The sequence below is a fragment of the Pongo pygmaeus genome, chromosome 15, assembly GCF_028885625.2.
Source record: "Pongo pygmaeus isolate AG05252 chromosome 15, NHGRI_mPonPyg2-v2.0_pri, whole genome shotgun sequence".
Lineage (NCBI taxonomy): Eukaryota > Metazoa > Chordata > Mammalia > Primates > Hominidae > Pongo > Pongo pygmaeus.
Window position 1 is genome coordinate 96670478 of NC_072388.2, and position 144179 is coordinate 96814656.

A 144179-nucleotide genomic window follows, 5' to 3' on the forward strand; every position below is an offset into this window, starting at 1 on the left:
CAAAGAGAAAACCTTAAAAGCAGTAGGAGGGGAAAAAAAAGAGAGTTTACCTTTGACATTTGAAGGCAAGTTTTATTATTAGGAACAACAATAAAAGCTAGAAAACAGCAAGTAATGTATACCACAATACTGGAAAAAAATAACAGTCAACTAAGAATTGTGTACATCAGTGACAATGTATTTCAAGAATGATGGTGAAAGTAAGACAGTTTAGAAAACAAACACAGAGATTGTTTAACCACCAAAAAAACCTCTAAAAAATTTCTAAAAGTTGTTATTTAGGCAAATAAATCCAGAAGAAAGCCTTGAAATTCAAAGCAGGTAAAATAACCAAATGAAGTGATATCATGTGAAGATTTCTAATCAAATATTGGCTTTACATATAAAAAATACCAAAGATTTGCAAAGATTAAAAATATATCAAAATACTCAATAACAATACACAAAAGTCAAGAAGAAATATCTTGAATTACTGTTTCAAACTCTTTGTATTATTTAGAAAAGAGGAAAATATATCAATTAGCTCTAGTCCATGACAAATTAAATATGACTCTCAGCATTTTTGAATGTTAATGAAACGAAAACATTGTTTAAAACAATGTTTAAGCTAGGAGACAGAAAGGATAAAAGTGGCACAATTAATTAAAAAGTAGACAAGAATTAGACAAAGCACATTTAAAAATACAGGTTACTAGAACCTACAAAATAAATTCATACAAAATAAATCCAAATATAGAAATGATTACAATAAATGTGTGTTATCAAATGCTTCAATTGAAAGATATAAAATTTCAAACTCAATAAAAAATAAAGCTCAGTACAAACTATATAAAAGAGAAACATCTGCAACACAGAGGTACGGATACCTTGGAAGCAAATGGATGGGAAAATGATATAACAGGCAATTCTAGTCAGAAGGAAGCAGGCATAGCTATATTTTTGATAATTATTATTTTCTGAACATACATAGATCACATAGAAAGACTGACCACATATCAAGAAAATCTACATTTTTGGACACTTAGAGACACAACTCTAAACAATTCATATATTAAACGAGTAATCATAAGGAAAATTATATATAGTGCTGAATGATAAGAAAAATAAACCATTCAAAATGGATGTGATACAGCTAAAGCAATACTTAGAGAAAAAAAATCATGTCCTTGAAAGATTATTCTATAAAAAAAGAAAGGTTAAAAAAATGATTAGCTTATTCTCCAACTTATGAGGTTAAAAAACAGCATAAACACAAGAAATTACACAAGTAGGAAATGATTATTTTAAATAAGTAAAATTAATGAAAGTAATAAAAAACATGGAATATAGAAAGAAAAGAAGGTACAAGGAAGAAATAAAAGAGAAAGGAAATACACCCACCAAGTAGAAGATATGAAAATAACCATATATTATGAACAACTTTATATTGATAAGTTTTAAATATTAGGTAGAATGAAAACATTCTTAGGAAAAATATATTGTACCCAACTGACTCAATAAGAATAAAACTATAATAGCCCTACCACAAGTAAGAAAACTTTAAAAATCTTTTTAAAAAACTTCCTACAAAACATTCCAGGCCCAGTGACCTCACTAGTAGGCTTTACCTGAGAGTCAAGTAATAAATAACTTAATTTTACACAGATTTTACAGATTACAGAATAGAACACAGCTCAAAAAATTTGGTGGCCAGAGTAAACTTGATATACAAATCTCACAAGAACTTCATGATTACCAGACAATTTTCCTGTGCATATAGATGCAAAAATCTTTAAAAACTATTAGCATGCAGAAAGCAGCCCTATATAAAAAGGATCATCCATCATGCACAAATTGGGTCACTTATAGAAATGAATGTTTGGCTTGACATTGGGAAAATAATAAATATTATGTACCCTATTCATATAATATAGGAAAATTATATGATCATCTCAGTAGTTGGCAGAAAAAAACACTTGAAAACGCTTGATGACAATTGTACCTACTTAGGAGAAAAATCTCTTAATAAACTAGGAAGAGACGAAAACTCAATCACAAAGCCTTTAATACACATTATCCTTAAGGCTGATACATAGACACATCCTCTGGAGGTCAGAGACAAGAGTACCTATGCTATTACCAGTGCAGTCATCATGGTATCAGCAGTCCCATCCCAGACAGTCCAATTGAGAAAGAAAAGTTACAAGGTTTCAAAAGGAAGTAACACCTCTAGCATCTTTTGGGAATAAAATGATTGCCTATATAGAAATTCTAAAAGAAACTAGAGATAAATCATTTGGATTAGGAGAGTTTAAGTTTTCTAGATCTAAAATCAATCTACAAAAATTGATCATCATTGTATATACAGCCAATGAACAGATAGATAATGTAATTTAAATAAATAAATAATTGGTAATAACATAAAAAATGTAAGAAACTTAGAAATATATCTAACAAAACATCTTCAAGGCTCTTATAAAGAAAATTAGAAAAGAAAAACTGCTTTGAGAATTTAAAGACCTGTAGAAATTGAGATATCATGGATGTATGGATTGGAAGATTCAGTGTCATACATACGGCAATTCTCTCCAAATTGATTTATAGATTCATTATAATTCAAATATTACCCCAACAGGCTTTGTGAGCATGTGGGTATGTGTGTGGAAATTGATGAGTTTATGGGTTTGCAAATGACAGAAAAATAGAGATTCTTCTGAATGAGAAAAATAAGGTTGGTTGTCTGACTTTGACAGATATGAATATTTATTTGAATGATAGCAATTAAGACTGTTTTATATTGTTCCTGGGCTAGGCAATCCAACCAACAAAATTGATTGAGTCACAAATTGTGTGTGCGTGTGTCTGTGTGTGTGTTTAATGTATGAGCAGATGTGGCTTTATAGATCAGTGGCAAAATAATGGACTTTTAAACACATGATACAGAACAATTTGTTATTCATATAAAAAAATAGAGTTCTACCTCACAGTATATACAAAAATGAATTTGAGATTAAAAAGACTTACATGTGAAAAACAGTTAAGTAATAAAATATAATATAGGGTAATATATTCATGAATTTCTGTGAACAAAGGTTTCTTAAGGCATGAAAAGCAAAATCCATTTAAAACAATTGATACATTCAAAAGACAGCAAAATAAAGGAAAACATAGACTAAAAAATGCAAAACGTATTCATAATATATATAATTGAAGTTATATATATTGGTTAGTATACAAGATAAATAAAGAACTCCTATAAACTTATCAGAGAATTTCAAGTGACCTAATAGAAAAATGGGCAAAAGACTTGAACAGGCACTTCACAAAAGAGGGAACTCAAATGGCCAATGACAGAGGAAGAGGTGTGTGATCCCATTGATAAACAGGAAAATGCAAATTAAAACCATGATGAGTTACTATGTTACACTCACCAGATGGCCAAAAATTATATCTAACAGTAAGGACTTTTGGCAATGATAGAGAGCGAGTGAGACTGTGACATCTCTCAAGAGAGTGTAAATTGGTGCAATCACTTTGGATAACAATATGCCATTATCTAATAACATTGAAAATGCACAGATCTTTTGTTTCAGCATTTCCTTGCTTAGGTGTACACCCCTAGAGAATCTCCTCTACATGTACATCTGGAGACAGGGAGAAGAAGAGTCCAGAGAAGTTTGTTGTAGTAAAACACTGGAAACAGCCCAAATGTACACGAGTAATAGAATATCTAGGTACATTCTGACATAGTCATACAAAAGAATATTGTTCATCTGTGAAAATAAATGAAGCACAGGTACATATAACAACACAGGCAAATCTCAGAAACATAATATGGAGCCCCAAATCCAAAACAAACACACAACAACAACTGCAAAATAGTGCATGTTGTCAAGAGAATTCATTCAGTATGATTCCATTTATATAAGGTTTAGAAGCATGCAACACTGCAAACAATAGTTTTCAGGAATACAAACAAACGGAGAAGCTATAAAGAAAATGAGGGTGTGGGAAACACGATGAGGGAAGGAGCCAGGATCGGGGAGGGAGGAGCATAAGGTTCTAATTCTTAAATTGGGTTACACAGGTGTTTTCTTGTATTTTTAATTTTTGTGCCTTATATATATTTTAGAAGAATTTGTGTATGAATTCAATCATTTATAAAAAAGAACTTTGTGTATATTTATAATATGGTTAAAAAGCAGGCATATATGTAGCTGATGATGGGAATTATTCCAATGTTGATGAATATGCTGTCAATGTGGGTAAGAGAGATCACTTGGATCTCAGGCATTTTGAAAGACTTCATGGAGAAATGAAGGTTTAAAAGAGGTCCAAGTTTTGTTGAGGTGAATTTCATCCACGGTGAGGATGAAATTCCAGCTTTGGCAAGGGAGCAAAAAGTGCAGCTTTTAAAGTAGGGAGGGTGGCCTTTGAATACATTAGTACCTTAAAAATGGCATTTCAGAGTAAGTGGAGTTTGGCCAGTCTAAGAATAGGTAAGCATTAGATGGTACACCATGTCATGTAAGCCTCCATGTGATACTGTGGTTAATAGTGACCTTGAGTTTGAGCCTTCTGCCAACTTTGTAGCTGTTTGACCTTGGAGGAGTCATTTTATTACCTTGAGCCTCAGTGTCTTCTTCCACATGATGGAGATAAGAACTATGCATACCCCACAGTGTTGCTTTGAGGGTTAAATCAAGGAATGCATATAGTGTACCTTGAATAGACTGATTGACACTGAATGTTGACCACTGTTTTATGATGTGGTTGAGGTTCCTGCTAGGAATGACAGATAGAAAGGACAAGAAATGCCAAGATACACAGGTGTGAGGATCCAAGTGAGACAGGAGGGACATCTTGTTTTGGGAACCAGAGCCTCGGCCAACTGGAGCACTGTGGACCTGAAAAGGACAGGGCATGAGAAGAGGATGAGAGGGAGGAGTAGGAGTCAGATCGCGGAAGGCTTTCTGTGCCATGCCAGAAATCTGGAACATGATTTGCAAATGATGAAGGCAATACCTGAAGGGTATTTGTCAGGAGAGTAGCACTCTCATGTGGGGAATGAGTATGATCTGAAATCTAAGCCGTGTGCCTTTGGGGCTGCATCCGCCCAAGTGACCATTTTATTGTTAGAAAGATCCTTCTGGCTGCTTCCTTGTGGAGAGTGGCTTGGAGGGGGCCAGATGGGGACTGATCGGACAGTCATGTGGAAGGCTGCCACTGCTATCCCTGCACAAGTTATGAGAAGGTCCTACACTAGGGTGGAGCCAGCAAGGAATATGAGCCACACAAAAGCGGCATCTCTGACAGTATCTCTCGGGGCTGGATTAGTCTCAGAGCTTATTTTAAATGCCAAAAGGGAAATGGGAGCGGCATAGGGAGTGGGGTGGTGGGGAGGAGGGAGAGCTCAGATCTTATCTGGACTCTTGGGCTGTCATCGGAGCTGCTCAGAACAGGTGCTTCAAAGCCTTTGGCATTCCCCTGCATTCGGGCCCATGTCGGGTACACACACAAAGTGGGCATGCATTATTCAGGTGGCATCACATCCTCTGTGTAGCTCGTCAGAGCTTGCTGCTTCGGGCCCTCCTCCCCCAAAAGCCCATTGTTAAGAATTATAAACAAACAGGATGGACGCCTCTACAGTCACTACACTGGTGCTGCCGGCGGGATCTGCAGTCATAACAGGAAATCGTGCACTTGCTGCAGAAAGATTTTTTTCTAAGAGGCAGCATGAATGTCATTGACCTAAATTCCAGTGCCCTAGCCTATACCTGCAGAACTTTTCAGCAAAGAAATGCCAGTGAGAGGCAGATTAAAAGGGTCTCTAACTATTTCTTTCTTTTTGCTTTATGAGAATCCATTGCCATGAATATCTAGTGACCCTGAAACCTACTTCCAACTTTGCAATCAGCTCCCCAAAGGCTGACTTAAAGATACGGATTAAAATGATGAGGGGGTATGGATAGAGCAGAAGGTGCTGGCTTTCTACTAGTGGAGGCTGATGTCATCTGTGCTGCAACCAAGAGTAGTGATAGTGGCACCCGGTCCCACCCTACAGGGACCTGCCCGACTACAGAGCTGAAAGGACAGTGCAGGGGACTTCAATCTTTCAGATCAATTACTAGTTGTTCTAAAGGACTGTGGCAATGCAAATTAGGTCAGCATCATTTTCTCCTTTACAGATAAGCTCATCTAGATGCAGTAGCCAAATGACTTGCCCAAGATTTGGAGCTCAGGCAGTTTGCTCAGCTGGCCCCTTTTTCTCTCACTCCAAGAATGCATCATCTCAGCATCTCACTCATTCGTTTATTAATTCACTAACTCACTAAGTATTTACAGAGTGCCTACTACATTCAGGCATGGCGCTGGATGCTCAAAATGCAGCACTTAATACACTGTAATCCCTGCCTATAAAATGGTCATAGTCAAGTAAGAGCAGTTAAGTTAGCTACTGGATGGGACACAATGTAATAAGTGCTGCAATGGAGTTGTTAAGGGATTCCAGAGTAGACTCCCTTAGCCCAGGCTGGGGTATTCAGAAAAGGCTTCCTGGATGAGGGGGCATGGATGTTGGTCCATAAAGAGAATAATCTGGATTTAGCAACAGGAAAGGGGAAGAAGGATGTTCTTCCAGAAGCATTTGTAATGTCAGCTGTATTGGAAATAGCAGAGCTCTAGCCAGCAATCATTAATTTCAGTTGGGTTAGGGGAAGTGCATACCATTGGGTGTGGCAAGAGCTATTAACAATGGTGGGTAACATGCTAAACGGGTATGAGAGGTGTTGTAACCACTCCATCTAAATAGTTAAATCAAAAGAACAATTCTATAAAGTAGTCACTAGGAATCTCTTTTAAGATTTAGGAAACTGAGGCTTGTAGAGCTGAAGTGACTTGCAGGGTTACCTGGTGAGGCAAGTGAGAAAAAGATTTTAAAATTTGGGCCCTAAAGTCTGGCCAGAGCCTCTTTTGGTGCAGGAGTTCTGATTCCTCTTCTTTTATCTCATCATCCAGAGAATAACCAACCTGGAATATGTGTAAGTTTCTGTCTGAGCACTGGTATCATTGCACTGGCCTCCTCCCTTTGCTCCTGAGAAGGGGCTGCCACCGGACAAAGCATGGGACATTGGTACAGTGGATACTAACACTGCATCAGGAGTGAGAATTCTGAGCACACAGGTCCCTCTACAGCTCAGAGTCCCTATACTCATTTCCCTACTATAGCTATAGGGTCTCCCCAGAACTTGAAACTCCTAGGCCGTGCCACCCTCTTATGATGAAGTGAGGAGAACGAATGTCATTGGCTTGTTTTCAAGAAGTACCTCATATACATGCAGAAGGAAGAAGTTGGCCAAGTTAAGGCCAAGGGGAGTCTCTGCTTTTCACCGTAGTACAGTGAGTCTTGGGGAAAAACTGGTCTTGCTGCAGCAATGAGTTGGGCCCTTAGTGTGGTTTCACTGAGAAATAGGAGGTAGCAGGGCTCTGCTCATCTTGAACACCACTGAACACCACTCTGTGTAGAGACAGTGTTGAGGCCAAAGTTGAGGTTGGGGGCCCTGTGTTGGCCAATGCTGCATAAGGGGTTGTGATCACCACAGCAGGTTGCAGGGCTTCTCAGGTTTGACTTGGAGTTCTAGTCCAGCTAACACCAGCTGCGTGATTTCGGATGTGCCGATTGCCTCTCATTATCCCCCTCCTAGAGGTAAGAAGCGGGGCTGAGAGGGCAGGTAGGTGACTTGCCAAGGTCATGTGGTCAGCAGGAGGCAGAGCTCAGTTCCAACCATGGTACTGTGAGGATCATTCTGTGGATCTTGGAAAAAAAAAAAAAAAAACCTCTCTGTGCCTCAGTTTCCTCACCTGTAATGAGAAAATTAAGTTATCTTCCTACCTCAGAGAGTAGTGAGAACCGCCTGAGTGGAGAACATGAAGTTATCCAAGATCTCACCGACTCTGAACATTCTGTCCCCTGTGCCTGGAGTATTTGTTCCTCAGCCTTGCTTTCCACTTTTCCACCTCTCCTGCACCTAATTCATTCCTATGCATTCTTTATTTCATATTTCTATCTATTCTTGAACCCAGATTCAAACTTCATTTTTGGAACAAAGCTATCTCTCATCTCCAACTGCCCACATTCAGAGCAAATTCCTTTGTGATATTTGTTGCAGCTCGTGATTAGAATGCACACCTGTGTGCCTATTTGATTACCATTAACCCAGAGAGACTTTATGCCCCGTGAAGGCAGTCACCATGGCTAACATGTGCTCCCCATTACACTCTTGGGCCAAACATATATAGAAAACTCTCAATAAATAGGGTACCTTGCCAGTTGCACAGACAACTCTGACTCTTGGAAAGGCTGCAGAAATGCAGCAGCAGCTGACTTGTTGAATGAATGCGTGTTTACTTCTCTCCGTGACTGCCAGTCTCCCTGACTAGGGTTTACCAAATCCCTGGCAGTTTCACCTTATCTACTTGATGGTGTTGTCCCACATGCCTATTAAAATAAAATATTGCACTCCTAACGAAATGATTGTATTCTGCATAATGCACCAGTAATTAACCTTGCAAAGTTACTTTTCAAATCACTCATGAGTGTTCATTGCTAGGTGTGTGCAGTTACCCCCCCTCTGTTTATATCTGCATAACTGTGTGTGTTGGTTGTGCTATTTTAATTCTCCCTGTATATTTTGACGTTATTAATTGATTCCATCTGATTACATTAATCACGAGTAATTGAGATGTAAAATAGTTTTCAGCTGAAGTTTTTCAACAATCCTTACAGTAAAGAGAAGGGGACCAGTCTCTAATGGACAATTGGTGCTAGAAGTATTCATTGTTTACCTCCTGTTCAATGTAAGTACGATTCATGGAATTCCAAATTTCTAATGCTTCATTGATTTACAAAAAGCATATTTTTTATTATAACGGACTGAAAATGTAAAACAAATCTTTAGGACTAGTTGTTTGATCTCTAATTTTAAAAAAATGTGAATGAGTAAATGTTTAAATACATAATAACACTTGGAAAGGCTGGTTGTGAAGTAAAAGGCAAATAATGCATAAGCATAAAGAGCAGAAAGCTTCTCTGTGCTATAGGAATCCTCCCTCTGGAGGTAATCAGTGACCAATCTTGTGTCTTCAGGCTTTTTCTTATATGTTTTTGTCTCCACGTGTATTTTATTTTTTTACATAATAGGAATTCAACTATCCATTTTGTATCACAACTAACTTTAACCAATAGACTTGGAAGACTTTTCATGTGAGATCTATGTTTTCTAAGCTGTCTGGTAGTCTATATTATATGCATACTGTAATACATTTAATGAAGTTTGTTTAGCTTGATAGCAATTGTTGACCTGTTCACTGTTAACACCTATATCCACAAATTTGCCACAAAACAACTTTGTACATATATCATAATATATAGGATAGATTCCTAAAAGTAGAATTCCTAGGTACTTTGTCCTGCCTGTATAATGCAGATTTTTATTTATTTTGCCACATAAACAAATAGGAAGTTTGCTACAATTATTCAGTTTACTTGGGCCAGTAGTCCCTGAACACTCCACAGCGATGCTGTGAAAAATTCTCGCATGACGCTAGGGGCAGTGGTTCATGCCTGTAATTCCAGCACTTCGGGAGGCTGAGGTGAATGGATTGCTTGAGGCCAGGAGTTAGAGACCAGTCTGGGCAACATGGAGAAACCCATCACTACAAGAACTACAAAAATTAGCGGAGTATGGTGGCGCATGCCTGTAGTTCCAGCTAGTCAGGAGGCTGAGAAGGGAGGATCACTTGAGCCCAGGAAGTGGAGGCTGCAGTGAGCTGAGATTGCACCACTGCACTCTAGCCTAGATGAGAGAGCAAGACACTGTCTCAAAAAAAAAAAATTCTCAGATGAGCCCCCACATGATGATATATAATTTATTTACAAAGCCTGTTTTCACCTGCGTGCCTCCATTGCTATAAACAAACCTTCTTTCTAAACTCTAGTTACCTCTGCTGGACATGTACTTCTTCTTCAAGGAAAAAAATTGACAATTTCCATTTCACTTTGTTCTGGGTTAAATTGGTAGGAATGCTAATTCCTATTCATTTAGAGGGATTTTCCTTCTTTAAAAAATTTGTGAAAGTGAACAGAAGTCAATGTGTCTGCCACATTTTCATGGAAGAATTGTCCTCTAGGCTGTGTAGTGCAGTAGTTATGATCAGGAATTTAGGAGTCCAATGGGCTGGGCCTCCCTTCCTTAGGAGACCCTGGATGAGCCACTCAGTCTTTGCGCCTCGGCTTTGCCATCTGTAAGGCTGTTGTTTTCTAAGGAGTACGTTGGTCACATATGTTCAGCATGCAGGACAGCAAACATTGTGATTGTTGATATGTTTGTAGCTGAGAAGTAAAAGATAGAGCTTGAAAGCTTAGTTATGGATTTAGACAGACCTGGAGTCAAAACTCCACCTGGCAGCTTTTAAGGTAGATGATCTTAGGCACCTTAGTAAACTTCAGCTTCCTGGTCCGTAAGTAGAAAATATAGCAGTACCTATCTTGCAAGGTAGTCATGAAGGCTGAAAAACAGGTGCTATGTAGAGTGCCTGGCAGGTAAGCAGTCAGTGAATGGTAGCTGTTTTTATTCCTGTGACTGAAATATTTAGACAAAAAAGTCCTGTTATTCACTTAAGATGGGAAATCTTTCTTGAGGCTCAATGCTCGAATACATGAACACTCGATAAATGAAAATACATCTTGTTCTCCACCCTACAAAGGGCCAACTAGGCTGGGTGCTGAAAGCTCATTATTTTCCAGGAGATTTTTATACAAAGATCGATAGGATGTGTTTTCTCTGGAAAAAGAAAGAACTTCCCATTCCTTCTAATCGATGGCAAAATTCCTTGAGAGAATAACAAAGCAGAAGATGGCACTGCAGAAGGTGACCCTCTCACCTCTGGGGCTGGTGACTCAGATTGGCTTTGCCACCTCCACTACAAAGACCACAGCTTTGCTGAATTAAAAATAAAGACGTAAGCCGGTAAACGCAAAGTGAATGGAGCAGATTGTTTAACGTGACTTTCCCTTATCTGCACAACACATGCATAAGATAATGCCGTTGACATTTTTGTCAAGGAAATGAGATGCGGACCCTTAGCATCACTTTAGATGGAAGTCAGGGGGAGGAGGCATGGCAGTTGGTGTGCCAGAACCCAAGCATTCGATGATAAGACAGACACAGGGATGTCTCACATGCTCTCCACACCAAGTGGGTAATTGCACTCATGGCTCTCTTGTTTAACCACTTGGGAGACAGAATGATCCATCCAGCCCTGGAAAAAATAAAACGGAGTCACATATAAGCCACTGAATGTTAGCAGCGCAAAGGAGCTTGAAGATTATCTCTTTTGTGTATGTGTGTGTGTTTGTGCGTGTCTTTCCTATTATAGGTGGTAAAACTAAGAAAAGGGACTAACTCATGATCAAAGAAAGAGGTAGCGTAAGGGCAAAAGGCTAAGTCAAGTGTCCTCCAGTAAAGGAAGATGCTCCTATTGAAATATTAGGGTATATTTTGCCTAGGAACTCTCTCTTCTTCTGTAAGCTGAGAATATATTTTACTTCTACTTATAAGTCCTCCCTACAGTTATTGTTGTATTTTTAGTTCCGAGTTGCTTGGTTTGAGCTGCAAGTGTGCTTCATTTAGGCAAATTCAAAGAGAGTCCTTCACACTGTTAATTTGCTGAAGCATCAAACTAACGGTACTGAGAGAAGAAGATTAAGTTCTAGTAGTTCCCAATCTTGGACCACAGCATATTGAGTCTGGGGAGGAAAATAAAAATAAAAATAAATTCACACCTAGACACACATGGTGGAACTGGAAAATGGTAAGGACTGAGACAATTTCAAAAGCAATCAGTGAGAAAAGTCAGATTACTTGCAAAGGATTAACAATTAGGCTGACAACAGATTTCTTGTCTTCAATCCCAATGTCTGAAAGACAGCAGAATAATATCCTCAAAGCACTGAGTAAATATAAGTCTCATCCTAGTTCTATACCCAGTTAAATGCTGATTCAAGACTGAAGTAAGGCGTTTCAGGCAAAAAGGACATCTAAGACAGGTTATCACTCTGCTGAAAGAACTGTCAGAGGACATTCACGTGGAAGGACACTCAAACAAGTAGGGGAAGCATACAAAAATACAATGCTAGGCAAATAAACTGTCTGACCATACATAGAGATTTATAACAAACAGTAATTATCATAAGTATGCATTTGAATAGGTTTAAAAACAAGAGAATACTGAAATATTAGACAACAATACCGTGAAAGAGAGAAGAGGGAATTAAATTCTCTATAGTCTTGTAATATCCAAGGGAACAATCATGTTGACTAGACTTTGCTAAGTCAAATGTGTATATTCTCCTTTTATTTTCAGTTGACACATAATCACTTTACATATTTACTGGATACAGAGTAATATTTTGATGCTTGTATACACTGTGTAATACTGAAATCAGGGTAATTAGCATATTCACCGCCTCAAACATTTATCATTTCTTTGTGTTGGGAACATTCAAAATCTTCTCTTCTAGCTTTTAAATTATTATTAACTATATTTATCCTATAGCGCTATAGAACACTAGAAATTATTCCTCAAATCTAGCTACAATTTTATATCCATTAACCAACGTCTCCCTATCCTTTCTTCCCCACTACTCTTCCCATTCTCTGGTAATGAAAATTACACTTGCTACTTCTATGAGCACAACATATTTAGCTTTCACATATGAGTGAGAACATGCTGTATTTACTTTTCTGTGCTTGACTTATTTCACTTAACACAATGTCCTCCAGGCTCATCCACCTGGTAGCAAATGACAGGATGTCATTCTATTTTTATGGCTGAGTAGTATTCAGCTATGTATATATACCATATTTTCTTTATCCATTTATATGTTGATGGTCATTTAGGTTGATACCATGTCATGGTTATTGTTAATAGTGCTGTGATAAACATGGGAGGGCATGTGTCTCTTTGACATACTGATTTCATTTTCTTTAGATAAACACTTAGTAGTGGGATTGCTGGATCATACGGTAGTTCTATTGTTCGATTTTTGAGAAATCTCTATTCTGTTTTCAAGAATGGCTATACTGATTTACATTCCCATCAAAAGTTTATGAGTTACCTTTTCTCTGCATCTTTGCCGACATTTGTTAATTTTTTTCTTTTTGATAATAGCCATTCTAACTGGAGTGAGATGATATCTCATTATAGTTTTGATTTGCCTTTCCCTAATTAGTGATTGATGTTGAGCATTTTTTTAATGTACACATTGACCATTTGTATGCCTTTCTTTTTGAGAAATGTCCCGTTTTAAAGATGTATTATTATTATTATTTTGCTGTTGAGTTGTTTTAGTTCTTTGTGAATTCTGGATATTAGCTTCTTGTCAGGTGAATAGTTTGCAAAATTTTCTCTCATTCTACAGGTTGTCTCTTCACTCTGTTAAGTTTTTTTTTTTGGCTGTGCAGGAACATTTATTTCAATATAGTCCCATTTATCTGTTTTTGTTTTCGTCATCTGTGCTTTTGAGGTCCTAACTATAAAACCTTTGTCTAGATCAATGTTGTGAAGCATTTCCTCTACGTTTTCTTCTAGTAGTCTTACAGTTTGGGTCTTACATTTAAATCTTTAATCCATTTTGAGTTACTGTTTGTATATGATGAGAGATGGGGTGTAGTTTTATTCTTCTGCATGTGGATATTCGGTTTCTTGAGCTATTTATTGAAAATTGTGTCCTTCCCTTTCCCCAATATATGCTCTTGGAGTCTTTGTCAAAAATTAGTTGGGACCAGGCACAGTCACTCATGTCTGCAATCCTGTCACTTTGGGAGTCCAAGAAAGGAGGAGCACTTAAGCTTCAGAGTTCAAGACAGGCTTGAGAAAGATGGTGAGTGCTTGTCTCTCCAAAAAAGCAAAAAGAGAAAAAAGAAAAAAAAAACTACTCTTGTGTGTTGGTACATGCCCAAGGGCCTAGCCACTCAGGGATCTGATGTGGGAGAATTTTTGAGCCAAGAAGATTGAGGCTGCAGTGAGCCATGTTCACACCACCTCACTCTAGCCTGGGTGACAGAGTGAGACTGTGTCTCAAAAAACAAAATCAATTGGCTATGAATATGTAGATTTATTTCTGGTTTCTCTATTATGTCCCATTGGTTCATGTGCCCGTTATCATATCAATACCATACAGTTTTGGTTATTATAGTTTTGTACTGTATTTTGAAGTCAGTAGTATGCTGCCTCTAGCTTTGTTATTTTTGTCCAGTATTGCTTTGGCTATTTGGAGTCTTTCATGATTCCACATGAATTTTAGAATTTTTTTTATATTTCTTTGAAGAAGGCCATGAGTATTTTATAGAAATTGCTTTGAAGCTGTGGATTGCTTTGGGCAGTATGGTCATTTTACCAACATTAATTCTTCCAATCCATGAACAATTTTTTGTGTCCTCTTCAATTTCTTTCATTGATGATTAATAATTTTCCTTGTAGAGATATTTCGTCTCCTTGGTTCATTTGTTTTAAAATATTTTATTATTTTTTATTGCTATGGAAAGTGAAATTTCTATCTTTATTTCTTTTTCAGCATGTTTGTTGATGGTGTACAAAGACATCACTGATTTTTTATGTTGATTTTGTATTCTGCCACTTTACTGAATTTGTTTATCAGTTCTAAGAGTTTTCTTGTGAAGTCTTTAGATTTTCTATACATAAGATTTCTTTCATATAAAAAGAGGGACAGTTTGACACCTTCTTTTCCAATTTGGATTTTTTTTTAAATGTTCTATTGCCAATTACTTTAGCTAGGACTTCCAGTACTATGTTGAACAAGAATAGTAAAAGTGGACATCCCTTTTTGTTTTAGTTTTTGGAGGAAAAGTTTTTAGCTTCTCTCCATTTAGTATGATATTAGCTGTGGGTTTTTCATATCTCACTTTTATTGTGTTGGGGTATATTCCTTCTATATCTAAGGTATTGAGAGTTTTACTATGAAAGGATGTCGAATTTTATCAAATGCTTTTTCTGTATCTGTTGAGATGATCATTTTTTTTCTTCATCCTGTTGATGTGATGTGTCATATTTATTGATTTGAGTATGTTGAACCCTCTTTGCATCTCTTAGATAAATTTCATTTGATCATGGTGTGTTATATTTTTGATGTGCTGTTAAATTTAGTTTGCTAGTGTTTTGTTGAGGATTTTTGCATCTGTAGGCATAAGGGGTATTTGCCTAGAATTTGTAGTATCCTTGTCTGGTTTTGGGATTAGAGTAAAGGTGGCTTCTTAGAATGAATAAGGAAGAATGACCTTCTCTTTAACTTTTTTGAATAGTTTACAGATAATTGATGTTAATTCTTTAAATGTTTAGTAGAATTAAGCAGTAAAGCCATCTGCTCCTGGGCTTTTCTTCATTGGGATACTTTTTATTACTGATTTAATCATGTTATTCATTATTAGTCTTTTTAGGTTTTCTATTTATTCTTGGTTCAATCTTAGTATGTTATATGTGTCCAGAAATTTATTCATTTTCTCTAGAATTTCCAATTTGTTGGCATATGGTTGTTTATAATTGTCTCTAATGATTATTTATATTTATGTGTTATCAGTTAAATGTCTCCTTTTTCTTTCTGATTTTATTCATTTGGGTCTTCTCTATTTTTTTCTTAGTCAAGCTAAGCATTTATTTTATTTTTTCAGAAAACAACCTTTTGTTTTGTTTATTTTTTGTATTTTTTTTTCTCCATTTCATTTAGTTCTGTTATCATCTTTACTATTTCTATCCCTCTACTGATTTTGGGCTTGGTTTGTTCTTGATTTTCTACTTCTTTGAAATGCATTGTTAGGTTGTTTATTTGGCATCTTTCTACTTTTTAGATGTAGGCATTTTTTTGCTATAAACTTCTTTAGTACTACTTTTGCTGTAGCCCATAGATTCTGATATGTTGTGTGTCTATTTTCATTTGTTTCAAGATAAATTTTAATTTCCTTCTTAATTTTTCAAAGAGCCATTGGTCATCCAAGAGCACATCATTTAATTTACAGGTATTTGTATGGTTTTCAAAGTTTCTCTTGATATTGATTTCTGATTTTGTTCCGCTGTGGTCTGAAAAGATACTTAATAAGATTTCAATTTTTTGAAAATTTGTTGAGACTTGTTTTGTGGCCCAACATATGGCTTATCCCTGAGAATGTTCCATATGCTCATGAGAAAAATGTGTATTTTGTAGCTGTTGGATAAAATTTTCTGTAAATATCTGATAGGTTCATTGAGTCCATACTGCAGTTTAAATCTGACATCTATTTGCTGATTTTCTCTTTAGATGATATTTCAATGCTGAAAGTAGGTTTTTGAAGTCCAAAACTATTATTATGTTGAGATATATCTCTTTAGTTCTAATAATATTTGGTTTATTTATCTGAGTACTCTGGTGTTGGGTGCATATCTATTTATAATTATTATATTCACTTGCTGAATTGACCCCTTTATCATTTCATAATGACCTTGTCTCTTTTTATGTTTTTCTCATTTAAAGTCTATTTTGTTTGATTTAAGTTTAGCTACTTCTGCATGCTTTTGGTTTTTGTTTGGCTGGACTATCTTTTTTGATCCCCTCACTTTCAGTCTATAGTGTCTTTACAGATGAAGGTGAAATGAGTTTCTTGTAGGCAGCATACTGTTGATTCTTCTTGTTTGTTGTTGTTATTTTTTTTTTGTTTTTTAATCCATTCCCCCAGGCTATATCTTTTAATAAGATAATTTAAACCTTTTGTATTGAAGGCTGTTATTGATAGATGAGCACATACTTCTATGATTTTATTTTTATTGTTTTCTGATTGTGTTGTACACACTTTGCTCCATTCTTCCTCTCTTATTGTTTACCTTTGAGGTCTTGGTGGCCTTCTGCAGTGATTATGTTTTATTCCTTTCTTATTTGTGTTTTTGCTCTACCAGTGAGCTTTATACTTTTGTGTGTTTTCATGATGGCAGATACTGTTCTTTCATTTCTAGATGGAAGACTTCCTTAAGCATTTCTTGTAGGGTAGGTCTAGAGGTCATAAATTGCCTTAGTTTTTAATTGTCTGGGAAATACTTTATTTCTTCTTTTTTTTTTTTTTTTTTTTGACGGACTCTGTCTCTGTCACCCAGGCAGGAGTGCAGTGGTGCCATCTTGGCTCACTGCAAGCTCCACCCCCGGGGATCATGCCATTCTCCTGCCTCAGCCTCCTGAGTAGCTGGGACTACAGGCTCCCACCACCATGCCTGGCTAATTTTTTGTATTTTTTAGTAGTGACAGGGTTTCACTGTGTTAGACAGGATGGTCTCGATCTCCTGACCTCGTGATCCACCCACCTCAGCCTCCCAATCTTCTTTAATTTTTAAGGATAATTTTGCTGGGTATAATATTCTTGGCTGATAGTTTTTTTTTCTTCTCTCTCTCTTTTTTTTTTTCTTTCAGTACTTTGAATATATTATCCCATTCTTTCCTGGCCTGTATGGTTTCTGCTGGGAAATCGGCTTTTAGTCTAATGAGGATTCTCTTACATGTGACTTGACACTCTTGCTGGTTTTAGAATTCTCTCTTTGTCTTTGACTTTTGACAGTTTAATTAAAATATGCCTTAGAGAGGACCATTTTGAGTCGAATCTATTTGAGAATATTTAAGTTTCTTGTATTTGAATGTCTATGTCTCTCCTACAATTTGGGAAGTTTTCAGGTATTATTTTATTGAATTTCTTTTCTGTGACTTTCCCCCTCTTTTCTCCTTCTGGAACACCCAAAATGTAAATATTTTTCACTTACTGGTGTCACATATGTCACATGGGCTTTTTAAAAAATTCTTTTACTTTTTTTTGTCTGACTGAATTATTTCAAAAGACCTATGTTCTAGTGCAGATATTTCTTCCTCTGCTTGATCTAATCAATTGTTAAATATTTTATTATATTTTTTATTCATTGAATTATTCAGTTCTAAGATTTCTATTTTTTAATTATATCTATCTCTGCTTAATTTCTCATTCAGATCATGAATTGTTTTTTTTTTATTTCTTCACATTTTCTATCTCTGTTCTCTTGTATGTTGCCGAGTTTCCTTAAAAATCATTACTTTTATTTTTTTCAGGCAGTTTATATAATTTTTTCTTCCGGAGCTGTTACAGGAGTACTATTGTTTTCTTTTGGAGTTATCATGTTTCCTTTTTTTTTTTTCTCATGTTTCTTGTGTCCCCACATTGATATCTTCATATCTGGTATAACAGTCACTCCTTCCAATTTTATAGAGTAATTTTCATAGGAAAAGACTTTTTCCTGCAGATGTATTGATAGTGTTGGTTGGGTAGCATGCTTTAACTTTGGTTGTTGGTGGGCACAGTAGTGTAGTCTCTATATGCTTTCTTTGGATGTAAGAAAAGCAGCACTGTCTGCACATTCCTCAGTGGCTTAGACTGTGGTTGTTTGTAAAGGTTGTGAGGTGGTTTTACTGGGGGCAGGGCAGGTCGTCAGGTTCCTAAGGAGCACACATGGCCATGTAGTGGCCCCACCACTGGAGGAGACAAATTTTCTGGCAGTAGCAGCAGTGGGTTCAGGGTAGGCCAATTCTCAAGCCCCTAAATGGTATATACACTGGTGCCAGTGGTGATGGTGGTGGGCTCTGAGTGGGCTAGTTAATAAGCCCCTATTTTGTGGGCCCCTGGGTGGTATATACAAGTGCCAGCAATGTCAAATATGTCGTTTACATATAATATAAAGGAAAACACAGATAAAAGAGGAGATAAAACAAAATAATAAAGACAATTCAATTAACTTAAAAGAAGGGAGATTCTAAGGTAAAAATATCAAAGGAAACATGAAAAATAGAAAAATAAAATTATTGAAATAAATTTAAATTTATTATTAGTCACAATCAATGTAAATAAGTGAAATTTGCTAGTTATAAGAAAGATATTTACACTGGAGTAAAAACAAAATAGTTTCCAACTATATTCTATTTGCAAGAGGTATACATAAAACAATGAAACATAAACGTTGAGACTAAAGAGTTCTACTATTTTATTTTATTTTTTTATTGAGACAGGTTCTTGCTCTGTCACCCAGGCTGGAGTATAGTGGTGTGATCGTGGCTCACTGCAACCTTGACTTCCTGGACTCATGCGAGGACTCCCACCTTAGCCTCCAAGTAGCCGGGACTATAGGAGTGTACCACCATGCTTAGCTAATTTTTTTTTTGTATTGTTTTTGTAGAGACAGGGTTTTGCCATGTTGCACAGGCTGTTCTTGAACTCCCAGGCTCAAGCAATTCACCCCCACTTGGCCTCCCAAAGGGTTGGGATTACAGGTGTGAGCCACTGTGCCTGGCCTAAAGATGTTTTATAAAAGGACAGAAAAAGTAAACAGTTTAAGTAGAAAATCCCAAGAAATTTACAAAATAATCTTGGAAATAATAATTGAGTTCAACAAAATCATAGAATATAAGACAAATATAAAAAATTAATTACATTTCTATATGCTAGCAATGAACATATGGGCACTAATATTTAAACATACGATACCACTTATAACGATTTCAAAAATAAAAATACTTAAGTATAAAACAGATACACATGTGCAAAATTTGTATAAAAACAAATAAAAAGAATTCTTAAAAAGTTGAAAAACATATCATGTTTATATATTGGAAGCGTTAACATAGTAGAGATGTCAGCAATCCACAGATTGGTAGACAGGTTTAATGTGATTTTTATAAAAATCCCAGCAAGTTTTTTTTGTACATATAGACTAGATTATTATAAAATGTATATAAAAAAGCAGAAGGAATAGAAAAACTAAGACAATGTTTAAAAGGAAGAATAAAGTGGGAAGACCCTCTCTACCCAGTTTTAAGACTTTTTATATAGCTACAGTAATCAAAACTGTGTGGTGTTGGAAAAGAAATAAACACATAGATCAATAGAAAAGAATTGAAAACCCAGAAGCAGAACCACACACATATACCAAATGATTTTTGACAAAAATGCAAAAACACTTCAGTGGAGGAGGATAACCTTTTCAACAAATGGTGCTGGAGCAACTGGACATCCAGGGGAAAAAGAAAAAAAAACTTAAATGATCTACATCTCACACGTTATACAAAAACTAAATCTAAAAGAGATGAGGGACTTAAATGTAAAACCATAAATGTTTTAGAGAAAAACATAAGAGAACATTTTTAGTATCTAGAAATAGGCAAAGACTTGACATCAACACAATCCATCAAAGGAAAAATGGATAAGTTAGATTTCATCAAAATTAAAAGTTTTTGCAATGGTAAAGACACTGTCAAGAAGATGAAAATACAAGCTTTAGAATAAAAGAAAATATTTGCAAGCCACATATCTGGTAAAGAGTCATTATCCTGACTATATAAAGAATTCTCAAAACTCAATAATCAACAAACAAAAAGCCCAAATAATCCAATTGGAAAATGGTCAAAAAAATAACAAAACATTTTACTAAAGAGGATAGGATAAAGCAAATAGGCACATGAAAAGATAGATGTTCAATGTCTTAGCCACGAGGGAAATGCAAATTAAAACCACAAGACATGACTACATATCTATCAGGATGGCTAAAATAAAAATAGTGACAATATTAAATGCTGGTGAGAACACAGAGAAATCAGATCACTCATACTTTGTTGGTGGGAATGGAAGATGGTATAGCAAACGTGGAAAACAGTTTGTCAGTTTCTTAAAAATTAAATATGTAATTACCAGATGATCAAGCAATTGCAATGTTTAGTGAGCAATTTATATCAGAGACATGCGCAATTTATACCACAGAAATGGAGACTTAAGTTTACACAAAAATCTGTACATAAATATAGCAGTTTTATTTATAGTAGCAAAAAAATTGAAATAGCCTAGATATCATTTTATGAGTAAATTGTTAAACTGCAGTGCATCCATACTATGGAATACTACTCAGCAATAAAAGGGAACTAACTTGATTTATACAATGATCTGCATGGATTTCAAAAGAATTATGTTGGGTGAGAAGAGTCAATCTCAGAATGTTAGACAGCATGATTCCATTTATATATCATTCTTGAAATAAGAAAATTGTAGAAAGGGGGAAGAAAGCAGTGGTTACCATGGGTTTAGGACCGGTGAGGGCAGAGGGAGGTGGACGTGGCTATTAAAGGGTAACCAGTGGGAACCTCATGTTAATGGAAGTGTTCAGTGTCTTGACTGCACCGCTGTCAATATCCTGGCTGTGATATCACACTAGAGTTATGCAAGATGTTAACATTGGGTAAAAACAGGTAAACGGTGCTCTTTACAATTTCTTGCAACTTCCTGTGAATCTAGAATTATCTTAAAATAAAAAGTTAATTAAACAAACAAGCAAACAATTCTCATCTATAGTCTATTTATGGGGGGACACATACAAATGACACAGAAATGTTTAGGATAAAAGGTTTTTTGAAAAAGACAGTAAAAGTACAATCCAAAAGAAAGCTGGAATACAATATCAATATCCGACAAAATAGACTTTGAAACCAAAAAGCTTTAATCAAACCAAAATTTATTAAGGATGATTCAAGCAGTAAAAGTAGCAAGCTTGATGACATGTGTGGAAAAGGAGAGTAAGGGTTGACAGAAAATTGAGACAGAAGTACCGTTGTTTAGGTGTATGTATATTACGGCATTTTGATCTGCAGATGAGAAAGTAAGAAAAAGCTCAACTGCCTTCTTGCTTAATCATCACTTTCTCTGTGAGCTACTGAACTTATTTGTGGCTGTCCTGATGGTCCATTTCAGAGGCTTCTAAATGCCTACCTGTAGAACAGAGGTGGTTTGAGAGGTTGTTTTCACCAGTCTGCAGTGAAATGAGAAAAGAGAATCAGCATGATTTTCATGACAATAACTTTCTTTGTTTCAAAGAAATGCTTTTGTCCCTGTGCCTTTAAAATGTCCTTTCTCGTATAAAATTATGCTGCTGATGTTAGTATGTTTATTATTGTTGTTGTTCTAATGTCTTTAATTGGCAAGATTCGGAGTCTGCAATACTTAGAAAAATTGCAAATAGATGTTGACTCTTTTGTTCTTCCTGAATCAGCTCAGTGCAGAGATGGGAGTCTGGTGTTAGGTGACTGGTGCACCTCGTACAAGCTCACATCACTCTTCATGGTCTTTGTAATGATCTTGAGGCTGGTGTTTTTATTCTCCCTATTTAACATAAGAGTAAACTGAGTCCAGATAATTTTGCTAAGCACTGATGTTTTAGATTTTTATTTATCATTTGACTCTAAGTTCAGATCACTTTTTTTTTTCCGAAAAATTACACTCTCCTTCTATTACCCAAGTCATGTTTGAGTGGGATTTCTCTATGGATTGATGCTCTCCCAATCTTTGGGTCAGAGGTCCCAGATGATTCATAAACGTACACCTAGTTTAGAAAAAGTGACAATATTTTTTGGGGGAAAAATTTTTGAGCTCTCTGCATTAGGATCCTGCCAATATGCCCTCTCAAATTATATGCTTCATAAGAAAAGAAGTTTGCTTTAATAAAAATAGATTCTATGCGACATGTTATTCTTCATAATTGGACCAAAGATCACAAGGAGCACACACTTACAAGATAATCTGAAAATGAACGGACAAATAATATAGTAATCACCAAATCCTTATTACTTGAAGCCTATCTGCGCCAGGAGGCCCTTTCTCCCTTGATGATCAGGCCTGACCCCTATTAATTTTAATAGGAGTTAAATAGTCACATCAAGGGAAGTATCAGGGAATGCATTTGCAGCAAACCAACCCCGGAGATTAAGACCTCCACTTTTGGCTTTCTGCTGAAAATGTGACACATTGCCTGATGCTTATCTGCTTTTAATTGTGTGTTGTGTGTGTATGTTTTTCTCCCTTCTTTTTGCAGAGGAGGCAATTTGCAAATCGTTGCTATCTGCCTCCCTACAAGGAAGAGATAAATTATATGAGAGACTGTGGCGTTTGGCCTGTTTGATATCCTTTGCTGATAAATTGAAGTGTACCTTCATAATTAATACTCAATCTTTTCCGATAGGCTCTGTCACACTAAACCTTGGAGGTATCTAACTGTAATGAAAAACCATTGTTGTGATCACCTTGCTCTTTTTTCCCTTTTTACCCCTTTCGTCAAAAATATGCATAGAGGTTTTGTTGGACAGAAAGATCTCTCGGTTTTATTAAGCAGCATCTTCAAAGATGCAGCAGAGACAGACTTGCTTCTGTGAGCTTTGAAACATGTAAGTGACATTTCCCTGCATTTAAATATGGCTTTGTTAGGCAGTGCTTGCAATCAGAATGCAAAAAAAAGCCCCACTGTTAGAACCTGAAACCAAAGAGAAATAGATCCTCCTTTAGTTTCACTTTTGAAATAGGAAGTCGAGGGAAAGTCGAAATCAGAGAAATCAAATTAGATTTAAAATTCCTGTGAACTCTCACAATGCAAGATCAGGATAAACATTTCTTTCTGAACCAAACAAAGCAAGACACCATTTAATAAGATTTTATGATGGATAAGTGAGACTGCTCATTTGTGTACGACTTCACAACTAAGCAAAGTAATTAGAAGATCAGCTCATCAGCTCCCCAAACTTCTGACTTAGATGGGGCAAGGATTTTAGAAATACGGCCATTTTACAGATAGGGAAACTGAGGCACAGAAAGTAGGCATGACTTCTCAAGGCAGACGTGGGATCAGAATATAGGTCTTCTGATATCTGCTGCAATTATTTTGCCACAAAAGGAGACTCCTCAACATTTTATGGTGATTTACATGTCAGTAGGCAGATATGAGGATTTTAGCCAAAACAGAGAAGAGATGAAGCTTGTGCCATCTCATTGGCTGGCCATCCCTGTTGTCTTTCATTCTCTCTTTCGGCAAAACCTGCCACACCACAGGCTTTTTGAGGATCATTCCTCTCACCTCATGCTCACTATTCTTGTCCTAGAGTCTTACTACGAATTTTATTCCTGGCTCCAGATCACATTCACTAGCCCTTGCTATTACCAGCCAAGTCATATTCCCCTGCCCATACACAGAGGCCAGTGCAAATCCTCAAGGCCTGGAAGGGGCAGCATCTTGGAGACACTTGGCAAGATACATGGCTGGAGACCTCAGGCTACCCTCCTAGACACAGATAATTATTTTTAAGTTTCTGATTTGCAGAATTTTTATGAGGAAACAAAAGTAAATCAAACAAAACTAAATAAAAGACTGTATTTTTAAGGGCCTTTCATAAGTCGAATTGGCTCTTGCAATTCTTGTGACTCCACAACATGAAGCCATCTATCCACCCATCCAAACCTCCAACCTTCATTGGTCAAATATTAATTGAATCCCTGCTTTATATAAAGATCCTACCTGCAGTGGAACTTACATTCCAGTAGGAGATGGAGGCAATGAGTAACAAACAAGTTTAAAGCAACAAGTAACAGACAAGTTGAAAGGTGATGTAAATAAATGTAAAACAGGGAAAGTGAGGAGAAGATCTACTACAGAAAATATGGTCAGTGAAGATGTCTCTGAAGAGGTGACATTTTAGCAATGACCAAAGAGAACAAAGCATGTAAAAAAAAAAACAAAAGAAAGGTCATTCTGTGCAGAAGGAATGACAAGGTACCAGCATTTTAAAGGACATGACAGTGGCCCATTGGAAGACAGCATGACACCCAGTGAGGGAGCATTGTCTGGGGACCTCTGAGCTCAAGCAAATGCATGCATAAATGGACACCCCCAGCTGCCACTGACCAGCCTTATCATTTTGGGCAAGTCCCTTGTCCTTGAAATTGCTTCCCAGTCTTGAAAAATAAGAGGATAAATAAACTGAAAAAAATATTTTGGGATTACATTGACTTAAAATCCTGATTCCATGTAAAGCTTGCCCCAGAGACTTCATCATCTTTTTTCTTTCTCGTTACCCCAATCCTGTTTTCCACCCAGATTAGAAAGCTATCATGAGTCCTCTTTGGACCCCAATCAGGGACTCCCTTGGAAGTTCAAGAAAATCCAAGCATGAGAAATAATGAGATCCATCACGCATTCTTGGTGAAGTATTCTTAGCACAGTTGTAAAGTCTTTCTTCAGAATGAAATCCAAAATTTGATCAACAACGGGGGAAAATGATAAAATTACCCTTAATGTAGTAAGTGGACGATAATTACTCTGAAGAAGACAATTAATGTGGGTAGATAACTGTGCCAGCAACTTCATATCCATATTCAGTTGAAGTGTCATCTTGGAAAGAAGATACTCACTTTTTAATCCAGAAGACACATGATTTAGGAGAGTATGCCTGTATTTCCCCACTACCCTGATAAATACATGGAAGGCATAGGCAAAAAGACAGAAATGCAATAATTGTTCCAGAATAAAAGAGCTTTGACCCCTTCCTTTGAAAATAAAAGCAAAATAAATTCATGAGTTGTTCATTAATACATTATTTTATCTGTAATATCTATTATGTAAAAGATTGCTTTATTTTCTTTCAATGTTTTGGAGTTTCATTCTAAACCTGTCAGTTGCAAGAATGCTTAAAATTTGGAACACTTGTTAATAGTTGAGTGCATGATGATAAAAGCACTACTGCTTTTAAAGACAAACCACAAATCTTAGGTTTATAAGAAAAAAGTTCAGGTCATAGCTTTCCATTTACTAGCTGTGTGACCTCAGGCAAGTTACTAGTTCCGTGTGAACTTTGATTGCATAGTCTGTACACAGGGAGCATCACAGTCGTCCAACCTACCATGAATGAAAACCAAATATGAATGTATTTTCTCTGGAAATAGCAACACATTGACAATTATGAAGAAGGAGAAAGAAGAGAGGAGAAAGACAAGAAAAAGAGGAGCAGGAGAAGAAGCAGGGGAGAAAGAACTTAAGTTTTACTGATTTTGATCCCATTTAGAGCAGAGATCTAACCAGAAGGATTTGATGGCAATTGGCAGTTCTCAGACCAAAATTCTCTTTAGTAAGTCCAATACAATTTCTAGAGCTGCACATGTTCTTTGAATTTGTTTCTTCTTTTTTTTTTTGTCTTCGGTGTTAAGGGATTAAATATTCCTCAGAAAGTAGCATATTATATTGATATTGGCCATCATTTGAGTTTTATGGAGTCTCCACTGTCTATAGAATAAAGAACAGATTTCTCTAGAATTTTCGGGCTTTCATTATTTGTTGTTAATCTGCCTAACATGATTTTGCTCTCTCTAAAACTATTTAAAGATCTGGAATCTATCCCAATTTGCCTAAATGCAGAGGAGATGGTGAGAAGAATTAATGATAGGAATGGACTCTAAAATTGTCCTACAGCCAGAGAGATAGGCAATTGATCCTAGGGTGACATAGAAATGAAGAGCAAGTTGGAAGGCGAATGTTAGAAGTATGAATAAAGGTGTTCAGAGGCATGGATATTCTACAGAAGATTATTCTTGAGATCCTTTCCACCACTGTAGTAGACAAGTATTGTGCTTTCCTAGGTAAAAAATACCCCTAAGATTCAGAGTATTGAAATGGTTTTATTAAGCTTATAACCAGTAGAAGTGGACCTAGAGTTCAGGTCTTCAGATGCTGAAAGATGTACTTTGTTGACTATATATAGCTAGTGGTTACATTGTGGAGAGTCTCAGAATCCAGGCTAAGGAGTATGGAATCTTGGCTCTAGGGTAGAGAGTCCAGTGAAGAGTTCTGTGCTGGGAAGTGATTTGACGAATGTGAAAGCAATAAAATGGTCACGGCAGGTCAGTTTGGAAGTAGCCGGGATCTGATTCACAATAAAAGCAATGAGAATAATCAGAAAGAGGCAGATGTAAGAAATATTTGAAGGAAGGTACATGCAAAGAAGTTATCAAAGGCAAAAGGGAAGCCTGGGAGATGCGAATGGCTTGGAATTACATGCAGAAGATGAAGAGCCAGACCAAATGGGACATAGGAAAGACATAGGTCCCAAATGGGACCCAGACCAAAATGGGACCTTATGTACAAAGGTACATGTTTGTGAGTTGTGCATGGTGGATGAATTTTGCATTGCACACAATTTGATTCCTCCTGGAGGTGACAATAGGTGTTTGCTAACCCTGGAATCAATATTGTTCTCTGAGATTTAAAATAATCAAATCCACACATAATGGGTGGGTTAGCCCTCTGTGGGCTCCAACCTAGCAAACGATTTCTAACTGTGCATTGAAGTGTGGGTACAGCTTAAATCCCAATCTGGGGGCTCAACAATAATGTCTGAGAATTAGAATCGGAATGAGGATGTCATTTAAGAAGTTGATACCTTTGTTATGCTTATCAGGAGAAAACCCTCTGTGAACAGCCAAGGCCACAAAAACGGGGCATCCAGCCATCTAGACCTGACAGTGCCCAAAAAGTGTCCAAGTAAAATTAGTCCCTCACACAGAGTCTTTCTGGTGGTGATGCAGGTGTGGAGCTATCCTAGCCAGGTGTCAGAACCACGTCTCCACTTTCTGGGCCCTGATGCTCTGCTCACTAAGCAACTTTAAGCCTCAGTGGCTTTCTCGGTGTATCTACCTACAAAGAGTAAATATTTTGTTCCACATTAGTATTTTGAGCATTTTGTCAAACTGAGTCAAATAACATTTTGGAAGCTATACATCTGACTTTAATGAGCTTGGTTACTGTCAGTCTAGACATGAGACCATTCTGCCAACCTGACTGAGTTCCTGAATGTGCAAAGATGAACAGAAATTTCTGGTTTGGACCATGGTGTATTTATGACTTGCTGTTTCTAGAAATATTCTTCTGTGATTATATGCTTCTCTTTCAGATGATAACACTCTGTAAACACTTGATTGATTAGGAATAGGTCACCTCTGTGTGAGTTCCTGGATGGACCCATCTAGATCATGTATACTTACTTTATATCTTTTACACAGGAGGCACTCAGTAGAGAACAAATGAATGAAAGTTTGTTCACCTGTAGCTTATAAAGGTTCTATTTTGATGCCATCTATTTTTCTTTTTGTGAAATATCTTCTCTAAATCTTTTCTCCCACCAAAATCAGTATTGGGAGAAGCGAGAGTTCTTATAAACATTTCACTGTGCTCAAACCACAACGCCCTTTATTAATGACACTTCCAAGCTCTGTGATTGTGCTCAAATTGGCAAAGGGGAGTTCTGTGCTCGCAGAATGTAATTCAAGAACCAATAAAAGTTGATTACATACATATGAAACGTATGGACTGGGGGTAGGAGTCTTGGATGGCTTACAAAGCGGGTGTCATGTTTCATCTTCTGCATGGGGTTTTATGGGAGGCCCGCACGAAGCCACAAACATCTACATTGTCCCTTTCACTAAGCGTCATGTAAACGGAATCATGTTCTCATTCAAAAATACATCTGCAAGATTATAGTTCAGAAAGAGGTCTAGGTTTTCTATCAATTTTAGCTCCACTGGAGAGTCTTGCAAGAAACTCAGTAATTAATTAGGAGGTGCACAAGGTCATCTTTCACTATGAACAATTAAAATAAAGTAGACTGTTAGTTCACCGATTAGAGTTGTGGCAGCTGGAGGTACATGATCTTATGTAACGGATGAGCTTTTTCTATTTTAAAATACATGCAAAAATAAAGCTATATCCCCCTCCCCAATTATAGCATCTACTGATATGTGTGATTGGGAAGGCTTTGCTGTTTTTCACAGCTAAAGAAATGTCTGGATACTCATTGGTGTTCTCTGAAGCCTTGGTCATAGGATTACCCAAGCCTTGTTTGAACCCATGTTGAAACACAGCTACCTCAGAGTAGCGATGTGGCAGCTGTTTCCAGCCCCATAGCACAGCTGGTTTTGAGCAGGAAATGAGGGAGACCTTCTCCAGGGAAAACTACAGGGAATTTTTGGTGAACAGAATGCAATTACCCCAGCTGGAAATATGCCAGGTTATGATGGTACACACCCGATGGTTGCAAAGGCATCAGGGCTCTCTCCCACATAGACTGTGTTTTAAACAGAAGACAGAATGAACATATAATTATGATCCACTTAATCACTATAAGGTAATTATGATGATGTTAATAAATATGATATTTTTCAATGAAGCTTCTTTAACTTTCCAGGATTAAGAGTGAAAAGTGGTGGACTCAACAATTGAAAACAATAGACTCAATAATAAACAAATGGTCTATCAGTCATAGCACCACCTTGATTTACTGCTTCAACATAACTGGCTGGTATGGATTCATTCTTAAGTGCTGGTGACTGTTCCGCTGGTGAAAATTAAGCCTGCTCTTGTCAACATAGAAAGCAAGACTGGCCTGTAGCACCGTAAACTCTTTCTAGAAATTGCATTTGTTTTAGAGTTTTACAAACTCTGTTTACAGACATTTCCTCTGTGCTCTCACGGCAATTTGAAAAGTAATTTGAAAAGATGTGTGTTTTTATGATTCCCAGTTTGCAGATGAGAAAACCACGGCTTAAAGAGATGAACTGACTTGTTTACAGTAATATACTGGTAAGGGTTAGAGTGATTACACTGCATTAGTCCTTCCACTTCACCACTTTTCCAGAGAAAATTTAAATAATGCACATTCATTCTTCCCCTCTAGAAATGCTAATTTATGTTTCTCAACGTATTTTTTAGTGCTGAATTTTAAAATTATGTAAGAAGTAGTTTTGAAGTTGAAGCCATCAAAAAGTTCAATCGTGACTAGTTGACTAGAAAATATATTTGATAATAAAAATTCAGTTCAAAAAAATGGATTACATAATCCATTTTGCTAAACATAGCCTGCAAGAATCTAATGAGAGTCAACTCTGAAATCAATCACTTGAGAAACTAAATTGTTAAAGTTCTTGTGAAGTAGTTTCCTGATAAATGGCATTCTTTGACAGAGCGTCTGTGTAAATATGGTGCACTCATGATTGATCCTCAAGAATCTTGAGTTATTTTTAAAACAATATTTCATTTTTATATTTATATTCGGTTGCCATGAATGACACACATGGATTCAAATTTCAGTTCCACCACTATTTGAATGACCTTGGATGTTGTCCTTCATTCTGGAGTGAGTCGTCAGAAGGTGGAATAAGATTGACATCATATGCATGGTTGTGGATGATTAAATGATATATATGAAAATGCTCAGGATGACATCTGACACAAAGTATGTGCTCCGAAGCTTTAAAAAATCATTTCCAGAAGTCATTTATAGTTACCTACCTTCAATCAAAATAAAATACTAAAGGAATTTAGAGGACATACTTCTTAATAAATATATTAATTTTCATGATAGTCTCTTGATATTTAATTTGGATGTTTAAATTGAAACATTGAATGAACTCAACTAAATTTAGAATTGCAGATACAAAAATCACAGAGACAGGAACATAGCAAAGAACTGTTTCAGATTATGAGAAGCCCAAGGCCCTTGAGTGCCATAAAAACTAGTATTTTTCTATTTGATTGATTTTGGCTATATTTATTTATTTACCTAATATTTGTTAAATGCCTATTAAATAACAGGCAATGTGCTAGCTGATGAGAATGTAAAACTTCAAAAGAGAAATAAAGATAAAAAGTGTATATATTTTTTTAATCTCAAGAGAGTCACAGAATAGCTGCTAATCAGATGTGGAGACAAGTTATTTTCATGCAATAATTGTATTTATTTAGCAGTGATGGTAACTTAAGATCAAATTCACTTGGAGACTCCTTTATGGTTTCTCAATAATCTCTAGTGTTTGGAAGCATCACGAATCTTCGGTTATGAATCATTTGCTGTAAAGGGGAACGATGGTACTTGATGGTGGATCTGGTCCACTCAGATGTCATAGGTCTTCCTTCTTGCCTCCATCTGGGGCCCCTTTATGTTGGCTAGCAGGATTCTTGTATATGAAAGGGCAACGCTGAGATCGCACCACTGCACTCCAGCCTGGGCGACAGAGCGAGACTCCATCTCAAAAAATAAAAAATAAAAAAACTAATTAAAAAAAGGGCAATGCTGTTTTCTAATATATAAATATTTTGATTCCAGGTCTCATTTCACAAGATGTCTCTGAGAAACAAATGGGACATCTGGCATCAAGTCATTAATACCATGTGAGGCCAGAGTAGTGGATGCAAACAAACTTGTTCCCCGTCTTTTATAAGACCCAAATTTTATTAATTCAATCAGAAACGTTCATTATTTATTTATTTATTTTTTTTGAGATGGAGTCTTGCTCTGTCACCCAGGCTGGAGTGCAATGACGCGATCTTGGCTTGCTGCAACCTCCGCCTCCTGGGTTGAAGTGATTCTCCTGCCTTAGCCTCCCATGTAGCTGGGACTACAGGAACGTGCCACCATTCCCAGCTAATTTTTTTTTTGTATTTTTAGTAGAGACGAGGTTTTGCCATGTTGGCCAGGCAGGTCTTGAACTCCTGACCTCAGGTGATCCACCTGCCTCGGCCTCCCAAAATGTTAGTATTACAGGCGTGAACCACCGCTCCCAGCCATTTTTTAAAATTCATTATTATACTTTGCAATATAGACAGTGCTCTGTATTAACACTAGAGGAAAGAAAAATCTTCAGGGCACTGCCAATTCAGAGTTGTCACCTCCAGCGTCTTATCTCTTTCTCATGGTAGCCAGTAAAAAGAAATGAGAGGGAACAATAGAAAAGGAAAGGGAAGAGGAACAAGAGAATAACAATTGCAAATCTGGAAGGCTCCCTCACACCTACTAAAACCTTTGTCTACAATTAAATATCACTATTTTTAGCATTCCTAGCCCAGTCCTCCCTCCCAATTTAATTGGTCTGCAGGTGTCAATGAGTTTCTACAGAAACATGGTTCTGCCACCTTGCAAGACCTACCTTGATATATAGTATCTAAATTTATTCCTTTTCATTGTCCAACTTGTGACTTTTAGGAAAATTCACAATGTTCATTATCCATTTATTTTCAAACCAGTCTTATCTCATCCTTGAAACATTTTTGGGCACTGGAGAAATATAGTCTGGCTAAATTTTCAAAATGATTTTGTTTAATTTTCAGTTGATGACCTGTGCTGAGAAGAACATAAGGCAAGGAGTTAGCAGGGATGTAGGTTGTATCCTAAATGACTCTGGCTGTGTGATCCGAGGAAGTTACCAGACATTTTTAGTTTCCTTGTCCATAGAATGAGTGGATTGAACCCTAGATATCTTGCAGCAATTTACTCAGCAATTACAGACAACATTTTGACCCTGATGTCTCATAAAGTAAGTCATTATTGACCCAGTATAATTTTTGTATCATTTCTTCATTTTATGAGAGCATTTAAGGCTACAGAAGTGACTGGATTTCACTCTTGCTTTTCAACTTATCAAATACTGGTGTCTCTAAGTATTTCCTTGAAGAGAGGAGCTGTCTTTTTTCTTTGTGACGTTTTTATACATGAAATTAGTCTCCTCGTCACAGTAAACTGAAGCAACATTAAAACAACTAGCAGGAAGGCACAAACACATGCGTGTGAGTACACACACACACAGACACACACACACAGACAAACATACACTCCACTGGAAATTTGGCAGCTATGGAGTTAGGGAGATATGGTGGGGTATTTGGTGGGGGCATTTTTCATATCTTTTTCTTCTTCAGTATCTTTGGGATCAAAATTTGGCATGTTACTGTGGCATTTCTATTAGGATGTGGTGAATTGGGGAAATGAAATATGAAATGAAAATAGGATTTAGGTAACACGATAATTTACATAGCCTCTTTTGTGCCAGTAAGGGATTGTGTTTAGCTGTAACTGGGCTCTTGGAAAAGACATCTAGCTTCTTTACGTTTCACTATCCCTTTTTTCACCATCATCCTCTCTAGAAGCCCCAAGCATGGAGAGTTTGGAGGCTGCCTTTAACATCAGGTGGCAAGCCACACCCCTGTGCCCTTGCACCCTTGCCGTGAGAGTGCACCATATTTTTCATTTCTTCAAATTGCATTGGCAATCTGTTTCAGCATAATTTACACATTTACACATTTTAGAGAGCAAGGCACAGTCATGCAACTTAATTCCAAAAAACATAAGCACTGAAGGCTGCCTCCGTACTTAGCTTTGCAAAGCATATGAATGCCTTTGCAGAAACCCAATCCAAGGCACACGGCTGTTTGGAATACGTGTCAGGAGGTACCTGCTGCTTGTCATTTTCCACCCAATGTTCTCTGGAGTGTCCTTACTTGGTTGACTTTTCAATGCTGATTTGGGGTCAGCAACTGGTTTATTAGCAGAGGTACCCTTGTAATTGCACAGAACAGAGCGCAAGTGTCACCTCTCCTCTCTCCAGCCCTGTGGCCGCACCCCTTCAGGGTGAACTTACCCCACTGGGACTTCATTTTTATTTCCATAGAAAGAAAGAAAAATAGTTCTTTAATAATCTTGTGGTAAGGAATTAGTGAAGAGCCTTAGCATAGTACATCCTCAATTGATATCAGTTTTCTTCTCTTCTTTTCACCAGTGGGACATGGTTCTCTGGTTTATTTTTTTTTTATAAAAAAAAAGGGAAAACGACAAATCATTTGCAGAGCAAAGTGTGTCTTGCATCTCTCCGGAGGAAGGCTCCTCTGAAAGGCACTGTTTGTGACCCCCTGTGACAGTTGTCTTGGTATACAAGGTAATTGAGTTTCTCTCCTATTCAATCGGGCTGCTTCCTTAAAAATAGTGATTAAAACAGATTTACTGGAGGGCAGGATGACATTTATATGGACTGGAGGCATTTTCCTGTTCATTTTGTTTGGGGAGTAACCTTTCAGAAAGGGTAGATTTAATTTAGGGAACACTTCATTAAGCGGGAATTGATCACTAGAAGGAATATTCTTACAATAAAAAATGCCATCATCTCCGAAGACTGGCTCAGTTAAAAAAAAAAAAAAGTCTGACAGTTAAGGGAATTGAGGATTTGGGGAGGTAGAGCATGCTTCTTTAAGTTGGTGGATTTTTAATTTCTTTCCTTTTCTTTCTTGGGTTTTTTTTTTTTTTTTTTTTGGTTTTGAATAATCAGTGGTGTTAAAGTGTCTACTCACTATTGCTGGCAATTTCTGATGAAGAATACATGATTAAGGTCATACAAATAGAGATACTTTTGGTGCTAATTCACATATTAGTGCTAATTCACATATTGAGTATTTTCAAAGAGTAATTGATCTTTCCTTTTACCCTCAAAATCCACCCCTAGTTATTAGGGCTATTTTGGGATCTTTTAGGGTTTGCTGTAGGTTGAGCCTTAGAGGGAAGCTCGAATGCCTAGCAGAAAACTTCAAGGAACAGAATTGACTTTATTAACTTGGAAAACACAATAGCCTGGGGGAATACAGATTTAGACAAACACAGCAATTATTGACTGAATCTTCCCTTTTTGAACCTTGTACTGTTACAGCACAAAGGTGCTTTTCAGTGACCTCTGGGTTCTCTATGGTAAGTTCATTTGCATGACAAGGTTCTTCCTATGTCTTTTCATTTTGTTGTCCAGTTTTTCTGCACCTTTTAACAGTCTTCACTCTGCCTCTCTTGGTCGTTTAGTTGAGTGTTCTCTAGGGCTAAATCTCAAAAAGACTGTCTTAAACCAGGTTTTCAAACAATTTCAGCTTTCCTCCTTGAAATCGGCATGGCTGCCCAAATAACAATGGCACCATCGACCTTCTCCACTGGCATAGCACCAAGCCTGGCAAGATAAGTCATGGATATTCCACTCTTAAAGATGCCCATTCAATCATGTTTAGAATCTAGTGTGAGCTGCCTGCAATCTTATGCAGTAAACTGATATTGTTGCTGTTTTAGTGAAGTGTTTTCTGGACTAGAAAGACTGCTATAGCAGCATGCAAAATGTAATAGGTTTTCGAACAAAATAATCCACTATGTATGATGAAACATTATGGCTTTTTAGCATTTATTGGTCAGAAAACATCCTGTGTATAAGCTTTTATATTTCTTTGTGAGTTAAAAAATTTTAAAAATAAATGTATTGCTCGGTGCATCTTTTAACAAATTGTTCCAGGCAATAGTTACCAGTTTTTTCATTTTTCAAATTTGCAGAGATTTTAAAAGATCTTGGCGCAGGGGAGATACTGTGAAACAGGCACTTTTATATACTAGTTACAGGGGGGAATTGGTATAATTTGTATGGAAGGCAATTTGCCAATATGCCTTTGGGGACATTAAATACGTTGGTACCCTTTGACCCAGTAATTCTATTTCCAGGAATTCATTCTAAGCAAGCAATCCAACATAGGTAGCTCTTTTCCATAAATTGGTTTATTTAAACATTACCCGAAATTGTAAAGGAAAAAATATTGGAAATTACAAAATGTCCTTAAACAGGTGAATGATTAGGTAACATTTTGTGCATATGTATTAGGTTATGTTAATAAAGAAATTTTAAGGATTTAAAGAAAATGCTTATTGATAAAGGTGAAGGCAAAATAGAGAAAGCAAAATTGTGTGAACAGTGTGAACTCAATTGCATAAAATGTATATGCATAGAATATGAAAAGAAATTATAGCAAAATATTCATTATTGGTTATCTCCTGGTCTTAAGATTATACACCATTTTTCCTTTTCTTCTTACTTTTCTCTGTGTTATAAATATGTAAAATAACTAAAGACATCCTAAGTAGTAAAAATAATTTGACCTCAATTGTGCGTGGTGTGTGTGTGTGTGTGTGTGTGTGTGTGTATCAATGAAGAATTTTTTTTGTTGTTTTTATTTATGTTTTCTTTAGGAAAATAAAATACGCCTAGTAAGAAAGATGAAACAAAGAAAGAGTTGGGGTAAGTTCACATTTTTCAAACCAACTTGTGCTTCTAAAATAAAATTCTGCCTCTCCACACACTGGGTTCCTGGAAGCTGACCAAAATCTGCTCAGTAATATTAACTCCACTTAAAAAAAGGAAGAGAACATATTGAACTGCATTCACTTATGGTCTGGGTGCTTGGAAGAAATCAGTTGGTGAGTACCAAAGTGATGACTGCATGTTTCTATTTGCATTTTGAAAATTGACAGATAATTGAAAGGAATCAGCATATGAAATTTCTCCAAGGAAGCCAGCTGAGAAGCCCAAGCCCAAGGAATCCTGCCTACGGAGGCCTCCTGGTGCCTGAAGTCTGGTTGCAGAATGTTCTAGAACTGTATACCTCTTTAGTTATTGTTGAATAGATTCTCTATCTGTGTGCTGCGCACTGGGAATAGCTCCATCTGGTTGTCCAGTCAGTGCAATAACAACACTCCATATTCAAAGCTTCCTTTCCATCGTTTTCTTCAATTATGATTTCTGCAAAATCACTGAGACCCTACAAGAGAAATAATCAGAAAGAGTCATCCATCTTGGTGCCATTTAAATATCCACAGAGATACTTTGTCAGAGAACAGTCTTGGCAGACATTCTTTTAAAATACATTTATTAGTTTTTTAATTGGAAATGGCAGCAATGGCTTTACCTTAAGCAAATAGTCAATATACATATTTTTAAATAATCATGAAGATCGAACAATATTTTAAAGGTTTCAGACATGCACAAAATATACATGCTGATAGATTTTTTAAAAGTGAAATCCATATAGAAGTGTAAAGAAATAGTGAATACTCCCCAGTTAAAAAAAAAATGCAATAAAGATATTTGTGGAGGGAGGGAGGAAGGTAGTGAGGGAGAAGGGAAAATTGGGTTAGGGAGCAGAAAGAGAGAGAGAATTACAAAAAAACGCTAGTAACAAAAGCATGTACTTTTTGTTGTAGCTGTGTAAGTTTGAAAATAAAATACCAATGTGAAAACATAAACCTGAATTTACCACTTCACTCTCCCCCTGGGGTAAGGGTATAGGCACTGAGAAGCAAACAGGATTCATCTGAGAACATTGGTTGCATGTCTCTGAGCTTCAGTGTTCAAGTCTCCTACAAAATGTATTTATTTAGCAAATGTCACCCAAAACAGCTTGGTAGCAGATGAGATTTATTTAATGGCAGTAAAACAGGTGAAACATTCCCTACATTTTTCGTCTCTGTTTATGTTTCTATCAAAAAAAAAAAAAAAAAGTGAGCTAGTTACAGCTCTTTACACACTCACACAGAACCATGGCATATATTTGAGAAATAACACAAATTTTGCTTAGTAACTGGCTTGGAAAATAGAAATCCCTGTATTTTCTCAAAGCAATTTATGATTTTTCTGCCCAGAGGACAGGATCATCAAATCCAGACTGAACTTCACTTTATTTTTATTTTATTTTATTTTAAATGCTTTCCCTTCAAGATTTGCAATCTCAATTTGGCATCAGTTTTAAGTTCCTTTAAGTCTTACGTTCTCTTCCTATTTTAGCTTTACTATGCTTTGGAGTGTCCTCTCAGTAAGGAAAAAAATCTACCCGATCTCTTCCCCAGCCCTTTCATCTGTAACCTTTCTACAAGTAAATGCTAATTGAAAAAGAAAGAACACCACTAATCTTGGAATTTAAATGCATTTAACAAAACCAATCTCACTCTAAATTGTTGTTTCGCCATTCCCTTTTCCCTAACAGATGTCGAGAAACTGCAATTCCTATTAAGAACACTTGACTGTTTACTCAGCACGAGAACTTCAGCCCCAGCCTGCATCAATCTAAATGCGTTTTGAGACGTCAGGCCCCCGAAAAGTGCAGACGGTTAGTAGGTTATTTTTAAATGTAATCTTCACATAAAAGAATCACTGCACTTTCCCTTTCACTTTGTCATCCCTTCTCTTTTTTAACGATGGCATCAAGCAAAGGCGTAGAAGGGAATTTTATGACCATTCTGTTTAAGTTGCTTTCGGCATGAGCTAGTGGATTTGTCATGTGGCGAATTAAATTATTAGTTAAGTTTGTAAGTTGATTGGGAAAATAACGTGCTGTCCGATATTCTACAGCCTACAGGCTTAACACGAGGGATGGAGTTGTGATTGCTTGATGGTGTGTGCATGTGTGTGGTGCCGCAGATAGAGAGGTTGAGGCAAAAGGAGTGTTATGTTGGGGTCTCAGGCTTGGCAAGGGCTGGTGGGCGGGAATGAGAGGAACCTCGTGTCCACATCTGAATCTTGAAAACCCTTTCATTCACTTGGCCTGATCTTCAGAGCATCATATCATATTTGTCATTTGTTTAAAAGCACTTGTTCAGCAGTTGGCATGTAACATACATATATTGCACACGCAAGCTGCGTGATTTTGCTGTGCTGTGTTTGCACCCGGTTTCCGGGGCCCTTGTCATCTTGCCAACACCAAGCTGCACAATTTGGAAAGATGTATTTTCAGAATTCTCGGCATTTTCACATGTTTTCCCTTTCCAGTTCACTGTCCCTCTTACTCAACTTATTAAGAATGGAAGAGAAAAAAAAATGCAGATGAAGAAATAGCATCAACTTAAAACTGGAAAAAACATTCCCTGTTTGGAATGAAAGGGAAACTTGTGCATGTGTGGGACCCCTGATGATATGCCAGGCATATCGAGTATACGGCAGGATCACCTGGAGTCTGCACAGCATCTGAGTGTCATGACTCTTGCTTGCTCCATTTTATAGATGAGAAAACTGAGGATCTACAAGGCTGATTTGACTTCAAAGCTAATCTGTTAAAGATGCCAGGCCAGCACTGAAACTTATGCTTCATTAACCAAACCACACAGACTTTCCTTTCTCATTCCTTTTTAAAAATCTTTTTAAAGAGATATTTGAACCAGCTGGGAGCAGTGGCTCATGTCTGTAATTCCAGCACTTTGTGAGGCCAAGGCAGGTGGGCCATTTGAAGTCAGGAGTTCAAGACCAGCCTGGCAAACATGGTGAAACCCCATCTCTACTAAAAATATAAAAATTTGCCAGGAGTGGTGGCGTGTGCCTGTAATCTGAGCTACTCAGGAGGCTGAGGCAGGAGATTCACTTGAGCCTGGGAAGCTGAGGTTGCGGTGAGCCGAGATCAAGCCATTACAGTCCAGTATGGGTGAGAGAGTGAGAGAGTGAGACCATGTCTCAGAAAAAAAAAAAAAAAGATACTTGAACACATACATTAAGTCTTTTACCACGTGGTAAGCTTCTGAAGGATGGACGCTTGTTCTGATTTAACTGTGTCTAGTCCCCAGCATTTGTTCCCTCCTGCTAGCCATATATTTGTGGTCAAATGATAAATTACAGAATTGCTAAGTGCATTCATTGCTAGAGTTGCAGTGACACCAGCCTCTTCTGTGTGATTTTCAAGCAGACGTTAATTTTGCTGGCCTGTAATATACAAAAGAAATATCAGGGGGTGGGAGGCATTTGGGACCTGGCCTGGCCTCCAAGTCCATTCATTGGTGTGTCTGGTTCAGACTGAGAACCATCTTCTCTCACGTCTTCTAATTGATTTTCATGCCTTTGAGTTTGGCTATGCGCCTGAGCTGGGTGAGAACAGGTCTGAATTTGGAGGTTGGAAGTCCAGGCCAGCTGGTGGTTCTGGACTGTAGAATCCAGGGCCCTAGGTCTGCACTTCACTCTCAAGTAGCTTCAGGAGGATTATCTTGTCTGAGAGTCCGTGTCCTCCTCATGATGGCAAAAAGTAACAGTCCCTCTGTCCACCTCCATCTCTCAAGGATACTGCAAAGTACAGTGGCTTGTCTGGTAAATGTACAGTAAGTTCCAGTTACATTTAGTAGAAATGATAAATTTTGGAATTCAAACAAGGTGCAGTACCTCAAACCAGCACCACGGGCTTTTCCCTTTTGCTCCTGCCTCGGGCTTATTGTCTGCCTGTCCCTCTGCTGGGTTCCCTGCCTCCCTTCTCTTTCTTCCTGCTTGCTGCTCAGTCCTCAGTTCCTATCCTCCAGCCCCTGCATCTTCCATCTTCCTTTCTTAACTTTCTTTCCACTTTCCCTAGGCCTCCATTCCCCCTCCCTTATTTGCAAATCCTGTTCTTAGGCTTTGCTTGTTCTTGGTAAGGTGGAGCAATGGACATGGCACTCCTGAGAGGCACAAGAGGAAGCACTTTCTGTTGTCTTGAGGGAGGATGGGCTCTCAGGAATCACAGCTCACCCCAGGGGTGTTTTGATGGGTCGAACTGCTTGGAGCAGAATGCTAGTTAAGTTTTATGTACTCGAGATGGTTAGACACTTAGAATCCTTCTGCCCTGGCTGAAAGGCTTGGCCCTAAATATCTCTGGAGAGTCAGAAGGAGGAATCCAAGCTTTGGTGGTCTCTCCGGCACAGCATTTGCATATGCTAAGTGTATCAGGCTAGTTTTCTGCTTATAATCTTCGAGTTTCCGGAGACTAGATCCCAAGAAGAGGAGGTGAATGTGGCAAGGGAGAGAAAGGGAAACATTAAGATTTAAAATCTTGAAATAGTTTAGACCAATTCCTTCCTTTTATGTAGGAAGAAATCAGTCTCAGAGAGTTCAAGAGAACTTTTGCAGACTCACAGAGCAAAAAAGAGGAGAAAAATCCAAACCTATATTTGTTTGTTTTCTCCATTCTATACTGATAGAAATGGAAAGGGAAAGAAGAAGAAATTAAATCAGTAGATGAGACAGAAGAAGAGAAATCAGAGGATCTAGTCCAATTGTTCTTTCCAAGCAATCCATTGGCTAAACCCCACAAGCTGGATTTAGAATTAAAGGGCCAAGTAATGAGCCATATGAAATTGAACAAGCCATTTGAATTCTCCCACTTCTGTTTCCCTTATCCACTCAGCAACACAGTAGAGCGTTCTTTCGATTCTTCCTTTAAAAGATCCAGATTGAAATTTGATATTGTTTGGATTTGTGCCCACCAAATCTCGTGTGGAATTGTAATCCCCATTGTTGGAGGAGGGGCCTGGTGGGAGGTGCTTGGATCATGGGGGTGGATTTCCCCCTTGCTGTTGTTGCGATAGTGAGTGAGTTCTCGGGAGATCTGGTTGTTTAAAAATGTGTAGCACCTTCCCCCTTCTCTCTCTTTCTCCTTCTTCAGCCATGTAAAATATGCCTGCTTCTTCACCTTCTACCATGATTGTAAGTTTCCTGAGGCTTCCCAGCCATGCTTCCTGTACAGCCTGGGGAAACTTGAGCCAATTATACCTCTTTTCTTTATAAATTACCCAGTCTCAGGTATTTCTTTATAGCAGTACAAGAACAGCCTAACACAAAATTCAACTAGCACTGAATTTACCTACCTTATCCCCTACAATGTATAAGCCAGGAATAATTCAATACTTCCAATTAGTTTTTGAGTAATTTTCACTATCTCATTTTACAGATAGTGAGACTGAACTTGAAGCTTCCTACATTTTTTCATTTAGGGGAAGCAAACTGAATGTGGTGGAAAGAACACAAACTTTAGAATCAGGTGCGTTTTTGTTTATATTTTTTAAACCACTTTATGTTTCTAGTGCTATGTAATGACTCTAAACTTCAACTTTCTCAACCGTCAAAGGAAATAAGGAAGCTGACCCTGAAGAAATAACGGGGACTAAGTGGGAGCGTGTACATGGAGGCCCTTGCTAGAGGAGCTGACTCTCTAGGAGGTGAAAGTGAGAGAAAGACACACATCACCTGCTGTACTTCAGTTTGGAGTTTGGTTCTTAAGGTGGGTGAACAGAGTAGATAAAGAAAGATTAAAAAATCTTCCTACATATGTAATTTCATTCTGTTCATTCAGAGAATTAAACTGAGCCCCCACTAGGATTGAGTCATTCTTCCTGGTTTTGAAACTGTCGGAATGCTTGAGAAAACAACAACAAACAACTATTACTGGTGGGTGAAGAAACAAGAAAGTTCTTAATGAGGCAAAAACAATGCCTGCTAGAGCAAGCTCTGGTCCCACAGAGCACTAATGGTTCCCACACATCCCCGGGCTCCTCCTGTGCAGTGGGCCCCGTGGGCCTCACGTGTAAAAGCAAAAAGGAAAGAAATGGAACCATGAAATTCTAGTGTATCTATGTAAGCATCTTATCCGTAGCCTCAGAAAAAAAAATGAGAAGAATGAATGGGAGGTCGGTTAATTGTAGTAACTTCAAGTCTGTGTTCTTAGATAAGGATCCAGGTGGTCTCTGTGTAGAAAGTAATAAAGAAATGCATGGTCTACTGTTGTATAGGCTTTTGGGAGGATTTGGGAAGTGTGAGAATTACAGGCTCTGCTGCAACCTTGCCAGGCATCTACAAGGTTGCCCAAGAACCCTTGTGCAAAAACTCATCCAGACTTTCCAAAGCCCCTGCAAATGCTTCACTGGCATTCAGCTTTGTTAAAAACAAAACAATCAAAAAAATAGTTCAAGTTTGCTATTACAGCCTTCTTGCCTCCCTTCCCTCACACAAAATAGCCCTGAACCCAGCCCCATTGTTGTGAGAGCCGGCCCACCTCTCACTTTGCACTTCTCTGTCCTGTGTATCCACCTGGCTTGCCTTTCCCATTTCCATGTCTGACCCATCCTTCACATTGTGAATGTATATTTCACTGGGAGCCCCTCGACTCCTTTAGCCCTAGGCTGCCTCCCCGCTGTCTGGGATCTGCAGGGCCTCCTCTGCTGCACTGACTTCTTCTTCTAAATTGCAGTTCTTTCTTCCCCGGGACAGTCTCCCTCAGACCAACCCTGGGTTGGCTCTGATGACACTAGCAAACTTCCGCAAGTCTCAGTTCTGCGTGTGCCAAGCAGAGTGTCGGGTACATTCATGAATGTTTACGCACACATGAGTGGACATACAGGAGCCACTGCTCTGGAGTGTCTACCAGAGGGGCATTCACTGCAGCTCTGTGCCTTTGAGGCTGGGCTCTGTACTAGGCTTTCTGCTTTGTGCTTTTGAAACCACGTGGCTTAGGTTGGAATTCTGGCTTGGCCACTTCCTGGATGTGACCTTGGATGAATTCCTTAAATTCTTGGTACCCCACCTGTTTCCTCATCTGTCAAGTGGAGAGATTCCTCACCAAGTGAAGAGACTAATGCTACATATCTCCCTGGGTGTTATGTGAGTTAAATGTGTTGATACGTATAAAACACAGAACCAGGCCCAGGCATTGTTAGTGTTCATTACAGGCCAGCACTTTGAATGTAGAGGACGTGGGCAGAGAGGCTTGGAGAGATTCATCAGTCCAATCGCTGCCCATGCAGGTCCAGGAACTCATGTTCAGAGAGGCCCAGAGCCTGTGTCAAGCCAGTCTGGTGACAGGCTCAGACAAGACTCTGACTCTTTGTGGACAGTGGACATTATCTTGTGTGTGTGTGTATGTGTGTGTGTGTCTGTGTGTGTGTGTGTGTGTGAGAGAGAGAGACACACACACACAGAGAGGTGGGAGGATGGAGGGTTAGGGAGAGAAGACAACTCCAGCCTGTTTCCAAATCTGAGCAGATTTCTAATTAGGATAACATTCAACGATTCTTACAAGAAAATATAGGAAAGGAGGAACTCATCTCTGGGCCTGCTTAGAAGTACGCGGTGGCAGAAGGTAATCAAGCTTCCTTGAACCTCTGCAACTGCTCGGCTCAGAATCTGGCACGAGCTATCTTTGTTTCCCTATCTTTTCCGGAAGCCTTTAGCAATTGCTAACAATCCTATTTACCCTGTGTACCAGACAAACACTGTTACCGTCGCCATCTCACTATTTTTATCTAATATTGAAATTTCTCTTCCTAAGAGCAGCCCTGAATATATTATGATATCTGCTGAATAAATGATGTGCGTAATATACTGTGCAGAGATGGTATTTATGAAGCCCAGGTCTAGCTAAAAAGAAGGAATCATTCAGTTCTCATTTAAAAGGAAATTCAATTGGATAAATTTTCAAGAAAGCAAAGTCATGTATTTTCTTTTAAACATCCATACAAACTTTTGGATTCAAGGCCAATTTCTTCCTATCCCTCCATGAGAGAGATTGCCCTGCCATTTGTAACATAATTTTTTTTTTCCTACAGAAATCGAGGTTGTCTCCCTGTTCCTATGTGAGGCTTGTCCCTTTAGTACTATCATCATCTTAGTAGAATAAATATAATGATATGTCAAAAACATTTAACAGTGTCTGAGACATTACAAATCAGTCTCTCTAAATGTCTCTGAGTTAAAGGGGCTTTAAAGCCCTCCCATTTTGCAGGGGAGGAGGCTGTACAACAATAGGCAGTGCTAGGAAGTGGATCGCTGATTTCTCAATAGCCCTTCCAGCTCTATGAAGTGTTTTAATATTCACCACACAATTTTCTTTCACCTCTTATACTTGGTGTAGAGTAGCCACAGTGATGGTAGCAGTTATGATATTAATAAAACTATTCTTTGCTTATTACAACAGTTTATAAAGTACCACTCTCTAGTGATACATTGGGGGACTGAGGCCAGAAGAAAAAAAGTGGGTCATTTGTGCAAGTTCCCATGAGGAATGAATGAGGAACCCTGGTTCAGCTCAGGACTTGTGCTCCTGACGGCAAGTCTACCGTCTGTCTTTGTGAGTGTGTGCTGCTGCTGCTGCTGCTGCTGCTGTATTTGTCTTTCCCTTGGGGCTTTGACCCTCGTGATTCTGACTCGGGAAGCCAAAATCTGGTCAGCTTTGTTTACACAAAATTGAAAGTCAGAAAGTCAAGTGCATGGTTAAAGAAGTGCTAATCCGGCCGGGTGCAGTGGCTCATACCTGCAATCTCTGCACTTTGTGAGACTGAGGTGGGTGGATCACTTGAGGTCTGGCCAACATGGTGAAACCCCATCTGTACTAAAAATACAAAAATTAGCCGGGCGTGGTGGCATGGTCTTGTAATCCTCCCAGCTACTTGGGAGGCTGGGGTGGGAGAATCGCTTGAATCCAGGAGATGGAGGTTGCAGTAAGCCTAGATCATGCCACTGCGCTACAGCCTGGATGACAGACTGAGACTTTGTCTCAAAAAAAAAAAAAAAAAAAAAAAGAAAGAAAGAAAAGAAGTGCTAATCCTCCTTTCTGAGTTTCCTCATCCTGGGATTTTAACTCTACATTCATTCAATCTGCCCTTAAAGACAAGAAAAAAAAGAAGGCTTGAAGCAATAACAACAACACTGCAAAACTTTCAGGAATTTTCTAAATAAATGTCTTTCTTTTTCAGATGGGGAAAATGATTTTGCAGGTGAAACTCAGAAAGATGAAGCAGCTTTCCAGAACCACAAAGCCAACCAAGGGCAACATGAAGATGAAGACTCAGGTCTCTTTATTCTTCTCAAAGTGGTCTTTCCATTGTGTCGCAAGGCTGCTGCTTGGCGATCTTCAGACCATTAGGACAAAGTAAGTCACCAATCAGGGGTTTACTGCCTTACCTGCCGGATCTGTTAGCCTCCCCAGACCTCAATCCTACCCCCCATAAGATGGATCACAGAAGGTTAGCAAAATGGTTTAGAGTCTTTCTTTTTTTAGCATCTCAGGGCCCGATGACAAAAACATGCTCAGAGCTGCATTCCCCAAAGCAAGAGTCCTATGGGCAGGCACAGGGGCTGGGTGCAAAGGAAGGTCAAAGAAGTTTGGAAAAATTCTGTTTTCAATCGTTTCTTTGCAGCAGATTTAGAAGGATCATGTGCACTATGTGAATACCCTAGAGGGACAAGCTATGAAGTATTTCCCAACTTATTTGTGTAGAGACTTTTCTTTTTTTTTTTTTTTGCAAATAATATCTTGCAGTACTAACGATCTGTAGACAATACTTCAAGTAAGGATGCTTTAGACCACTCGTCAACAAATTATGGTCCACAGATCAAATATGTCTTGCAAATGAAGTTTTATTGCTGCACAGACACACTTGGAATGCAGAGACTAAGTGGCCCACAGAGTCAACATTTACTATCTGGTTCTTTAGAAAAGAAGTGTGTATCCCCTTTAGAGAATAGTACAATGGGCTCCTTTTACTTTTTATTGTAACTTAGAGCCTCAGTATTAGTTACCATAAATGTTGGAGACAGAACATTTTCCCTCCTTCCTAACAGTACAATGGAGTCTATCCACTGAGATGGTTGTTATGGACACATGCTTAGAGTTTTCACTTACAGTCCATCTAAGCATCTATTCACAGATGATATGGTTTGGCTATGTCCCCACCCAAATCTCATCCTGAATTGTAGCTCCCACAGTTCCCATGTTTCATGGGAGGGACCCAGTGGGAGGTAATTGAATCATGGGATGGGTCCTTCCCATGCTGTTCTTGTGATGGTGAATTAGTCTCACAAGATCTGATGGTTTCATAAAGGAGAGTTCTCCTACACACTCTCTTTCTCTTTGGCTGCTGCCATCCATGTAAGATGTGACTTGCTCCTCCTTGCTTTCCACCATGATTGTGAGGCCTCCCCAGCCATGTGGAAATGTGAGTCCATTAAACCTCTTTTATTCATAAACTAGTCTCAGGTATGTCTTTATTAGCAGTGTGAGAACAGACTAATACAACAGATAGGTTAACTAAGACTTGCTTGTAAATGTGACAAACTTGAGATCATATAGATGGCCCAATTCCAGGGCTGGGGTGGTTACATCCACTGCATAATGGCCTTGTCCACTTCATGCTAAGTGGGAGAAACTGGGATGGAAAAGCTAGTTCTCTATTGGAAACTGCATCCAGATTGGAGGCCCATTCTAAGTTTCCCAGTGAAGAGGAATTGCAATTGAGCTTCTGCCTGTGTCATTCCAGGGCATGCTAACATTTGCTATAGGTTTACATTTAACCTTAAATTTGTAGTTTTTTTTTCTTTTGTTGCAGATTGGTTTTCAGTGAACTGAATACTAAAAAGATATTATAGAGAGAAACAACCCGCCTGGCTGATTGTTTCTTCCCAAAATGGATGTGATGATGAGCGAACGCTTTCATTTACATAAACAATCAGTTGAAAGCCCCTCACCAAATGTGAGCATTCATATTTGATGACATCCTGAATATAACCATAAATAACAATATTTTCATTGTTGGGTAATAAACATCATTATCCAGTGTGTTTTAGGTGAGTGGGCACTTAACGGGGTAAGAAGGAGATGATCAGGAAGATTAAGGTGAGAGCTCAGTAAGATGAGAAGAGATAACCTTGCAAATTTAAGGTGTGCAATAAACATCTTTGCCAAGGGCCTGTTTGTCAATACAATTAGGTTTTTTGACTCATACCAGATAACTTGTGCAAATAAAATGTATCACAGCAGAAAAATCTTTTAATCACCCTGCAAGCCTGTGTCAAAGGACAAAATGTGCCAGGTTCTGCCCATGGTGAGCTCATGGTCTGGCGAGATGACCAGAGCACTCATAGACAAGCCATGACAGTGCAGTGTAAAAGAAGTGTCAGAACAAAGGAAACAAGTTTCTGTGGGTCTCTTTCTGTGCAGATGTTCTACGATCCTGTGATTCTGATTTCATTGTTTTGTTCTTTTGCTTTGTTTTGTCTTTGGTTGTTTATTTTTAAATTTCCATTTCTGTAGTTTTAAATTATTGTATTCATGTAGGATATACCTCCATAAAGCTCATTAACCTTCAGCACACAGGTTGATGAGTTTTTATATATAAGCACACTTATGTGACCACCACCTAGATGAAGACACAGGATATTCAGTACCCTAAATGTGGACACTTTATTTATTTTATTTATTTATTTATTTTTTGTGAGATGGAGTCTCTCTGTGTCACCCAGGCTGGAGTGCAGTGGCGCCATCTTGGCTCACTGCAAGCTCCACCTCCTGGGTTCATGCTGTTCTCCTGCCTCAGCCTCCCAAGTAGCCGGGACTACAGGCGCCCGCCACCAAGCCCAGCTAATTTTTTTTGTATTTTTAGCAGAGACGGTGTTTCACTGTGTTAGCCAGGATGGTCTCGAACTCCTGACCTCGCGATCCAACTGCCTCGGCCTCCCAAAGTGCTGGGATTACAGGCGTGAGCCACTGTGCCAGCGAATTGTTTTAAACCTCAAAGCAGTGTACCTTATAAATAAACAAAGGAAAATAAAATTACAGAGACCAAAAGAAAAATAAATTCTAAAAAGATTATCAGCCAGGTGTGGTGGCACACACCTATAGTCCCAGCTACTCAAGAGGCTGAGGCAGGAACATCCTTGATCCCAGGAGTTTGAGGCTGCAGGGAGCTATGATCACTCTGCTGCATTCCAGCCTGGGTGACAGGGTGACGCCCTGTGTCAAAATAAAATAAAATAAAATAATAAGATTATGAAAGAGGCACTGGTCATGAGCATAGGCGTTAGCACAGAGACAAATCAAAACCTGGAGCTGGCATCCACAACCTGTGAGTCCCTAGAAAATGCATCTCATCTCTTTGAGACTCAGTTTCCCCAACTGCAAATCACCAATGACAATACCAAATTGGGAGGATAAGAACTGTGAGATTGATAGGGAGAGTTGTGCAGGTAACTGTAGTAGGACAGGTAGAAGCCTCCCATGATGTGGCCCACAATGAGAGGTCAGGAAGTATTTGCTAGTCCTATGATGAGAAGACAGCAACAATGCAGAGATTCCACTTTGCAGCAGGTCAATAGTTTGTATGGCCTCTAAGTTATGGATTTACTTGTTCAAAGGAAATGCCATTCATAAGGGAAGAAGAACATGTCATTGATGAGTGGTCATTCATTGTGGAGTTCAAGGTAACTGTTTTCCAAATTTAAAAAAAAGTGATTACGTTGAGACTAAGAAATCTGGGGTCCATCTGTCTTTACATTTTTTGTTCCATGATTTTCTCAATGTTCCTTGTCACCTGGGTCTTTGTTATTTTCTGGGAACAATGGACCTTGACCTCAATCGTCGGACAAGAGCGTATGAGATTTCAATCAGTTTTCATGCAAGGATAAGTGCTTCTGGACTCTGGGGATTTTCTCTTTATCACTTTGGATCCCATAATGAATAATCGCCATGTGATGGTTAATCTTATGTGTCAACTTGGCTGGGTCAACGTGCCCAGATATTTGGTCAAACATTATTCTGATGTTGCTGTGAGGGTGTTTTTGGAGGAGATTAACATTTAAGTTGGTAGACTTTGATTAAGACAGCCTTCTCTAGTGTAGGTTGGCCTCATCCAATCAGTTGAAGGCCTGAATGATTAAGAAGGAATTCTATGTAATACCCGAAATCAGCCTTTAGTCTGGAACTATGCATCTGCTCATCTCTAGGTCCCCAGCCTAACAGCCCACCCTGCAAATTTTAGACTGATCAAGCCTTCACAATCACACCAGCCAATTCCTTCAAACAAATCTCTCTCTATGTGTGCACACACAACCTAATTGTTAAGTTTCTCTGGAGAACCCTGACCCATATATCCCACAGAAAGAAGGAGAGTCCAATTTCAGTGGGGTTCATGATGCCAGGTACTCAGCAAACTCTTTAAGAGAAAATAACAGTCTCCAAAGTCCTGGAAGCCTGCAGTGGAACTCTGGCATGTGCACTTCCTAATGCTTTGACAATGGTATGGTTTGGCTCTGTGTCCCCACCCAAATTTCATCTCAGATTGTAATCCCCACGTGTCAAAGGAGGGTGAGAGTGATTGGATCATGGGGGCAGTTTTCCCCAAGCTGTTCTTATGATACTGAGTGAATTCTCATGAGATCTGATGTTTTTATAAGTGTTGGCAGTTTCTCCTTCACTCTCTCTTTTTCCTGCTGCCTTGTGAAGAAGAAGGTCCTTGCTTCTCCTTCACTTCTGCCATGATTGTAAGTTTTCTGAGGCCTCCCCGGCCATGTAAAACTGTGAGTCAATTAAACCTCCTTTCTTTATAAAATACCCAATCTCAGGTATTTCTTCATAGCAGTGTGAAAATCGACTAATACAGACAGCATGAGTGTCTAAGCCTCTTGGAGCCTTGCTTTTGTCATTGTTATGGGGAGGTAGTGGAATCTGTGCTCCAGGCTACTTGAGAGAGTTAAATGATGTGTTATATTACCTCCTGGTCCATGGTAAACACTTCCCAAATGTTGACTTCTCCTTCTTTATTCTGAAAGCAGACCACTGGGAGAAAAGCTCTGTTGTTTTTTCTCTCCTTTGCAAACTCCAGTACATTCTCTCTGACTAATCAGGACCGCAAAGAGAGAGTTGATGGGAGAGATGAATGAAGCACCAGTTCTTGCCTCTTCTTTTAATTCAAGTTTTATCTCTATGGATAAGCATCATCAGACATTGCTCAAACATTTTATGGTTTAGACAGGAATTATAATTCAGAGAAAGAAAATTGCATGAAAGGAAAGAAGTAGTTACAAAATAAGTTCTCTTGTTCTATGTATCTTTTTATTCTGTACACTAATTTCTGGATATGCCTGTTAATCAGCATTTGACTGTTTTACAACTGGCACAATTATTTTGTCAAAGGTCATAGGGGTTTTTTTGTAGTTGTTTTTTTAATTAATCTTTGAAAATAAAGTTAATTTACAGTTTATTAACTTAGATTACTAGAAATCGCTGCCATGGGCTTTTCAACTGCAACAAGACCTCAAAAAAGTGAGTTTTTAAGACCAATCTGTAAGACTTAAAAACATTAATAGCTATCATTGAACCAGCAGGAGAAAAAATAGACTGTCTATTCTCTCCCTCTGCATTCAGAACCCAGGTTTTGTATTTTCCCCATAAACATCCAGAATCGGATTTTCCTGTTCTTTTTTCCCACAAAACAAATGGGTATTTTCCATGTTGACGATAATTATATAGCACCTACGGGCTTAAAAACACATTCACTCTCAGGCTGTCTATGAACATGCTCTTAGCTCACTCCTGAGAAGAAAGGAGTTTTATTGACAAACTGTTTTTCAGTTGATTGAATTGAAGCTCAGGGAGGTGGGCTGGCTTAATCAAGCTCAGGTGGCTACAAGTGGTTGAGGCAGGTCTGAAAACTGAAGAAGGAACCAAGCCTGTGCACTTTCCTGTGATTAAAAAGATGGTGTCTAAATTACACATATTGAACAACCAAATTGAAGACTAGCCCTGTCCCAATACCTAGGTCCCCTCTCTTCGCAGTCCTCCCCATCTTTAAAGCCCCAGGAAGGTATGCCCAGATTTTGAGAACTGACTATGTCATTCCAAGCCTCAGTCCAAAGTGACCAGTTGAGTGTTTCCAAAGGGCCACGGTGCAAGAAAGCAGAGTGGGCATCTCCTATTTGAAATTCAGGTCCGTCCCCTGACATGCATTAACTATGTGATCTTGTCCAAATTGCTACTTCTTTTTGACCCTAATTTTCCATCTGTAGACAGGAAGAACAATATCCACTTAGTAGCATGATTATAAGTATTAAATAAAACAATGTGTGCAAATGTATGAGGATCAGAGTTAAGCATGTAATAGATGCTTAATAAGTGCTATCCCAATTTCTCCCTTCTCTGGAATGAGTTCACTTTGCTTGAACACATTGACATTGATAGGCATATATGGAAAATGTGAGGTCTGGTGAAGCAGAGGTTGCAGGAGGTCAGCAAACCTGACTCTCTTTTTTCCTGAGAACACGGCAGACCACATTAACTGGCCTCCTTTGCAGTTAGGCATTGCTGTGTGTCTCTGAACATGATGAAGAAAATGATGGTGAATTTAAAAGGATGGTTCTTTTCCTTCAGGAACACACATTTAGAATGAACTTCAGCAAGCAATAAACTTCAGATCTGGCCAATCATTGATAGTTGGGGGTTTATCTGTTATAGTGGCTAGTGTTACCTTATCCAGTACTTACCCATGCAACATGGTTCATTCACTTAGAAATAGCTCACACATTTAGATGCATAGCAACGTGTGCACACACACAGACACACACACACAAACACACACACACACCAGAAATTTAACATTTTTGTGGATACAGTGAATGCTTTATGGAATTTTTAAAATTCTTGATAGTATCAAGAATAAAAAAATTTATACTTGGAGAGACCTTCAGAGGCCAATTGAGAATTTCCCTTTTATAGCTGTCTTGCAGTTGACCACCCACTGCTTGAACCTCTCCTCTGATATGGTGCCCACTGTCTTTCATGAAAATTCCTGGCCAAGACAGCTCTAAATGTTACAATGTGGGCTTCATGTCAAGATCAGAGCTGCCTTCTCTAATGTCCAGCCATTCACCAGGGCTCCACCCTCTGAGAACCAAGAGCCTGCTTGTTTTCCTATAGAAAATCCCCTTAAATAATTGAAAATATAGCCAATTCCTCCATAACCTTTGTTTTGTAAGTGCACATTTGTTTAATGTGACTGGTGTCATAAGGAACAATGCGACATTACAAAACTACACCTAGCTAGATGGAGCCACATAGAAATGTGAGACAACTTACCCTCCCATCTCAGGTCACCCTTCCTCCATCACTTCACAATAACTCACAAGCCTCCCTACTTCCCAGGCCCCCTTCCAGAAGCAAGCTTCAGGCCTTTCTCAAAGTTAGTGTTGCATTTATTGTAGCATGCATATATTTATTAACTACTTAACTGGTGCAAAACGGCAGTATCTCTTCTATTAGGTCATATATTTTTAAAAATGTGTCCCTGATGAAGTTTTTGAATGTTGCGCCCTAGCCTAATTTCCTCTCTAATCCCTGGGATTGTGAGTGATTTTTAGGAACACAGATGTCACAGTGTGGCAGAACTGACTGTAGAACTTGCCTCTTCCTTTGGCTTGTTGATGAGATAGGGGAGTATTTGTCATTAAGGTACATCTTTACATTCTCTCAATAGAAAAGAACCTTGCACCAGGCTTGGCCTGGTGCTGGAAACTCAATGATGAGTAAACACAAGTAGTTCTTGTGTTTCCAGAACTTACAGATTATAGTCCTCCCAACCTCTCAATTCTCCTAGGAAGAAGAACAAATAGACAAACAAAGGAGGATGACAATGAAATGGTGTAATTTCTGGCTCAGCTAATCCAACCACTGAAAACAGAGAAAAAGGAGTGAATTCATGTTGGTGGGTCACTTGTACCAGTGCCTATGCCAGGTGTTTATATAACCATTAAGTCCATTCAGCCCAGCTACAAGCCCTGGGGTGAGCTTTACATCTTCCATTTTGGAAGCGAGGGACTGGGGAGTTTTAGCATCTTCTGAAGACCTAGGGCTCAAATCCCATTGAGCTCTGACACTAATTCTTATGTATTTTCCAATATGTCATGATTTTCCCCAGTGTGCTTTCTGCCTTATCCAATGTCTACTCTGTTGAATTAAGGACCAAATATGTTTTTGATGCTGATGATTCTTTGCATGGTGTTCACATATTAGTCAGGAAAGTGGGAGGTGGAACTACCAAATAAAAGTAGGCAGGATTTGCCTGACCAGGGAGGGCAAAAGACAAATACAAGTATGTAGATTATTAACAGATATTATTTGACTTCAAGCCCAATTCAGAACTAATAAAGTTTGCATAATTCATGCAATCATAAAATGAAACATTTTGTAAAATTGCATCACATATGGAAGTGATGACCTATCATCTAGTATCTATGAAGTGCAAGGGTGATTTCAAAGCTGTATTTCAAGAGGCCTTTGAGAGACCATTTGGGGCCAGAAATGGCCAATATAGTGGAGTTGTGGCCATTTGGTGCTGGCATGGAAACTAAAAGCTGGAACTGCAGCCAGGAATGCAGTAAAAAGAGACTATGCATCCTGTTTCTACGACTTACATTCATCACTGCAGACAACCAGGTAATTCAATTATCTTTGGCCTTGGAAGTCTGTGTCATGTGGTTTATGTGCCTTTCTCTGTCAGTCCCTGTTGTTCCGTCAGACCTGAGGGTGGTGGCCCTGGGCTGGATGGAGGAGGGAGAGCGCTGGTATGTACATGGACAGGAGGCTAAGAAGAAGAATCTGTGTTATTTACTCTGAAAGTGAGGACAATGATCTCGTGGTCCAGAATGCATTGTCCCTTGGAGCCCCCAGTAAGAATAACGTAATTCACTTTTATAGCATCACATTTTATACAAACTCTTTTGTTGGTGAAGAAAAATGTTTCATCTGACATGACTGCAGGGGAAATCCCCTCATGTTCTTGCTCTCCCTTGCCCCTAATATTCTTGTGCCCATCTATAAGAGCACATAAAACATGTGGCATGCAGGATGGTGATGAGATGGCAGACTTTTTCTAACATCAGAATTTCAATAAGGATGAAATTTGCCTCCAAAAGAGGACAGTGATCTTTTCACAAACACTGTCCTTTGTCCTGAGGCACACAAAATCCCCAAATCCCTAAAATATTTCATCTGAAGATAAGATAATTTTGCTCTAGCTTAGGCTGAAAAAGAAAGAAGGGGGAAAAGCCATCTATCAGATGCAGCCAGAAAAGTCCTGTTGCTTAGGGAGAAGGTAAATTAAAGGCTCCTATCTTATCTGTATTTCAATTTAAATCTTATTTTTGGTCCCCGGCAGTGCAACCCGTTGAAGTCTTTCCAAGTAAAAAAAAAAAAATGCCATTTCAGTAGGTGGACGTTAAAGAAATCTTTAACGGGTATGTTCTACATGTGATATGGGCTACTTTTCATGTGGGGGAGAAATGACATGAACAATATTTTGAAAGAGATATGAAATTTACAAAAGTCAGAAGGGCAATGGATGCATTACCCTGGTGAATTCTTTCTCATAGGGTCTTTTGATTCACTGAACCCCATTTGAATATCTGCTAACCCACCCCCAATACTTAAGAAATTATAGCTAAAGAGGTTGGGGGAGGAGATCCAGGAAAGGGAGTTAGGAACTGTCTGAATATCTCGTTATGGAAATCCTTTTGAGGCACTGAGTTCAGGACTGGGTTTATCACAACAAAGCAGGCAAAAAGAAAGAAGCCAGTATTCGGATTAGAGACTGCTACCCATGTGAGTAACTCTTATTGAAACAGCTTAGTAGAACCCAATGAATAAGACCTAGTGCTTCATGCCAAATTATAGACTAAATCAGGAATCAAGTAATAAATAGACCAATCAACCAATCAATCAATATGATTAAATGCAAAAACATATATAAACTAGGTTCCAAAGTAAAAATAAGGCAATTGTAAAAAGTGAGTTTTATGTCAGCCATCAAGGAAACACTAATGAGGAATTTGTATGTCCACAGCACTGTGCTGTATAATCCTTGGGGGGTAAGGATGGAGATGTGATAAAGGAGTGATATGGCTTGGCTCTGTGTTCCCACCCAAAACTCATTTTGAATTGTAATTCCCACATGTCTAGGGAGGGACCTGGTGGGAGGTGATTGGATCATGGGGGCAGATGTCCCCCTTGCTGTTCTTGTGATAGTGAGTGAGTTCTCATGAGATCTGGTGGTTGATAAAAGTCTTGTGCATCCCCTGCCCTCATTCTCTCCCCTGCCGCCATGTAAGATGTGCCTTGCTAACCCTTCACCTTCTGCCATGATTGTAAGTTTCCTGAGGCCTCCCAAGCCATGTGGAACTGTGAGTCAATTAAGCCTCTTTTCTTTATAAATTACCCAGTCTCAGGTATTTCTTTATAGCAGTATGAAAATGAACTAATATAAAGAGTATGTTCCAGAGTGAAGGGAGGAGGTGTAGGTTCTATTGCTAGCTTTGCTACAAATGACCAAGACAAAGGTCAGTAAACTTTTTCTGTGAAGGACTAGATAGTAAATATTTCAGGCTTTGCAGATCATATGGCGCCAGCTGCAGCTACTCAAGTCTGCTGCTGTAGTACGAAAGCCACCGTGGACAATATGTAAATGAATGGGCATGACTGCATTCCAATAACATTTTCTTTATGGACATTGAGATTTGAATTTTTTACTTGTCAGAAAATATTATTCGTTTTTCCTAATCATTAAAACATATAAAAACCACTCAACTCACAGATGATACAAAGAGAGACAGTGGCCAGATTTAGCCTCTTGGTGATAGATCAGCCAAGCACTGATCAAGATGATACCTCAATACCACCATAAGGTGGTCAGGTTCACTACTGAAGAAGTGATTTAGATAGTGCAAGGTGTGAATTGTGAGAGCACCTTAAGTATTGGAGTTCCAAGAGAAAGCATCAGCAGGACTACTGTTGGGACAATTAGGCTGCATGGGGGAGGAGAGAGGCTGTGGCTCATTTGTTAGCTAGAAACGTTATCAGAGGGAGTGATGGGCTAACAATAATAACGTAGTATGTTATCTTACTGAGCCAACATTTACTGAGCACTTACCCAAAGCCAGGCACTGTTCTACACATCCTTCCAATTCTTTAAGCTTTATGTCAATGGAAAGAGATAGGTGTTTTTTCTACCACCACACTGCAAATGGGGAAACTGAGGCCAGAGGAGTAAACTAACTTGCCAGAGGGCACAGAGCTGATAAGTGATAGATCCAGAAAACACTAGAGCTGGGAATTTGGAAAGTGCCATGTAGAAGTACAGACTTGGAACTCAGGGGTCAAATTGTCTGAGCTCCTATCAGGCCTTCACCACTTGCCAGCTCCAGGAACCAGCTTCCTAACCTCTGAGCCTCACATTCCTCCTCTGTGAGACAGAACAATCATTGAATCTACTTTCTAATGTGAGATTGAGAAATAATTAAACTTATGGCTCATAACTAGTGACCAATAAATATTGGCTAATACTACCCTTAACTATAAATTGTCCTAAGTCTTTTCAAACACATTTGAATGTGGAGCTATTAGTACAGTATATTCTTTGCTTCGAAATTCCCTCAGTCTGACTTTGATTCCTCTAATCTGTTCTTTGTATCAGGATTTGGCAAATGAGGCCATAGTCCCTCCATTTATAAATTCATAAATATTATGATATTGTAAACAGCAGGGAAAAGTCCTGAGGACGTTTTTAGACCGCCTCTGGAAAAGCCCCAGGAGTGCGCATGTTGTCCCAGACTCTGTTGGGTCTGGAAACATAAGCGACAACAGCACTGCTTATTGAATGCAGACTCGATGGGCTCCAAGGGACCTGGAGGCGAATCTCACCTGACCCCTGCCTTCGAGGAGGGCGGCATGCAAATCACTCCCAACAGCATTCTGGGTGCGTGCGCAGCCAGTCCCTCAGGTGTCTCATCCTGAGGAAGACCCATATGATCAGCTCAGCAGACTCCATCTTGTTTCATGAACGTCCCTAATTATTTTAGACAATGGGATTTTCAAGTTTTGAGGATTTTCTTTTCTTTCCAGTAGTTCTTGATTTTAAAATCAAGATCAGATCCTACCATCGTGTATTCCAAGTGCTCCCATCCTAATAATATCTGGAGATTTCATGATCTTTAGAATAAGTTCAAATCTCAAACTGTTTTTTTTTTACCCCTGACATTCAGGATCTTTCAAACTCTCATTCTTCTATTTATACAACAGAAATTTATCAGTTTTTATTTCTATCTTTCAATAATTTTACAAAGCACAGAATCTAGCATCTCTGAAATTGGGATGTACCTTAAAATCAATGGCATACTTCCTGGACACATTCTCAACACTGTATGCCAAGGAGCACTCATGACACAGTGGACACAGCTTGCATGCCTGTGTACATCAGAGGACCTACATTGCAACTTGCAGATTCTCAGAGATAATGGTAACCTGGACATAATGGTAACCAAGATTTAAGGGCACAGCATGTTTTTTAACCCCCCGGACTCAAACAGTTGTGGGAAGTGGTGAACCAGTTGGGTTTATCAACATTCCCAAATAGGAGTCAAAAATAGGCCCGCTGTCCATAATTGCAAAGCCAACTTAACTGTCTGGCTTCAATAACCTTTGTTCTTTTGTGCATTCTTTTAAGCAACACTGCATCATCATCATTCTTGATGGCAGAAAAACAAACACTCTATGGAACAAACACAGACTCCAACTGCAAAAGTGACTCAAGAAAGTTGCAACCTGTGAACAAGTTTTAAGACTATTAAGACCGTACCTTCCTTTTTATCACAAGAATTATATATAATGAAACTCTATGTCTACTTAAATCTAAAGGATTTCTTTTGTAAGTGTAAAATACAATTTCTAAGTAATAAGAAAGAATTGTGCTGTGGTTTTATTATCAATGTTCTTTTTTCTTACTTTTTTATTGGTAGTACTGAAGATATTGTTTCATCTTACAATTGATGATATCTTAGATTCAATAAAATATGGTTGTGTGCTAATCACAGACCATACTGGGATCAGAGACACCAAGGAACAGAGATAGTCCTTGCTGTAAGGACTCAGAATCTGCTAAAATGATATCAGCCCCCAGGTCCTCTAGGTATGATTTCCTTGGACTATCCCTTCCGTATTGATGCACATTTACTTATCCTTCAAGACCCAGGTTAAATAACATCTCCAAAGAGATATTTTCCCAGATAGTGCATCATCTCTCATTCTCTGCAGAAATAACAATTTCTTCCTTGGCACCTCTATAATGTTTTTATTATAGTCGTGGGCACTGGAGCCAGGCACCTTGGTTTAAATCCTGGCACATCCTTTTGCTACTTCTGTGGCCTTAGGCAAGATAATTAGGTACACCGAGCCTCAGTATCTTCATCTATATTGTGGATCTATATCTCATTCTCATCTCAGATAGCTATTTTGAGGATTAAATACATTAATATGCATAAGGCACTTAGAAGAGTATCTAGCATAAAGTAAGCAGATTTGACCATTATCATGCCACAGTGTCAGCCTTGATCCCACTGTAATTTTGTTCGTTGTGATGTGGGTCTGCATGTAAGCTCCTGGAGGCTGAAATGATGCCTGCTGTCAGCTTCATTTCTTTCTCTGCAGAGAGTGCAGCATTTGGCTCAGAAGACACAGTCGTTCATTAAGCCCATCCACAAACATTTGTTAAACACCTAGTATGCATTAGCCATTGTTCTAAGCTCTAATAATAAAGCTCTTAAAAATATATGTGGAGTGAATGAGCTAATAATTATTCACTTTACAAATAGTGGTGTGATAGCCAGAAAACAGACCAAGCACTTGGGATGCATGAACTCTGCATGTGATCTCTGTCATGTTTTGTGTATTTTGCATAATGTTTATTTGTTTAAACTAATAAATACTTTCCTAAAATTACAACCACCACACCTGATAGCATGGTCTTCTAGACTGCTGTCTGGTTCAACTTAACTCCCCTAAGGGGCTATCTCTGACTCATCAGGGATCATGCCTCTTTGTAATGTTAAAAGTCTCCACATGCAGTCTGCGGGAGTTACATTCCAAATGTTTCAACCTCAGCTGTTCACTACTCTCCCTCTGCTCTCCAAGTTGTCTCAGCTATGAACCTTGTCTCCAGCCTGTACCCTTTCTCAATACTTCCAAGCTGACATAGACTCAATTTCTTTTTTGGTTGTGTTTTTGTTTCCCTATCTCAGCCCTTCTTCCTTGCTATAAACCAAATGTTTGTGTTCCTGCAAGTTCATATGTTGAAATCCTAACCCCCAATGAGAGAATATTCGGAGGGAGGGGGGCCTTTGGGAGGAGATTAAGTCATGAGGGCAGAGCCTTCAAGAATGAGATTATCAAAGGGACCTCAGAGAGCTTGTTTGCCCAATTTGCCATGTGAGGATACAGTGAGAAGACGGCCATCTATGAACCAGGAAACAGGCCCCCATCAGACACTGAAAGTGCCAGTACTTTGATCTTGAACTTTTCAGGCTGCAGAACTGTGAGGAATAGATTGCTGTCCGTTATAGACCTCCCAGTCTATCGTATTCTGTTATAGCAGCCTGAATGGACTAAGACAATCTCAGGCATAACTTTCTAGATAACATTTGCCTTCCCTCATAGGCAACCTCCCCAGTTTCTCCTCACCTGACAGCAGCTACAGAAAGGTGATGTGTAGCTGCAGGTGCTGCTCACCTAATATTTCCTAGTCTCCAACTTCTGGGCACAGGGTAAGTCTGTTTCAGGAACTCTGTAACAGCTTTGGCCAATGTGTTGTGAACTAAGGAAATATGGCTCACTTCCAGGTAAAGTATTTGTTTGCGTGTGAAGACCCTTCAGTTCTCTGTAGCCTTCTGACCTGGTGATAAGAATAGTCATCAGGCTGAGTTTCGGAGTGAGAAGTCAAGGAATAGAACCGTGTTGGCCTCGTGATGGACTTGGGGCATGAAAAAGGAATAATGATCAGATGTTATTAGTGATTAATATCTGGGAGTTTCCTAATACCTCTGCAGAGTGGATACAATTGTCCAGACTGCTAAGGGCTGACAACATTTTCTACATCCTTAAAAGAAAAGCTCTATTTCCTTTTGGCTCATTATAATGACACATTAACTGTTCATGTACTGTGGATGAAATCCATGTGACATTTTTAGTAAAACTTCAGCCAAACATTTTCAGGTCTCTCTGTGTGTATCCTGTGGAAGGTGGCCTGTGTTGCCAAGTTGTATGCTGATGAACCAGTACTGGCATTTATTACAATTGAAAAGTAGCAGAAAGCTGTCTGATAAAACTTCTATTGTTTAGTGAACAGGGCTGGAATTAGGTAATGGTGGCAGGCACATTATAAGCAATTGTGCTTGATGCAGGGTTCACTTAGATTCATTCATAGTGTGGAGTCATTTCCAAATGCCAGTCTCCACTCTGTGTGCAGTACCAGCATCTAATATTTCTAAACATATTTCGGCTCAGTGACACCTTAATGGTATAAAATAACACTCGGCCTCCCTCTTAGAAAAATGGATACTCTCATTTCTCTAAACATTGGGCCTTCACCTTTAACCATTTCCATTTAAATGCAAATTTCAATCATGTCCACCTTTCTGTGTTCCAACATGAGCGTACAGAAATGAAAGCAGCTTGAATCCAAATTTCAAGAGTCTAGGAGCTGCTTCCTACAGGAGTCCTAGACGAGTTTAAATGGTTATTTTTTGTGTGGCTTCATGTTGCTGAGATTAGTCTCTAAGGGAATATTTTGCCTTTATTGGGAGGAGTGGCTAAGTCAGAAGAAGGAAGGATGACTTTCAGAGCAGGGGACAGACATAGGGATGGATGTCCCAGAAGTGAGTAACACCTTAATGGACCCTGGCTTATATTCTTAGACATGGACCCCCAAAGACAGAACTCAGGGCCCAGGGGATCCTCAAGGGCTTTGATGTACAATGACTGCACTGAGTTTTCCTTCCTGAGGGCGGTCTTAGTTTCTCAGCATATAACCTCTGTCATCGTCATCAAGTCCTGAGTTAATGAGTTCATGCTCCCTGGCCTGATCCATCCTACCTTATCTATAGACAGGATTTTGGGGTCCAGGTCAGGCTAGACCAGGAGAACAGCCTTGCTAACAGTAGGGGAAGAAGGGGTCTGCACAACCTTGGAAGGCACTGGATGGGAAGGGGTTTACTGGGCTAAGTCCCTAGGAGGGCAAAGATGGGGAGTGACAGGCCTTCAGGGTACCACCCAGTGAGAGTGCCAGGACTTGGTGATGAGGGCTTCTGGACTTCAGAAGCTTCTAGAAGTTTGTCTTTTCAAAGAAAGAACACTGGTTCAGGATCTAGACTGCATGAGTTCAAATCAGGCAATTTCATTTCCCAGATGTGGGACCATGAACAAGGCTGTTTACTTGGGTCTGAGTTTTTGCAAACACAGAGCCAAAAAACAGTAGTTACACTCATGGAGCCCTACCAAGGACAACTATGCTAATGACGCAGGCACATAGCTTAGAACAGTGCTTGCTCTCCTGCAAGTGTGCAGGGAAAGTTGGGTAGGATCCAGTGCAGAGGATGATGGTGCAAGAGGTCATGGTATTTGCCCTTCTCCTTTATCACCTGGTGGCCTGAAAGATTTCCTCGTGTTCAGCAGTGAAATCCTTCAAGCTGAAAGGCCTTCCCTTGGGATGGAAAACGGATCAAAGAGAAGCTGTTGTTACAAAGGCCCGAGTTGTCCTGAGATCAGAGAAAGGCCCTTGAGGAAGCATATCTAACAGGAGAAGGACACAGGCTTACTGCTGAAAGCAAAGAAGAAAAGGGAGGTTGTGGAGCGAGCAAGCTCTAGATTGAGGCTTGGTCCTGACGGTTGCTATTTAGAAACTGCATGATGTTGCTATCATGAATTAATATAACATTATTTAACATTCTTTTCCCAATTGGGCAGGTGAGATGTGACTCACTAAAAACTCCAGAGTGGCTGTAGGTTGCGTTAATAAAAAAATGAGGTCAAAGCCAAGACAGATGAATCCCTGAGCAGTGCTGGTTAAACAGCTCTGAGGTTTATCTTTGCTTCAGGGCTATGCCCTTGAATAGGAGTAGAAGCAAAATATGAGAAGACCTCAGAGGAGCCTGTCTACAATCAGAGAGGATGCACCAGGCCATGTCCTGTGAGGTGTAAGGGAAGGGAGGATGCCTTAGCATGGAGGGCAAATCCTCCTAAACAGCCTCTTTCTGGAAGATTCGCCTTATGGTTTGCAGCCAAGAGTGGCAGAATTGAGCACACTGGGAGGATTAAAGGGCAGGGAAGGCAAGATTTTCCCATAATCTGGATTTTGTATCAAGATCAAAGAGGCTGTCTACCAGGTGATGAACACCCTTTCAACAGAGAGATGCAAGGTGCTTCCTGCTTTACATGGGAGACGATTGAGGTGGACATTGGGTAGCTAACAGGATCAAGATTCTCAGATTGCCTCCCTGAGAGAAGTTTCCTGCTTCTGTATATCTCAGGGGCTAAGGAATTGCCATGAAAATGTTATTCCCTTAACAGCCAGCAAAGAGAACTTCTTATTCTAAAGGCAGGCAGATGTGTTCTTCCCTTCTAAAGAAACACTTGAATGTTGGAGTCAGAGATGCAGGAAGATGATGGTAAAGGAAAGAGGGGCTCGCTGCTCTGGCACCAGACGGTTCAGCAATACTTGTCATGTAGCCGGGACCTCCCTGGAGGAGGAGAATTGACTTCCACAGCCTCCACTGGAACTGGGCCGAGGCTGTGTGAGGAAGTGAGCATGAAACCTGTGATCTGTCACTCCCACAGCCAGTTCGTTTTTTATCAAGACAAGGCATTGTGGAAGCTTTCTGAAGAGTGGATTTGTGGCTGAGTGCAGTGGCTCACATCTGTAATCCCAGCATTTTGTGAGGCAGAGGCAGGTGGATCCTTTGAGCACAGGAGTCTGAGACCAGCCTGGGCAACATGGAGAAACCCAGTCTCTTAGAAAAAAATACAAAAAATAGCTGGGTGTGGTAGCACGTGCCTGTAGTCCCAGCTACTGAGGAGGCTGAGGTGTGAGGATAGCTTGAGCCTGGGAGGCAGAGGTTTGCAATGAGCCTAGATCACACCACTGCACTCCAACCTGGGCAATAGAACCAGACTCTATCTAAAAGAAAAAGTTTTGGGCCAGGCGCAGTGGCTCACGCCTATAATCCCTGCACTTTGGGAGGCCGAGGCGGGCAGATCAGGAGGTCAGGAGATTGAGACCATCCTGATAACACAGTGAAACGCCGTCTCTACTAAAAATAAAAAAAATTAGCTGGGCGTGGTGGCGGTCATCTGTAGTCCCAGCTACCTGGGAGGCTGAGGCAGGAAAATGGCATGAACCTGGGAGGCGGAGCTTGCAGTGAGCCGAGATCATGCCACTGCACTCCAGCCTGGGTGACAGAGTGAGACTCTGTCTCAAAAAAAAAAAAAGAAAAGAAAAGAAAAGAAAAATAAAAAAGACTTGCTTGGAAACACTTGCCTCAGATATGGGAAGATGGAGTGAGTTGTAGGGAGACTAACAGGTGGGAAAAGGTGAAAGGTCAGGCAGGATACCGACTCACATGTGACTTGCAGTTGGGGATAGTTTGACCATCTTACAAAATCAGTCTTCTATTTCAGTTTCTTTATTCAGTCATTTATTAGCTTGGAATGGGAGAAATTAGCCTAGGGGCGTATTGATTTCTTTGTCTGTAAAATGGGGGATATCAACACTTGGCCCAGTTGATAATCCTGAGAATTAAAGGAGAAAAGGGATAGGAAAAAGTCTGACAGAACCTGGAACCTGATGAGTCTTCATCGAGTGCTATTTTCTGGAACTACAGTTAGCCTGGGCTCCCTAAGCTCTGCGGCATGCACTTTTCTCTGCATCTCCTTCATCAGATGATTCCCATGAGAACTAAAGCTCAGAGAGGATAAGTGATTTGCTCAAAGGCACACAGTTGAAAAGAAGCTGCTTTAAGTGAAAGCTGCTGGCCTGGAGGCCTGTCCACCTGAACTTTGTATTCTCTGCTCCACTGGCCCCAAGCTCTCTTTAAAGAGCTCTCCTGATATAGAGCTCAAGACTCAAAGGCAGCAGCCCATTTTGTACTTGGAAGGATGGCCTAGGACTCTTCCTGAAGCTCCTAGCCATTTACCTTGTGAAATAGGGGTGAGACTCAGTGAAGCTGCTGATTTACTGTTGGGCAAAGGTGCTGATGACAATGAGGAACACCATGTATTGCTGAGATTCAGGAATCCTGGATTCCAGATAAATTAATCTATTGCAGCGTTTTCCAAAGTTTGTCCTATTAAACTTGTTCTTTAAATGAAAAGTAACTTGCATTTAAGTGGGCAATGCCACTGACCTGCTCCTCTCTGATATTCTCATACCCATTTGCAAAATAGAGGCTCTGAGAAGTTCTCAAAGAACCTGGGTTTCATCTGAACTTTTCCAAAGATCTTGGAATATGGAGCTACCTTTGTCACTTGACACCTTCTAACAAGTCGCAGAACCTACTGTGGTAAATGCTGCTTTATTTAAACACTCATTTCATGGTATTTCAGCCTCTGTTGAATCTGCTTGATGCCAGGCACTGAGTTGGGCTCCAAAGATATTCACATACATTCTGTTTCAGAAGAGTTTCAGGTCTAATGGAAGAGACCAACATATAAGCAATTTTTAAAAATGCAGTGTGATAATGTTTTGAAGTCATCCATCAGAGGACATTTGACTCATATGGGGCAGGGTTTCACAGAGGAGGTTATGGGTAAGCTGAGTCCTAAAAGATGAGTGGGAGATAGCCAGGTGATGGAAGGGACTTGGGAAGAACCTTCTTGAGTTGATTTCTATGTATTACTCTTGGTAAAGTGCTTGAGATCATTTGATCTATAAGTTTCCTTAGTTCTGACATGTGGGGCAAAGGTATGTTTTCCTGGAATCTTCATGAAGCATTTATGCTTTTGGTCTGAATTTGATCTCTGATTCTGAAATAAACTGAGGGCCTTTCTCTCTTTAGTACATCTGCAAGAATGTCCGTGAGTGCCTGGGCCACAGAAGGGAAGCTGCTTTGGTGTGGCTGATATTCCATTGAGGGGTGGGGAAACATTCCTCACCGCCCCCTGCTGGCCTCCCACCCACCACCACATCTGGAATGGCCCATTGGGCTTACCTTAGAATGACACGAGCCACATCTTATAGTAGAAAATGCCCTCGACTAAAGCCTAAAGTCCTTGTTTAATGTCTTGACTCTACTCCTTGAAATCTTGGATAATTAATAAATACTTGAAAAATGGGTTTCATGATCACTGTTTTAGAAAGTCTCTGGATGAAATCCTGTGGCACCCAGCCAGATCAGCACAGGTACTCAAGTTATCTCAAGTGTTTTAGATCTCTGTCCACTTCCCACTCCAGCTTCTGCCCCCTGGAAATTTAGTGGTCTTTGGAATAAAATGGGGATGCATTGATCTATCTTCAAGAATGCAGTGAGGGTCAGATGACACGCTGTACGTGAGAGCACTTTATAAAAAAGGGGGATAATTTGAGATGTGATTCCATCTCTCCCATGACCCAGGAAGAATTTGAGGACCTTACCAACAAGATTCGATATATGGTTCCAAGCCCTGGGAAGACCTAGAAGATGTTGGCTTGGCGAAGTGTGCAAAAGGGACTTGCACCTACTAAGTCAGAAAGATGTAACAAGGTCACTGCCTAAATGTTCCTAAGGACAAAGCCCACCGTCTAAACTTCAGCCCTCTTCAAACCCAGTGCCTACGTGTGGGGTAAATAAAGAAGGAAACTGAGCCCAGATGAAACACGCAGCTGAACCAGGTACTTGGAACCACATAATTATGACCTGGAATGGAAGTGGACGTAGAGGTTTTACTTAGAGACTGTTACGTACAAGTGTCTTTGTCAGCAGTCCCTGCATAGGGATTGAAGATCGATTGAGGAGGGTTTTGGGTTTTGCTACTTAGCATGCTATCGAAGTGAGAGGAACATACATGTGAAAGACAGCAGCAGCTGGAGGTAAAAGAGTGTCACTTAAGGCCAAAAATCAGACCAATGATCACAGAAAAGCAAAATGGAACAAAATAGAAGAATATTTACCTGGATGTGGTTTCTTCATGAGGTTACAAAGTTTTTAAGAGCAAGAAATGGGTCTGACTCAGAAAGCCTGGGACAGAGGACTAGAGTTACAGGATTGGTACGAGCTTATTCAAGGAATGATTGGATTGACAGATAGATGAATGGATGAATTTGTGTATGTGCTCATAAACAGGCTTCCTCCCTATCATTGTCACCATCATCACAGTCCTACCAGCTCTTCTGTCTTCCCGAGCTGCTCCTTTCTGATGTCTGCAATTGGATGGCCCCCTCTCATCATTTGGCTTCAGCTCAGATGTTTAGCTGCCCTTAAGAAGCTGTCTCCTACACCTGTGACCTCATCACTTGTCACTCTGCTACCACACCTTGGCTCGTGTTCCAGAGTGCTCAGCTGTCTTAAGGAATTCACGTAAGTGATATGTGCTTGATATTTACTGTCTGTTTCCCCACCCCTCAATGGTATATTAATCACACCAAAGCAGCAAATATGGTGATCCTGTTGACTTCTGTTTGTCCAGAAATGAGGACAGTGCCTAACACATGGCAGGTATTCAAGAACTATTGATAGGATTTATAAACTATTGATAGAATTTAGAATCACAGGTGAAGTTCAGACCCAAAGCAACTTTATCAACCTAATATAATTACTACTTGCAGAGAAGAGATATCATCCTGGCCTTGGTTCTTTATAAACTTTATTGCAAATTCTTGTGTTGCTTCTGTAAGATAGATGAAATTAGCCGCAGTTTATGGATTAGCAACCTCGAAACACACACGCATGCACACACACACGCACACATGTTTGTTTTTCTGCTAGGCAAAACTCCTGCAGATCTCAGAAAGTCCCCGGAAATGTCACAGCCAAGGTCCTAACTTTGTGGGCTATAGGCCCAGCTGGTCAAGAATCCAGGGCACAGGAGACAAGCGGACTAATGTTTAAGAATATCCCCCTTCCAGGGCCAGCTCCAGCTTCCCAGGGCCAGGAAAGTGCACCGCATAATGGGGCTCACTCCCAGCGGACAGCATCCTAACCAGAGTCAGATGTTTCAGCTACAGGAGACAGGCCAGTCCCTATACGTTTGGGAAAACTTGAAAGAATTCTGGAAGAGCCATAAATCTTGAACTGGAGCCTTTTATCAACCTCTAATTTATCATGGTCTCTGAATTACTTTGACTGGAAAAGTCGTAATCCATGTGTATTGGAAATTTGGTCGACACAGGCCTGCTTTTCATGACAAGAGCGGTTCTTGACACATGTGATTTAACTTAAAGAGATTCCACGTGGTGGCGACTTGTCTCTACATCCCTCACCCCTGTGCTGGTCATGCTCATTCATTCAGCAGACATTCTCAGACCATCTCCACGTTGCCATGTCTTACATTTGCTTATTGAGAGACAGGGAAAGAAGACAGTTCTACTCCCAAGACACTTGACATGGAATGAAAAAAACAGAGAAGCAGACAATTACATTTTAGTGTGATAAATGCCAGAGAAGCCAAGCGTGGCATCTTGGGAGGCCACCAAGTAAGGGCATGTGACTAAACCTAGTGCATCAGAGAAGGCTGCCTGGAAAAGGCAATGCCTCCTCTGAGACTTAAAAGCCTTCAGAAAGCAAGGACTGTATAAAGGCCTGAAGATGATAACATGAAATGGTGGGGAACTAAAATTAGCTAAGTGTGGCTTAAACTAGAGCAGATGACATTGTAGGCATGTTGCTAGGGCCTGCCATATAGGAGGATCTCTTCTCTGAGCTCCAGACACATCCCATGGGCATGCCTCACATCTGCATTTGGTTGGCTGATGGACCATCTCCAACCTAACGTGGCCAAAACAAAACTCTTGATTCCCTCCCATGACCATACTTCTTCTCCCAAGCCTGTCTCATGTCAGTTCTTCCGCATCTTGGCCCATGGCTCCACCGTGTGCCTGTTTGATCAGGCCCCAAATCTGGAAATTAAACTTGTCTCTTCTCTTCCCTTAAACTCTCTCATCTGGTCCATCAGTGAGTCCTGCTGGTTTTACCTTCAAAGCACACCCCAATCTGTTTATGTGTCACCCCTACTCTGCCACCCTACCCCAGGCTTCCATCTGCTCTTGTCAACTTCCTGTAGGTATTTCCTGTATAGGACTCTGGATTCCTTACCCGCAGGAATGGTGACACAGTCATCATAGTGTCCCCAGTACTGATCACAACTGCTTGGATACGTGACTACTTGTGCACCTTTGAGACTATTTGAAAGTCATAAAAAATTTCAATTTGCCTTCAGTCCTTTCTCATACATGTTTGGTAAAGGCAGAGTAAAGAGCATAAATGACAAATCCTCCCAATTTGGGAATATCCCTGTGTACCAGCTCCTAAACCCTGTGCTAAAGACAAGAGTGTTCAGGGACACAAGAAGTGACCTTATGGAGCTTAAAGCCTAGTGGGTAAGGCAGAGAACAGCCAATTACAACAGAGTGGGAAAGGACTCTAATGAAGGTCATGGTGGGTGCTGGCAGACTTGGCTCAGGGGTACCTACTGTGGCTTTGATGAGGTGAATCAGCTGCAATAGAGAAGGTTCTTGGGGCAGGAGATGAGGTGGCAGTGTGAGTTTGGGGGAAGACTCTGCATTGATCATTTTACATCTCTTTAGTGAGGATGACCACACAGCCATTGCTTTTTGTGTCAGTGTGATCATTAGTAACATATCCTCCTCCTCACTTTTATTATCTAAACTGTCCCTGTATGAACAATACATTTAATGGCCACCTTATTTGTAGGAGAATATTGTCACTGCCAAGGCACCCACCAGTATGACAGAAGGAGCTTTTTCCTAATGCACAGTGGACTTAAGCGGAACCTCTCAGTTAGAAAAAACTCCCGAAGTCATCCTAAGACCACTTCCACAGTCCTGTGCACCAGCACTCACTGAACTGGGGAGTACACATGCACACTGACACCCTAGTGTGTGTGAAGCATCCACAAAACACTTCCAGGTGCAACAGCCCAGGGACAGGAGAGCTCTTTACCTTGCAGATGAAGAAACAGGACTTAAGTCATTTTTTTCACAAGGCCACATACTCAGTCCATGCTAGAACCAGCATTATCTGGATTCCAGAATTTATTCACTTTTCTTACACTCTGTCGATGCTCACTTTGGCCCTTTCTGAGACAGCTAGAAACCAGGACCAAGTGGGTTCATTCATATCATGCTGGTTTATTTCTTTAGTCTTTCTTACTATTTTTGCTTTGGTTGTTGTTAACACTCTTCCTCCTCCATAAGTGCCACTAAAGGAAATTTGAAGCCTATGGACATCAGCCTGATTCTGGTTACTAACTACTCCCTGACTCATGGTAAAACCTACACCTACCTTTCCAGTTTTGAGGAAAGTCTTTTATTTTGGCCCTATTTGCTTATTTCAGTTCAGCAGATGTGATGGTTAATACGGAGTGGCAACTTCATTGGATTGAAGGATGCAAACTATTCTTCCTAGGTGTGTCTGTGAGGGTGTTATCAAAAGAGATTAACATTTGAGTCAGTGGACTGGGAAAGGCAGACCCACCCTCCATCTGGGTGGGCACCATCTAATCAGGTGCCAGCGTGGCTAGGATGAAGCACGCAGAAGAAAGTGGAGTGAGCAGACTCGTTGAGTTTTGGGGCCTTCATGTTTCTCCCATGCTGGATGCTTCCTGCCCTGGAACACTAGACTCCAAGTTCTTCAGCTTTTGGACTCTTGGACTTATACCAGTGATTTGCCATGGGCTCTCAGGCCTTTGGCCACAGACTGAAGGCTGCACTGTCGGCTTCCTTACTTTTGAGGTTTTGGAACTTGGGCTGGCTTCCTTCCTCCTCAGCTTGCACATGGTCTATTGTAGAATTTCACCTTGTGATTGTGTGAGTCAATACTCCCTAATAAACTCTCTTTCATATATATTATACATCTATCTTATTAGGTCTTTCCCTCTAGAGAACCCTGACTAATACAGGAGAGAGAAAATTTAGGTTTCACTCTGCATTGCTGACTCTCTATTCAAGCCAGCAAGAAAGCTAGTCCTAAAGGAAGTTGTACAAGATATGTAAGTTCCCTTTAGTTGCTGACCTTAAAGCTGTCTCTTCATCCAGCTTCAAAGGTTTCAGAATCTGTTAAACACCACTGTGTCATGCATCCACCAGTACAAAACATGAACCTGCTAAGCCGATGTGTAGCAAGGACCCCATGCTTTATTGCATGTCCACTAAGCATCAGGTACTTAGCCAATAACATTGCAGGGCAGGCCATGAGATTCCATTTTATGTATGAGGACAATGAGGCTTATACATTGAGGACATTTAGAGGATGCAGTGACTTGTTTTAGAAGGTCATAGTAAGGTCATAATTGAGTGTGGAACTTAGACATACACCACCAGTTGCCTAATTCCAATCCTGTGTCCTTTGTTTCACATCAGGCTACTTCCATCCCTCCATGAAAGAAAAGAACTCTGCATAATGAATCCGAAAAAAACCTTGGTTTCAAAGTATTTGAACCCAAGGAACAGACAGATTTAAACCCAAAAGGGACAGATAGAATGGCCTTCCTGGCAGAGGTGGCAAAACAGGCCAAGGTATGGGGGTAGAGTTCTCCTGGTCTATTTTGGAGATGAGCACATTACCTGTTTAGCTAGAGTGCTGCATGTATGCACTGTATTAGGATGTCTCTGCATGTGTGTAGGTATGCTTGCCCATGTACATGTGTGTACATGTTTGTATGGCATGAGTAAGTTTTAGAAAATTAAGTTGCAACCTAGTCCTGGAAAAATTAAGCACCATGTTAAGCAGCATGTGTTTTTCTGCATTTTTAATAAAGAGCCAATGATGATTTTTTTACCTGGAAATGTGATTAGGATGTGAAACTACCAGTAAGGTGACTGCTTTCCCAACTGAATCCACAATCCAGCCTTAAGTTTGGGACTCATTTAATTTGTCTTTGCATAGGCAGTTCTAAGCAGTCGATAGCACTCATGTATTCTTTCAACAAGCATTTAGTGAATACCTACTTGATGCCAGATACTGTTTCATTTCAATGTTAACGGTTGCAATCTGATAGGGAAGATATATATGTGAATAGAGCATTGCAAAGCAGTGTTTTGGAGTTGATAGAGAGAAACATGGGCTATTATGGGCACCTAAAGAACTTCCCAGCAAATCTGGAGGTTCATTGAAAACTTCTTTGAAGAGTTGTTGCATAGGCTGAATCTCGCAGGATGACTAGGAGTTAGCCCAGGAATGCAGGGAATATGCCAGAGAGAGGAAACTGAAGAGAGAAGGCACTGGGGCGAAGCAGAGGTTGGGATGATGGCAGAAGTATTTACTGGTCACTGAAAAGTCAGGTGCTTCCCTTTGTAGGTAGGCAGGGCCATGGGACTACTTCTAGCCAATAGGCTGCAAGTGTTGTGTTTCACTTCCAGGCTCCAGCATTTACAAGCTGATGTGAAAATCTCAACCCTCTACCCCCTGCTACTCCACTCATGGAGGCCACATATGAAGATCATAGCAGCCTGGATCACTGAGTCACTGCATGGAGGACATTTTCCTTGGAGAGTCTCCCAATGTGCGTAAGAGTTGGGTTAAGCCATTGAGATGCTGAGGTTTACGTTATGATTGGAGCCTACTATAGTCTATTCTAACTAGCACAGCAGATATTGGGATTCTAACGAGTTTGACATTGCCAAAGATAAAAAGGAATGCAGAGGAAGAAGTACCTGAAAGCACCTTACGTAAATTCCAGCTTCTTGAACCCATTACTTCCCAACTGATGCTAAAATTCCCTTTTCATCCTCCCCATTGAGAAGAAATGATGTTTGAAGCATCTGATGAAGCAACTTCAGCAAAACTGAAAAAGTGCACCACTTATTTCCAGTTTCTTTTTCTCCCTCATCTTAGCATACAAATCTGTCAGACCCACAGTTGGGCCTGAGCCTTTGCCAGACAAACTTTCCTTCCAGGCCACAGGGAATTTTCTTTGTTCACTGTGGAATCATAGGAGCCTAAAACTATGCATCGCATGAAGAAGGTACTCAATAAATATTTATTGATTAAGCATCCCAAGGAAAAGATGAACATAGGTGTCCCTGGAGAGAGAGGAGGGTTGCACTGCAAGGCCTGAAGACTCATGTTGATGTCCCAGATGCCTGACTTCAAGTCAGCGCCCCCATCTCTCTGAGCCTCCGTGTTCATGTCCAGCAAATGAGAATAACATGCCTACCTCCCAAGTTTAAAACTTGACTATCTTATGAAGGTGAAATCTTTCCCAACCCTGCCAATACCTTAATCTTGGACCTCTAGCCTCCAGAAATTGAGAAAATAAATTTCTGTTGTTTAAGCTGCCCAGTGTGTAATATTTTGTTATGGAAGCCCTAACAAACGAATCTACCCACCAACATAAACTAATACAAACTGTGCAGTCATTCAGCCATTCAACAAACATATACTGACCACCTTGCAAATATACCTATGACCTTGGCAGGCTAGGCTCTGGGCAGAAAAGATAAATTATGTAAGATTTTTCTTTCCTAAAGGAAAATTATTGTCCATGTTTGTGCATGGTCCTGTCCTGATAAAACTGATGTAAGATGATATGAGATGATATATTATGACAATTGCATTCACTCATTCAATACCTATGTATCCATGCTTCTTAAAGAATAGACATTAGAGATATGAGAGAGTGATGCAGTGACTCTGATCCCCAGGCTGCTGACAGTCCCATAGAGGTAATAATTAGAGCCAGGACTCTGGACTCAGACTTTGTAGGTTCAAATCCCAGCTCTGCCACGTGTTACCTCTGTGCGTATGGATAGAGTCTTTGGACTATTTCTGTCATGTTGTAGAACTGTTCCTATAGGAAGCTCAAGCTGGTGGGTGTTGTGTTCTTATTTGCAGAGTAATTATGGGCTGTAATTTAGCACACAAAGGCAGCGCCAGAGGCAATGTTTTTAGAATTAATTTTGAATGTTCATACAAAAGACATTTGCAGACACGAGGCCATTCTAGTTAAGGGATGAGGAAAATGGTCCTGTGAGAAGAATCAGTCCTCAGAAGGCCAGTGGCCCACCTATCCAACCTCTTTGGATTTCAGTTTTCTAGACTGAAAAATAGAAATTATAGTATTTTCCTTGTTCTGAAATATGTTATCATCAGAATTTGGGCATAAACTATCATTATTCTTGCACTTTATACATGAGAAAACTGAGGCAACAGTATGAGTGAGTAGGCCCAGGTCACTTAGCTGCTAAATATCAGAGCACCTGTGCTGTGTTTTTTGTTTGTTTTTTTCTTTTTTTGAGACAAGTTCTCATTGCCACCCAGGCAGGAGTGTAGTGGTGCAAACATGGCTCACTACAGCCTTTACTTCCAGGTTCAAGTGATCCTCTTGCTTCAGCCTCTCGAGTAGCTGGGACAACAGGTATGTTGTCACCATGCCCAGTTAATTTTTTTTTTTTTTAGTTTTATGTCTTATAGAGATGGAGTCTTGCTATGTTGTCCAGGCTTGTCTCATGCACTCAAGTGATCCTCCAACCTTGGCCTTTCAAAGTGCTGGGTTTACAGAGTAAGCCACAGTGCCCAGCCTGTGCTGTGTTTTGATTCCATAATCCACACTCTTGACTGCTAGTGGGATGGAAGAAATGACCTGTAGTTCTTTAAGAGGTAGCAGGAAGGAACTGGGAATGCAGGATCTCGGGGGAGGTCAGGGAAAAGGATGGGGATTGCCCTCAATGATGGGAGAATGTTTATTAATGCAGAGGGGATGAGCTCTGAGGACCCTCTAGAACAATGATTCTGTCAGTCCTCCCATTTCTGCAGACACGTGGCCCCACCCTCCTCCACTTCTCTTGCCAAGCAGGACGTGCAGTCGGTGCACAGGGATTGGCTCTGCGCATGTGCTGTGTGCTGCAGGGAGAGGAGACAGAAGTCTATAGAATCTGTCAGCATCCCTCCAGGAAAGCCTGGTGTCACACTCACCATTCCTGATTTCTTTTGTTAGTCTCAGAATAGTGACTTAGAACAATTATATTCATTTCACAATTAACATTCTTTTTTGTTCACTAGCTGAGAAGTAATGGAACCTGGACTCTCCACTTTTGAGGCAGGGCTGACAGCTGAGCGTGGACATGGACGCTGGCCTCTTGGGGAAAACACAGCTGTGACAGCCTTCACCATGGTTTAGGGTAACACCTTCCCACCTTCCATTCAGTTTTGCTTGTGTGCTTGTTTGGTTTTGGTTAGAGAACAAAACATTGAAACATTGGCGAATGTATTTTTTTTTATATATTCTCATTAAAATACCCCTGACTCCCGGCTCATTAAAGTCGTCATGTTGGCAAAGATTCCCTCAGGACCTGAAATGTTGATTCCGACTTCGTTGCATATGGAGGTAAATTAGTGTGATCTGTATAACTTATTGAGGAATTTGCAATTTTAGATTCAAGCGTGTCCCATCTGTTCGGCCTGGCCTGTTCTTCTGCCCTAGGGCTTGAGACAACACCCTGTTTCATCCTCTCTGTCGGCTGTGGGATTTGATGCTGTGTCTTGTCATTGATGTTCCTTTAGAAACTGAAGATGTCCTGGCCGGGTGCGATGGCTCACGCCTGTAATCCCAGCACTTTGGGAGGCTGAGGCAGGCAGATCAAGAGGTCAGGAGATTGAGACCATTCTGGTTAACACAGTGAAACTGCGTCTCTACTAAAAATACAAAAATAATTAGCTGGGCGTGGTGGCGGGAGCCTGTAGTCCCAGCTACTTGGGAGGCTGAGGCAGGAGAATGACAGGAACCCGGGAGGAGGAGCTTGCAGTGAGCCAAGATCAGGCCACTGCACTCCAGCCTGGGTGACAGAGCGAGACTTCGTCTAAAAAAAAAAAAAAACTAAAGATGTCCTTAAGACTCCACTCAAACTTGGCCCTCTTCTGTACTGAATTGAATAGTGTTTTCTCAAATGTTTATGTCCAACCAGAACTGCAGAATGTGAGTTGATTTGGAAATAGGATCTTTGAGGTGTAAACAAATGAAGATAAGACTTATTGGATTAGCATAGGTAAGCTCTAATCCACTGGCTGGTGTTCTCATAAGGAGAGGGACATTTAGACACAGAGACATGCTCGTTCAGAGGGCAGGTGATATAAAGACAGATGCAGGGAATGCTGTGTGAAGATGGGAGATGAGTCCACAAGGTGGAAATGCTATGGACAGCCAGAAAACCAGCAGCTACTAGCAGAGAGGGGTGGGGCAGATCCCTCGGCCCCCAGTAGGACCAATTCTGTGGACACCTTGATTTTAGACGTCTCTCCACAATTGCCAGACAATGAATTCCGACTGTTTTCAGGCACCCAGTTTGTGGCTGTTGGTTACAGCAGTCCTAGGAAATGAATGCGCCTTCTTATCACCTAACAGTGATGGCCTTTGGTCTCTGACTGGCATCCTTACTACTTTCCAGGTTCACCTCTTCCCGGGAGGTCAGCACTGCTCAATGACTTGCTTCTAAACTCCTGAAGACACTGAGGCAACATTCCCTCCGTCTTAGCCACAGCCTGGACAACCCATCTCACTCTGCCTTTCTTTGTGTGTCTTTCTCTGAATATGTTTACCCAGCCTCCTGTTACTTGAAACCCATTTCAGCCAACACCCAAAAGCCCTTATGATGTGTCAAGCACAGGACCAGGCACGGTGGAAGTAAATCTGGTGTCTGGAAACGTTTATCATAGTGCAGGCTCCTTCTGACACCACAGAGGAAACACGACGACCCTTCCTTTCCATACCTGACACGGCAGTCTAAAATCAAATGTCTAATGATCATGCATTAGACATTGATGTGGTTTCACCATTCTGTTTTAATCATGAGTGTATTTGCAAGATGCCATAAAGAACCTCTAATGTGGTGATGATGGTCAGAGGTGGAATAGGGAAATACAGCACTCTGTTGTCTTGTAGTCTTGGGGTAACTCCCTTTTCCTAACGTCTGTTAGTCAGGGCTTCCAGATCAGATGTAATGATGGGGCAGGTTCCAAATAGTGTACATTCCCACCAGTTCAGATATAGGCAAGGTCTTTCTTTTAGGACTTTAGGGCACACAAAGAGAGCTCTTGTGCCCTTCAGGGTTTGAGAGGGTGTCCTTCCCAAACAGCTGTCAGAACAGGAGCTGGGAAGGCTGTGAGAGAGGCAGGACAGACAGGGGCTGAGGATAGATAGCCACCAGAGGTAGGCTGGTGTTTGGAGGCAGAGCCAGCTGGAGATCAGGAAGAGTCTTCTACCACGTGGGCAGTTGTGTGTCTGGAAGTGGTGACAGGTGGCACAGGCCAGTGACAAGCAGATAGCCATGACTAGGGGTTGGGTCTTGAGTAGGACTTGGTTGGCAGGAAGACCCTGAGGATGGGAGATCTGTGGGTAGTCCATGAACAGGACCCAGGCAAATGGACAGGCATTCAGGAGGGGAGAGCTGCTTCTGGGTGGGTGGCCTCCAGTTAGATAATAGAATGTGGGACAGGAAGGAGATGGGCAATAAGTAGAAAGACTCTCTGGTGACATGGCTCTCCCTCTGGCAGCCCCAGGCCCTGCCTAGATGCCAAGACCCAAGGGACCACCCCCTGCTTACAATGGGAACCCGCTACAGTAAAAGAAGTTCAAGGGCTACCATACAGGGCTTGAGGTAAGTTATAAGATTGCAGTGTAGGATTTGGGAAAAGGGCGACAACTTGGGGAGATGCAAAAGGAAGCCTTCAGAAGCACATGAGGCAGCCATCATCAAGGTTGGCCTTGGGCTTGATCTCCTGAGACTCTGCCCAGAATTTTAAATCATTCTAGATCAGCAGCAGGATCTAATGGGGGCAGATGAAAGTCAAATGGGCAGAGTTTAGGGCACAGCAGAGCAGAGGCACTCACCCAGTTAGGCCAGTCCAGCTTCTGAGATATCTTATTAAGAGTCCATCTCTGAGGGAAAGCAGGAAGAAGAACGAGAAGGTGGCTGCCCCACCATTGTCTCAGTGGCTTCTGAAAGACATTGTAAAGAGTCATGATTGACCCATTGTAAAAGGCAACCATATGATGCATTAAACCATATGGTGTAATAAAAAAAAAAAACCCAGACATAAATAACAGAGAAAATAAGTCGCATTAACTCCTTTGCATTTCAAAAGTGATAAGACTATTAAATGTATACATTTCTATAAGCCTCTGAGAGTTAAAGATCAGTCCCAAAGGGGAGGCCATGGCAGGATATTAAAAGTTTAATGAGGTGCAGTTTCAGAGGTGTTAACATTTGACAACCAGAAACAGCAGTAGCCCCAAACTTCTAATCTGAAACAGACAATAAATGATGGACAAAGGTTGCTTGCTTAGAGCAAGGCTCTGACTGCAGGGATGTCCGAGAAAAGGAGAAATTAGAGCTGGATGCTAGGCTGGGATATGAGCTAACAAAATGCTTGGCTTGGGCTTCTTAGCCTTAAAATGTAGTTTTGTGGCCAGATGGAAATAATTAATAGAAACAATGAGCTCAGTGCTGGGCCTTGGTGGGTACTGATGGTAGCTGCATAGACTGGGCATCAGAGTGAGTGTTAACACATTTTTGCTAGCATTAAGTAGTTTCTGAAACCAGGAAGTCTCAGAGGGGCTGTGTTCTGTACTGTGCCAAGTGATTCTTGCTATCGCATTCATTAAACTTTCTGTAATCATTTGATTTCACCAAACTTCAACATTTGGTGGAACAGCTCACGGTAAAATAAGCCTGACTCAGATCGTTCTAATGAAATCACCCCTATATTAAAGAGATTTAAGTATCATTTCTGGAATGCATCCAGGTGGCTGATTTCTAAGGAAGAAGGAAAAGGGGTTTTGATGTGTCAGAAATTCAAATGAAGGAGTGGATGGCAAGATGGCCGAAAAGGAACAGCTCTGGTCTGTAGCTCCCAGCAAAATCAAAACAGAAGGTGGGTGATTTCTGCATTTCCAACTGAGGTACCCGGCTCATTGGGACTGGTTAGACAGTGGGTGCAGCCCACAGAGGGTGAGCCAAAGGTGGGTGGGGTGTCACCTCACCAGGGAAGAACAAGGGGTAGGGGAACTCCCTCCCCTAGCCAAGGGAAGCCATGAGGGACTGTGCCATGAGGAACAGTGCACTCCAGCCCAGATACTATGCTTTTCCCATGGTCTTTGCAACCCGCAGACCAGGAGATTCCCTCAGGTGCCTACATCATCAGGGCATGGGTTTCAAGCACAAAATAGGGTGGCCATTTAAGCGGACATGGAGCTAGCTGCAGGAGTTTATTTTTTCATAATCTAGTGGTCCCTGGAACGTCAGCGAGACAGAACCATTTACTCCCTTGGAAAGGGGTCTGAAGCCATGAAGCCAAGCAGTCTTGCTCCATGGATCCCGCCCCCACAGAGCCCAGCAAGCTAAGATACACTGGCTTGAAATTCTCTCTGCCCCCACAGCAGTCTGAAGTCAACCTGGGATGTTCGAGCTTGGTGGGGTTGGGGGGTGGAGGGGGATCCACCATTACTGAGGCTTGAGTAGGCAGTTTTCCCCTCACAGTGTAAACAAAGCCACACGGAAGTTTGAACTGGGCAGAGCCCACCATATCTCCGCAAAGCTGCTGAGGCCAGGCTTCCTCTCTAGATTCCTCCTCTCTGGGCAGAGCATCTCTGAAAGAAAGGCAGCAGCCCCAGTCAGGAGCTTATAGATAAAACTCCCATCTCCCTGGGGCAGAGCACCTCGGGGAAGGGGCGGCTGTGGGCACAGTTTCAGCAGACTTAAACATTCCTGCCTGCTGGCTCTGAAGACAGTAGAGGATCTCACAGCACAGTGCTCGAGCTCTGCTAAGGGACAGACTGCCTCCTCAAGTGGGTCCCTGACCCCCATGCCTCCTGACTGGGAGATACCTCCCAGCAGGGGTCAACAGACACTCCATACAGGAGACCTCTGGCTGGCATCTTGTGAAGGCCCCTCTGGGACAAAGCTTCCAGAGAAAGGAACAGGCAGCAATCTTAGCTGTTCTGCAGCATCTGCTGGTGATACCCAGGCAAACAGGTTTCCAGCAAACTCCAACAGATGTGTAGCACAGGGGCCTGACTGTTAGAAGGAAAACTAACAAACAGAAAGGAATAGCATCAACATCAACAAAAAGGACATCCACTCAAGATGAGAAAAAAAAAAATGCCAAAAGGCTGAAAATTCCAAAATCCAGAATGCCTCTTCTTCTCCAGTGGATCACAACTCCTCACCAGCAAGGGAACAAAAATGGGCAGAGAATGAGTTTGACGAATTGACAGAAGTAGGTTTCAGAAGGTGGGTAATAGCAAACTCCTCTGAGCTAAAGGAGCATGTTCTAACCCAATGCAAGGAAGCTAACAACCTTGAAAAAAGGTTAGAAGAATTGATAACTAGAATAACCAGTTTGGAGAAGAACATAAATGACCTGATGGAGCTGAAAAACACAGCACGAGAACTTCGTGAAGCATACACAAGTACCAATAGCCAAATCAATCAAGTGGAAGAAAGGACATCAGAGACTGAAGATCAACTTAATGAAATAAAGCATGAAGACAAGATTACAGAAAAAAGAACAAAAAGGAATGAACAAAGCCTACAAGAAATATGGGACTGTGTGATAAGACCAAACCTACCTACGATTGGTGTACCTGAAAGTGACAGAGAGAACGCAACCAAGTTGGAAAACACTCTTCAGGATATTATCCAGGAGAACTTTCCCAGCCTAGCAAGACAGGCCAACATTCAAATTCAGGAAATACAGAGAACACCACAAAGATACTCCTCAAGAAGAGCAACCCCAATACACATAATCTTCAGATTCACCAAGGTTGAAATGAAGGAAACAATGTTAAGGGAAGCCAGAGAGAAAGGTCGGGTTACCCACAAAGGGAAGCCCATCAGACTAACAGCGGATCTCTCTGCAGAAACCCTATAAGCCAGAAGAGAGTGGGGACCAATATTCAACATTCTTAAAGGAAAGAATTTTCAACCCAGAATTTCATATCCAGCCAAACTAAGCTTCATAAGTGAAGGAGAAATAAAATCATTTACAGACAAGCAAAATGCTGAGAGATTTTGTCACCACCAGGCCTGTCTTACAAGCTCTTGAAGGAAGCACTAAATATAGAAAGGAAAAACTGGTACCATCCACTGCAAAAATACACCAAATTCTAAAGACTATCAATACTATGAAGAAACTGCATCAACGAACGGGCAAAATAACCAGCTAGCATCATAATGACGGGATCAAATTCACAGATAATAATATTAACCTTAAATCTAAATGGGCTAAATGCCCCAATTAAAAGACACAGTCTGGCAAATTGGATAAAGAATCAAGACCCATTGGTGTGCTGTATTCAGGAGACTCATCTCAGATGCAAAGACACACATAGGCTCAAAATAAAGAGATGGAGGAAATTTTGCCAAGCAAATGGAAAGGAAACAAAAAAAAAAAAGAAAGAAAAAGAAAAGAGATCAGGAGTTGCAATCCTAGTCTCTGACAAAACAGACTTTAAACTAACAAAGATCAAAAAAGACAAACAAGGGCATTATATAATGGTAAAGGAATCAATGCAACAAGAAGAGCTAACTATCCTAAATATATATGCACCCAATACAGGAGCACCCAGATTCATAAAGCAAGTTCTTAGAGACCTACAAAGAGACTTAGACTCCCACACAATAATAATGGGAGACTTTAACACCCCGCTGTCAATATTAGACAGATCCATGAGACAGAAAATCAACAAGGGTATTCAGGACTTGAACTCAGCTCTGGATCAAGTGGAACTAATAGACATCTGCAGAACTCTCCACCCCAAATGAACAGAATATACATTCTTCTCAGTGCCACATTGCACTTATTCTAAAATTGACCACATAATTGGAAGTAAAACAGTCCTCAGCAAATGCAAAAGAATTGAAATAATAAAAAACAGTCTCTCAGACCACAGTGCAATCAAATTAGAACTCAGGATTAAGAAACTGACTCAAAACCACACAACTACATGGAAACTGAAAAATCTGCTCCTGAATGACTACTGGGTAAATAACGAAATTACTGAAGAAATAAGTAAGTTCTTTGAAACCAATGAGAACAAGGACACAATGTACCAGAATCTCTGGGACACAGCTAAAGCAGTGTTTAGAGGGAAATTTATAGCTCTAAATGCCCATAAGAGAAAGCAGGAAAGATCTAAAATCGACACTCTAACATCACAATTAAAAGAACTAGACAAGCAAGAGCAAACAAATTCAAAAGCTAGCAGAAGACAAGAAATAACTAAGATCAGAGCAGAACTGAAGGAGACAGAGACACGAAAAACCCTCCAAAAAAATAAGTGAATCCAGGAGCTGGTTTTTCGAAAAGATAAACAAGGTAGATAGACTGGTAACCAGACTAATGAAGAAGAAAAGAGAAAAGAATCAAATAGACACAATAAAAAGTGATAAAGGGGATATCACCACTGATCCCACAGAAATACAAACTACCATCAGAGAATACTATAAACACCTATATGCAAATAAGCTAGAAAATCTAGAAGAAATGGATAAACTCCTGGACACATACACCCTCCCAAGACTAAACCAGGAAGAAGTTGAATCCCTGAATAGACCAATAACAAGTTCTGAAATTGAGGCAGTAATTAATAGCCTACCAACCAACAAAAGCCCAGGACCAGACAGATTCACAGCTGAATTCTACCAGGGGTACAAAGAGGAGTTGGTACCATTCCTTCTGAAACTATTCCAAACAATAGAAAAAGAGGGACTCTTCCATAACTCATTTTATGAGGCCAGCATCACCCTGATACCAAAACTCCTGGACACATACACTCTCCCAAGACTAAACCAGGAAGAAGTTGAATCCCTGAATAGACCAATAACAAGTTCTGAAATTGAGGCAGTAATTAGTGGCCTACCAGTGAACAAAAGCCCAGGACCAGACAGATTCACAGCAGAGACACAACAAAAAAAGATAATTTCAGGCCAATATCCCTGAAGAATGTCGATGTGAAAATCCTCAATAAACTACTGGCAGACCGAATCCAGCAGCACATCAAAAAGCTTATCCACCATGATCAAGTCAGCTTCATCCCTGGGATGGAAGGCTGGCTCAACATACACAAATCAATAAATGTAATTCATCACATAAACAGAACCAATGACAAAAAGCAAATGATTATCTTAATAGATGCAGAAAGGGCCTTCGATAAAAGTCAACACCACTTCATGATAAAAATTCTCAATAAACTAGGTATTGATAAAATGTATCTCAAAATAATAAGAGCTGTTTATGACAAACCCACAGGCAATATCATACTGAATGGTCAAAAGCTGAGAAGCATTCCCTTTGAAAACCAGCAGAAGACAAGGATGCCTTCTCTCACCATTCCTATTCAACATAGTATTGGCCAGGGCAATCAGGGAAGAGAAAGAAATAAAGGGTATTCAAATAGGAAGACAGCAAGTCAAATTGTCTCTGTTTGCAGATGACATGATTGTATAGTTAGAAAACCCCATCGTCTCAGCCTAAAATCTCCTTAAGCTGATAAGCAACTTCAGCAGTCTCAGGATACAAAATCAATGTGCAAAAATCACAAGCATTCCTATACACCAATAATAGAGATCCAAATTATGAGTGAACTGCCATTCACAATTGCTACAAAGAGAATAAAATACCTAGGAATACAACTTAAAAGGGAAGTGAAGTACCTCTTGAAGGAGAACTACAAACCACTGCTCAAGGAAATAAGAGAGGACACAAACAAATAGACAAACATTCCATCCTCATGGATAGGAAGAATCAGTATTGTGAAAATTGCCAAAGTGCCCAAAGTAATTTATAGATTTAATGCTATCCCCATCAAGCTACCATTGACTTTCTTCACAGAATTGGAAAAAACTACTTTAAATTTCATATGGAAATAAAAAAGAGCCTGCATAGCTAAGACAATCCTAAGCAAAAAGAACAAAGCTGGAGGCATCACGCTACCTGTCTTCAAACTATACTACAAGGCTACAGTAACCAAAGCAGCATGGTACTGGTACCAAAAGAGATATATAGACCAAAGGACAGAACAGAGGCCTCAGAAATAATGCCACACATCTACAACCATCTGATCTTTGACAAACCTGACAAAAACAAGCAATGCGGAAAGGATTCCTTATTTAATACATAGTGTTGAGAAAACTGGCTAGCCATATGCAGAAAACTGAAACTGGACCCCTTCCTTACATCTTATACAAAAATTAACACAAGATAGATTAAAGACTTAAATGTAAAACCTAAAACCGTAAAAACCCTAGAAGAAAACCTAGGCAATACCATTCATGGGCAAAGACTTCCTGACTAAAATACCAAAAGCAATGGCAATAAAAGCCAAAATTGGCAAATGGGATCTAATTAAATTAAAGAGCTTCTGCACAGCAAAAGAAACTATCATCAGAGTGAACAGGCAACATACAGAATGGGAGAAAAGTTTTGCAATCTGTCCATTTGACAAAGGGCTAATATCCAGAATCTACAAGGAACTTAAACAAATTGACAAGGAACTTAAACAAATTGACAAGAAAAAAAAAACCCCATCAAAAAGGGGGTGAAGGATATGAACAGACACTTCTCAAAAGAAGATATTTGTGTAGCCAACAAACATGAAAAAAAGCTCATCATCACTGGTCATTAGAGAAATGCAAATCAAAACCACAATGAGATACCAACTCATGCCAGTTATAATGTGATCATTAAAATGTCAGGAAACAACAGATGCTGGAGAGGATGTGGAGAAATAGGGACACTTTTACACTGTTTGTGAGAGTGTAAATTAGTTCAACCATTATTGAAGACAGTGTGGCAAATCCTCAAGGATCTAGAACCAGAAATACCATTTGACCCAGCAATCCCATTACTGGGTATATACCCAAAGATTTACAAATCATTCTACTATAAAGACACATGCACACATATGTCTATTGCAGCACTATTCACAATAGCAAAGACTAGGAACCAACCCAAATGCCTATCAATGATAGATGAGGTAAAGAAAATGTGGCACATATGCACTATGGAATATTATGCAGCCATAAAAAAGGATGAGCTTATGTCCTTTGCAGGGACATGGGTGAAACTGGAAACCATCATTCTCAGCAAACTAACACAGGAACAAAAGACCAAACACTACATGTTCTCACTCATAAGTGGGAGATGGAAAATGAGAACACATGGACACAGGGAGGGGAACATCACACACTGGGGCCTGTCAGGGTGTGGGGGCCTAGGGGAGGGATAGCATTAGGAGAAATACCTAATGAAGATGACCGGTTGATGGGTGCAGCAAACCACCATGGCATGTGTATACCTATGTAACAAACCTGCAAGTTCTGCACATGCATCCCAGAACTTAAAAAACATATATATATAGAAAGAAATTCAAATGAGGCCCAAGAAAATTATGAGAGGATCCAAGGAGCCCACTTTCCCAGCTAGCTTTCTGGGTGTTGACTTCTGTGCATATATAAACATTATCCATTGCTACAACATGTTAGATAATTGTCCTGCCACTCACTCATTCACTCATGCTTTCATTCCTCCATTCACTTGTTCATCCATGCTTCTATTCCTTCTTTTTAGTGCGAGAAGACCAGACTGTGGCGTGGTACGAAGCCTGGCATGGACTTCATCTCTGCTCCACCTCTTACTGTGTAATTTAGGAATTTCATGTCACTTCTCTGTACCTGCTTCTTCATCAGTAAAATAAGACACATGGTAATACCTAATTCAAATGATTTCGTGATAATTAAGAAAGGTAAAGTAGCTAACATAATCCCTCATGCAAAGTAAGCATTAGTAAATATTAACTGTCATTATCATTGTTGACCTTTCAATCAGAGATATCTCTGGGTGTCAAACACAGTGTTTTGTACTGAAATATAAAGCATAGATAAGGTGGCTTTGATCCTCAAGGAGTGCACATTCTAGTGCATTCTAGTGAGAGAAACTGATTTACAAAGAAGCAGTGACACACTGTGTAAAAGTCATTAACATGTCTCAAACATTTTCTATTGCCAGATACTTTTCTGTACATGTCATGTGAAATATATGTCATTATTTCATGTATATATGTGAAATGTAATTTTGTGTATTTCTTGTATACATATGTATGTATGTTATACATATTTCACAGGTATCAACAAATTTAATTCTCACTCCAGAGGAAAACTCCAGAGGACTAAAAAAATCTCACTTTGACAGGTAAATCAATGAAGTCAATGTATCTATAGAACTTTTTTTATTAGTTTTGGTTTGTTTGAACCCATGACTGTTGTTTGCAAAACCCTTTACAATTTTCAGTTACAATTTTCAATTTTTTCCCATCTTTAGTCATCTATTCCTCACAAGAACCCTGCAGCATGGAGGTGGTTGTTATTTTTATTTGCACTTTGCAGGCAAAGACACTGAGGCATGAGGAGTGCAGGTAGCAAGTTCAAGGTTACTGGAGCTAACACAGGTCCCATGTGTTAGGACCTCTTCATATCCACAACCATCACCTCCATCTTTCTCTGAGATGCAACCAGCTAGAAAGGCAGAGCCACACCTTCCTGAGTTCATAACAGTTATACTTGGCAGCAGAGTACTCATTACCTTAACCTTTTCCAGCTCATGCAGCCCATTCTGTTCTTCCTATATTTAATCTGTTACTGTCTTTCCATTTCCATTGCTTTTCTTGTTGGAGCCCCCTACTGCATTCTCTGGTTGTTTCTGATCATTTTTCTCCAGATACTTTTGTTCGCATTATTTCCAAGATGCATCTCATTTTTAACTCATAATTCTAGTTTTGATGAGTTCCTTGTATTATGCTTTTCACTTTGATCATGCTCCCAGGCCATTATGATTTAGGATATTCTTGGCAAACCTCATTAACCTGCTCTCAATTAATTAATGGTGCTGCAGAATCAGACCACACCCTTTCCACTTTGTACCCTGTGGACTAAACCCCTGGACAATTAGGCATCATCAATTTTATTACATTTAGGCTGTTTCTCAATCTACATTATAGTTGGGTAACTGTGCTCATCTGCATTCCTTTGGTGAGTGCCAATTTCAAGAGATGGAAGTTCACGTGTTCCTCTGCTTCCTTCATCTGGTTTTACAAACCTATCAAAAGGGAACCATTTCTCCCCCATAGCACAAGTTATTATTTATAGGTCCAGACACACTGTTATTTTATGTTATGGTTCTGGATCTTTCAGATGTTTCCTGTATTCTTTGTTCTGTTGTTTCTCTTATTAGAAACTATCCTTTGATTTACTGCCTGGGATTGTTTTTCTTTTCTTGAACATTTACTAGCTGTCAGGCATCTGGTGCAAAGCCCTGTGTCTTCAAGGGCACAGAAAAGGGCAAGACCCATGAGAAAGCAATTCTATGACAAAGAACATGAACAAACTGGCTTTCCCCATCTGACCACATGAATTTACTAAACACTTACCAATATCAGTCAGTATGGTGCAGTCTCCATGTGCAGAATTACACTTTGTTTGTGTAACAGCCCAGCAGTCAAGATCCACCAATCCTTCCATTTAACCAAGACTGAGGTGGGTGGATCACCTGAGGTCAGGAGTTTGAGACCAGCCTGGCCAACAATACAAAAATTAGCCGGGCGTGGTGGCAGGTGCCTGTAACCCCAGCTACTCAGGAGGCTGAGGCAGGAGAATTGCTTGAACCTGGAAGGCAGAGGTGCAGTGAGCAGAGATGGCGCCATTGCCCTCCAGCCTGGCAACAAGAGCAAAACTCCATCTCAAAAAAAAAAATAAATAAATAAATAAACAAATAAATAAATAAGTGCTGAAGCCAGGACTTGAACTCAAGTCTAGTTCTAATGCACATGCATTCAGCTTTCAGATGCCTCCAGTCCCTGCTTCACCCTATTCAGATGCACAGAAATCTTGTGTTGCCCCTGAAGATACTCTCGCTCAGCCTTCCCTCTGCGGAGATGGCTTTGAAAGCCCCACAGCTATAATCTCCAGCTTCTCTTCTGAGCTGTGCTCAGGCAAAGTATCCAATGCCCTTTGCATTAGGGACTCCACCAACACATCTCATGGGAGTTTTAAAGCTTAGCATATAGTAGGTTCAATGGTCAAAACACTAGGATGGGAGGAGATTGAAACTGGACTTGAGACCATCAGTCCAAGAGGCACCGCTTTTAGTTACATGATCCTAGAACAACCTGCCTACTTTGGTCATTCTCAGATTGGCTAAATCATATTTCTAATCTTGGTCGTCTATGCCATAAGCAGGGATGGTGGTGGTGGTGGTAGGGATGTTAATGAGTGGAAGGTTGTGAATGTGTGTTGTGAACTCCAAAGTGTGGAAAATTGATTTTCACATGGTAAGCTCCAGTGCACAACATCAGCATCCCTTTATTCAAAGCAATATTGAAATATAGTCATGGTTCCATGATGACCTGCAGATCTTCTTTACAGGTATTGTTGAATCCCAAAGTTCTGACTTTATAATTTAAAGCCCTTGAGTAGGATATTCTCACTGGGATGTCCCTCAGGTGACGTGAACTTGACAAATCCAGAATGAACCCTCAGCTCCCCTCTCTGCTCTGTCGTCTTTAGTACCACCTGTCCCAAAAATGAGCATCATTATCTGCCCAGACTCTGAGGTTAAAACCTTTTCCTCACTTCCCATGTGAGTCAAAAATTGTGTCTGGAAAATGCCTTTTAGACCCCTTCCCCTTTCTGTCCAAAGTTCACCCTCTTGGGTCAAGACTCGCGTTTTTCACCTGGTCTCTTGATTTCCTGGCCTGCTGTCCTCCATCTATTGGTAACCCACTCGTGGTTTTTCTAGACCTCAAATCAGTTACTGTCATCCTGTTCCCCAGATCCATCCTTCATGCTCAGCCTCCCTCCAGAGAGATGCCAAGTTCTCCAACAGGGAGGCCCTCTCATTCCTGGTCTAGGCAGATCTAACATCCAGACTTGTCTCAGGCAAATCCATGCCTGCCCCTTACTCCTCAGGAGCCTGAACTTCTCACCCTTCCTCAGCAGAGCGAGGAGCAGCCCTGCATACAATGCTTTTCCGTCTCCAAGGCTGCCCCACTTCCCTTGCTTAGGGAACTCTTCAGCATCCTCAGGATCCACTCATGTGTCACCCTATGAATGACATCTTCTATGTCCCAAACTAGTCTTTCCTCTCTAGGTATTTTTTACCCCCACCACTTACATATTCATTCAAATTCCGTGCATTCATTTATGAATATTCATTGAGCCAGACCTGCAGAAAGTGCTGGATATAGAGGTGAGAGGCTATCCTTTAAAGGGCTCAGAGTATCAGTGGGGAGATGGGTGAGGTCACAAAGCCTGAGAGCACAAAGTGAGAGGGGCATGTCCTACCTCCCCAGATTCTAGGTCTCTTCAGGTACAGCTCAGTCACCAGCCAAACCCTCTGAATTGTGTGCTATGTGATATTTATATACTCTTTGCAAGCAACTCTGAAAAATCATGATGTAGTATATAGACAAGAAAGATGGCAGATTCTAGGGCCAGCTGGAAGGTGGGAGAGTTGGATGCCATGGGGAAAGTGGAATCCCTGAACCTCTACCTTTCTTGAGGAATTTGGTGAGCCCTGGACCTAGGGGCAATAGGACACAATGGGCACACACTAACGTGGGCATCGGAGCCCTGGTTCTGGGCCCTGCGGGGTCCCATCATCAGGTGGTGACCCTTTGGCTTGAGGATATAATTAGATTTTGTCTTAGGCATTGTCCAGTGGCTGCTGCACTGTAAATATTTTATGACTCACTCAAAACCTCTGTGATCAAAGAGTCATGTATGCAAACCCTTGATCTTGGCTGAACAGCTTCTCCACTCCCTAATTATTTCTGACAATGCTTTTAAATAATAATGCTTTCCAATTAAAAAATACTTTCCTTATCTCTTTTTTCACTTTTGAATTGAAAAATATCTTAATTTTAGGTTCTTATTGTCTATTTCTATTCTGTTTTCATCACAGAATAGTCAGATTCACAGCTGAGGAGTTGGGCCATCCCCCTTCTTGATAGGTGGCCAATTGATGTTCTCATCCTAAGTCAGCTCTCTGGGTTGCCTTTTCCGTACTTAGGGAGGTAGGATTGTTATTAGTTGCAGAAGCAGTGACTGCATTCATCTATTAATTTCTGAATAGCAGGAATGGTGTCCTTTTCTTCCAGAACACAACCCTGGTACTAAGGACTAAGAAAGGGTGAATTACTGAACATATTAATAGAAGCCATTTAAATCTACAATGTATATTAAGCATTTATATCTTTAAAATATTATTTCCATTTATTTAATGTGAGACTGCTTATTTGTTTTCCTGCCTGGTGCTTAGCACTTAACAGGCAATCACTCATTTATTTTGCTTAACCACAAACCTATGTGCTGTTGTTATCTCCATGCTAGGGATGAGAAAACTGAGACTTAGAGAAATTAAACATCTTTCCTAAGGACCTTAAAACAAGAGTCTACTCTGTAGCCACTTCCTCCTCAGCTACTCCTTTGTTACCTTCCAGTTTGGATCCTGCCCTTATTGTTCTTATAAAACTGCTAGATGCAGGCTTCCCAGTGGCCTTTTGTTAGGAATTTGGTTTACCTGCTAGTCAAAGGAGACAGAAGTTTGAGAATGCATTAGCTTCCTAGGGCAGCCATAACAAAGTAGGTCATAAACTGGGTAGCTCAAAACAACAGCAATTTCTTCTCCCATAGTTCTAGAGGGTGGAAGTCAGAAGGCAAGGTCTTGGCAGGGCCATGCTTTCTCTCTTTACTTCCAGTTGTTACCAGATATCTTAGTCGTTTTTCTGTTGTTTGCAACAGGATACTTGAAACTGGGTAATTTAAAAAGAAAAGGCATCTATTTCTTACAGTCACGGAGGCTGAGAAGTCCAAGGTCAGAGGGCCATATCTGCTCAGGGCCTTCTTGCTGCTGGGAACTCTGTAGAGTCTCATGGTAGCACAGGACATCACATGATGAGGAAGTGGAGCATGTTAGCCCAGGTATCTCTTCCTCCTAATATAAAGCCACCCGTTCCCCTCCTATGATACTCCATTAACCCATTAATCCATCAATGGATTAATCCATTCATGAGGGCAGACCAATCACTTCTTCAAGGCTCTACCTCTCCATACTGCTACCTTGGGGATTAAATTTCAACATGAGTTTTGGAGGAGACAAATCTTCACACCATAGCGTCATCAACTGTTGGTATTTCCTGGCTTGCCATTGCACAAATCTAATCTCTACCTCTATCTTCTAAATGTGTTCCCCTTCCTGTGTGTGTCTGCCTTCAAATTCCCTTCTTTCTATAAGAATACAGTCATACTGAATTAGGGACCACTCTCACAACCCCATCTCAATGAGATTGTATTGGTCAATGCCCTAATTTCAAATAAAGTCATATTCATGGAGACCAGACTTTAGGACTTGAACATCTGTTTTTTTTCTGTGGGGACATACATTGAAGCCTCTCATGAACATTAACACACATAGAGATTGCTTCACATACATAAATAAGTCAGAAGGTGGCCATCTGGGGCCCAATGATATCAGAAGGAGCCTGGGCTTCTTCCCCTTCCTGCTCCACTGTTGCCTTCATGTGCCTTTCATCTTGGAGGCCCCCTCAGGGGACAGGATGGCTGCTGCACACCAGCCTTTGTGCTTGCTTATTAGACCACAGGAAAGAAAAAGAAAGAAAGGACAGAAGGGAGAGAGGGAAGGAGGAAGAGTAAAGGAACAAAGAAAAGGTGGTTTCATGATTTGAATGTCCCCTCCCAAAACTCATGTTGAAACTTGGTCCCCAACGTGGTATTATTGAGCAGTGGGTCTTTTAAGAGGTGATGGATCATGAGGGCTCTGTCCTCATGAATGGATGAATTGGTTTATGGATTAATGAATTGATGGATTAATGAATGGGTTATCATGGGAGGGGACCTGGAGGATTTATAAGAAATAGAAGAGAGACCTGAGCTGGCACACCCAGCCCCCAGGCCATGTGATGCCCTGCATCACCTCAGGACTTTGCAGAGTCCCCACCAGCAAGAATGCCCTCACCAGATGCAGCCTCTTGACCTGGGACTTCTCAGCCTCGAGCACTATAAAAAAAAAAAAAGCATTTTCTTTATAAATTACCCAGATTCTGGTATTATGTTACATGCAACAGAAAACAGGCTCACACATGTGGAAAGAAGGAAGGGAGGACAGGTCATGAGTAACCTCTTGGCTGGGCCAGTCCCCTTCAAGCATTTGGATTCTCTCCTAAGGGCTGCTGTAACATAGCATGGCAAATCCCAGTGGCTTAAAAAACAGAAATTCATTGCTCCACAGTCCTGGAGGCTAGAGATCCAAGATCAAGGTGTAGGTAGGGTTGGTTTCTTCTGAGGTGTCTCTCCCAGGCTTGTAATGGCTACATTTTTTGCTGTGTTTTCCTCTATGTATGTCTGTGATCAAATCTTCCTATTATAAGGTTGCCAGTCATATTGAATTAGAACCCACTGTAACGCCTTCTTACTTTAACTTAATTACCTTTTTAAAGACTCTTATCTTTAAAAAGCCACATTCTGGCTGAGCGTGGTGTCTCATACCTGCAATCCCAGCACTTTGGGAGGCTGAGGCAGGTGGATCACCGAGGTCAGGAGTTCAAGACCAGCCTGACCAACATGGTGAAACCCTGTCTCTACTAAAAATAGAAAAATTAGCTATTAGCTAGGCATGGTGGTGGGTGTCTGTAATCCCAGCTACTTGGGAGGCTGAGGCATGAGAATTGCTTGAACCCAGGAGGCAGAGGTCGCAGTAAGCCAAGATTTTGCCACTGCACTGTAGCCTAGGTCACAGTGCAAGACTCCATCTCAAAAAAAAGAAGAAAAAAAGGTAAATAAATAAAAAGCCACATTCTGAGGTATTGGGTGTTAGGACTTCAATATATGAATTTGGTGGGGAGTGAGAATATGCACAGTTCAGCCCATAGCAACATACATCTAAGGAGTCCCACATAACACTCTCTCTTACATCTCTTTGGTCAGAACTTAAATGACCACACCTATGTGCTGAAAAGGCTAGAGAATAGGCTTTTTTTGCTGGGCTATGGAATCTTTCTTCTCACCAGGAAAAAGAGGAGAATAGATATAGTCACCAAACTTTCACACGAGAAATCACGTGGTTCCCCCTCATGTGTTCATCCTCTTAACTTCTCTGCAACATTGGGCTGTTGGTCATTACCTCCTAAAACTCCCACAGTCCCTTCGCTTGGCCCTCCAAGGTCTGTCCACCCCCATGAACCTATGCAGGGAGGCATTGAATTCTGGCATTAGCCCAACCTGCCTATGAGGCCTAGGGAACCATTAGGCACAGTGAGTGGGCAAAGTACCCCTTGGCTTTAGCTCTGACCCATGCCAGGTGGGAGCAGAGGCCCTATGGTGTGGGTGAGCCTTGGAGCTAGAGCCTTCCTGTCACACTCAATCCCCAAAGCCAAACAGCATATCTGGCCTCCTGCTATGTTCTGTGTGGCTCAGGAATCTTCAATGTGGTGATTTTGTAAATCAAAATTGGCAGCTTGACTCCAGGCATCCATGTCAACACAAACCTTTCCTACATAAACATGTAGTATCATCTCAGCATCCCTAGTGCCAGGAATGACACCTGTGAACATGTGCAATACTCCTGGGAGATGGAGTGAGCAGTGGTGACCCCTAGAGCTCTCCTCTCCTCCACCAAGTGACCATGCAGTGTGTCTGGTACATTCTCCAAAGCCCTCCCCATCCCTCCCTAGTCACAGAAAAATGCTTTGTAGGCCTGGGTCCTACCTTCTGAGGCCTCATGCTCCTACTCGGTGAGATGGATTCCCCCAGGGCTCTCTCCTCACATCTCTTCTGTCTCTCAAGGATCTCATCCATCAACAAATCTTTAATGTTCAAGACCATGGAGAGGGTGCATATATGGACCACCCTCTGCCCTGGGTTCTCTCCCAAGTTCCCACTTGCCTTTCCAGGCTCCTCATGGGCACCTGCCTTGGAAGCACTGTCTGCCCTGAGGCCAGCGAGCCCATCCTGACTCTTTATCTTCCCTGCAGCAGCTTCTCCAGAATCCTGGGAGCTCCTTCGGTAACAGAACATGGTGCCCGGCAGTGTGGATCTGAGAGCAAGGCTGTCTGGGTGAGCTTGAGCAAGATGCTTGACCATTCTGTGAACATTATTTTCATCTGTAATTGCTTATTGAGAGTCTCTGCTGAAAGCACCACCATCTCCTAAGAGTATTGTGCTTCTTCTTTGGAAAGCTAATAATTTAATTTCAAATGCCTCATCTGGACATTCACAGCCCTCTATATTGTCCTAGCTGAATCCATCTTGGTCTGCCATGAATACTCTATACACTAAGCAGCTCTTCTACCAGGCATACCCTCTTCTTTTCTTACCGTAGTCACACATTTAAATCCCATGAGCTCTTCAATATTTCAAATGACCTGTTTCCAGAAGTGTCAGTGTTCCTCCCATGCAGTCATTGTCTCTCCGTCTTCTGAACCATCTCCAACCCTTCTCCCCACCATACCTGCAACACCTGTTACCTCTACTATACCTTGGCCCAGACACATTTGTGTAGCTGCCTGATCCTCTTGCCCTGACCAGCAGGCTTCCACCTCAGTGTGGTGATAGATATGTGTTTAGTCACTAATAGCAAAGAATTGAGGTTTATGATCAATTTTTTTTTTAGAAATCCAAGCCATCTCATGTCAGGATGCAATGTCTTCACTCTCATCACTCAACTGCATGCCACTTGCCTTGCTTGGAAGGATGGAGTTCCAGAAGCCCAGTGGGAAGGGAACTGTGCAGAGCCCGGCCACAGGAGTGAGTCCTGTGTGAAAGCCATCCAGCTTCAGTCTCAGCAGAAAGCAATTAGCAGGTACAAGGAGCCCCTGCAGGACCAGTGTGCATGGTGGGTGGCACGGGTGAAGTCCTCTGGGCCTCAATTCCTCTGCTCCCTGCCACCTGCCACTCACAGCCACTTGTACCACAAGGCCTGTCCCAGAAGTCATCACTCACCACCACCTTCTGCACGTCTTATGCCCCAGAAAAAACTAAACCACTTGTACTTATCTCCCCTGAAAAATTTTAATGAAGCAGTTGCTTTATTAAAAAACTTCATAAAATAGCTCTGGAATATCTTTCATCTACCGACCTAATAATTAAAAGAACAGTATCAAAAGAAGTTACCATTGACTGATTAGCACCTGAATGTCAGGCAGCCCACTAAGTTTATGTCTACTTCCCTTTATTTTCACAACAGCACAACAATTTAGGGGGTCAGAGTACTAATATATGCATTTTTTGGGGTAAGGACATTGTTAGTGTAAAGGTCACCTGTGTAGAAAGAGTTAGCAGCGCCCACACTACTCACATGTTTTGTTTGGTTTTTGTTTTTGAGAGACGGAATCTCATTCTGTGGCTCAGACTGGAGTGCAGTGGCATGATCATAGCTCAACGCAGCCTCAAACTTCTGGGCTTAAGTAGTCCTCCCACCTAGATCTCCTGAGTAGCTGGGACACAGGCATGCACCACCATGACCAGCTAATTATTGTTGTATAATTTTTGTAGAGACAGAGGTCTGCTTTGTTGCCTAGGTTGCCTAGGTTGGTCTTGAACTCCTGGCTTCAAGCAATTCTCCCACCTCAGGCTCCCCACATGCTAGGATTACAGACATGAGCCACCATGCCCAAGATTGAGTCACTGCCGCAAGACTGTCACTCCTCAAGCTGATCAGCACACCACACTCCCTTATGTACACACGAGCCTGTGTCATAACGTCCCATGTGGTCCAAAGGATTCTGCAATGAGGCTACGTGTCCCAAACTGAATCACTGTGAGATTAAAACGTCTGAGTTTCAAAAAGTTGTTTTGGATTCGTGTAAAATACTTGAATTATGTCTCTTAACTACAGTAATGCTGAGATTGGCCCTTTGTGTTTCCTCGGTGCTGGGGTTCTGCTGCTCTTGGGACCCAGCCTGGTAGCATGACCCCCACTTCCCCAGCTCCTACAGTCCTGCCAGCCTGTGAGTCACCCTCAATTCTTCCAGAGAGGAGTCGCTCTCATCAAATTCGAAAACTCGTGACACTCTATACCCAGCATCTGGCTCACCAATCATTTCCGGCTAGTGGGAAGGGTCCTGATGGCTCAAGTCTGAAATGTGATTTTAATAAAAATAATGCTAAAATGAGATTCGTGAGGAGTGCATTCTTTAGCTTACGGGAGTTGAGCAAATATTTGTGGCATCTAAATATTTGCAGCCTGACATCTGGAGACATGAGCGCTTCCAAATCTCATGGAGCAACTGATCCTGTTTTATTGCGCTGGCTCCCCTCATTGCCATAGCTTTGACCTTGCCAGGTGGGGCAAGGGTGCAGAGAACCGTCCGCACCAAGGCTTGGCATGCGTCAGCAACGTGCTAGGTATACCACGGGCTTTGCCTCATTAAATTTCCAGGCATTTTTTCCCAAGAAAGCAGTAGTTCCTTTTTGCATGTGAGGAAATTGAGACTCAAAGACCTGGGTCACAGGTCAAAGTTCACACTGTTATTTGGTAGCCAAGAGGGAATTCAAATCCCCGTCCCAGCCTAAACTCTTTAATTTTTCCTATGAAACCGCATGTCTCTCTTTACATGCTTGCCTGTGCTTTTGATTACTTTGGGATATATTCTAGAAATGCTGAGCAGAACCACGAGGGAGGGGTTTAGGGTCAAGAAGCAGCTCACCAGCCACAAGCATCACTTTTCTCTGGGCTAGGACTAGATTCTGTAAGTAAATACCCAAGTGAAAGAGAACGCTTTTCTTGGAAAACGTTGGTAACTTGATGCGTGTAAACAAACTCTTTTGTAAGAGCCCCTGTCACATGGGGGCCTGCGGGCAAATTCTACCAAGTAGAGAACAGTTTTCACTGCAAAAACTCAAGGGAAGACAAGCTTGGTAATGAGAGCTAGCATTTATTGACCGCTTACTAGTGCCAGGCATTATGCGGGTACTTGTGAGACATAATTTACTCTTCCCTGCAACACTTTAGATATTAGCATGTCCCCCATTGAATAGATCAGGAAACTGAGGCACCAGACATATAGAAAGAAAGAGGCAGAGAAGGAAGACAAAGCAGGCAGTCTGGTTTCAAAAGCTCAGCTCCTGAGCAATAAGCTCTACTCTCCCCTGGTCCTTTTAAAGAGGGAGCTTTTACTACCTGTCATGTTCATGTTGGGGATTCCCAACCCAATGAAGGCCTTCCCTGTTAGCATTTGATCGTTCAGTATATGCCTATATCCCTTTGCTAGGGATGTCATACAGAGTTTCACAAACTGGGTGGCTTAAAAAAAACAGAAATGGCTGGGAGTGGTGGCTCACGCCTGCAATCCCAGCACTTTGGGAGGCCAAGGTGGGCGAATCACGAGGTCAGAAGATTGAGGCCATCCTGGCCAACCCCATCTCCACTAAAAATACAAAAATTAGCTGGGTGTGGTGTTGCAGGCCTGTAATCCCAGCTACTCAGGAGGCTGAGACAGGAGAATCGCTTGAACCTGGGAGGCGGAGATTGCAGTGAGCCGAGATTGCGCCATTGCACTCCAGCCTGACGACGGAGTGAGACTCCATCTCAAAACAAAACAAAACAAAACAAAAACCCCCAGAAATTCGTTGTCTTACAGTTGTGGAGGCCAGAGTCCAAGATCAAGGTGTTGTCATCAGGGTGTTGCTTCCTTTGACGGTTTTAGAAAAGGACCTGTTGCAGGCCTTTCTCCTAGCTTCTGGTAGCCTCAGACATGTCTTTGCTTGTCATTGTGTCACTCCAATCCCATGCCTTTTCATTGTGCTCTCTCTGTGTGTGTCTGTTCCTGTGTCCGCATTCTCCCTTTTTATAAGACACCCAACATACTGGATTAGGGTCCATCCTAATAACCTCATTTTAACTTGATTACCTCTTTTAGGACCCTGTTTACAAGTAAGGTCACATTTTGAGGCACTAGGGGTTCTCATTTGTGGATATCTTTCTTGGGAGGACACGCTTCAACCCATAGCAATATCTAATAAATTGGAAGCTTATAAAGACCATTGCAATAGGCCAAAGTGAATTTTCCAGCTCCATTTCCTATCACTCGCCTCCCACCCTCAACCATGAACCTGGCACCAGCTGCACAGCCTTGCTCCATTTTGAACACATTGTCACCCTCTTTGCCCCTTTGCTCTGCTTCCCCTGTCCGGAGTATCCTTAATCACTCTATCTATCTACCTCGCAAGTCTCTGCTCATTCTTCAAGGATAAGGGCTCAGACCATATCCTCCTAGAAGTCACTCCAGATCCCAGAACCCCACAACTTTAGTATGTTAACCATGGTTACATAAAGCATGCGTACATTCCAGCATGATAGAAAAATCTGTGTACCTCTGCTTAAATTTAAATTTAAAAATTGGCCAGTCATGGTGGCTCAGGTCTGTAATCCCAGCACTTTGGGAGGCCAAGACAAGTGGATCATTTGAGGCCAAGAGTTCAAGACCAGCCTGGCCAACATGGTGAAACCCTGTCTTTACTAGAAATACAAAAATTAGCCAGATGTGGTGATGCACACTTGTAATCTCAGCTACTTAGGAGACTGAGACATGAGAATCACTTGAACCTGGGAGGCGGAGGTTGCAGTGAGTCAAGATTGTGCCACTGCACTCCAGCCTGGGTGACAGAGCGAGACACTGTCTCAAAATGAAAACAAAAATAAATAAATTGAAAAAGTATCAGAAAGAGATGATTGCTTTGATTAGGGTTAGATAACAAAAACAAGAGCAGTTGGTCAGTTAGAGGCACAGTGGAGGAGAATGTCCTGGGACCATCTCAGAGACGGATTCAGGAGCCACACACAGATGATGTGCCTCTGCCTGGGACCATTTGTGGCACCTTCCTGTACCCTGGGATAAACTGTTAGTAAAATCCTTAAAGTGAGAAAGTCTTTAGGTTTATCTGTGGGGAGTCCAAAACAGGAGTAAGAAAGGAATTCTACATCCTGTTTTTCACATACCACAGGGGATGAAAGGAAGCCCAGGGAACCTCAGGTGGCTTACTGGGGAGAGGAGAAGCAAGTGGGCTGGATCCTTAGGCTGATGGGGATAAAGGAAAGACCATGGGGAAGGGATTGTGTGGACCAAGCAAGGAAAACAATCATGATAACTGCAACTGCTTCTAACACCAGAGATCACACACGTATCCTAGATCATGCGCCGGGCTAGTTGTTTGATTGATACATTTATCTCAGCTATTTATGATATCCAGAACACAGATAAGAAAGTGAGGGTACAAGATTGGTAACTAACTTTCCCAGGGTAACACAGTCAACATTATAAGTGGTAGTCAGACTTGGAGTTCTGAAGAACAATATTGAATATTATTGTGTGTTTTAGGCACCCAGCACATTTCCTAGCACATAGCAGCACAAATACTTGTTGAATTTTGCCAGAGAAAAGAGAATAACCAACTATTCAAAAACATCTACAGGGCTTCTGAGACCCTGAACAAAGTCTCTATTGAATGGGGATCCTTCAGTCTTTATGACTCAAAACTCACTGTTGTTGCTTTCTGTGTTCTTCAAATGACCATATCTAATTGGATGTCAGCCTGGCTGAATGGCCAGGTCCCAGGCTCCCAAGTCAGACACACCTGGCTAGAATCCCAGCGCTGCCACCTAGTAGCTGTGGAGGATGCAGGCAAGTTCCTTCACCCTGCTGACCCTCACTCCTTCATCTGTAACACACAGCCTGTAAGGCTTCCCTCAGGGTTTGCTGTGAAGACTAATGATACGGTGCATGTGAAATGCCTGGTGACCAGCAGGCATCCTGTGACAGATGGCAGTTATTCCTATTAGTGGTGTGGCTTCCTTGCTTGCTGGTGTCACTTCCTGGTGCCTGGAAGCCGACGGGAGTGCATGCCTTCCCACGTAGATCAAATGACCACTTTGGTTGATTATAGGGTTTGGTGTGTGTGAGAGGTTGTTTTAAACAACCTCTCCACACTTGCCCTCTTGGCTACAACAGAAGTGAGTCAGAAGGGAGCATATGGAAGGTGGAAAGGAATCAGGGAGGGTCAGATACCCCCAGGGACAAAGAACCACCTGGACAGGCCTCTTCACCCAGGTTCCCAGGTACAGGTGATAGATCTTGAGCCTGAGTAAGGGAATGGGGAGCTCGCTAGAAGAGTGTTCTCTAACCAGTAATTCATGGAACTTGGGGAGACACACTTTGAAACACTTTGTTAACACTTCAAAATCTAGGCTTTGACATTCTTTAAGGACAAATAAGAAAATTTAAATGACAGTGGAGGTCAACACTGAGTTCCTGAAGACATAACCTGCTGGCTCCCAAGTGCCGTCTCTCTTCTCCACTTTCCACTGGAACATTGTTCTATCCCTCTCTACTCTTCTACAATGAAAGAAAGCTGATAATCAATCATGGAGCACCCACATTACGTGAGGAGCTGGACTGGGAACTTACATAATACTGGCGTCACTTCAGCCACTGCTAAATAATATCTCACACTTATTGAGCTCTTACCATGCACCTATGACCTGTGTATATCTACATAATTTTTTTTTAATACTCACAATAAGCTTTTCAGTTAGAGACCTTCATTGTAGTCTTCATTTCAAAGGTGAGGAAACTGAGGCTTAGTGATTTCTTAAGGTCAAAAGGTTAGAACTTAAAGAAGCCGGGATTTAAACCCAGATCTGACCTGAGATGGTGAACCACTGTGACCATTACAAGAAACCAATGGGGAAGAGCAGGGTTATTCTCACTTGGGTGAGGCAGAGCAAGGCAACCAAGAGCAAGTGCTTTTGGGTTGGAGACACCTGAATCCTCATCCAGGTGCAAGCAACTCCTTCCCAACTCTATCATGGTAGCCAAGTACCTTCATTGCTCTGCAAGATGAGGGGAGAAGAGGGTTGGTGATGCTGGAGTGTCAGTACGTGCACCAACATCCTGCAGGTCTGGCACATAGTGGACTCTGGCACATAGCTGTGACAGAGGACAGCAGTCATTCTGATGTCTGACTTCCATTGGCTAGGAGGTGGGGTCCTGGGAGTGAAGCTGGAGCTCATGGATCCTGAAGCCTGTGCTCTTTCTACAGAGCAGCTTTGCCCCAACAGGCACGTAAATGCACATCATGGGGATAAATTCAGTTTAACCCTGGCGAGGGGTGGGGAGGTGCTCCTGCTTTTGTGTTTCTCTCTCTCTCTCCCAGGATTGTGCACACTGGAGATATCAAAAGGTGTTGGGAGGAAATGTGGAGATGCTTTTGCCTGTCGAGGGAACCCAGTAGCACATATAGAGCTTTTGAGTAATTACAGAAAGACTGCTCCTTCCTCTGGGCAGGCTCGTTTCCACGTGAGAATACCCAGCATTGCAAGCGGAAAGTGGGCTAGATTCTATGCACCACTTTCCCTTTGGCCAGGGGTTCATGTGTACAACTGAACACAGCAGCCATTGGTCTCCCCAAGCCCAATTTAAAGAGCAGGAAACTGAGGCTGAGCTAGGAACTGCCTTAGCCACCAAGTGGGTAGCATCGAGTAGACTGCACGATGAACCTTGGCTCTCAGCCTCTGCACTACCATCCCTGCTCTGCTCACAGGGTGATGAGGGGCTTTGGCCCAAGCATGTGTGAGTAGCTGCTGCTGCTTGGTGCTCTGCCCAGGACTCATGGGGTATCAAGGAAAGAGCACTCAATGGGAAGCCAAAGACCTACTCTACTGCCAACTAGCATGGTCCTTGTTCAAGCTACTCCACAGCTTTGATTAGTGGGCTTAATTAAATTGAATTAATAATACTTCCCTTGAAGACTTGTCCTGAAATATACATGAGAAAACAGGGTGAAGCCCCCTAGCCCTAGACTGGCACAATATGTGTGAGTTGCACCAAGCCTCTGGAGAAAAGTCCAAGCCTCTTGGGCAGGAGATCGAATAGGAAAGGGTCTGTGACTTGAGTGAGACCTTAGGACACACACTGACTTCATGAGCCCAGGACAGCTGTATCTCCAGTGCTGGCATCAAAACTGGCTCATTGAAAGGAATCAAATAATGTGATGAAGGCTGGCTGGGCCAGGTGGCTCACCCCTGTAATCCTAGCACTTTGAGAGGCCAAGGCGGGCAGATCACATGTGGTAAGGAGTTCGAGACCAGCCTGGCCAACATGGTGAAACCCCATCTCTACTAAAATTACAAAAACTAGCCAGGCATGGTGGCAGGTGCCTGTAATCCTGGGTACTTGGGAGGCTGAGGCAGGAGAATTGCTTGAACCCGGGAGGCAGAGTTTGCTGTGAGCAGAGATCGCGCCATTGCATTTCAGCCTCGGCAACAAGAGGGAAACTCCATCTCAAAAAACAACAACAACAACAAGCTACATCACATGCTCATGGTCACAGAGCATATGAGTAGCAGAAACAGAAGTCAAGTCCAGTTTTCTGTGGACTGCAAAACTTGAAGTCTTTCTTCTGCTTCCCTTGCCTCCTCTGGGAAGAGTAGCAGACAGCTACACTTGGGGCAGTCTCCATAGCCTGTACTCAGGGTGTGTGGGGTCCATTTCTGGGTTTTCACTTACATGTTGTTGTTTTTTTAGGGGATTTCCCTTTTCCTCATAATACCGAGTCTTACAACTTTTCACCTCTTCCTGAAATTATTCTGCTACTGGTTTTGACAGGACCAGTTGCTGCCTTCTGAGCAAGGGGAATGGGCTGTTGAATCATCACGTTCGCTGCTGATTTTCCCAGAAGCACAGAATGGTCTTGTAGCCCTGAGTCCCACATCAGAAGGACCACCCATCTCTCCTTGAAGAAAGCAAATCGTATTTTCTTAACAAACCCAAATGACAGCCTCTTTGGTCCCACAACTAGCATTTCCTGAGAGTTCATGAATTCCAAAGTTATTTGAGCAATTTAGCCTTTGAAGCTCAGCTTCCACCTTGGACTCTCAGAATTATTTCTTGGAAAAACGATTAGCACTGAAAAGCTCTATGAAAATTGGCATCCATGGATGGTCGTCTCATTATGCGAAGTGCCCATAGATTCACCTCCAAACACCTTGTGATTTCACAAGGGCTATTATCTTTGAGCTACATCTCTTCTTTGGAGCTTATTACTTAAATAAAAAATGTTAATTGTTTCTGAGAAGTGTGCAGTGAGGAATGGGGGCTGCCATCTCTGAGGAGCCAGGTCTTCAAATTCCCAGGCTGCTACTCACTTTCTTGCCAAATGCTGGAAGCTCTCCACCAGCCAACTATCAATTTATGTGGACTGAGTCACAATTTACATCAAGTACCATTTCCATACGGGGTGTTATTTATTGAGCCCGGTACCACAGCGAGGAGGGTGAGCTCTTGAGTAATTAGAATCCTGTCCTAGCTGGGCAGCAAACAATGCCTTCCTCCTATCTCTGCTTTCTAATGGGTTTGCAATGGCACTATCTCTGCTTCCATAAATAATGTGCTCCATGTAAATAAGGAGTCATTAAAAATGGGGCAGCACCCACACATCATTTCATAAACATGAGGGAAGTACTTAGGAAGAGGATCATCAATAAACAGGCTGTGCTCTGCGTTACAAAACTGAAGCTGCTCTGCTGTGTACACACTGCCTTTTGTAGCTTCAACCCTTCCATTCTTGCTAACTCCATATTAACTGCTGTAGGTATACATCTGGGCATTACCAGCACAGTCCCTGGAGGCAGATAAATCTGCATACGGAGCTGCAGCTCTGAGCTGTGCAATCTTGGGCAAATCACCTGACCTGTCCAAGCCTTGGCTTTCTTCTCTGGACCGTGGCGCTAGCACAGCCTACTTGATTTGTACACCAAAATTCACGAATGGGTTCTATTAGGTTGGGAGCAGGCAGGAAGCAACTTTATTCTTTCATGTAATTTTCTTGCCTCTGTGTTATGTCAGGTCTCTCTTCTCTATTCCTGTCTTGGAATTGTTAAGATGTGTAGTCCAGTTGAATAAAATCCTCATCCTGTTTAAAATTTGGGTTGGATGAACGGAAATGCCAGCAGTGGAGAAGGCTTGAGTTCTCCTCTCTCTAATCCCTTCTGCTCCATGTCTTCCTCCCTCTCCCTGGGATGTGTGGTCCTTTAAGAAAGGGGCCACATTGAAGGGTGGGTACAGAAGAGATGGTAGTACCCATAGAGCCTGGTATATCTGGTACAGTTGCAGCCAAACATTGGCATTTGTATTCAAAAGTAATTCTTTCTTCTTGAGATGCTTTTGTGAGTTCCTCAGAGATCTTACTGGGGACCCCCTTAGTAGTCCCATGGTAGGATGATGGCTTCTCTAATGGGTCTTTTATAAGTCTAGTCAGCCTTTAATTTCTAAGAGGTCTCTCCATACTCACCATGCTGAAATTCTCTCACCCTTGTAGGACATTCCCTCGGGCATCCCAAAGCCAGAATCTTCATATTGGCTATTCTGGCTGATACCAAGAGTTTCTAGAAGAAGAGGTGGCTCTGATGGCTGCTACCTGGCTTTGCTGTGCCACACTATACTATTTCAGCCAGTCTACCACCTTTAGACTCCTATAGGTAAAAGTCATATGATGGTCCCTATCACCCCCAAAGGTGGGGAACACACATCAACTCCCCCCTAATTATTCTCTTGAGGCTTCTTCAGTTGCTAAGGGTTACCAGAGAGCTGCATGCCAGTGATGGTTTCCAAAGAGGCTTTCATTCTTCCGCCTTCTTTCCAAAAAATTCCTAGGCTGCCAAGAGTATTTGATGGGCTGATGAAGGCAGAACCAGGTTGTGGCTACTTTAGAATATGAGGGCACAGGTCACTGTTTTTCTTGGCCTTGGCACTCAGCTGACAAATAGACAAAAGGAAATGTTTCAAATTTCACTGGCTGTAATAGAGATTGAATGAGAATATGTTTTAAGTGCTTGGCAATAATGCAAAGTAAGATGTGAGTGAAGTTTAGTTCTCAGAATTGTACACTGTCGAGTGTCACATGATCAGCACACGCATCACCCATGCTTGGGGTGGGTCCTATTCTACCTGCTTTAGCTACAACAATGGCCCTGTGGGAAAGGTCCTGCCATCATCTACCTGATGTGAATTAGGACTCTAAGGTATGGAGAGGCTCCATGACCTGGGAAGTGTGCCCAGGAGTAGGTCCAGATGGGCTCCTACTCGCCTTCCTATAGGCCTCAAGAGGTGCGGGGGCGTAGAGCTCTCCTATTCCAAAGAGGCATCTATGCAAGAAAAAGTTATTCCTGGGAATCCATCAAGGCTCCACCTGCATCCACTCCTCTCCTCCTTGCTTGCTCCTTGTTTGTGCTGGTGGTGGCTTCTGTCCCCCAAAGGTCCTCTTCAGTCTTAACTAATTGTCCTGGCGCCATTGAACCTTGGCTCCTGTAAAAGTGGTCTGACAGCTGAGTCCCCTGAGTCAGTCCAAAACCTCTCCTAATCTTAAACTCACACCATCCTAGTATTGATGCTGAACTCATCTTCGGGGCTTTCCCAGCTGAGATGTCTGGTCCATCTGGTCTACCAGCTCGTCACACTTCTGAGCAGCCATTTCCTCCTGGTTTCTCATCTTGTTTTGGCTCCAGCCCCCACTCCCCAGAGCTTAACACTGGCTCCTCTGATGTGGTATTAGGGTTCTCCTTTCCTGCTGGTGAAGACCTAAGAATTCCCTGAGCTCCCATTCACCCTTTAAATTTGACCCTACCCTGTCCTTCCCATTCTAAACACCACACAATGTGCTTCCCTGTCCAGTCACCTTCACAGTGCTCTCACTCGTTTCATTTACAACCCTTACCTTCCCATGAGATGACCTTGTCATTTGCCACTTTGTTGGATTGTATTTCCATCTACACCGGTAGTGTGTGAGGCATGGTGATATGAAGCTAGTCCAGAAATCAGATCCCTGCCCTCAGCTATCTTACAGTCTAGTTAAGGAAAGCAAAGGGCATCTGTTCACTGTGCAAACTGTCCCAAGGCACTGCCCCTCTCTGAGCCTTACATTTTCTGCCTCTCTCAGGAGAGGCTAGGCCACTTAATTAAAGGGGTTGTTCCTGCTTTAAAGACCCATGACTCTGGAGTTGCGGCTTCCCTTAATGTTCCTGGAAGAGCAGACAAGACCAATTTGTGATACCTGAATCTGATTAATGTGGGAACAGTTAACATTGGGAGGAAGGTATCCCCCCACCGCTTCTTCCCTTTCCCCTCCAGGCAGCTTTTATGTTTCTGGGCTTTTATCCCATTATCCCAGCCTCATTTTATTAGTACCACCTGGAGAGGAGCCCCCGCCCCCACCAGACACCAGAGCAAATGCGGAGAGTCAGCTCCCCAGGTTTTGTTAGCCTTAGTGCTCTATTTACACACTTCTGGGCCACACCTCTCTTCTCCCTCCTGTTAATCTGGGAAGAAAATCTTTGCCACTGGCCTGGATACCAGGAAAGGAAGAGCTTGCTGAAGCCACTTGAAAACTGAATCCACTTTTTAGTTCTTCCTAGCCTAGAGGAATCAGACTGAGGTTTTCAAAACGACTGTATTCTGTCCAAAGAACGAGCATAAAGAAAATAGACAGAACTGAAAGGAAGGAGAGGTCTGGCTGACTTAATCCAGGTGGCTGATCCTAGTCTGCCAGTGACTCCTGAAGATTCCTTGCCTTTACCTGTGCTCTACCCCATCAGACAAAAACCTGAATGCCTTCCAGTCCTCAAATATGGCATTCTCTCTCTCCTTCATGAAGCGCTTCACATGGGCCTTTTTACCTGGAAAACACTTGGTTGTACCAACTTCAACATTTCTCCAGAGGTCATATCCTCCAGGCTGTTTATCCTGACCTCTCAAGCTTCGGTGATATGTCTACATCTACCTTCCTATGATATTCAAGTATGAATCTCGACACTTGGCCTGCAGTAATGAAGTTCAGCTATGCATGCTGGTACATTCTACTGTCTGCAGGGGAGGAGATATGACAAGTAAATGAGAAGGTCAAACACAGGGTAACAAGGCAGTGCTGGAAGGAACCTAGGGAGCTTTGGGAGCTCAGGGAAAGGGTGATTTACCCAGGTATGGGCACCACGAAAGACTCCTCAGAGAAGAGGCTTAAAGGATGAGTAGAAAGATAAGGAGATTGGAAAAGGTCTTCTAAGAAAAGAAGACACTATGTGCAAAAGCTTAACCATGAGAAAAAAAAATGGTGTGAGGTTAAGAGGATTATATCAGTTAGCTTTTGCTGAGTAACAAGTCACCCTGACACTTAATGATGTAAAAAACAAAAACCACTTACTTGGATCACAGTTTTGCAGGTCAGCAACCTGAGATGAGCTCAGATTTGGAATGGGTAGTTCTGCTAATTTAAGCCAGACTTAGCTGATCTTGGCTGGGCCTCACTCCTGCATCTGAAGACAGGTGCTAGGTTTTCTGGAAACTAGCTGCTGTCAGCTGCGTGCCTGTTATCTTCTCAACATGGCAACCAATCATCCAGCAGTTTATCTCAGGCTTTTTTATTCTGACTTGTCAGGATTGTAAAAGAGAAATCAGAGCCTATATGGTTTTTTTTGAGGTCTGAACTCAGAATCTGTCCAGCACCAAGTTTTGCTACATTGTACTGGGCAAAGCAAGTATCCCAGATTCCAAGTAGAAAATATTGACTGTGTGCCCATATTTTCTGTGTGTCTTCTGCAGAGAATTCCATTCCATGCAGAACGGCCATCTTTTTCCAATCTTCCTTGGGGTGTAAGCCTGGAGAAGCAATCCACAACCATATTATGAGAGGATTTATGAAGTCTACTAAAGTGTGGATTTTCCTTCAGGATAAAGGGAAAATTTGTTAAGTATTTTTAACGAGGCATGACAGACATCAAGATGTACACGATTTGGAAGTTGCTCCCTGGGTAGTCTTCTGTTGGTGTGAAAAAGACTACTACTTGCCTAAGTAGACCCAGAGATCTCATCTGCCTCTGGATTCCCAGGGCTGCAATTCACCAACCCTTGGTCTAAACAGAGTTAGTAGGCATGTGAAGAATTTATTAAGCACCAGCATGAAGGTAGGCATAGAGATACACAGAACTGAGATGAAAATCCAGAAATGGACCCTTGCATTTGTGGTCAATTTATTATTGGCATCAAGACCAACCAATGGGGAAAGAATAGTCTTTTTAACAAATAGTGCTGTGACAATGGGCCATCTGCATGCAAAAGAATAAAGTTGGACTCAGTCACATGCTTTACACAAATATTAACTCAAAATGGAAATAAACATAAATGCAAGAGTAACACTATAAAACGCTTAGAAGAAAACATAAGCATAGTTTCTCATGACCATACATTGGGCAACAGTGCCTTCAATATGGTATGGAAAGCACAAGTGAGCAAAGAAAAAAAAGATAAACTGGTCTCATTCAAATGGAAAACTTTTGTGCCACTAAGTGAAGATGAAAAAAGTGAAAGATTAACCCACAGAATGAGAGAAACTATTTGCTAAGAGATACTTGAAAATATCGACAAGGGTCTTACATCCACAATACATAAAGAACTCTTACAACTCAACAACAGAAAGACAGACAAATACCCCAGTTTAAAAAAGTGGGCAGAATATTTAAATAGAAATTTCTCCTAAGGAGATTGATCAATAGCCAATAAGCAGAGAAAAGCTGTTCAACACCACTAGTCTTTAGGAAAATGCAAATTAAAACCATAAGTACCACTTTACACCCATTAGGATGGCTAGAATAAAAAAGACAGTAACCTATGTTGGTAAGGGTATGCAGACATTGCTGGCGTGAATGCAAAATGTCACGGCTACTTTAGGACATAGTTTGGCAGGTCCTCAAAAAGGTAAACATAGAGTTACCATGAGTCTGCAACTCCACTCCTAGGTATTCCCAAGAAAAGTAAGACCAAATGTCCACAGAAAATCTTATATGAGAATGTTCATAGCAGCATTACCCATAATAGCCCCCAAACAGAAACAACACAAATATCCAGTAACTAATAAATGGATATATTAAATGTTATATAGTCAACCAAGTGGAATATTATTTGGCAATAAAAAGGAATGAAATATGATATGATATAGATGAACTTAGAAAACATCATGCTAAGTAAAAGAAGCTATATATCTCATGATTCTGTTTATATGAAATGATCAGAATTGGCAAATTTATAGAGATAGAAGGTAGATCAGTGGTGTGTAGGGCTGGGGTGAGGGTGGAGAAATGGGGGAAATGAGAATTGACGGCTAATACATTTGGGAGTACTTCTTTTAGTAGGCGAAAACATTCTAAAATTAGATTGTGGCAATGATTACACAAACTTGTGAACATACTAAAAAGACACTAAATTGTGTGCTTTAAATAAGACGAGTTATGTGGTAAATAAATTATATGTTAATAAATCTTTTAAAAAATTACTCATCACTAAATTAAGACATATTAGAGAAATTGTAACAGAAGCAATGGCGATGCCTACCTAAATATAAAAGGGGTGTTGAGAAAAAGGAAAAGGAAATATTTGCAGAGGTGCCCAGGTCTCTGGGCATCTGAAGGACATCTGAAGGTTGATGGTGCCAGGTACATAGACCAGAAGGCTTGTCATAGATTATTTGCTTCCCTGCTTCTGGGATGACTCACAGTGGCCAAAGTCTTCATATGATCCATCCTGTGTGACCAGGTCTCCTGAGTAACTTTTCTTCTTAATCACGTTACAGAGAGATTCCTGGCAGATCTCGAACAGACTGCTGTGAATCTGCGTGCAGGTTGCTCACTGTGCAACTTGAGTGACTCAGTTTCATCACAGTCCTGCAAAGTCAGGCCCCTGAAGATGCAGAGCATCCAGCCTGCCCGGCCATTTGCTGTGGCCCTGGCTATGTATCCATCTGTAGACCAGTAACTTTGTTGATGTCTACCTGATTTTCAGAGGTTGCTCATAAGAGGGATTTCTCTCAGGTCTCAAAAAGAGAAAAACAGTATCTGCTTTTCCTGATTTAGTCTGTTCTTAGCTGGTAAACTCTTATTTAGCTGATTATGCTTGTTTGGGCCCCTGAGAAGGCCACAAGTTAAATTTGCAGTTTTCTTTTAGTAATTTTCTAAAACTTTGGACAATCTTTCTCAAACCATAGTGTAAATTGTCTGGAAATTGAAACATTAAAATATGCTATTTGCATATCTGCCCTCAACTATGGCCATTTAGCAGGTCTAGAAAGGGGCTAAAAATCTACATTTTGGCCAGACAGCAGGTGATTCAGATACGGGGGGGTAAATAGACAACAAATTTAGATACCTCCCCTCATGGTAAGCCCTTTTATCATTTAATTCTTCCTTGTTCTATCTTATCTATTTTTTTATCATTGTTCATTCTACAGATGTGTGTGTGTATGCTTACTTATAATTTGTTATTTTCATTTTAAATCAAGTTGTTTTTGTAAATAATGCAGGCTATGAACTTATCAATTAATTAATTAGTATATAAAATTTGCACAGCATATTGCAGTTTCAAGGTGCTTGTGCATGCATAATTTTCTTTCCTGTGACCCTCATAGCAGCCTCCTAAATTCTGTATTGTTATTCTAGTCTAACACATTAAAAAAAAAAGAAAAAAACCCGAGGTTTAGTGAAGTAACTTACAGGAACAAGCAAGTATTAACTTAAAAAACGAAAACAACTGAAAGGACTACCTGTGCGGCATGCCCAGTATGGGCACTAGTTCATCATGCTGCAAAGACAGAGTTACAGGCATTTGCAGAAATGGGTCGAGTTTCCATCTCAGAAGGGAAGTGATCTTTCTAAAAATTTACCCACAAGAAAAAGCAGCCGATCTCAGCTCTGGTTTCAGACTGGAGATCAACAACCCTTTATCGGGTTGTTCAGGTGACCTCTCTTGGTCCAGCCTTGTTTCAACACATCTCCAGCATCTGAAACCACATTAGTTATCCCCTCCCCTACCACCTGGGCACTGACCACAGTGGGAGCCTTACCGAATATCAGGGTGTTGAATGTTCACAGCCAACCATGCGCATGCGCCTGTGGGGAGAGGGCCTCCCCATGCCCAGGCCTCCTGGAACTGCAGGGCTTAGAGTTCAGACGGTGGATAGAAAGGGAAGGCACAGGGGAGCAGTGATTAGATCTGGTGCCTGGGAGACCTGCTAGGAAGCAGCAAAGTTCAGTGGGAAAAGCTAGGCAGCTCTTGGTCTAGATTCCAGCTTGGTTTCTCAGACTGTAAAAATTCTCTTATGCAACTGATTTAACGTCTATAGAGCTTTAGATTCCTCACCTATAAAACAGGGTTTCTGATACCCACATCTAAGGTCCAAGTGATAAGCACATAAAGCAAAGTGTGTAGTCTGCCCCAGGTGTATCAGGCCTCACAATAAGTTAGATCATCTTTCTTTCCCTCGCTGTGTTTATTTAATTGGCTCCATGATTTGTTTCCCATTGCTGCCGTAACAAGTTAGCACGAACTTAGAAGCTTAAAATAACACAAATTTATGATCTTGCAGTCTGGAAGTTAGAAGCCCCAAATCAGGGTGCCAACAGGCTGGCGTTCCTTCTGGAAGCTCTAGGGGAGAGATTGTTTCCTTCTCTTTTCTACCTTCTAGAGGCTGCTTGCATTCCTTGGCTCATGGCCACTTCCTTTATCTTCAAAATACATCACTTCATCCTCTGCTTCTGTGGTCACGTCTTCTTCTCTGACTCTGACCCTCCTGCTTTCCTCTTATAAGGACCCTTGTGATTACATTGGGCTCATTCAGATAATCCAGGATAATCTCCCATCCCAAGATCCTTAATCTAATAACATAGGCAAAATTATCTTTTGCCAAGTAAGGTGACGTATTCACAGGTTCCAGTCATTAGAATGTGGGCATCTTTGGGGGTCATTATTGAGTCTATTACGAAGGAAGGTCCAGAAGATGCCACCATAAAAACATGTCCTAAAGCCATGGCTAAGAAGATGATGGTGGGACATGAAACATGTTTGCTACAATAATTTAAGCCACATCTAAGAGAGATGTGGAGCCACAGGGCACTATAAGAGCTTCCTGCATCCTCATAGGGTGTCCTAAATTAGAACACACTCAGATCTTTTCCTTCAAGCACTAACCCATGAAAATCCCTCTGAAAACTCTACCGCCATTTGTTCTTCAGTCTCTGCCAAGCTCCTCCAGTGACGACAATCCCCAGATTTCCTAAGGCCAGCTTTACCTGTAAGAAATTCTTTCTAGATATGGAAAAGATCTCTCTGAATCCTGCTTAGGCCCTTTCATTCTGTCCCTGGAGCCACAAAGAAGAAAAACCCAGCCCCCTTTGCCTTCAGAGATCTTTTGCTTTTGCAGACAGTGAGTGATTGTGAATGCCTCTTCCTGTTTACACTCTGGTAAGAGTTTACATCTCTAGAATAAATATTCTAATTTTCTTAACTATTTCTTCTATAAAACAGTTTGGAATTCCCCTTTCATCCTGGTTACTCTCTTCTGAAGCATTCTATTTTTTAATGACTTGTTGAAAAATTAAAAAAAAACAGACTGTAAAAATAATTTACATTCCCTTTTGAAACTTGAAAAAACAAAGAAGAAAATCAGTTACCCATAAATCCATCACCAGTGAGAACCACTGAGTGTGTATTTTTTCCAGTCCTGGGACAGACCTGGATTCTAATCTAACTGCTCTCACAGAGCCATTGTGTGACCTTGGGCAGGTCCCTCTCTCCTCCCACCCTCACTTTTTTCATCTCCAAGATAAGATGCTAGCTTTGAATTCTTTTTTCCCTTTATATATCTGTGAAAGTCGTTTGTTTCAAATATTCACACTGGATTCTGGCTAGAATAGAAGAGCCTTGCTTATTATTAACTTTTTGAAAAGAATATTACTTCTGAAGACCCAACTTATAAGAAAATGTATGGTTTGTCCATGGAGATGGCAGCCTGCATTCTGCTGAGTCATCTTATTACAATTCCACAGTCCTGGGTCTCAGTGTCACCCCATTGAGTGGATCTCACTCCAGTCCTTAGCACTGGGGTCTCCAACGGCCTTGGAGTTTGTTTCCTGTCTTGTATCCATTTCCTCACAATTGCATCTCCCCAGAGCAGCTCCATGTTTATTAGACTGTCATGAGGAGATGGAGGTCTTCTCTGAAGAACAGAGAAGTAGGGGTTCGAATCTGGAACTCTGAGTGGCATGTGATGCCAATCTTTTCTTGGTAGTAAACAGCCTGTTTGTGAGAAATAAAACTTTACAAAGTCCTTTAATATACATCTCATCTGAACCTCACAACAACCCATTAGGTTATATCTTTATATAACCTTTTTTATAGAAAGAAAAGAAAGAAAGAAACCTAAACTTTCAGAGAGATTCAGAGAAGTGAATTTAAATTTTTTCAACCTCAATGCATAGTAAGATATGCATTTAACTACAATCCAGTCCAAATATGTGCATGGAACAACAGACAGTCAGACAAACTAGATACAGACACATAAACAGATAGAGAAATAGCCAGATACATATATAGGCAAAGTGAGAAACAGAAGTTTTACAAAACATATTTACAGCTAGCTAGCTATGTGACAGATAAACTAAACAAAAGTTGCCCAAAACAACATTCCTTTCAAATGTGGGTGCTTAAATCTGATATTTTCTATTTTATAGTATTCTGCTTTGTTGTTTTAAAATGCTAGTTGTACTCAGCTGATTTCATGAACCTCCAGCAGGTCATGACCATAGTGTGAAAACACTGGTGTTGAAACCCTAACCAAGAGTGCACAGCCAGTGTGCAGCAGAATGAGCCTCCTGTCACCAGCCCAGAGCTCTCGGACAGAATTGAGTTCCTGTACAGTAGGACTTTCCACTCATGTCTGTGGTCTAGGAGGAGATTGGGTTGGGCAGCCACCAGGCACGATGGAGCAACCATTAACCCTGGAGTTGTGGAGGCAGGTGAGGTGTCTGGAAAAAAGCAGGGAGGTGTCTGGGAAAAAGCAGGGAGGCTGGAATGCCACAGAAGTGGGTTCTAACCATCAGAGGCTGGCTTCACTGTTCAGGTCATCACTTCCTGCTCAGTCTCAGTTCCTAATAAATGAAATGTCGGCTCAGCAGCATTGTTGGAAGAATTAAATAAATGGAGTGGCTTATATGGAGCTTATGACCAGTGCTGTGAGGTCAACTGATCGTAGCCTCCTTTTTCTAAGGACATTCCATGTGCAGCATATCGCTGTAGTGGGGTGCTCTGAGGCAGGGCCCCAATATTTCTGAATTTTGGGGATCTGAAACACGGAAGAATATATTTCTTTTGGGTGGAGAGTGTTTGTTCTAGGTGAAATCACATTGGAGATCCAGTTAAACATGCATTGCATAAGGTCAATATCCAACAAAGTTGTGTATGGGGGAAGAGATGTAAACTTGGGAAAAATCCAGAATCTATGAAATTATTCGAGTGCTTAATGTTCCCGCTAGGATGTTTAACATCTACTGAGTGAAGTGAAAGTCTGCCTTCCTAGGTCTCTAAGGACCACGTGGGGTCTGGCTAAGGCTTGGCATCAGGGCATAGCTGGCTCTTCATAGGGAGATGACCACAGCTCCCCAAGCCATGGTAGGCTGAGAATGAAGGAGGAGGAGCATAGGGACCTTTGTGAGGGCAGGGGGTTTCCGGGTAGAAAGAACAGTGCTAAGTCACTATTGAGGTTGAGGTGCTTCCTCTTTGGGTTGTAAATTCACTCTGCCCTTCCCACTCCCTCAGTGGGATCTGTAACCACAGCAGACCCATGAGGGAAGGAGCAGAGCCCGGTCTGTGCACGTGTACGTGTGTGAACATTGAAGTGAGCGGGAGACGGCCGTGGTAGTACAGAGAAGTCAAAAGAGAATCAGGGAAGAAGGATGGAGAAGGTCAAGCCTCTCCATCCTTGAGGTCAAGGTATGAGAGAGGCAAACAACCAGAGTGTCTGAGAAGGCAGAAGGACGGGTTTCAGTGAATCCTGTGGCATGAAGATTTAGGTTATTAACATGGGGATATGATGGAAGATGGCGCAAGGACAGCTCGGGAGTGAGTTTATGACTCCATGATTCTGAGACCTGAGCATCCTGCTATGTTCCAGGCACCATGTCAACCCTCTCAGTCACTCATTTATGCTCTAGAATGAGCCTGTAGGCATGGTACTATTGTTATGTCTATTTTACAGTAAACAGAGATGCAGAGAGATGAAGAAACTGGACCAAGTTAATAAGTGAAAAAAGGCAGAAATGAACTCAGCCGGGCTGGCTCTGCAGCTTGTCGTTGTAACTGCGATGCCCTGGTGCCTGTCTGTGCTCCGTGTTTCTACCCCACTGCAACTCAATGGGCAAACTGCAAAGACTCCGGTGGCTGTTAAAGTGCAGATACTCCTTTTAAAACTAACCACTTCCCTTTTGCTTTTGACTGAAACTCATTGCAGGACCACAAGCCGAGAGAGGGCAGCAATGGAAACCCAGCCAAACTATTAATGGAAGGCTGGGTCCCATTCTTTATTATCCTTCTGTGGTCTCGTCACCAGCGGGGTGAGCCAAAGCCGAGGGCAAGAACACGCTGGGTGACCTTCCACACCCCAAATGCAAGATCAAGTGTTGTGGAGAAGGAGGTAAGCCGTGGCTCTTCATTAAAGCAAATATCATTAGACATATGTTCAAGATAACAGAGTGTTTTGACCCCAGCAAGCATTTGAACTGCAGTGAAAACTCATTTTCCTTCTCTGAGGGTAGAGGAAGCAGAGAATTTTTCCACGACTAAAGCCACCATTATGAATATGTATTCCTCAATAATAAAACCTGTATTAATAAATAGGCATATGTACATATACAATTACTAATTCAGCAAATATTTTGGCAGGCCTACTATGTTTTGGGTAGTGTGTGTGTGTGTGTGTGTGTGTGTGTGTGCATGCACACCTGCACAAGACATCTTTATAATTTGCTTCTCATCATGTTTTTTCTAGTAACTGCCCATCTTGACTGTCCATATCTTTACTGTTATTTTAAAATCCACTTTAGTAGTAGAATGTTACTCTGTCCCCTGGCGTTTTATTGGTCTCGTGTTGGTCATCCAACCCCAAATAAGCCAATCTAAGGCTTATCTAGGAAATTTTGAGACAGAAACTGGGAAATGGGGTATAGTTTTGTTGAGGAAGTCTGGAAGAGAGAAGGGATATGTGAAGACTTTGGCTGAAGTGTTGGCTACCACATTTCTTATCAAGTAGGTATGAAAAACAAAAGGAGAGAAGGAAGGGGGCATGAAAGGATGGCAGGAGGGAAGGAGAGAGAGAGAGAGGAAATAAGGGACATGGACAAAAGCTGAGAGGGCCTGAAAGCACCTGACATGAGGATCTTTTTTTCTATCCATTCGTGAAGACTACCAGTGTTCCTTTCTTAAGCTCCCTGTGATGTCTCATTATCTTTAGGATAAACTTCCCTTTTTGCTTCATTTATCTAAGTGGAGTTATCAACGCTGCTTCATTGACCTGACCACCAAAGTTGTACCCTAACAAGTCCTCATTAATCCCCACCCATATGCCACTGGCATGCTGGGTACTGAGAATGCTCAGAACTCAGATCCTGCTCCCAAAGCTTCCTAGTCTAGAGAAGGTGATGCTGTTCAGGGATATTAGCTAGCACATGGGGAAAGGATACTCTACTGGAAGACCTCTAGGAAGAGAAAAATGAATCTTAAGCTGGGCCAGAGTCTGGAGGCCCCTCCCAGACATCGTGCTTCCACTGCGTCTTAGAGGATGTGTCCACTGTCAGCTCAAAGAATCTGTGCAGACCCAGAGGTGCGAAATAGGAAGGCACGAGTCAGTGAGCATGGCTTGGTTTGGCTGTATGGGGGAAATAATGGATTAAGAATGGGTTAGGGCAGGAAGAGAGGCTGGAAGGGAAGTTAGGGGCAGAGTAAGAAGGACCTTCTAGGCCAGATTAGAGTGTGGGCTAGACCTCGGTAAAGGTTGTTAAGCGGGCCTCCTGTAGAAGTTGCCAGTGATGGTCCCGTTCCATAGCAGACATTCCTCGAGAAAAGGGAAGATCACTGTAGAACAGTATAGATATTTTCTATTGCCCTAGCTGGAATGATTATTTGATTTGTAGGTTTTCTAAAAGATTCATCTTGAAAAACTTATATAAATATCCTCTTCCTTCTTCTGCGTTTGATAAACCAAAAGTCTTCAAATTGAATGATTCTTTATATTTTTTCAAACAGGTATAAACAGGAGAAAAAGCACTGGGTATAAAAATCCACAAAAGTTGATGTAAGAATAAATAAGAAGTGAATAGTAATAGTAGCAGCAACAACCATGGCTGAGTGTTGAGTGTCTGCCACGAGCCAAGGACAGCACCAAGGGCTGTGTTCAAGAGATAGGCACAGTAACAAAACCAACTGATGGGGACCGCAAGGGGAGGGGTGGACAGAGGCTGCCCGGATGTACATCCTGGCTCTGCCACTTGCTGACAATGTGGGCTTGCATATGTCACATTAGATGAGGGCGTCTATAATAATTTCCTCATAGGGCTGTCAGGAGGATTCAGTGCAATAATTCAAGTTCAGTGCTGGGAATACTGTTAGTGCTCAGGAAGTGTAAATTATTTGTTCCTTGAAATTAAGAAAAAGAGAAATGATTGATAGATAGATAGGACAGAGATAGCTAGAGAGAGAGATAAACATTGATATATTTAAAAATACATCTCTCCACCATATTCCAATGCAACTGCAATTCTACACATTTCTTTCACTGCAAAATTCAGTGTGTTTATATGACATAAAATATCAGTTGTAGACCACCTGAGGGGAAAACCAAGAAAGAGAAAAGCTGACAGTGACTCTTCTTGACTGATATTAAGTCTAAAAATGCTGTGATTTGTTGACTATTCTTAGTGAGTACAGATGGCTTTGATAAAATGATTTGTATTTTAATTTATGACTTCAATAAATATATATTGGATAACATTTGGAAAAATAAAATGAATTTTAAAATCTACTTCTCACGTTAATGTTTTAGGTATTTTTCTTCTCATTTCTTTTCATACAGTCATTTTACAAAGGATTGTGAATGCACACACACACACACACACACAATTTTGTACCTTTCAATTCCATGTCATTGTTTGATATTTATTTAAAAACTTTGTATACTTTTGTAATAATATTTCAAATATCTGCATATTATGATTTTATATGGATGATAAATGATTTACCTAATCTTTGCTCTGCATTGGATATTTCTGTTGTTTCCAAATGGTAATGATTTTGAATAGACACATGTTCATGCCATTAAGAATAACAGGAGATTGTGGTTAACCTACCCCAGTACATTTACAAACACTGAAACCCAGTCCTGGTATCATCAACATCAAAATTGTATTATATGAAGACAATTTTAGGGACAGCTGCAAACACCATAGCAATCCTTGTTTTTGTCCTCCTGAAGGAAGAAAGTACCTAGGCTCTAAGCCACACATATATAGGTTCAGAATCTGCTATTTTCTAGCTGTAGCCTTGGGCCACTGCTTGACCTCTCTAAGCATTTCCTTTCTCAGCCATAAAACTATAAAATGTGAGTAATATTGCAACCCTCTCCAGGTGATTGTAAAGATTAAATCACATTCCTTTGATCCCTATGCATTGCAAATCCCACCTACATGATATTCATTGTGCTAATCAGGTGTGAGAGCTATGAGTCCAAATCTGATTTCTTTCTGCAGACAGAAAACCTTACGCAGGCAGGAGTGATGTCTCCTTCGTACCTTTAGTGCTTAGCATGATGACTGTCATGTAACAGCCACTTAGTGAGCAGTTATTAAACAAATGACTGAGTATCCCCTCAATACGAAAACTTGAAAAAATTTAGTAATCGTTTGATCGTCTCAGGGAATGATACGATCTTCATTTTCTATGTCCAGCACTACAGTTATGCAGGTGACTGAACTTCTATTGCAGAATATTTTCCACTGGAATGTAATTGTATTTATGGAAATTATAATGTATCTTCAGCAAAACAAACCTCGATTCCATTGTCCTAGGTGGAATAAGTCTAGAGAACAATAGACTTTCTTAGTGGAATGCACCCTCCCATACATTGCTACAAAATCACAAAGAAAAGGAAAAAAGAGAAAGTGATTTTCCCAACAAAGCATCTCTACATGTGGGTGGTCAATGATGTTTACCTAAAATGGATTTGTGGCTGAAGAGAAAATTCTGATTTCCCGAAAGGTGAATCTCACTGATGTTGATTACAGAAATAAGTTGTATTGCTTGATGTAAAGGGAGGAAAAAGTAACTTTTTAATTTATCTCTGCCCTATCCAAACAAGGGCCGGAAAGATTACATGTTTTCCTGTGATTCAGTTCTACAGAGGCAAGAGACTCTATCAATATTGAAGTTGTAAATACCGGAACATTAGATTTGCTTTCTGCCCATGAAAAGCAGATTTTGTTGCTTTTATCTTCTCTCTGCTGACAACATGCATAAACAGTGGCCCAAAATGTGATTATTCCCTGTGGATGCCTAGGTCCTTCCTGTTGCCTCCCCTCCGCAGTTTGGGGGAAGAATTGTCAACCCCGGTGAGATGCCACAACCCGGAAGCAGGTCCTTGTTAATATTTTCCCCATGAAACTTTGAGCATTTGGGCAAAACCAACACAATCACTTTTTCCCTCCAGATAAATAATTAGATCTCTAAGGCTGCTTATTATCAGAAGCCCCTTACATAAGGAGCAGAGTGATGGTTCTTCCATCACATCATGTGAGTGGCTGTGACACACACTGGGCACATGTATGTCCTGACCTGGGCTCCAACAGCATCTGTGGCAGGTATCCCTAGGGTTCCAGAAATAGACTCCGCAGACAGGCAGAATAGGGTGTGGGAAGCATCTTCATCTCTGCAGAGCCACGGTCTCCTGGTCTGCAAACATCCACCATATGACTCTCTTCACTGCCTTTTTGTGGAGCCTCAGTGCCATCAGGCTGGGCTGTGAGGACCCTTTTTCTAATCACACAACTCTATACTGACTATTTTCAAACCAAATAATTGGCAAACATGATTGGTAAAGGCTGAGACCACAGAGCACTCTCTTGAAGTGTAAGTTCACCTTCTCATCAGGAATTTAGTAATTCACAAGCAAAGGGAAGTCAGTAGACAATAGAGAAGCAACTATCAGCCTGTTTCTATGCATTTTTTTCTTTTTACTTTTCAGTCAAAGGGCTTTGAATTATGTGCTAGTATCTTTCATACTTAAGCTTCATCATGGCTCAAAACTTTCATCTCTTTTACCTGTTAAAAGGAAACAGTGTCCTTTGTAATTTAAGTGATGTAATTTATGTGGAATTGCTGAGTAATGTTGCGGGCATAGTGGGTGCTTAAGAAATAGCAAGGAAAGTTGAATGTGAACATTTATTAATCTAAATGTCCCTTCAGACTACAAGGTTCTGGAGGGCAGAGACATTCCTGGACATGACTTATCAGGAAGGAAGATGATAAAGTTCTTTCATCACAGCTGTGTTCCAGTGAGATTCTGGATACTTTCTACACATTAACTTAGCTCACCCTCTGAACCACCCAGCAAGGGAGGTTTTTATACCCCCAACTAAAGAGAAAAAAAAATCAGAAAAGTTTCAAACTTGACCAAAGCCATGGAGCTAAGGAAGGGGATATAGCTGGGTTTAGAACTCAGGTGTGTCTGTCTTCAAAGCCTGTGTCTTCCCCCAGTAGGTTAATAAAGCAACATAAGGTGGGACTCTTAGCCCAAAGTTGGGACCCAGTGGTGAAAAGACTAACGAATGAGTCATACCTCCAGGCTGGATCATAGCTCCACCATTTACTCTCTCTGTGACTCAGTTCCTATCTATAAAATTGGGATGACATCACCATTACGCTGCATTGCCTATAATATGTCAGGTGCTGTACTAAATGCTTATGTGTTCTGACTCATTTACTCCTCACCAAAATTCTAGGAGGCACATAGTGTGATTATTCCCATTTTACACATAAGGAAGCTGAGTCACAATCGACATTCAAAGTAAGTGTCCTACAGGTAAAAGATAGTATGTGTCTGAGCTTGGTTTGAAATCCAGGTAACAGTTCTTGTAGTCTACACTCAACTGCGCCATTGTTTTTAGTAGCTGCCCCCACAGGACTGGCAACTGGCTAAAATAATATGATGCTTAAAACTTCTTAGAACAATATATTGCCCATAGAGTCATTTGATTAACATAAACAATTATTTAGTATTGTTGCTACTATCATGATTGCTATGTCTGGAATATCCAATCCCTTTAAAGCTCAAAGTAACTTCAGCAATGCAAGTTCAAGACAGATGGGCCAGGAGGTGCTGACTCTCAGTAAGTGAAGAAAAAGCATGATCCACAATGCTGCCAGAATGCTTCCAGGGATCAGCATAAAATTTTTCTGCATTTTAAAATACATTTTTGAAATTCAACCATTTCAAACAATTCCATAAAAAGAATGTGTATAATTTCATTTTCAACTCTTAGGCAGAAAAGAATAAGGGTAAAGCTGTGGTCTAAAAAAATAGAAATCTGGCTACTCAATTACAGATAATTGCAACAAAAAATAAAGTTGATCAGTGTTTAAAGACACAAGAAATGGCTGGGCATGTTGGCTCAAGCCTGTAATCCCAGCACTTTTGGGGGCTAAAGTGGGTGAATCACTTGAGCCTAGGAGTTTGAGAACAGCCTGGGCAATACGATTAAACCTCATCTTTACAAAAACAAAATACAAAAATTAGCCAGACATGGTGCTGCACACCTGTAGTCTCAACTACTCAGGAGGCTGAGGTGGGAGGATCACCCGAGCCCAGGAGGTCAAGGCTGCAGTGAGCCATGATCATGCCACTGCACTTTAGGCTAGGTGACAGAGTGAGGCCCTATCAGAAAGAAGAAAGAGGGAGAAAGAGAGAGCAAGGGAGAGAGAGAGAGAGACAGAGAGAGAGAGAGAGAGAGAGAGAAACAAGAAAGCTGCATAAGTAGCTCTCTAATCGGCTCAGATATTTATAATAGCTTTTTCCCTTAAAATGTGTCAAGTAAAACTATTCCTTACATGTGCTTAAAAAGTCAAAGAATATAAGAATTTATGATACAAATCATCAGTCTCCAGGCTCCACTCGTACCCTAATCCCCTAAATAAATCACTTTTACTGCTTTTTATTGTTGAATTGTTAAAGTAATGGGATTATGATACTCTTATTTCTCACTTTACCAATATCAGATATTTATTGATTTCATACCACGATAAAACACAATTTAGGTCACTTACATTACTTCCAATGTACTTACATTACATTACATTACATTGTTTTAAAACTCAATGATTTTAACTCAGTTAATTTTATTGGTTAATTTTGTTTTACTATTTTAGCTTATCTATTGTATCCCATTGTAATTTTTTTAAAGTGGACTCTGTTTTTGTTTTTTAGAGAAATTTTAGGTTCACAACAAATATGTGCAAAAAATACAGAGCGCTCCCTCATAGCCGCTGTCCCCACACATGCACGGTCTGCCCCACTATCAACATCCCCACAGAGTGGCACATCCATTAACAACCAATGAACCTGAATGACACATCATTATCACCCAAAGTTCATAGGAGTGAACATTAGGGTTCATTCTTTGTGTTGTAAATTCAATAAATTTTGACAAATGTATAAAGAATGACATTGATCCACCATTACAGTATTATACATAATAGTTTCACTGTCTTAAAAATCCTCTGCTTGGCTGGGTGTGGTGGCTCACCACCTGTAATCACAGCACTTTGGGAGGCTGAGGTGAGCAGATCGCAAGGTCAGGTGTTCGAGACCAGCCTGGCCAACATGGTGAAACCCCGTCCAATTAAAAACACAAAAATTAGCCGGGCATGGTGGCACATGCCTGTAATCCCAGCTACTCAGGAGGCTGAGGCAGGAGAATTGCTTGAACTAGGGAGGCGGAGGTTGCAGTGAGCTGGGATCACGCCACTGCACTCCAGCATGGGCAACAGACCAAGACTCTGTCTAAAAAAAAAAAAAAAATCCTTGGCTCTGCCTAGTCATCCTTCTCTTTCTCTAACTCCTAACAGCAACCAATCTTTTTTATTATTTATGTAGTTTTGCCTTTTCCAGAATGTGATATAGTTAGAATTATACAGTACATATTCTCTCAAATTGGCTTTGTAAGCAAAATGCACTTAAATCCTTAATGTCTTCGCATAGTTTCATCTCTCATTTCTTTTCAGTACTGAATAATATTCCATTTCCTGGATATACTACAATTTAGTTACTTGTTTGCCTTTTTCTATTGAAAGACATCTGGGTTGTTTCCAACTTATAAATAAAGCTACTAAAAATATTCATGTGTACATTTTTGTGTGGCTTTTAGTTTTCAACTCATTTGGGTAAATATCTAAGAATACAACTGCTGAATATTATTAATATGTTAGGAGTATGTTTAGTTTTGTCAGAAACTGCAGACCTGTCTTCCAAAGTGGTTGCACTTCTTTGCAATTCTATCAGCAATGAATGAGAGTTCCTGTTGCTTCACATCCTCACCAGCATTCAGTGTTGTCAGTGTGTTATAGATTTTGGCCATTTTAATAGGTGTGCTATGGTATCTCCTTGTTGTTCTAATATGCATTTTCCCGATGACATAACATGTGAAAAATCTTTTCATATGATTATTTGCCATTTGAATTTTTTTTTGGATAAAGTATCTGTTTAGGTATTTTGCCTGTCTTTTAATGTTGTTGTTCATTTTCTGATTGTTGAGTTTTAAGAGCTCTTTGGATATTTTGGACAACATATTTTATTAGATAAGTATTTTCTAAATATTTTCTTCTAATCTATGGCTTGTCTTCTCATTATGTTGATAGTATCTTTTGCAGATAACAAGTTTTTAATGTAATAAAGATCAAGGTATCAGTTATTGTTTTTATGGATCATGCCTTTGATGTTGTATCTGAAGAGTCATCTTCAAACTGGAAGTAATCCACATTTTCTCCTATGTTTTCCTCTAGTAGTTCCACAATTTTGTGTTTTATATTTAGATAAATATTTTAGGTGCATTTTGAGTTAGTTGATTTCTGTGAAAAGTGCAAGAACTAATGTCTCATATATATGTACATATTTTTGGCAAATAAGTGTTCAGTTTTTCCAGCACCATGTGTTGAAAAACTATCTCCTCTCCGTTGCATTTCCTTTGCTTCTCTGTTATAGATCAGTTGACTATAATTGTACAGGTCTAGTTTTGGTCTTTCTATTCTGTTTAATCAATCTATTTGTCTATTCTTCCACTAATACCACACTGGTTTGATTACTGTATCATTACAGCATGTCTTGAAGTTAGGTAATGTCAGTCTTGCAAGTTTATTTTTCTTCAATACTGTGTTTACTCTACTGTGTCTTTTGCCTCACCATATATACTTCAGAATCAGTTTGTCAACATTCACAAAATAACTTGCTGCTTTTTTTTATGGTGGAGTTTTGCTTTTGTTGCCAGCGCTAGAGTGCAATGGCGCGATCTTGGCTCACTGCAACCTCTGCCTCCCAGGTCCAAGTGATTCTCCTGCCTCAGCTTCCTGACTAGCTGGGATTACAGGCACCCACCACCATACCCAGCTAATTTTTTGTATTTTTAGTGGAAACGGGGTTTCACCATATTGGTCAGGCTGGTCTTGAAATCTGGTCAGGCAGACCTCAGGTGATCTGCCCACCTCGGCCTCCCAAAGTGCTGGGATTACAGGTGTGAGCCACTGTGCCCAACCAACTTGCTGGGATTTTAACAGATATTATTTTAAAACTATAGATCAAGTTGTGAAAAACTGACATCTTGACAATATTGAGTCTTCTTACCTACGAACATGAACTCTCTCTCCATTTATTCAGTTATTTGATTTCTTTCATTAGATTTTATATATTTTTCTCATAGATCTTGTAGATATTTTGTTAGCTTTATATGTAAGTATTTGGGAAGTGCTAATGTAAATGTTATTATGCTTTAAATTTCAAATTTCAACTGTTCATTGCTGGCATATAGGAAAGTAATTGATTTTTGTAAATTAACTTGATATCCTACAACTTTGCTCTAATTACTTATTAATTCTAGGAGTACCAGTGTCATTTTAATGAAATATTTATCACGTATTTCTATTTTATAAATTTAGCCGTGCTTTCCTATCTGTCATCTTCCCCCATCTACCCCTGCTCTTGCCTCCACTTTTCTGTTGATTGTAATATCCCTATAATTTTATCAGGTGGATCCCACTGGCTTTCTGTTCTTTCACCTCACATATGTCTTTCTTGGTTTTTTTTTTTGGTTGACTTTACAAGTTAAAACCAATACATATACTTATATACTTACTTTGTTATAAAACATCTCCTTACATATATTCTTCAGGCTCTCTGATTTCCTCCTAGACTCAGTTGGACATGATGTAGAGTTACCATCTTGATTTGTATTTTTGTACAATGGTACCCTGGAGTGGATCCTTTTTCTCTTCTATATTTTCTCTTTTTTTTTCTCTATGATTCACTTATTTGGTTATAGATCCTTTTTCTCTTCTATATTTTCTCTATCATTCACTTATTTGGTTACAGTGTGTTTTCCAGAAACTTTCTGAGATGGGGGATTTGGGAGGTAAAATTTTGTGTCTTTGAAAGTAAAAAAATATATATATAAACCAAAGGTAAAAAAGAATTATTATATCTTCACACTTGAGTTATTTCTACAAAACACTTGGAAGACCTTGTTTCCCGGTTCTCTGTCATTTCTATTCGTGGTTGTCAAATTTTATTTTTTGATAGATAATACATTTTATACTTTCCTTTTGTAGTAATTTTATTTTTCTCTTTATCATCGAAGTTGTGATATATACAATAAAGATAAGTGGATTTCAGATGATTGAATTTTCATATCCAAAAAATATTGGTTAAAGAAATAATACTAACGCAGGAAGACAACCATCTATTTTGTTCCATCCCACTGCATTCCCCTTGTTCCCTTGTTGGAGGACTTGATTGAAGACATATAAACATGAAAATCAAATTTTAGACAGCATAAAGGGACACTATGAATGATAACATCATGATATACAGTGTCTAGATAGATTTTAATACACTGAGTTATCTCTAATAAGTAGCAATGTGAACACAAACAGGTAGACCATTTGCGAGAGTTGCAAAATGATTGCATATATGCATTTCACATTTTCCCAAATCTTACACACTTTGTAATCTCTAGGGTCATGATCTCCAATTCAAAAGCCTATGAAAATATTCACATACGGCCAGGGAGTGCCCTTTCCCTCTCTGCTGATGGGCCCCTGAACTGCTTTCACACTTCCTCTTTTCTCTCGGATATTGCCTTTTTCTGTCTTTCACTATCAGTTGACTCCCATCCCACCCACCTGAGGAGAGGCCAGGAGATCTCACTTTTTCTCCTCTCCTTTCTTTTTTCTACAAATATATTTGAATGCTGTACACTATAGATGCAGAGTAAGCACAAGCCATGTCTTCACAGAGGCTGGAGTTGAACTAGAAATAGAAGCACAACACACAATGTTATTGAGAAGTACAGGACACTATGGGTCAGAGAACAGGGTGGCCTAATGCATGCCTGATGGGGTGGAGGCTAATCCAAGATTTCTCTGAGTCAATGATCTTGAATGGAGACAAGACAAACAAGTTGGGTTTACTTACCTCTTGGATAGTTTCTCTGCAGTTTTTCTTCCTGTTTAATCTTGGAACTTCAAAGCTAGCATTTTACCATGAAAAATCTGGATTCTTAGAAGAGACTTTGCTGAAAGTATCAGAGACTGGATGGCTTATAAACAACAGATATTTATGTCTCACAATTTGGAAATTAGAAGTCTGAGGTCAGAGTGCCAGCAGGATTGGGTTCTTGTTGAGGGAGCTCCTCCAGGTTGCAGACAGCCAGCTTCTCACTGTATCTTCACATGGCAGAAAAGAGCTCTCTGCAGTCCCTTGCATAAGGGCATTTATCCTACTCATTAGGGCTCCAACCTCAAGTCCTAATTCTCTACCAAAAGCCCCACCTCCTCATACTTCACAGTGGAGGTTGAGATTTCAATATATGGATTTTAGAGACATGAAAATATTCAGTCCATTGCATTCTGCCCCTGGGTCCCCCAACTTCATATTCCTCTCATAGGCAAAATACTTTTATTCCATCCTAATAGCCCTAAAATTCTTAATTCATTCTCTTATCAACTCAAAGTCTGAAGTCCAGTCTCATCAAAATATTGTCTAAATAAGATACGTGTGAGACTCCAGGTACAATTTATCCTGAGGTAAAATTTATCTCCATCTGTGAACCAGTGAAATTAAACAAGTTATGTGCTTGCAAAATACGGTGGTAAACAGGTGTAGACAGACATTTTCATTCCAAAAGAGAGCAATAGAAAAAAAAAAAAAAGTGGTGGGTCTCAAAGAAGTCTAAAACCTAGCAAGTAAAGCTCCATGAAATATTTTTTTAAAAACGTATTTTAAAATAAGTTTTACTGTGTGTATTTAAGGTATACAACATGATGTTATAGAATACACATGGATAGTAAAAAGGTTACTATAGTGAAACAAGTTAATATATCCATCATCTCACCATTACCATTTTTTTTTGTTTTAGTGGCAAAAGCAGTTAAAATCTACTCATTTAGCATGAATTTGCAAAAAAGCACAATTTTATTACCTATAGTCCTTATGTTGTACATTAGATATCTAGATATGTTCATCCTACACATCTGCTGCTTTGTATCTTCTGATCTACATCTCTCCATTTCCTCCCCATCATCCCCTCCCACCCCCACTCCTGGTAACCACTGTTTTGTTCTCTGTCTCTGTACCTTTGATTTTTTTTTTTTTTTTTTTAGATTTCACATATAAGTGAGATCATGCATTCTTCTTCTTTTTTTTTTTTTTCAATGTCTGTCTTATTTCATTTAGAATAATGTCCTCCAGGCTGATGTATGTTGGAGAAAATGGCAAGACCTCTTTTCTGTTATTTATTTGTTTTTAAGGCTGAATAGTATTCCATTTTATATGTGCACACACACACATATGTGTGTGTGTATATATATATAAATATATATATAAATGTATACATATGTGTGTGTGTATATATATATATAGTTTATTCATCCATTCATCTGTTGACAAACACTTAGGTTGTTTCCATAGCTTGGCTATCGTTATAAAGCTACAATAAACATGGGAGTGCAGGTCTCTTTACCTTTGGGAGGTGGTCATTTTGTAACATTTTGCTTTATGCCTGGAAGAGTAGTAGCTGGATCATATGGCAGTTCCATTTTTAATTTCATTAGAAACCTCCATATTGTTTTCCATAATGGCTAAACTTATCTACACTTTCACCAACAGTCTACAATAATTTGTTTCCTTTTCTCTCACACTTTCTCCAATATTTGTTATCTTTTGAAATCTTGATAATAGTCAATAATCCTAATGCGCATGAAGTTGTATCTAATAGTGGCTTTGATTTACATTTCCCTGATGATTAATGATGTTTAGCATTTCTTAATTTATCTATTGTTCATTTTTATACCTTCTTTAGAGAAATGTCTATTCAGGTCTTTTGCCCATTTTTTTTTTTTAAATTGTGTTATTTGGCTTTCTACTGTTGAGTTGTATGATATTAACCTCTTATCAGATATATGGTTTGCAAATATTATTTTTTGACAGGTAGTTTGCTATTTCATTTTTTTTATGTGCAGAAGCTTTTAGCCTGTTATAGTCCCATTTATTTATTTTTGCTTTTATGGCCTGAGCTTTTAGTGTGATATTCAAAAAATCATTGCCAAGGCCAATGTCTAGGAGCTTTCCCTTTATGTTCTATTCTAGAAATTTTATAGTTTCTGATCTTACTTTTGGGCCTTTCATCCATGGTGTAAACTAAGGGTCTAATTTTATTCTTTTGAATATGAAAATACAGTTTTTCCCACCACAACTTATTGAAGAGACTATTATTTTCTCATTATGTCCTCTTGGTGCCTTTGTCAAAAATTAGTTGACTATATATGTTTGGGTTTATTTCTGGGCTCTGTATTCTATTCCTTTGGTCTATGTGTTTGTTTCTATGCCAGTACCATACTTTTTTGTTTAGTATAGCTTTGTAATATAATTTTAAATCAACAAGTAAAATGCTTTCAACTTTTTTTTTCCTCAGAGCTGAAACCTAATATTTCTGGAGGCTGGAAGTCTGAGATTCACATGCTCCCAAAGGACCCACTTCCTAAAATCATTACTTCAGAGTCTAGGATCTCAACATATGAACTTTGGGGGATGGGGACAGAAACATTCAGTCCATTGCAGAGAAAGAGTCTGTGTTAATATGAAAGAGTCAGAAAAACTTCTTTGAAAAGCAATCCTTTGCTTTCTGAGGGTGAGTGGAGATTAAGCAGAAGGAGCAGTTTAAGGCATCAGGAAATGCTAGGATGAAGGCTCTTGAAGGAAAAACTGAAGGCCAGTCAGTGTGGCTGGAGTGAAAAAATCCAGGAAGATACTGCACAAGTTGAGGCTAGTGAGGAGGCATGGCTATGGTGAGGATTTTGGCCTTTATTTTAAGGATGAAGGGAAGACACGGAGAGGTTTAAGAAGGGGCAGAGTGGAACAGACAACAGGACTGTCAGGGAACATCCATTTTAACAATATCACCTTGCTGCCTTGTGGAGAATTGATTGAAAGAGGGCCACGGTGTGTGGGAGACTCACTGCGAGCACCTCACATTAATCCAGACATGATGGCAGCTTGAACTTGGATATTAGCTGAAGAAAGGGAGAAAAATAGATGACTTGAGATATAAAGGACATAGGAGCTGGTGATCGATTTCATATGAGCAGTGTGGCATCACAGGCATCTTCCAGGTTTATGACTGGAGCTCTGGATGGACTGCGGTGCTGTTGAAGCCAGAAGCAGACCACGTTTGTGGGAAAGACAATAAATTGAGCCAATTAGGATGGGGAGGGGTGTTCAATAGAGCAGAGACAAATCGTTATTGAGGAAAATATGAGAAAGCTACATTTAGGAGGCAGGATTTGAACCAGGCCCTCAATGCATCCAGAAATCAGAACCAGGCATAGTGGGAAGATTACAGGGGAAGTGAGGTTCCCAACAGAGGGAGCACCCAGAGCCTCATGGGGGATCTTGGCATTTTTATTCCATTTTTTTTCTAAGTAAACTTTGCATTGAAGTTCAGCATACCTATAGAAAAGTGCACAATTTATAAAAATACAAATCTATAAAAATTTAAGAAAACAGATCATCCAGTTTCTTTGGGAAGGGGTTCGTTTTTTTCCCTAATTTTCTATTTTAACTGCATCTAGTTTTCTGTTTGAAAGTGGCATTGAATTCCTGGAAGTAAGCTGGGAAGAAAAACTCATTCTATGAGTGAATACACTTGGCAAGAAGTAGTGGGGCTGTAATTGTGATAGTAACAGTGTTACTAGAAAACATCGGTGACTGCTATTGTTATGTGTTATGCTGACTATAATTTGTACTGCATTAGAAGAACGTAATCAGAGAAGACTTGGAGATATCAAGTCTTGGAGTATTACTGATAAATAAATAGAAGTAATTCTAGACTGTACAAGAAAGAGTTCAGTTTTAGAAATTTTAAGTTTCAAGTGTTTACTCAAAACTCATACAGAAGTGAAAATGTCTGGAAGAACAAAAGGACAGAAGAATACATGGGTGAAAAATCAAAGGAGAGATCTTGGCTCCAGGAGACATGTGTGAGTTCTGCTGTGGGGCTACATTTAATCATGTCAGAGTTGAGGTTCTTGCTTTAGGAGTAGTTACTTAGAATGAGATGTCCAGGATTTGTCTTTTTCTTTTATTTTACCCAGAAAGAAATGGAAGTAACTAGAGAGTCTGTTATACTGTTGAAAATGCGGTTCTGGAGCAACAAAGATTGATTAAAGCTGGAAGCAGGGCTTTGGGTGTTGTCAGTTTTCAGAGAGTAATTGAAGCCACAGGTTGGACAAGATGGTCTGGGGAATGGACAGGGAGCAAGGTGACCCCAGTGTGATGGAGGCTGCCAGAGCTCAGGGCAGGAGTCCCAGCTGTGCCATGGTGGTGGCAGCTGCCCCACTTGCCAAGCCCAGGTGGATGAGGTGGGCAGTGGGTGGGGGGCACTCATGCACCATCCACAGAGAGGGTTAGAAGCCAGAGTACTTTCCAAATGTCAACAGTCGATTGCAGACAATTAGGAGGCTGCCTTTCTTCTCTCTCTCCCAGGACCCCTAAGACAAACTGTCTGAACCACAACAGTTGAGTCTGAGCATATCAAATAAGTAAGGCAAAGAGAGACCCCGTGGAATAACTGTGGTTAGTGGCTTGCGGGGCTGCGGATGGGCTGTGGGGGGCTGGTTGCTCAAGAGAAAGAAACTTGCTTTTAATCAATGTGCTAATCCAGGACATAAGGTCTCCTTTCTCTCCCTCCCTTGTTTCATTTCCCAGGGCTCAGTCCCCATTCCCACCCCCTGATCCCTCCCCATACTGGTTGAATGGAAATTTGGTCCATTTTTTTTTTAATATAGATACATTAAAAAACAGACACTGATCTTCAAAGAAGCCTGCAATTTCACTGGCGACGGAATGTTTATAGCCACAATTTGTTTGGTTCTGATAAAATGCACATGCCCCGTTATTCCATTTTATTTTGCATCCCAAGCCAGGCTTGCTTCTTACATTGGCCTGTGCCTCTCCTAGTCAGCAAGACAGAGGGAGACAGAGAGACGGAGAGAGACAGGGAGACCTTCCTCGAGCTGTGGCTACATCTGCCTGTGGGTGTCTTGGACTCCATGGGCCCAGAGGTCATTGAACGTGGCGGAAGGAGACACAGTCCAGGAGTGAGGATGACCAGTCAGAGGGAATTTCAGGCACTCCCAGAGATACGTTATGCCCCATCAATAGAAACACCAGCCTTCCCAGGTCTCGCTGAAGCTAGAAAATAATGTCCCCAGTTCTTGGGAGATTGTGCAACGGAGGTGAAAGAGTCTTGAAACTAAAAAGTGTGGACTTAAATCTTAGCTTAGTCACCTTCCTGCGGTATGATTTGAACACAATTTTCTCTGAATTGGCTTTCTCCGTTTGAAAACCAGCAGCATCTGCCCTACAGAACTGGTGTGAGAGTAAACAGATTAGGACCAGGTCAGCAGGACGGAGCATGCCCAGAAGAGAGTAGAAAGTTCAGTTTTGCCAAGGAGAGGGAATTGAGAGGAGTATTCTAGCCGGGAGGGCGGTGGGCACCCCAGCCCACGGGCATGAGGAAACAGCATTGCTTGGGGAGAAGTCTGAAGTGACTGGGTGTTTAGTTCAGAGATAGAGCAACAGGAAATGAAGCTGGCAGAACAAGAGGTCAGGTTGTGAGCCACTCTGAGGAGTTTAAGTTTCCTTTTGCCGGCTGTGGGAGAGCTTTAGGATTCTAAGTAGAGAACGATGCATGTTTAGATTGTGCTCTGGAAAAAAAAAAATGACCATTTGCAGCAGGATGGATCCACTGCAATGGTGGGAAGAAGAAAAGAAGTTAGAAAGCGTAAGGGCAGGGAATGCTTCTCAGTACTGTGTATGCATTACTGAATTCACTGCGGCAGCAAAGGACACTGCCTGCAATGGTCAAGAGTTAGGACTCTGGGGTCCGATCTCAGCTCTGTCATGGACCAACTGTGGAATCTGGAACAAGGCAGTTACACTCGCTGTGCCTCAGTGACCCTATTTATAAAATGTGGATGGCAATAATGTTTATTGCCAATATAGATACTGTGAGGATTACATGAACTGTTGTTATTATTTTTTGAGAGGGAGTCTTGCTCTGTTGTCCAGGCTGGAGTGCACTGGTGCGATCTTGGCTCACTACAACCCCGCCTCCTGGGTTCAAGCGATTCTCCTGCCTCAACCTCCTGAGTAGCTGGGATTATAGGCGCCCACCACGATGCCCAGCTAATTTTTGTATTTTTAGTAGAGATGAGGTTTCACCATATTGGCCAGGCTGATCTTGAACCCCTGACCTGCCCACCTCGGCCTCCTGAAGTGCTGGGATTACAGGCGTGAGCCACCGCACCTGGTCAACATGAATTTTAAATACAAAAGAAAACCACTGCAAAACACTTAAAGAGTGTGCATGGCAAATACAATACATGCACTCAATAAATGCTGCATATTATTTCCAGCTAAAATGTCAGAGCACTATGTGCTCTAAGCACTTTATGTATGTCATTCCATTTAATCTTTACATTTTCCCTGAAAAACAATTGCTACTTCTATATCTTTTTTTTTGCCTGATGAAAATTAAAGTTCAGAGAAATTGAATTCTTGCCCAGCATGATTAGAGGCTACCTGGAGGAGCTGGGAAATAAAGCCAGATTGCTTCCAAAACCCATGGGCTTCAACATTGCCTATTGAAAGAGGAAGAACAGGAATGAAAATCTCCAGTTCTTCAATCTTGAGTTGCAGGCAGTATATAAAAAAGCCAGTGGAGATATTGCTGATGGAAAGGCCTAACTTTATGCTTTTGGTAAGTGTTCCTTCCAGCCCCACTGCTTTCCATCAGCATGTGTGTATGTGTGTATGCATGTGTGTGTGTTTTGTGTGTGTGTGTGTGTTGTGTGTGTGTGTGTGATTGGTCAGGCTGACTCTAGCCAGTGCTAATAATTCTCTGAGGAACTCTCAACGACAAATTGCTGTTGATCAGATCAATCAGAGTAGATTCTACATTTTTACTCTCACTGAAGTCTTCCTTCATCAGTTGAAATCTCATGAAGACAAACTCTTCTTAAAATCTGATAGGCTTAGATTTGTATGATTTTATTTGAAAAGTTAATTTTTAACTATAATTCAAAATTTCTCTGTAGGTAAGACCCTGGCACCAATTTTCAGTTCCCAGTGACAGAAAACAAAAGAATAATGAAATGCTGGGGTTGGAAGAGCCTCCAGCCCAACTCCCCACCTGGCCTGCAACCATGCCACGTTCCCTGGGTCATCACTCTGTCACTCCCAAGACACAGAAGCCTCTGCTCTTGGGAATTCCTTTCTCTTAGAACCTGACACACTCTGGCTGTTGGAAAATTGTCTCTCATAGATAAAGTGTATTTCTCTGGAACCCCTCTAGGCCCCTCTGAACCTAAGTGGTCTCAAAAGCCCTTCTCTGGTCTTCCCTTCCCAAAAGTGCCCTTCGGGAATCTGTGGGTATTACTGTGTGTCTCTGAAGTCTTTTCTTCCATGGGCAGACATTCTGAGTTTGTATAGTCAGTCATGGAAAGAACACGGCTTCTGTAGTCTTTGGGTAAATTTGTGCCCTGGAGCTGAGTCGGGTCTACACAGATGGCACTTCTACCATGGAATCAGGGGCTGGATTTTGTTTTCAAATGGTTTTCAGTGTAGTTGACACTCTACCCTAAAATCCTTGCCAGGAAGTTTTAGGGGAGCTGCTTCATTCTTGACATAAAGGTGATTCTCCAATAGTTCCCCATTACATCTGAAATAAGATTTGAACTCCTCCTTCTTACCAGCAGAGCTGGATATGTTGTGGCCTGTGCACTTGGCCCCAGCTCATCTTACAGTTCTGTCCACTCACTCTCTCTTCCCCAGTCAAACTGGCATTTGTTTTACTCCGTGAACTTCTGCAAACTTGTCCTGACTTAGAGGCTTTGCAAATGCTGTTCCCTCTTCCTGGACTGCTCTTTTCCCAGATCTATGCAGGGCTGGCTCCTACCTGTTCCGTAGGTCTTTGTGTCAAATCAACCAGGATTTCTGGAGCTTTCTATCTAATATGTTTCCTTTCCCCTCAGCCACTGTCTGAGTCACTGTATCATTTTATTTCTTCATAGCCCCGTTCAAGAAGAAAATTACCGTATTTACCCACGTGCTTACTTTTTTTTTTTTTTTTTGATGGAGTCTCGCTCTGTCACCAGGCTGGAGTGCAGTGGCGCGATGTCGGCCCACTGCAACCTCTGCCTCCTGGGTTCAAGCGATTCTCTTGGACTCAGCCTCCTGAGTAGCTGGGACTACAGGCACATGCCACCACACCCAGCTAATTTTTGTATTTTTAGTAGAGACAGGGCTTCACCATGTTGGCCAGGATGGTCTTGATCTCTTGACCTCGTGATCCGCCTTTCTCAGCCTCCCAAAGTGCTGGGATTACAGGCGTGAGCTACCGTGCCCAACCCCCTACTTGCTTACTCTTTAGTTTACTTTCCTTAAATAAGCTTCAGGCTACACTAGTGGAAATTATGCACTTTTTTTTTGTTTACGTCTTTGTTCCTGTTGAAATGAAATTGCATCTGGAACGTGGTATAGCCCACTGGGGCTATTTGCTGAATTAATGCCTTTGTGAATGATCGAATGGGCTGAGTATGGGGAGAGCTTAAAATAAGTATGTAGAGTCAAGGCATCTTAGAGGCTGTAAAATATTTGAGAGATTGATTCAAATCCACCATGCTTATTCCATAGACAGTGAATCTGTGTCCAACAAAGCCAAGTCATGCACCCAAGATCACACCTTGAGTACATGCAAGAACTGGTCCAGGAGTCCAGCTTCCTAACAGCAGTGGCCTTTTTTCTTCTTTTGACAATGAAAAGTAAATGCATCGCATACACCAAAAGTGCTAAATCAGTTAGGTACTTTAGATCGAGGATTTTCCAAGCAGATTTTCTAAGATGATATTTTTGATGTAGAGAAGATCTGAATAGAAAGCAAGGAGGTTAAGATGTAGGTAGAATATCTGAGAAAAAAATCCAGGAGCAGGAGTTAGCAGATGAGATGCAAGGAAAAGCACAAAATGAGGCCTGGCAGGAAGACTCCAAGGTAGGGGTGGGGAGCCTAGTGGTGGGCAGGCCTTGGCCATCCAGAAAAGAGCCTTGGATTTCAGCTCCTGCACATTGGTGGTCTTTTGAGGAATTGGTGACATTTGAGGAATGCACGTAGCAATGGTGGATGGAGAAAATGGAAAGAGGAAAGAACCACATACAGAAAGGCCTATCCAGAGGTCACTGATGGGCGGAGGGTCATCCAGGCAATGACCACACCAAGCAGCAGAGGAATGACGTAAGGAGCTTGTGCTGAGGGAGGAGATAAGGAGCTTGTGTCCAGAAAAGCAGAAAGGAAGGTGTGCACATTTATGAGATGCTCCCAGGACTTCCTGCAGGAAGAGTGCACAGGGCTCCAGCAGTCCCGCTCCTTGTCAGCTGTGAGCTCTAACAATCTTCCCAAAAATCTGGCAAGACCTGGGTGCCATCAGTGATTTCAGTTGCCCCCTCCACACACCCTTGGAGGCACCTGGTAGCGTAACATAGGCAGAAGTTTTGGAGCCAGACAAGCTGGTTTTCTAGGAAACAGCAAGGTGATGTTGATTTTTTTGTTGTAATTCCCTTTTTGGAATCACAGTTTCTCATCTCTACAAAGAGATAAACAATGACTACCATTTAGCATTATTACAACGATTATGTAAGAATTTATGTGTAAAATGCATATAATCATTTATGGCAATACAAAGTGTTCATACATATTTATTCACCTATATTTTTCCTTTTGCTTGTAACCTGGACCTCTGGCTAAACCTCTTTGATTTGGGATTTATTTATTTTTTTTAATTTTTATTTTTTATTATAAGTATAATCTCTAAGTTCTGGGGTATATGTGCACAGTGTGCAGGGTTGTTACATAAGTAATACATATGCCATGTTGGTTTGCTGCACCCATCAACTCATCATTTACATTAGGTATTTCTCCTAATGATATCCCTCCCCCAGCCCTCCACCCCTGACAGGCCCTGGTATGTGACATTCCCCTCCCTGTATCCATGTGTTCTCATTGTTCAACTCCCACTTATGAGTGAGAACATGCGGTGTTTGGTTTTCTCTTCTTGTATTACTTTGCTGAGAATGATGGTTTCCAGTTCCATCCATGTCCCTGAAAAGGACATGAAGTCATCCTTTTTTATGGCTGCATAGTATTCCATGGTGTATATGTGCCACATTTTCTTTATCCAGTCTATCATTGATGGGCATTTGGGTTGGTTCCAAGACTTTGCTATTGTGAACAGTGCCGCAATAAATATACATGTGCATGTGTCTTTATAGTAGAATGATTTATAATCCTTTGGGTATATACCCAGTAATGGGATTGCTGGGTCAAATGGTATTTCTAGTTCTAGATCCTTGAGGAATCGCCACACTGTCTTCCACATGATTTGGAATTTATTGATTTATTGATTTAAGAATGTTCCCAGCTAAGAAGTTTGAAAGTTGCACATTCCTAGTATGTTATAAAGAAGAATTTAAGGTCATTTAGTCCATAAATTAAATGTTTTTGTTTACATTTATGTTGTGGAGGGTTGGTAGCATTGTTTCAAATTTTTGACTTACTTGCCCATTTTGAACGGGAATATTTCACATAGTGGGAAACTTTTAACATCTCTTGAAAAGTCTGAAAGTCCAACAGCCTGCTGTCCAGCAGTGACCATTAGCTGAAGCTGGGTGTCTGCGATCCCACCCTCTAGTTGGATTGGTTTGTTAGGGCTTTCATAACAGAGTACCACATACTTGGTGGCTTAAACAGCAGAAATGTATTGTATCACAGTTCAGGAGGCTAGAAGTCCAAGATGAAGGAGTCCATAGGACTGGTTCCTTTGAGGGATTTGAGGGGATCTGTTCTATGCCTCTCTCCTGGCTTCTGGGGTTGCTGAAATCTCTAGCATTCCTTGGCTTGTAGAAGCATCACCCTGACCTCTGTCTTTCTACTCATGGGGTGTCCTCCATGTGTGCTTGTCTCTGTTTTCAAATTCCCTTTTCATAAGGACACTAGTATTGAATTAAGGTACACCCTAATAACCTCATCTTCACTAATTACATCTGCAGTGACCCCATTTCCAAGCAAGGTTACATTGTGAGGTACTGAGGATTAGGACTTCAACATATGAATTTGGGAGGAACACAGTTTAACTCATAACACCAACTTAATAACATCCCCTCCCCCAGGCTTCTGGCAGGCATCTGCAAAGTCCACCTGGCTACTGTCATTTTCAGCATGCAGTCCACAACTTTTGGTCAAAAACCTCCTTTCTATCACGGTGGACCTGAGGCCCACATTTCAGTAAAGCAAGAGGCAACTACAAGGTCTGCAATGTTTGGTTGGATTCAAGGCTCCGTCAAGTGACTCTCCCAAGGTGGCACAGCTAGTGGCAGCTGGCCCTTTATGGATTCTGGTCCATTCATTTGCATACCTCCAGTTCAGCCTGAGAGGAAGTAGTGAGAAACAATACTGTTTCAAGTGTAGTGCCTTCTAGCTGGGTGAGGAGTTGAGAAGTCAAGAGGGAGGGTTGGTTTGGGGAGGGCAGGTGACACGCAGGTGGAGCAGTGATAGGTGAAGCGTGAGGTGACATCCTGGGGGAAATGTCCAGGAGGCAGGGGAATGTGAGATTGGTGTGCTCCTGTCTGCCCTCCAAACAGATCAAACCAGAACCTTCTCATATTTGGCAAGGACCTTATCAGGGTGATACCTTGTTAGGAATTCTTGTACTCTTGTCATTTTTCACCTAATGTAAGTTGATAATTAGGAAGCATTACACATATTCACAGAGTAAAGTTCTTGAGATAAAGCACAATTCCTCAGTGTTTTTTTTTTCAGATGAAAAATGTTTCTTTGTGTGTTATTCTTATGAACAGCAAGTGTTTTTTTCCCTACCAAAATGGCAGTTAAATTATATTTTGATAATTTTCTCAATGTGTCAGCTGCCAACAGCACTTTAAATAATAAGAATTAGATCCTTCCTAAACAAGGCAGTAATACTATTAAAAAATGCTGGAGGCCCCGTAGCTCAGGGTCTAAGAACTGAACCACAGGCTTGCTGCAAGGTTTACAAAATTCTGAAAACTTGAACACAAATGTGGCATGCTTCTCTAGAGATCTGCCCTACTCCATAATACTGATGAAGAATAGGCATGTAGCTCTCAGGAGATCACTAGGAGCATTCATATGGCTCTTCTTATTTGGGTCTCTCTAAACTTCACACAATCAGGTAGGAATTACAGTTGATCCTTAAACAATGTGGAGGTTAGGGGCCCCAATTCGTTGTGTTGTCAAAATTCCACATACAACTTTTGACTCTCCAAAAACCAAACCACTAACAGGCTACTGCTAACCAGAAGCCTTACTGGTAACACAAACAGTTGATTAACACATAAATAGACTGATATTTAGCTATATTTCATGCGTCCATGACATACCTGTTTCCTCCTTTTAAAAATATTTCTAGGCCATGTGTTTGTCTGAGGTTTTTCAAACTGTCTCAAATCTCTAAAGAAATGTTCCAATGTGTTTATTGAAAAAAAAATTCGCGTATAAGTGCATCTGCACAGTTCAAACCCCTGTTGTTTAGTGGTTAACTGTACCATCTTCCCTTTACGGTAGAGAAAGCTGAGACTTAGGAAGAAGACAAGACTAACTCAAGGCTGTACAAAAAGTGAATGGCTGAGCTAGGAGTAGTCATGGCAACCACAATCTGGCATGTGTTACTCCTGGGTCGTACCTGGGGACCAGGGCAGCCAGGGTAGCCATAGCCAAGTGCCTTGACTATATGATTCCAATATATTATACATTTTAGGGTGTTTAAAATGGCCACCAGAAGAAATGATTTGACATTGTACAGCATAGACACTGATGCTTAATGAAAGAAATAGATACAAGTAAAGTACAAGTATTCATAAATGATTGCTGGGTACCACACCATACTCTCAGCTCTTGAGCTAAAGTCAGACATTAACATCACACAACTCTATCGTCATCATTGTCATGATCAACATCACCCATTCATTTTAGAGCTGAGCAAACTGAAGGTCAAATTATATATATATATGTATATGTGTATGTGTGTGTGTATTTAATTACGCTTAATATATAGTGAGTTCTTTTTAACAGGTTCTGTGCTTATACACTCTCAATTCCTTTCTGCTACAACTCTGTGTTGCTATGTGTGTGCATGCCATTATGCTCCTATGGAGATGTTGAATTCCCCCTCTTTTTTCACTACACATCTAATTAAACAAAAAGTTTGCAAAGCAAGGAACCCAAGTTACCAGGAATGAAAAACGTGTGCTAAAATTTTGGGAAACTTTTGGGAAGTTTTTTTCTGACTCACTTAAAAATAATTTTAATCAATTGTAAGTCAAACTAACAGATACAAAAATGTTATGACAAAACATAATTACCATATTTACCCAATATCTAGAATTCACAAATGTAAACCTTTTGCTACTTTTCACTTTGATTTTTTAAATTAATCACTCTGGAGGGAGTCAAAATCCCTTATATTCTTTTGTGACTCTGTTTCTCTTTTTCCATCTCCAGAAATCTCCAGGATTTTAAAATTGATCTGCACCCTTCTCTTTCATATTTTATACTTTTGTTATGCAGGCATTTGTCTACAATACTTTGTAGCCTAGTTGTAGAATTAACTGGCATGGTACTAATTTCCAAAAAAACTTTTAAAGTATCTATATTTACAAAATTTGTCACATATAAAAATGTACAGATAGTATAATAGACACACATATTTAAGTAACACAAAATTGACATGTGCAAATACTGTTTTACTTTCTTCAGATACTTTATCTTAAAAAAAAAAACACTAATCCCAACACTTTGGGAGGCCGAGGTGGGCAGATCACCTGAGGTCAGGAGTTCGAGACAAGCCTGGCCAACATGGTGAAACCCCATCTCTACTAAAAACAAAAAAATTAGCCAGGAGTGGTGGCAGGTGCCTGTAATCCCAGCTACTTGGGAGTCTGAGGCAGGAGAATCACTTGAACCCGGGAGGTGGAGGATGCAATGAGCCGAGATTGTGCCACTGCACTCCAGCCTGGGCAACAGAACAAGACTCCATTTCAAAACAGAAACAAAAATACAAACAAACATTACGGATTTGGCTAATTGACCATCCCCTAGCATACCACCTCCTACTCCCCATACAATTTTATTCCTTTTTCCTTTTTCTAAGAGAATCTTTTCTAAGATTAACACAAGAATAACTGTGATTCTTTTCTGTTTTATGCTTGTACCATATTAAAGTAGCCTTAAGTTATACAGAATAGTGTGTGATGTGTTCCTTAAGATTTATATACCTGGTATTATTACCTCTAGCTCTGTATCAATCTATTCCTTACTTGCCTTTTTGTTTAAATTAACTTTTAGAATCATCCATGTTAATAGACGACACTTTATTCATCTTAACTTTGATTTAACGTATCATTTATTTGTTCATTCTTATTGTGACGGACACATACGTAATTGTCTTATTTTATTTTTCCTATTACAAACAACACTATAACAAACATCCTTACACATGTCTTCTTGCATATTTCTGTCAGTATTTAATTCGGGTGTGAATACATCCAGAAGTGGAATGGTAGGTCACTGAGTAAACACATCTCAAAGTTACCAGATTTTGCAAAATTGTTCTTCAAAGTGGTCATAACAGCTTACATATCTATTAGTGTATAGGAGATTTCTCTTTTCTTTATTTTCTCACTAACACTTGATATTATTAGATTTTTTTAAAAATTAAAGCGTCTTAATGTTGTAGCAACACATTCTTTAAAGGTATTACATTGTTTTAATTTGCATTTCCCTGATGACTAGTTAGTGGAAATATCTTTCCCATACTTATTAGCCTTTGAGTTTTCTTCTTTATGAATTGTCTTTTAAATTAATTGCCAATTTTGTATTATGTATTTCTACTTCTATATTCTTGATGAAATTATATATTTTATCTAATTGCTAAGATCTATCTATCTGTCTATCTACCTATCCAATCCTTTTGGTTATATGCTTTGCAAATACATATATCAATCTATAGTTCATCTTGTAAGTTTGTCTATGGTATTTTTTAAATCACAGAAGTCTTTATTTTCAGTATACTTACATTTATTAATTTTTTTCTAGATTCTTTCAAAAAATGATCTATGAACAGAATACTAGTTTAGTCTGTTGGAATTATCATTATTAATTTAACAATACTGAAAAATAATTTGGTTGAATATAGAATTCTGTTAGTTTCATTTTCTCACAACTTTGAAAGATTCTTCTCCTTCTTCCTCCTCCTTCTTCCAGTTCAAACTAATTGATATTCCTCATACAGAATCCATATATTATTCTCTTGCAAAGTTGTCTCGGTATAGATTTGTTACTCATCATAACAAATTCCATGTGTTCCATCAAACACGATATTTTATTAATTTGCAGTTATTTTCATCTATTATCTTTTTTATAATTCTGTTTTCTTCCTCTTGAAATTTTGTTAAATATATGTTTGACATTCTAATTCTACTTCTTTCATAATATTTATTTTTTCACACTTTGATGCATTTACAGTAATATGGTAATACTCTCTGGTCAGTCTTTCCTTTTTTTTTTTTTTTTTAGCTGGAGTCTCGCTGTGTCACCAGGCTGGAGTGCAAGATCTCAGCTCACTGCACTCTCTGCCTCCTGGGTTCCAGCGATTCCCCTGCCTCAGCCTCCCTCCCTAGTAGCTGGGACTACAGGAGCACACCACCATGCCCCACTAATTTTTTGTGTTTTGGCAGAGACGAGGTTTCACCATGTTGGTCAGGATGGTCTTGATCTCCTGACCTTGTGATCCACCCACCATGGCCTCCCAAAAGTCTCTCCTTTTATCCATTCTTTTTCAGCTATGTCTAATCTGCGTTTTGAATTATATATTTGGAGGGATTTTGGTGTATACATGTATGTATTATGGTGATATGTATATTCACCTATGACATGTATAAAATATGTATTTCTTTTAATTTATCTTTATTTTAAAAATCACAGATTTAATTCTCTGATTCCAACCAAGCACAACACTGCAGGTTAGAATCTTGTTTCTTCCTTTTCATATTTGAAACTCCTTTCACAATAGTGAGAGAAATCTGTATTCCATTATCCTCAATATATTTACTCATTTGCTCTAGTCTAGAATACACAGAAAGCAATTTCAGAATTGCTAACCCATACCACTGGAAAAATCAAATCTACTAACTAAAGTTTGATATTTATTTACAATTCTTTACATGCAATTTACATACTTGGAAATGGAGAATCTTTAGTGTACAATCCAATGAGTTTTGACAAATGAGCAAACCCCTGTAAACCACACCGCTGTTGAGATACAGAACGTTCCCATCGCCCCAGAAAGTTCCTTGCAGTCATCCCCAGTTAATCTCCCTTCCTTGCCTCCAACTGGAGGCAACTGCTGTTCTGATTTTTCACCATCGTTTTGTCTGTTTTAGAATTTCACATAAATAAAATAATCTGCATTGTTTTTTGTACAACTTCTTAGCATGTTTGTGTGATTTATGCAGTTGCATATATCAATATTTCACTCAATTTTATTGCTGAGTGTAATTTTATTATATTATACTTTTTGTATATGTTTTCCTGTTGATGGACATTTGAGTTGTTTCAGGTTTTAGCTATTATAAGTAAAGTTGTCATAAATATTTTGGTATAAATTTGTGTAAAGATATAGGTTTTTATTTCCACTGAGAAAATTCCTTGAATTGGAATTATGAGGTCGAAGATGGGTCTATAATTAAAAATATAAACTGCCAAACTTTCTCAAAGAAGTTATGCCATTTTTCTTTCCCACTAGCAGTATAAGAGAGATATATGTTCCACATCATCACACCATTTTACTTTAACAGATATTTTATCCTTTCTAGTTTGTATGTAGTGGCATTTCATCATGGTTTTAATTGCGTTTCTCTGATGACCAATGACGCAGAGAATTTTTCGGGTACTTATTGGCCATTTTCATGTCTTCCCTTGTGAAATATTTGTTCACATATTTTACTTAGTTTTTGCTTTTTTAAAAAAATTTTACTTTAGGTTCTGGGATACATGTGCAGAACGTGCAGGTTTGTTACATAGGTATACGCGTGCCATGGTGGTTTGCTGCCGCTATTGACCCTTCCTCTATGTTCCCTTCCCTCATCCCCCACATTCCAACAGGACCTGGTGTGTGTTGTTCCCCTCCCGGTGTCCATGTGTTCTCATTTTTCAACCTCCACTTATGAGTGACAACATGTGGTGTTTGGTTTTCTGTTCCTGTGTTAGTTTGCTGAGGATGATGGCTTCCATCTTCATCCATGTCCCTGCAAAGACATAATCTCATTCATTCTTATGGCTGCTTAGTATTCCATGGTGTATATATACCACATTTTCTTTACCCAGTCCATCATTGATGGGCATTTGGATTGGTTCCAAGACTTTGCTATTGTAAGTAGTGCTGCAATAAACATACATGTGCATGTGTCTTTATTACAGAATGATTTATATTCCTTTGGGTATATACCTAGTAATGAGATTGCTGGGTCAAATTGTATTTCTGGTTCTAGATCCTTGAGAAATTGCCATGCTGTCTTCCACAGTGGTTGAACTAATTTATATTCCCACCAATGTGTAAAAGTGTTCCTATTTCTCCAGAGCCTCATCAGCATCTATTGTTTCTTGACTTTTTAATAATTGCCATTCTGACTGGCATGAGATAGTATCTCACTGTGGTTTTGATTTTCATTCCCCTAATGATCAGTGATATTGAACTTTTTTTTATATGTTTGTTGGTTCCATAAATGTCTTGTTTTGAGAAGAGCCTGTTCATATCCTTTACTCACTTTTTGATGGAGTTGTTTGTTTTCTTGTAAATTTGTTTAAGTTACTTGTAAATTCTGGATATTAGACCTTTGTCAAATGGGTAGATTGCAAAAATTTTCTCCCATACTGTATGTTGCCTGTTCACTCTGATGATAGTTTCTTTTGCTGTGCAGAAGCTCTTTAGTTAAATTAGATCCCATTTGTCAATTTTGGCTTTTGTTGCAATTTCTTTTGGCATTTTTGTCATTAAGTCTTTGTCCGTGTCTATATCCTGAATGGTATTGCCTAGGTTTTCTTCTAGGGTTTGTATGGTTTTGGGTTTTACATTTAAGTCTTTAATCCATCTTGAATTAATTTTTGTATAAGGTGTAAGGAAGGGGTCCAGTTTTAGTTTTCTGCATATGACTACCCAGTTTTCCCAGCACCATTTATTGA

The 144179-nt window shown here is 40.6% G+C and overlaps 2 long non-coding RNA genes across 2 annotated transcripts; one reads left to right on the plus strand and one right to left on the minus strand.

Moving 5' to 3' along the window:
* Positions 1-35263: 35263 nt before the first annotated feature.
* LOC129013021 (uncharacterized) lies at positions 35264-90259 on the minus strand. Its single transcript, XR_008493749.2, has 4 exons — positions 89960-90259; positions 76948-77055; positions 49817-50026; positions 35264-36318 (listed from the first exon to the last, which is right to left on the minus strand). It is a non-coding gene; the product is annotated as an uncharacterized LOC129013021 (long non-coding RNA).
* LOC134738110 (uncharacterized) lies at positions 85214-94229 on the plus strand. Its single transcript, XR_010123657.1, has 3 exons — positions 85214-85307; positions 93160-93241; positions 93798-94229. It is a non-coding gene; the product is annotated as an uncharacterized LOC134738110 (long non-coding RNA).
* Positions 94230-144179: the final 49950 nt, after the last annotated feature.